This window comes from Schistocerca piceifrons, chromosome 6 (genome assembly GCF_021461385.2).
Source record: "Schistocerca piceifrons isolate TAMUIC-IGC-003096 chromosome 6, iqSchPice1.1, whole genome shotgun sequence".
Taxonomy (NCBI): domain Eukaryota; kingdom Metazoa; phylum Arthropoda; class Insecta; order Orthoptera; family Acrididae; genus Schistocerca; species Schistocerca piceifrons.
In genome coordinates, this window is record NC_060143.1 from 94,149,257 (window position 1) to 94,293,435 (window position 144,179).

The window sequence follows — 144,179 nt, forward strand, 5'->3', positions numbered from 1 at the left end:
TAATGAGAAATAGTGTCTTTATGGTAACATCTGTGCACATCCACAAAAGACAATGTTTTGTGTCTCGTGGTGTACTACGAATTGCTTCCCCGAGGTGTAACCATCACTGCTGACATTTATTGTCAACAACTGAGACATCTTTGCAGACTCAATCCAAGAACAATGACCAGGAAGACTGTGTGAAGTGATGCTACTCTACGATAGAGCCCACCCGCATTCTGCTAGACTGACAAAAACCACTATACAGGAGTCACGTTGAGAAGTGATTCCACACCCACCTTATTCACCTAATCTTGTGCCCTCAAATTTTCAGCTTTTCCAGTCTCTACCAAACAACCTTTGAGGAACTCCCTTTCTGGATGCAAATGTGCTACAAACATGACTTGAGACTTCTTTACCTCAAGAACAAATTCTACAGTCATGGAATCAAAAAGTTACCCCGCATTGGCAGACAATTGAAATAGTGAAGGAGAACATATTATTGATGATTTAAGTCTCTGTTATGTACATCAGTTGCATTTCTTAAACTTATACAAGAACACTACAAATTTATGCACCAGCATCATAAAAGCAGTTAGACTCTGTCAACAGTGGTTCCTGAAATGGTTGACTGAGTAGACTACACCCAAGTTCACAAGTACAAAATAGCTATCGCGGTGGAGGAACCGAGTGATAAGCATTGGATCAACTCGAAATAAATATGAAATTGTCAATCTGTGGATGTTCAATCATTTTACAGAAGCCAGAAACAATGGACATCAAGTTACCACACAGCATTGGAGCAGTTTGCAATGGCTGGAGCAGCCGCACTACAGCCAGAAACTTTTGAATTCAAAGCTCTTAAAACCTGATACAATTCTATCAAGAAGAAACACAGAATTCGGCATCTTCATATCACCAAACAAGTCAGCACCAAAGACAAGCATTGTTGTAGTTGTGGTCTTCAGTTGAACACTGGTTTGATGCAGCTCTACATGCATCTCTATCCTGCAAAAGCCTCATCATCTCCCAAATAACTACTGAACCTACATCCATTTGAATCTGCTTACTGCTTTCATTCTTCTACATCTATACTCGACATGCCACCTTACAGTGTGTGACAGAGGATACTTTGTGTACCAGTGTTACTTCTCCCTTTTCCTGTTCCAGTTGCATATGGTTCATTGAAAGAACAGTTGCTGGTAAGCCTCCTTGTGGGCTGAAATCTCTCTAACTTCATATTCATGGTCTTTCTGCAAGATTGTGTAGGAGGAAGCAATATATTAGTTGACTCTTCTAGGAATGTACACTCTCAGAACCTTGACAACGGTCCGTAATGTGACGCACAATGCCTCTCTTGCAGTGTCTGCAAATGGATTTAGCTGAGCATCTCCATGACACTTTCACATTTACTAAATGAACCTATAATGAAATGTGCTGCTCTTCTTTGGATATTCTCTATTTTGTTTATCAGTCCTATCTGGTATGGATCCCATAAAGGTGAGCAATATTCATGTATTGATCGCACTAGGGTTTTCTAAGTTATCTCCTTTGTGAGTGAAGTACACATCCTGAGGAGTCTTCAAATGAATCTCAGCCTGATATATGCCTTACACACTATTAATTTTATGTTGTCGTTACACTTCAAATCACTCCATGCGCATACCCCTAGATATTTATGGAATAACTGCTTCCAATGATTGTTCTGCAATTTTGTACTCTGCCTACTTTTCACAATACATTACATTTGATTATGTTGACGATCAATTACCAATCCCTGCACCAGGTGTTGATCCCTTCTCTCCAATTCTATTCAGTACCTCCTCATTAGTTATGTGATCTGCCGGTCTAATATTCAGCATTCTTTCTTAGCACTACAATTCAAAATCTTCTATTCTCTTTTTGTCTGAAATGTTTATAGTCAGCAATTCAGTTTGCACAAGGCCACACTCCAAACAAATACCATTTGACAGGACTTCCCAACACTTCAATTTATATTCGATGTTAAAAAAATTCTCTATTCAGTAAAGCTTTTCTCGCCATTCCCAGTCTACAATTTATGTCCTCCCTACTTCGGCTATCACCAGTTACCTTCCTGCCTAAATAGCAAAATTCCTTTATTACTTTTAGTTTCTCATTTCCTAATCTATTTCCCTCAGCATCACCTGATTTAATTCGACTGCCTTCCATTACCCTTGTTTTATTTTTGTTGATGTTTCATATTATTTACTCCTTTGAAGATACTGACCATCCCATTCAACTGCTCTTCCAAATCCTTTGCTGCATCTTATCAAATTATGTAATTGGGAAACCTCTTCCACTTGAACTTTATTTCCTTCTCCAAATTTTTCTTTGGTTTCCTTTACTGATTCCTCATTGTATGGATTGAACAACATCGGGGATGGGTTACAATCCTGTTTCACTCCTTTCTCAAACAATACTTCCCTTTCATGCCTTTGACTCTTGTAACTGCCATCTGGTTTCTGTACAAGTTTTAAATAACTTTTCACTCCCTGTATTTTACCTCTGTTACCTTAAGAATTTTAAAGAGTGTATGTTTGATGAATAATTGGGAGCAGCAAGACTGTTTCAACTTCAAACCTCAACTATAATTCTGGACTTCAACCCTGATTTTTTAAGAAATACAAATCAAACCTCAAATAAGTATGACATCTCTAGTAAGAGAACATTACACAGGTTGACAAGTGTTCTGCTGTATGGAAAGTAAGTGGTATTCTTCACTAACTTGTCAACCCTGAACAAAAAATTGATATCAGTTTTTTCCCATTACCCTAAATTTTCTTTACACAGCTACCCCTCCTTCCAACCTACTATTGGCTGCAAAATCTGTGTTATGCAGTGTAACTTAAATTCTTATCATATAATTAAAAGATAGATATATCTGCCTCAGAGCCTTGAAAAATGAGCTGCTACTGCTTCTCTATTATTTACTGTAAGCTACATTGCATTGTTTGTAGGTCGGTGGAGTAGAGAGAATAATGAGCTTCACAGGTGAGATTCGATTATCACCAGAGAGATTGGTGAGTGAGTGCTACGAGTAGAACAATGTGCTTACGTGTGTTGTTGTGAGTTGTGTTATTTCACTGAAACTGTGTTAAAAATGTAAGGATGGCAGTGTGTGAATAGCCCAGATACATTTTGCTATATCTGTGGAACTTGTGTGATAAGTACAAGGTGTCGAAAATAACACAATTTGTGCAGAAATCATATTCTGCTTATTTCAGCACGAAACTCAGAGACCGGAACAACACACATTGTGTGTTGTACATGCATGGAGCAATTAAGGAAGAGGAGTGAAGGTAAAATCAACTGCTTTAACTTCACTATTCACACGGTATGGTGTGAACAGAAGAATCGTGTTGATGAGTGTTACTTCTGTATGACAAAATTAATGGGATACAACAGAAGAAACATGAACAAAATCTTGTGTCCAAACTTGGACTCGGTGATTAGACCAGTCCCTCATGGACCAGGGCTACTGATCCCTTCTCCACCAACATTAATGGATACATTTGAATTCTCCGAACCAGATATAAGTCAAGAAAGTAGTAAATCTGACTATTCCAAGTGTGATATCGACAGCAACCCAAAACCTCCTACTCAAACAGAAGTTCACAATTTGCTGAAAGACTTGGGACTCTCAAAACGACACAGTTCAACTCCTGGGATCATGTCTCAGTAAAACTAATTTTACTTGTTCATGGTACAGTATATTCAATGTACAGAAACTGTGATAAATATGTAGGGAATTTTTTGTTGAAGATGGTTTAATGTTGTTCTGCAAAGACATTGCCAGATTAATGACGAAACTGGGAGCTCATAAGTATGAGAGTAAGCAATGGAGATTATTTATATAGTCTTCAAAGCAAAGTTTGAAAGCACTGTTGCTACATATTGGAAATGAGCTAGGATCGGTTCCAACTGTGTATTCAATACACTTCAAAGAGACATGCAGTACCATGAAAGTACTCCTATGAACACCGTGGCTTGTGAATGGTGATTTTAAAGTGACTGGCATTCTTCTTGGCCAGCAATCAGGGTACCACTGGAATAGGTGAGAGTAGTCTAAGAGGCAAAACCTGATAGTAGGACCGAAGAACATTGTGACTGAATATTCGGTTAATCCAGATCACATTTTATTGCTTCCACCACACATCAAATTTGGACCGATGAAGCAATATGTGAAAGCTCTGGACAAAACAGGAAACTGTTACCAATACTTGTGTAGCCAATTCCCAAACCTATCAGCTGCAAAGTTGAAAGAAGAGATTTGTTGGACCAGATATACCTAAGTTGATATCTGATGAGTACTTTGAAAATACAATAACAGAAACGTAACAGCAAGCTTGGAGAAGTTTTACAAATTTTGTGCATGTTACCTTGGGCAGAATAAGCAGCCTGATTACAAGGAAATATTGGAAGATATTCTACAATCATTTAAACAGTTACGATGCAAGGTCCCTCTAAAACTACATTTTCTTATTTCACACTTACACAATTTTCAAGAAAAATGGTTCAAATGGCTCTGAGCACTATGGGACTTAACATCTGTGGTCATCAGTCCCCTAGAACTTAGAACTACTTAAACCTAACTAACCTAAGGACATCACACAACACCCAGTCATCACGAGGCAGAGAAAATCCCTGACCCCTCCGGGAATCGAAATCGGGCACAATTTTCAAGAAAATTTGGCTGACACATAAGAGGAACATGGTGAACATTTCCATCAGGGACTACAGGAGAGCTTCTGTGAAGTTTGGAAGGTAGGAGATGAGGTACTGGTGGAAATAGAGCTGTGAGGACAGATCGTAAGTCATGCCTGGGTAGCTCAGTCGGTAGAACACCAGACTGTGAAAGGCAAAGGTTCCGAGTTCAAGTCTCGGTCCAGCACACAGTTTTAATCTCCAAGGAAAGTTTCATATCAGAGCTCACTCTGCTGCAGAGTGAATATTTCATTCTGAAAGCTGTAACTAACAGTTTTTGTTTGACTTCAAGAAGTCAATGGCAAATTTAGTCCCTCAGACCAACAAACACTTATTTCTTCTTCTTCTTCTTCTTCCTCCAATAATTGATAATGTCACCAAAAATATTGATGTCATATACTTCCATGACTAATAAAGATAAGAGAAAAAAAGAAAAGAACAACTTAAGATAGGATCTGAACACATAGTGAAATAATTTGTATCTGAGCTCTTGGCTACTGCACTACCGATTCACTTCATTTCATGCTGCTCAAGCAGACTGATAAAGTTGTCCAAACTTCGTCATTTTCTGAGAAACTACTGAATGTCGGCACCTAAGCCAAAACAGGTGTCCCTTTATTTTTCACTCTTCTTACTCCCTGCGAAGTTTTGACAGTGTCTGGGTGTTTTCCTTCTGTGAACACTTCACTACAGAAGGGAAAGTTTGGCTGCTGAATGATCAATTTTCTCAACATATTGCGTGGACCATGAAAGACACCTCAAGTGGTGCAGCTACAAAGCACAGAGTATACTTGGGAGTGGCACCATTTGCAGTTGGTTTGCCAATTTTTCCGTCTAACACTATCAGAATTTTAAGCAGGGAGATGAGATCCTTCCTTACTATGACTGGCTTTTAGGGACTATACTAGCTAATCTTATAGTGTATGAAGTAAAGAGCAAGATTACTATTGGAATTTTGCCAGTGGCTCCAAAATGATGGTAGTTGTGTCCTCTGCTATGAGCCGAGGTAGCTTTGCGCTATCTATAGGTAATGTGGGAACCTCCATGAGACTGGACAGTGTTCTGCTTCCTTGGGTTCCCAACTTTTGCGTCACAGGTCCTCTTGAAGTGGCGAAGGCTGTGGTTTCAGACTGTAGGTTTTGGGAATTATCTAAGACCATTCCTAGCTTCAGAGCATAAGTTTCTTTACTTGCCACTGTCACTGTTGAATTGAGGTGGCATGTGAGGTAGCCATCCTCAACCTCGATGGTGAGCAGCTTCTTGCCTTGCTGCCCTGAATAAGCACTGGCTTGATGCACACGAGCATATTACTAGAGTGAGCTTGCAGTGTAATCTCCTCATGTGTTTTAGCAGTGACATGAAATGGTGGAGCACATTACAGCAGTGATGCTCCGAACTTGCCGTCGCAATGAGACAATTGTGTTCACTGATTGTGGCTGCATAGCAGCAATCTCACCAGTCGTCACAAAGCAGCAGTCACTGTAGGTGAATGGTGCAGTGTACACATGTTTGCAAACATAAAAACAGCTGCCATCAGCCTACCTAGGATGCAGCCAGTTTGGATGTGGAACTGTTAATTGAAGAGATGAAGAAATACCCTGATTTGGGACATGTCTCACAAGGAATATCACGATAGGATTAAGAAGGGAACTGCAAGGTTTCAAGTGAGTGAAAAGCTTTGTCAGGATTTTGCTGTGCAACTGGATCAGAAGAATAAAATAAAGGTAAGTACCACTGTTGAATTATTGTGTGTTTGTGCTCTAATAGTGATGTTTTTGCTTGAATATGGTCATTCAAAAATTGAAATAGCACAAAGCAGCAAATGCTTTGCTCCCTGGCCTGGAGCATTTCATCTGAATGAACAAATCTTCAGTTAACAATAATAGTTTAAAAATGTTGTTAACCCAGCCAGTTCAATGCTTTATTGTATCAATGTTTTATTGCTTTATTGTAATCAAGGTTTTATTGTAGTGCAGCCACAAAATAAATAATTACACATTTAAATACTGACATAAATTAGTCTTTCACATTTGGGTATAAATTGATTCAGCATTCTAACATTTTACACAGCTTAGAGTTTTTGAAGATAGCCTTTTCAAATTTTCTGCCATGATATCTAACATCCATATAGCTGAACAAACAGTTTACATCAGCGACAATGAACAAGACTACAGAATGGAACTTCTTGCAGTTGAAGAACCCAGTGTGCTCCCTGCCGCCGTTGGATAAGCAGCTGCAGCAGCAAGTCGTATACTCCTAGCTCACTCATTTGTTACATAGTTTAATTCTTAATTTCTTTGCGTGTTTTTGGTACTTGCATTGTTTAATTCACAAATTTCGGGCGTATTATAGTATTTGAGAGTTGTAGCATCGCGTTTTAGTACCTGAATAGTGTAAAATCGCGTAGTCTCCTTCCGCTGCCGAGCAGTGTGTCAGCAGTGCGCAAGTAGCAGCATTACTGCATTTACTAGGCAATCTTGTATTTTAATAACCATTTAAATTTTGTGTCGATTTGTTTGCGCTCTCTGTAGATTAGTTCAGACGTTCTTTGCACAACAGTTTTTAGCATGGATAGGGACTGCAACTGCTGTGTTCGGATGCAGGCTGAGTTGGCATCCCTTCGCTTCCAGCTTCAGGCAGTGTTGGCTTCGGTCACACAGCTTGAGACTGTTGCCAATGGGAATCACTGTGGGGGTCCGGATGGGGGTTTGTCAGGGATGGCCAGCTCGTCCGATGCATCCCCCAATCGGACTACGACTGTCGTTGCCCGGGATACTGCCCGCATTGAGGCTGATCCCTCACCTGTGGTAGAGTGGGAGATTGTCTCAAGGTGTGGCAGGGGGCGAAAGACATTCCGGAGGGCTGAACGGAAGGCCTCTCCAGTTTGTCTGATGAACCGGTTTCAGGCTCTGTCTCAGGCTGATACTGATCTTCAGCCTGACATAGCTGCTTGTCCTGTTCCAGAGGTTGCCCCTCAGTCTGCAAGATCCGGGTGGTCGCAGAGGGTGGGCTTACTGGTAGTTGGGAGCTCCAACGTCAGGCGCGTAATGGGGCCCCTTAGGGATATGGCAGCAAGAGAGGGGAAGAAAACCAATGTGCATACCGGGGGGAGTCATTCCCGATGTGGAAAGGGTCCTTCCGGATGCCATGTAGGGTACAGGGTGCACCCATCTGCAGGTGGTCGCTCATGTCGGCACCAATGATGTGTGTCGCTATGGATCAGAGGAAATCCTCTCTGGCTTCCGGCGGCTATCTGATTTGGTGAAGACTGCCAGTCTCGCTAGCGGGATGAAAGCAGAGCTCACCATCTGCAGCATCGTCGACAGGACTGACTGCGGACCTTTGGTACAGAACCGAGTGGAGGGTCTGAATCAGAGGCTGAGACGGTTCTGCGACCATGTGGGCCGCAGATTCCTCGACTTGCGCCATAGGGTGGTGGGGTTTCGGGTTCCGCTGGATAGGTCAGGAGTCCACTACACGCAACAAGCGGCTACACGGGTAGCAGGGGTTGTGTGGCATGGGCTGGGCAGTTTTTTAGGTTAGATGGCCTTGCGCAAGTACAGAAAGGGCAACAGCCTCAACGGGTGCGGGGCAAAGTCAGGACATGCGGGGACCAAGCAGCAATCGGTATTGTAATTGTAAACTGTCGAAGCTGCGTTGGTAAAGTACCGGAACTTCAAGCGCTGATAGAAAGCACCGAAGCTGAAATCGTTATAGGTACAGAAAGCTGGCTGAAGCCAGAGATAAATTCTGCCGAAATTTTTACAAAGGTACAGACGGTGTTTAGAAAGGATAGATTGCATGCAACCGGTGGTGGAGTGTTCGTCGCTGTTAGTAGTAGTTTATCCAGTAGTGAAGTAGAAGTGGATAGTTCCTGTGAATTATTATGGGTGGAGGTTACACTCAACAACCGAGCTAGGTTAATAATTGGCTCCTTTTACCGACCTCCCGACTCAGCATCATTAGTAGCAGAACAACTGAGAGAAAATTTGGAATACATTTCACATAAATTTTCTCAGCATCTTATAGTCTTAGGTGGAGATTTCGATTTACCAGATATAGACTGGGACACTCAGATGTTTAGGACGGGTGGTAGGAACAGAGCATCGAGTGACATTATACTGATTGCACTATCCGAAAATTACCTCTAGCAATTAAACAGAGAACCAACTCGTGGAGATAACATCTTGGACCTACTGATAACAAACAGACCCGAACTTTTCGACTCTGTATGTGCAGAACAGGGAATCAGTTATCATAAGGCTGTTGCAGCATCCCTGAATATGGAAGTTAATAGGAATATAAAAAAAGGGAGGAAGGTTTATCTGTTTAGCAAGAGTAAAGAAGGCAGATTTCAGACTACCTAACAGATCAAAACGAAAATTTCTGTTCCGACACTGACAATGTTGAGTGTTTATGGAAAAAGTTCAAGGCAATCGTAAAATGCGTTTTAGACAGGTACGTGCCAAGTAAAACTGTGAGGGACAGGAAAAACCCACCGTGGTACAACAACAAAGTTAGGAAACTACTGCGAAAGCAAAGAGAGCTTCACTCCAAGTTTAAACGCAGCCACAACCTCTCAGACAAACAGAAGCTAAACAATGTCAAAGTTAGCGTAAGGAGGGCTATGCGTGAAGCGTTCAGTGAATTCGAAATTAAAATTCTATGTACCGACTTGACAGAAAATCCTCGGAAGTTCTGGTCTTACGTTAAATCAATAAGTGGCTCGAAACAGCATATCCAGACACTCCGGGATGATGATGGCATTGAAACAGAGGATGACACGCGTAAAGCTGAAATATTAAACACCTTTTTCCAAAGCTGTTTCACAGAGGAAGACCGCACTGCAGTTCCTTCTCTAAATCCTCGCACAAACGAAAAAATGGCTGATATCGAAATAAGTGTCCAAGGAATAGAAAAGCAACTGGAATCACTCAACAGAGGAAAGTCCACTGGACCTGACAGGATACCAATTCGGTTCTACACAGAGTACGCGAAAGAACTTGCCCCCATTCTAACAGCCGTGTACCGCAAGTCTCTAGAGGAACGGAAGGTTCCAAATGATTGAAAAAGAGCACAGGTAGTCCCAGTGTTCAAGAAGGGTTGTCGAGCAGATGCGCAAAACTATAGACCTATATCTCTGACGTCGATCTGTTGTAGAATTTTAGAACATGTTTTTGCTCGCGTATCATGTAGTATCTGGAAACCCAGAATCTACTCTGTAGGAATCAACATGGATTCCGGAAACAGCGACCGTGTGAAACTGAACTCCCTTTATTTGGCGTTCGATACAGTTCCGCACTGTAGCCTGATAAACAAAGTAAGAGCCTACGTAATATCAGACCAGCTGTGTGGCTGGATTGAAGAGTTTTTAGCAAACAGAACACAGTATGTTGTTATCAATGCAGAGACGTCAACAGACATTAAAGTAACCTCTGGCGTGCCACAGGGGAGTGTTATTGGACCATTGCTTTTCACAATATATATAAATGACCTACTAGATAGTGTCGGAAGTTCCATGCGGCTTTTCGCGGATGATGCTGTAGTATACAGAGAAGTTGCAACATTAGAAAATTGTAGCAAAATGCAGGAAGATCTGCAGCGGATAGGCACTCGGTGCAGGGAGTTGCAACTGACCCTTAACATAGACAAATGTAATGTATTGCGAATACATAGAAAGAAGGATCCTTTATTGTATGATTATATGATAGCGGAACAAACACTGGTAGCAGTTACTTCTGTAAAATATCTGGGAGTATGCGTGCGGAATGATTTGAAGTGGAATGATCACAAAAAATTAATTGTTGGTAAGGCGGGTACCAGGTTGAGACTCATTGGGAGAGTCCTTAGAAAATGTAGTCCATCAACAAAGGAGGTGGCTTACAAAACACTCGTTCGACCTATACTTGAGTATTGCTCATCAGTGTGGGATCCGTACCAGATCGGGTTGACAGAGGAGATAGAGAAGATCCAAAGAAGAGCGGCGCGTTTCGTCACAGGGTTATTTGGTAACCGTGATAGCGTTACGGAGATGTTTAACAAACTCAAGTGGCAGACTCTGCAAGAGAGGCGCTCTGCATCGCGGTGTAGCTTGCTCGCCAGGTTTCGAGAGGGTGCGTTTCTGGATGAGGTATCGAATATATTGCTTCCCCCTACTTATACCTCCCGAGGAGATCACGAATGTAAAATTAGAGAGATTAGAGCGCGCACGGAGGCTTTCAGACAGTTGTTCTTCCCGCGAACCATACGCGACTGGAACAGGAAAAGGAGGTAATGAAAGTGGCACGTAAAGTGCCCTCCGCCACACACCGTTGCGTGGCTTGCGGAGTATAAATGTAGATGTAGATGAAGCACTGAAATCTGGTTTATCTATTCTAACGTACTTGCCATCCCACACACCCAAGCACTTGGGGAAGTTCACGGTGTTGTGTGGCCAATTCTGTAGTGATAATACAAATAAATTTGAGTGCAGCCACTACCCAGGTATATGAAAAGGATGAATATTAACTTAATGATGATGATAATAATAATAATAATAATAATAATAATAATAATGTTAAGTCTTTAGTAGTGTCCCAGTACCCTACACTGTGTTCCATTACAAGTTCAAAAGTCATGGAAATGTGGAAGGGCATTGAAGATACCAACACAAAATGTGAGAAGAAATACAAAATCAGGACAAGAAGCAATTTCAGCAGGTAAGTACATTGTGCTCGACAACTGTCAGGCCGGTAGTGAATCTCTGGATAGCCTGGATACTACAACAAGTACATTAACACCAATTGCACAGAGTAAGCCTTGGAAGAATTTGGACAATGTTTCCTAACAGCGCAGGAAAATTTGAAGTTTCCTTATTAAAAATCATGAGTTCTCCCATATCGCCAGCTACATACAAAGCACCAGATGATGATAAATCATTTTTTGAACCACTGCTTCGTCCACATAAAACATTGCCACTGAATTGCAAATTGGAACTTAGATGCGAGGTGGTGAAGTTATCGCAGAGGTTCATTTCCATGAATGAGCATTTCAAGCTCAATGCTCCATGTCCTCAGCAGAGTCTACCTACTGATCATTTTCCAGATTGCAACAATCAAGCCAGTATACTGTTTCATGATTTGCCTGCCTGCCTAGACTCATACATAAGCCATTTCCCAGCAACATCACGACTAGGCCTTCTTCCTACAGCAGAAAACAGTGGAGATTCTGTGGGCACTTTTAATAATACTACTCGTCAAGTACAGTTACAAGTGGATTCCAATTGACATTATAGAAAAAAAAATATTTTTGTACTTACATTTCAAATAAATGTTTTGTTACGAGGTGTGTCTATTGTTTGGCAGCCCTATACACATTCTTGTATGGCATTAACTTTCTCCACAACATCAATAATGTTCTTCATTTAATAATTTAGACTACTTATGAAAACTATTTTGCCTAGTCCTAATGCAAAGAAGCTGGCTATGTTGCCATATAGCAAAATATATTACCACATACTTGTTAGCAAAATTCCAAAGCTCATTAATAGGTTGAAAAAATACCATTGAGGCAAGATTATCATTTACAACTTCGTTCCAATTTGTTAACTGTATTTTAGCTTTTGTTTAAAATAACTAACAGGATGTGAATACTTAAATACTCTCTACTTATCTCATAGTCACTGTCAACATTTTGAGTTTTCATTGACAGCCTCATTGCAGAGTCTGCGCTCTTGATAAATGATTGCAGCTTTACTGGTAATTCATCAAACGGCTGTATACTCATTCAAAAGTAATTGTAGAATTTACTTTCATTGTCTCAAATCTATGAATACCGTATTTACTCGAATCTAAGCCGCACCTGAGAAATGAGACTCGAAATCAAGGGAAAAAAAATTCCCAAATCTATGCCACACCTGAAATTTGAGACTCGAAATTCAAGGGGAGAGAAAAGTTTTAGACCGCACCTCCAAATCAAAACAAAGTTGGTCCACTGTAACATGAGACACAATTTAGGTGGAATGGATGAAGATACAGCTACAGTAGTTTGGTTTGAGTCGTAAGCTTAACATTTAAGCTTTACCAAGTAGCCATTGCTATGTGTCAGGTGCTCCGTCCGTATTTGTACGGGTACCCTTCCTTTTTCACGTGCTTCGTCTGGTTTGAGTCGATTGCTTATTTTGCTTTGATCTGATAAGTGCCGTTCTCTTTGCTATAGGTGCTTAAGTCACTCTAAGCTGAAACTGCATTATTGTACTGTGTCATGCATTGTTTGTCGCATTCTGATAATGAGTGTTTACGACCTGTTGCCGCTCGCGGCATGGCTTGCTTTTGTGCGCACTACCGCAGCTTACAATAAAAAGAAAAGACAGAGGAATTGTCTCATAAGCGAAAAAATGACAAGAGACTGCTATTTGTTGTTACTTACACTGCTGCTTTCTTTGATAATGATCAACAAAAACCAAATAATAGGCAGCGTATGATAGAAGATGTTCTGAATGAGAGTTTAACGAAAATTTTTCTCAATTTGAAAATATTTGCAGACGCCTCTCTAGTACATTACATTCCGCACAGAAATTAGTCATCTTAGATTTAAAAATCTAGTCAGTTGCCGTGCTTAGTATCACTATTCAGCATAAGAATAATACGAATATAAACGTGACTTGATATGTATATTCTTCTGTGTTTGCTGTCATCTCACTCTAGTTTCGTAGTTTATTCGGCAGACAGGGTTTAAATGAGGTAGCAGCAAACACGAAAGAATACATGGCATAATGTTTACATTCTTCTACCTTTCCTTTTAATTTTATTTCCTGACGCAGAGGTTTTGGCGCCAGTATTTATCTTTGTGCCTGCAAAGCATGCCTGTGTAGCGCTACATATATTCGACGGCAAAAATTAGTTGTGGCGGCACCTACCAACATTTTTCAGAACTTCCACTAACTTTGCATTCGATTCTAAGCCGCAGGCAGTTTTTTGGATTACAAAAACCGAAAAAAAAAGTGCAGCTTAGATTCGAGTAAATACGGTAGTATCACAAATACTCCTTTCAGCAGCCATGAACTAACCAGTGGGAGTCCAAAACCACCTCTTGCATTTCTTAAATGTATTCAAAATTGAAATAAGCAAACACTGTCTGTCTTCTGCCTACATCTTTACTGGGTGTCTTTCCAATCTAGTACTGGTGTGCAATTATCACTGTGATGCCACTGTGTGTGCAATGAAATTCTTTCTGACACCATGATCTCACTGCGAGCTGTTTCTCACTCGTCTGCATCAAGCCTAACCCACCTTGAAGCAAGGATGCTGCCGTAATATCTGGGCTACTTGTGTGAGCTAGAGAAGGTCCAACAGGTTCCTGTGCCTTCACCCATATAACAACTTGATTGGTAATAGGATAGGAACTGTGGAAAGGAAAAAAAGAGTGCGTATAGTTGCTCAGACGTTGGCCAACACAGGCAGAGGACTCCTCTGTGGAAACTGCATAATCCAGCATTGTAAAAACTGAGTGTATGGGGGATGATCAGTAGAAGCAATAAGATTGATTTATGTGACAGGTTTTGGGATGGACTTAATGTGTTGGACCTAAGGGTTGCTCTCTCTCTCTCTCTCTCTCTCTCTCTCTCTCGTTTTGTGGTTGCAGTGGTAGGATGATACAAATAAAGTGAGTAAATGGAGGTGTTGGAGACCCTCAACTGGTGTTCATGACTGTGGAGGTATCTACACACATATACTCCACAAGACGCTGTACAGTTCATGGTAGGGGTTGATTCATACCAATTTAGCAACTCTCCTATTCGCTTTGGTTACAGAGCAGGGGAAATACGACTGTCTATATGCATCAGCTTGTGCTCTAATATATCTCACTCTCAAGATTTTTAAGAGAGAGAGGGAAAATGGTCACAGTAGAAATTTTGTACAGCCTACCTTCAACATCAGTTTCCTACTTTTACCACAAGAACAATGCCACATTTCTACCAAAGATTCCCAATTGAATTCCCTGGGAAACTATTACACTTTTGTATGGACTTTAGAGAGACCTGTTACAGTCCTAGTGGTTCATCTCTGATTTAGTTTCATTTAATTTCATGTCTGTTGTAATGCCTACTTGATATGGATTCCAATTACTGGAGCTGTATTCTAAAACTGGTGCACTAGTGTCTATTCAGATGGACTGCACTTTTCCAGTAATCTTTTCAGAACCAGTGGCTCCTTCTTCTGGCAGAAGAGTTAAAGGGGAAGGAAGAGGGATGAAGGAAAAGGACTACAAAGGTTTAGGGAAAGGGGTGCAGTTCAGAAACGTCACCCACAACCCTGGGTTAGGGGAGACTTACCAGATGGCAGTACATCTCCCCTGACCCAGGGTTCTGGGTAGTTTTTATGGACTGTATCCCTTTCCCCAAAGCTCTCCAGTCCTTTCCCTTCACCCCTCTTCCTTCCCCTTCAATTCTTCTTCTTCTTCTTCTTCTGCCATGAGAAGGAGACACTGGCTCCAGAAGCTTGTAAAAGTTAAACCTGTTTGTTTGTGTGTGTGTTCCCCTGCTGCCACTTGGTGAGTAGATGTTTTATCTATCCATTTACATTATATTGTCAATAAGTGGTTATTTTTGTTGTTATACTACACGTTTATCCCATTTCATATCACTGTTTAGTATTATATGTACATACTGAAGAAACGTGGCAGGCTCTAGAAGTTCACATGCAGTGTTATCATTGGATACTATCAGCTTCTTTCTCTTTTTTGCACAGCTGATGGCATTTTCATTTCTGCTGAGCTTTTGCCATCCCTTGTAACATCCTGGATTCTACTGTAAAACGGAACCTTTGAGTGAATTATATATTTGCAAAGATACTCTGGAAGAGTGAAAGCTCTCTTTGTTATGAGGCAACAAATGTATAATTACTTCAAGTGTCCATTGGAAAATGTAGGTATATTGAATCTACTATTTGTAAGCTATTGTGTGTGAATGGGATATAAGCCGCTTCACGCAAGTGTTTTTTTTCTAATTTTTTTTTTCCCTGAACCTGCAACAATTCTTCGAGACAAGCAACTTTTTGTCTAGGAACTATCCATAATGGTCATTCACTGGGGTACTGACATGCAATTCTGAAAATCAATTCTTTTGCCCTTCCAATGAACTTCAGTAGTTACGTGTGCTACTTTATAAGTCATGAGAAATTATTCACTAATTCTTTTCAGACCTATTGGCTTGTTTGCTTTGAGTAGTCTCGATGTTTCCCAATACTTTCAATATCATCCATTTGCAAGTTTGTGCAGCAAACAAATATTGGTATGGTAATAGGATCCTCTCACAAGAATAAATGTGTAATATAATATTTTGACTTGTCATCCCAATTTCAAAGACAGACAGAGCGAGAGCCAGAGCGACAGCACCAGCAGCAGCGAGTACTGTTTGTATAAAGCGTTTATTTTGCATTTTGTTTACGACCTTCCACTAAGGAAGGGATTCTATTTGTGTTTATCTGCTCTGCATAGTAACTAACAGTTCTTGATAAAACTTTACGTAGTTTTCGTGTTAGATTTCTTAGTGTTTTCTTGATCGTTTAGAACAGAAAGCGCCCTAAAACCGTCTTTTGTTTGTTTCGCGGCCGTTAGCCACTAGTCACTTGAATCAGCAGTTGTCTTGTGACAGCCAGAGCGAGAGCACCAGCAGCAGCGAGTACTGTTTGTATAAAGCGTTTTTGTACTTATTTGCTGCGCTTAGCTTTTAAATAGTTTTTCTGGGAAAACCTAGCGTAGTTTTCGCGTCTCGTATTTCAGTGAGTGTTTCTTGATTATCAGAGTAGCTCATCAGAAGATTATCTTGGGAATTTGTCACCGTATAGAGTAGGGTAAACATAGTCATGTGTAGGGACTGTGGTTGTTGTGAGCGGACGCAAGGAGAATTGGCCACTCTTCGGGGGCAGGTGGAGGCTTTGTCTGTTAGGCTCATCGAGCTCGAGGCGCAGGCGTCGGCTCGTAGTGGCGTTGGGGCAACTGTGGTGAGACCTATGCCTACTTCGGTGGCCTTGGAATCACATGGAACCCCTGATGTCGCTGCGTCTTCCGGCAGTGAGCATCTTACCGGTCAGCCATCACTCCAGGATGAATGGCGGACAGTGGTGGGCTCGCGCGTGCCTGGTCGAAAGGCGAAGGTGGGATCTGGCCGCGTGGCAGCTGCCTTACCCCTTTCCAACAGGTACGGGGTGCTTCCTAGTGGTGATGACATCGTTTCCGAGCCACCACAGGATGCCTCGCCTGTTGGGCCAGTGGCCGATTCTCCGGCAAGGTCCCGACAGTCACAGAGGGCGGGCCTATTAGTTATAGGGAGCTCCAACGTTAGGCGGGTTATGGAGCCCCTCAGGAAAATAGCGGGTAGGTCGGGGAAGAATGCCAGTGTGCACTCGGTGTGCTTGCCGGGGGGTCTCGTCCGTAATGTGGAGGAGGCCCTTCCGGCAGCTATTGAACGCACTGGGTGTGACCGGCTGCAGATAGTAGCACATGTCGGAACGAATGATGCCTGCCGCTTGGGTTCTGAGGCCATCCTTGGTTCCTTCCGGCGGCTGGCTGATTTGGTGAAGACAACCAGCATCGCACGCGGAGTGCAAGCTGAGCTTAATATCTGCAGCATAGTGCCCAGAGTCGATCGCGGTCCTCTGGTTTGGAGGGTCTAAACCAGAGGCTCAGACGACTCTGCGACTATAATGGTTGCAAATTCATCGACCTCCGTTATTGGGTGGAGAACTGTAGGGCCCCCCTAGACAGGTCAGGCGTGCACTACACACCGGAAGCAGCTACTAGGGTAGCAGAGTACGTGTGGCGTGCACACGGGGGTTTTTTAGGTTAGAGGGACCCCCCCTTGGGCGAAACGATAAAATACCTGACGGCTTACCAGAGAGGACATTATCATCGTTGATAAAGAACGTCCGTCCTCAGAGACCAAAAACAGGAAAAGTTAACGTAATATTGGTAAACTGCAGGAGTATCCAGGGCAAGGATCCTGAATTAGTATCTCTTATTGAAGGAAATAGTGCGCATATAGTATTAGGAACGGAAAGTTGGTTAAAACCGGAAGTGAACAGTAACGAAATCCTAGACACAGAATGGAATATATACCGCAAGGATAGGATAAACGCCAATGGTGGAGGAGTATTTATAGCAGTAAAGAATTCAATGATATCCAGTGAAGTTATTAGCGAATGCGAATGTGAAATAATCTGGGTTAAGTTAAGTATCAAAGGTGGGTCAGATATGATAGTCGGATGCTTCTATAGACCACCTGCATCAGCAACCGTAGTAGTTGAGCGCCTCAGAGAGAACCTGCAGAACGTCGTGAAGAAGTTTCGTGATCATACTATTGTAATAGGGGGAGACTTCAATCTACCAGGTATAGAATGGGATAGTCACACAATCAGAACTGGAGCCAGGGACAGAGACTCTTGTGACATTATCCTGACTGCCTTGTCCGAGAATTACTTCGAGCAGATAGTTAGAGAACCAACTCGTGAAGCTAACGTTTTAGACCTCATAGCAACAAATAGACCGGAACTTTTCGACTCCGTGAATGTAGAAGAGGGTATCAGTGATCGTAAGTCAGTGGTTGCATCAATGACTACAAGTGTAATAAGAAATGCCAAGAAAGGAAGGAAAATATATTTGCTTAACAAGAGTGATAGGGCACAAATCGCAGAATATCTGAGTGACCACCATCAAACGTTCATTTCTGAGGAAGAGGATGTGGAACAAAAATGGAAAAAATTCAGAAACATCGTCCAGTACGCCTTAGATAAGTTCGTACCGACTAAAGTCCAAAGCGAGGGGAAAGATCCACCGTGGTATAACAATCATGTACGAAAGGTACTACGGAAACAAAGAAAGCTTCATCATAGGTTTAAGAGTAGTCGAATCATAGCTGATAAGGAAAAGCTGAACGAAGCGAAAAAGAGCGTAAAGAGAGCAATGAGAGAAGCATTCAACGAATTCGAACATAAAACATTGGCAAACAATCTAAACAAGAACCCTAAAAAGTTTTGGTCATATGTAAAATCGGTAAGCGGATCTAAATCCCCTATTCAGTCACTCGTTGACCACGATGGCACCGAAACAGAGGACGACCGAAGAAAGGCAGAAATACTGAATTCAGTGTTCCGAAACTGTTTCACTGCGGAAAATCGTAACACGGTCCCTGACTTCAGCCGTCGCACGGACGCCAAAATGGAAAATATTGAAATAAACGATATCGGAATTGAAAAACAACTGCTATCACTTAGTAGCGGAAAAGCATCCGGACCAGACGAGATACCCTTAAGATTCTACAGTGATTATGCTAAAGAACTTGCCCCCTTTCTATCAGCAATTTATCGTAGATCGCTGGAAGAACGTAAAGTACCTAGCGACTGGAAGAAAGCGCAGGTCGTTCCCATTTTCAAGAAGGGTCATAAATCAGATGCGAATAATTATAGGCCTATTTCGCTTACGTCAATCTGTTGTAGAATAATGGAACATGTTTTGTGTTCTCGTATTATGACGTTCTTAGATAATACAAATCTCCTTCATCATAACCAACATGGATTCCGCAAACAGAGATCATGTGAAACTCAGCTCGCCCTATTTGCCCAAGAAATTCACAGTGCCGTAGACACTGGCGAGCAGATTGATGCCGTATTCCTGGACTTAGGAAGGCATTTGATACGGTTCCGCACTTACGTTTAGTGAAAAAAATACGAGCTTACGGAATATCGGACCAGGTTTGTGATTGGATTCAGGATTTCCTAGAAGAAAGAACACAACATGTCATTCTTAACGGTTCAAAATCTGCAGATGTAGAGGTAATTTCGGGAGTACCGCAGGGAAGCGTGATAGGACCTTTATTGTTTACAATATACATAAATGACTTAGTTGACAACATCGGTAGCTCCGTGAGGCTATTTGCAGATGACACGGTTGTCTACAAGAAAGTAGCAACATCAGAAGACTCGTACGTACTCCAGGAGGACCTGCAGAGGATTAATGCATGGTGCGACAGCTGGCAGCTTTCCCTAAACGTAGATAAATGTAATATAATGCGCATACATAGGGGCAGAAATCCACTCCAGTACGATTATGCCATAGGTGGTAAATCATTGGAAGCGGTAACGACCGTAAAATACTTAGGAGTTACTATCCGGAGCGATCTGAAGTGGAATGATCACATAAAACAAATAGTGGGAAAAGCAGGCGCCAGGTTGAGATTCATAGGAAGAATTCTAAGAAAATGTGACTCATCGACGAAAGAAGTAGCTTACAAAACGCTTGTTCGTCCGATTCTTGAGTATTGCTCATCAGTATGGGACCCTTACCAGGTTGGATTAATAGAAGAGATAGACATGATCCAGCGAAAAGCAGCGCGATTCGTCATGGGGACATTTAGTCAGCGCGAGAGCGTTACGGAGATGCTGAACAAGCTCCAGTGGCGGACGCTTCAAGAAAGGCGTTACGCAATACGGAGAGGTTTATTATCGAAATTACGAGAGAGCACATTCCGGGAAGAGATGGGCAACATATTACTACCGCCCACATATATCTCGCGTAATGATCACAACGAAAAGATCCGAGAAATTAGAGCAAATACGGAGACTTACAAGCAGTCGTTCTTCCCACGCACAATTCGTGAATGGAACAGGGAAGGGGGGATCAGATAGTGGTACAATAAGTACCCTCCGCCACACACCGTAAGGTGGCTCGTGGAGTATAGATGTAGATGTAGATTCATAAAGACTGGATGGAAGCTCTGGATTTGCTCAATGGGACAGAAAAGGGGGGCAAAAAGGGCAGATCCGTTACATTTACTTGGTCAGGCATTGCATACTCTACCACCAGAATAATTTTTGTCAAACCATTTGTTACAGAAGAAATGTCATGAGATCACTAAAAAACAGCAAGTTTTCTGACTATAATGGTTTTTCAATCGGAGTACTAAAACGGTGTGCAGATTTGCTAACACGCTGTTTGAATTACCTTTGTAAGCAGGCAGAGGGTCAAGATGTATTTTTTGAAAGATTACCGGTAGTAACACCTATTTACGAAAGTGGAGGAAAGCAGGTAAGTAAGTAATTTCTAATTAGAGACCCATCTCACTCACTCCCATGTTTCCAAACTGAGTTCTGGTCAATATGACCAATTATTTGAATTATTTTAGCCTGCTATCATGCAACATTGTTCCAGATACATTACCCGTCATAAAATCTGGAAGTGTAATAACTTACAGACATCATGTATTGATGTTAAATGCCTGCATGTAAAGAGTACTGTCGAGCAAATAAGATGTAGAGTTCTGCTCACCACACTGCCATTATCTAACATGCCTATTAGATTGATAGAAGAATAAAATAAGTTCTACAGATAAAACTATGATTATTAATGTGAAATGTGATCTTTTCCTTCAAGAAATAGTCCTATTGCATTAAAAATATATCTTACGCTGTTTCCTGTCTTCGCCAGAGCCATCGCTGTCATTCACCTCCTTCAAAATTGCTCTCATTCTCAAACAATCTGATATAGTTATGCTACCTCAAGACTGTAGTACCTATCTTACTATGTTAAACCTTTAAAATAAAATTATACCTCTTAATGAGCAGGTTATGACAGTACATTTAATTTGCTCAGTACTTATATGAAATAATGAAAATTAAATTTTATTTCCCCTGGGCTATTAGATAGGCAACTTGCAACTGGAACTGAATGCCACAAACTCAGTCAGTCATTTAGTAATATTGATGGTTTGTTCATATTCTCATGTGTTTCTTTGATACGTCAATTACATACAGTCTATGAAACCTCGATAAGGACATATTTTGTGTAGCTGCTCATTTCACAGTTAGAACTACAATGTGGCTGTTTGTCAACTGCAGGGAATACATTAATACTAAAACAAAGAAAAAATCATTGTTATATTTTGTATATATTTTATATCCATATCAATATCAGTATAAAAGTATAGCTAAACAATATGCAAAAAATTTGTCAATGAGGCACAAAATCACTGCACATCTGTGAGCAGTGCATCAGAGTATACACCAACACAAGAGTAAAAAGGAGAAGTCTTATGACTAGAATTTCACAACTTAAACACTCTCTTTCTTTCTCTCTCTCTCTGTGCTGACCTACTTGGAAAAAATCACAGATTGTACATCACTTAGACACTTCTTAGGAAAAGAAGAGGAAAAACTAGTTCCTTCTCCACACTGTTATTGTACTACTTACAATACCATAACTCTGCATCAATGAAATTATAAAGCAAAACATGTAAATTATGCAAAACTGATCTGCTTCCGAATGGGCTCGCTACGAATAAAGCCCAAAACCGGAAAGTTCTCTCTTTTTCAAGCAACTGTGATATGTTTTCAAAATAATTTGAAGTAGCACTAAAAGGAATTTTAAAACGCCTGTCTTTTAAAATTGAGTTAATTACACAGTTCAGTACATTTTCTGGTACATGTATATTAGATGGAACACTTGAAGCCAGTGATCATCTCTGTGCTTGTGATGGAGTGTGTTTTGTCCCAATAGTTCGGTTGAATAGTGCATTCGATATTGCTATAACAGGCGAGAAAAGCTGCAGAGGATAATCACTGAAACGAAAGCATACAATGGATTTTATTTTTTGTAAAAAAAGTCATGTTATACAATAATCATATAAAAAAGACAATTTTCTCAATGTGTTTATCATTCTGAAAACTTCATTAGCTAGAAATATAGTCAAATGCTTATTAGATCTTTTCTAAAGGATTGTGGCAAAACTATCATGTAAAGTATCAACTTTTTTCGCTAGTATGCACCATCTGACAAGTACAGTGAGACAGTTCAGTTGCAACTACTGACATTTATGTCCAATGAAACAGTGAATGTGTTAAATGGAATTAGTGTGAACAATTTATTCATTCAGAAAACTCTTCAAAACATCAACTGGTATCAGCCTTCTCTAGCCAGCATCAAATGAGGGCCAGAGCAAGCCAATACCGGTTTATGTTTAGTGATTGTGTCAAATGAAAAAGTGTTCAGAAGATGTTTGTGCCACCATTTTTATCCTCAGTATTAATGCTTAATTAGCTTTCACATTTATTCTGAAAGACTGAGAGACCACAAATGTGAATGTGTAGTCCATTAATTGTTGCTGGTGTTTTCATGTCTTTAACCACTAATTCTAGTTCTTAGCTCATATCTCAGTCAGTGCATGGGGATCTTTTGGAAGTGGAGTGTGGTGGTTAGCAACGATAAATAGCAAGATGATGCAGAATGCACTGCATTTAAGACACAGAGGTGTATTCAAAGAACAACCAATCTTTTAATGAGTTCTTCCTTTGCACAAAAGTCCATAGATAAGTATAATTCGGTTAGGATTACCTGACAGTTGATATCTGTCACTTGCCATTATAATGTTGCCTCATCAGCTGCCGGCTATTGCTAGGTTATAGGCAACACACAAACACAGTGAATCACTTCACAAATCAGGGTTGCCACAAGTTTCCCCAAGTGAATTTCCCTCACATTTCCCTGATTAGAATTTTCTCCTGACAAATTTTGAGATATCAAGGGTAAGCAAAGGTACAAGTAGACAAAAAAATTTAAGGACTTCCATATTTCTAAACATGTGGGCAAAAATCTTAAGTACTAATATCCACATCTTTTGTAATTAGCTGTTTCTAGATGGAGAAAGCAAGCGAAATGGTATATGTGTTTCATTAAGACAACTGATGTTATTTTATTTCAATAAAACGAAACACATTTGGTAACAAAAATATGCATTTCGTTGGAGCCACAAGACAGATTTAAAATACTTTCACTGATTTCAGACATAACCTGAGAAAAATGTAGGCCACTTGAAAGAAGTGTATACGGCACGGTAGAGTTGTGTAAGCCAAAACTATATGTGTCCACCAATAAAATGTTGGTTCTACTATATTCGTTATTGTCAGATATTACTCACTGTGTTATATCTATTATTTTAGAGGTATCGTCTGGTTTTTCATTCAAGAAATATGTGAGTGCATAGAGTACAAATTGCCAACAACTGCCACAATTTTCTTCTTCTTATCATCCATACTTTCTAATATACAAACTACTTTCGAAGTGCCAAAATGTACTAGAATAAATGTCTGTAAAATGCCGCAATGTACAATATACTTGTGGTGAGACATTTGCAATTCCTGAAATCCACAGCCCACGGCCTCAGGCCTGCCGAGGAGCACCACAGTCCTGGGTCCACGGATAAAGCATGAAAATCAGCTGCATTATGCCATACACAAACAGAACGCCATTCGGGTAGATTGGTGAGACTAGATCTGACAGGTAGGGCTTGCACATTATAGGGAAACAATCGGGTTCAAATCGGAAGGCCTGATCTGTTAGAGATACCTGCAGAAATGGCCTGAGGGTTTGGCCCGTCATGGAAATCCACTTGTGTGGCTAGCTATTCACAAGCTACAGACACCATGTTGATGAAATGAGACCACGTTGGTCTATCTATGCAACAGATAACTAGTTAAAATACTCTGAGAATCAATAATAATGAGGATAGGTAGCAACTCACAGTAAAGATGATCGCTGAGCCACACATAGGCACGTAGAAAAGATAATCACACTTTCAGAGCTAAATTTTTGGTTACAACCTTTGTTAGAAAGTGAGAGCACACACACATTCACTCAGACACAACTCATGCACACATGACCGCCATCTCCAGCCACCGCAACTGCAGTCTCTGAGAATCGGATCCAAACAAACTACTCCTCAAGCCTCCCTGCCTCTTGTCGGCAGCTGCTAGATTAGCGACAAGAATTGGTGGCAGTGCTGACTGCAAGCAGAAGGGAATGGTAGGAGTGCAGCCTGAGAGAGATGGCAGGAATTAGAAATGCAGTAGTAATGAGGGAGTAGGGAAGCGGCGCATGTACTCAACTGTGCAGTCAGCGACAATGCATGACACCTCAGTAAACAAACCATTTCATCTCCTGAGACAAAAACAAGATTTTCCAGTTTTTTTTTTCCTCTGATATTTGCCTGACATGTTTGAAATTCCCCGATATTCCCTGATTTCCAGAACTTACGGCAACCATGCAAATGCTCTTAATGTGAAACACAGAGCAATGCTGGAAGCAGCCACCACAAGGAACGTAGAAACAGCGGCCAACAATCTGTGCCACAACTAAAATCACAATCACTTTCTTCATGGCGATTGAAACTAACCTCTACAAACAAACTAAAGACAAAAAAATTTCAGTTTCAGCATTAAAAGCAAACTGTAATTTCTCACTATCCTTGGTTACCTTTAACTATCCTCATACTGGCTACATGAGCATTACCAACGTAGCTGAACAAAAATAATCACAGTCTTTGCTTATAGAAATAAAAAAATTCCATGTTTTTGATGAGAGAGAAACCTACGACTTTTATAATGTTGGGTTTACACATTAATCACTGTGCCATGCCACTAAATTGTGAGATGATGTTATATATTACATTGGTGCACAAGTTCATAGCATTTGTGTTTTGCATATTGGTATTCAGGTTGTAAGGGTTTATTTATAAACTGCCATTTTTTATCTATAGTTCGCTGTTGCCATTTGAGTTTGCATATTATCATTTGGAGATAGTGAGTGGAGCTGTGGATGGTAGAAAATGAAGTGGGAAGTGAAGAAATCTGAACATTTCTGACATATTCTTCTTGTTTTAAGTTCAGCAGAGGGGTGAGAGCAGCAGAGGCACCAGAAATATTTGCACTGTGTATGGGGGCAAAGTAACTGGCCTGAGCACAGCAAGAAAATGGTTCTCTCATTTTAAGGAGGATAATTTTGACATTAGTGATCCTTCATATTCAGCAAGATCTTTGGGGTTTGATGAAGGCTACTTAAGTGCATTAATCCACAATGATCCACAACCAGGGTTGCCACAAGTTTCCCCAAGTGAAATTCCCTGATTTCCAGACATATTTTAGCATTTTTCCCTGACAAATTTTGAGACTTATTGATTGATTAATTGAGAGGGTTTATGGGGCCAAATGGCGAGATCATCAGACCTGCAATTCCTAAGTTACTCACAGAAGAAAGAGGGTCAGCTAAAAGTGATAGATCCAGTCAGGGATGTCAAACACACACAGCAAAAGGCATAAAAGGTTATACCAAGTCTAAAAGCTGGAAAAAACAGTGATCTTTCCATGGGGGAGTGGTCATGGTGTCCCAGACTGAGAAAACGTGAAGAGAGGCCCCAACCACAATCACCCTGCATCTGCTCAAGGAATAAAGCAAAATATTATATCTGGAAATAACCACTTTCACAGAGGAAACTGAGGACCAGTTCAATCACCCATGAATTGTCTACTAATATTAAAATTAAGGAAGACTATACTTAGCACGAAGGGGATAATCTACCAATATGTGGGATATCGTCAGTCTGGCTCCACACAATGGGTGAGCCTGGTATGACCAATGTGTAGACGGCATAAAGCAGTGGACTCTGCTATGGGGAGCGGAAGGCGGAGCACCAAGCACAGAAGTCGACTCCTTTCGAGAGGAGTGAAGTAAGAGCACCAAAGCACAGCACTCTCCTTGATTGTGCGGAGTTTACTAGTGAGAGCAATGGTGCACCAGACGTCATTCCACTTTCAGGCAAAGAGAGATTTGACATACACTAATGCTCATAAATTAAGGATACATGGTGAAACAATGCACTGGTGGGCACTTTGTGGGTTTAAATCACCTCAGGGTATGACCACGCGGTGTGTTTGACCTGCGGTCGTCGCATGGTGGCGCTGGCAGCAGTCCACATATGCAGAGGTCTGTTGATGCATGTCAGAGTACAGTGCAACGAGTAAGTGTGTAGACATTTACATATGTGCTAATGGTGACTGTGTATTGAAAATGGCTCAAAGAACACATATTGATGATGTTATGAGGGGTAGAATACTAGGGCGACAGGAGGCTGGTCAAACACAGCAGGTCGTAGCACGGGCCCTCCATGTGCCACAAAGTGATTCCAGCAGACAGGAAACATGTCCAGGTGCTACAGTACAGGACATCCACAGTGTACAACACCACATGAAGACCGATATCTCACCATCAGTGCCCGCAGACGGCCACAGAGTACTGCAGGTATCCTTGCTCGGGACCTTTCCGCAGCCACTGGAACAGTTGTCTCCAGACGCACAGTCTATATATGACTAAACAGACATGGTTCATTCGCCCGGACACATGCAAGGTGCATTCCACTGACCACTGGTCACAGGAGAGCCCGGAAAACCTGGTGTCAAGAACACAGTACATGGTCATTGGAACAGTGGTCCCAGGTTATGTTCACGCGGACGAGTTCAGGTATAGTCTGAACAGCGATTCTCGCTGGGTTTTCATCTGGTGTGAACCAGGAACCAGATACCAACCCATTAAGTACTTGAAAGGGACCCATATGGAGGTCGTGGTTTGATGGTGTGGGGTGGGATTATGATTGGTGCACATACACCATGTCTTTGACAGAGGAACTGTCACAGGTCAGTTGTATCAGAGAGTCATTTTGCACCAATATGTCTGCCTTTTCAGGGGTGCAGTGGGTCCCACCTTCCTCCTGATGGATAACAACACACGGCCCCACCGAGCTGCCATCAAGGAGGAGTACCTTGAAACAGAAGATCTCAGGTGAAAGGAGTGGCCTTCCTGTTCTCCAGACATACCAATCGAGCACGTCTGGGATGCTCTCAGTCGATGTATCGCTCCATGTCTTCAAACCCCTACGACACTTAAGGAGCTCCGACAGACACTGGTGAAAGAATGGGAGGCTATATCCCAGCAGCTGCTCGACCACCTGATCCAGAGTATGCCAACGTGTTGTGTGGCCTGCGTACATGTGCACGGAGATCATATCCCATACTGATGTCGCGGTACGTGCATGCGCAGGAAAAGTGGTGTTGTGTAATACATGTGTTTCGGGACGGTTTTCTCAACTTATCACCGATACCGCGGACTTATAGATTCTGTCGTGTCTGTTCCCTATGTGCCTATGCTATTAGCGCCAGTTTTGTGTAGTGCCACATTGTGTAGCACCACATTCTGCAACTATCCTTAATTTATGAGCATGAGTGTAGATCTGCTTATCTTCAGCTGGAGTCACGAAAGGGAATGGAGCGTGAGTATCAGCTTATCTAGCCAAACAGTCAGCCCGTTCATTCCCTGGGATATGCACATGACTTGGGACTCAGAGAAAGACAACTAAGCAGGCGGCACGGCCAAAGAAGGGAGAAGGTCATGAACAGCAGAGATCAAAGGATGACAAGAGTAGCAAGATGCTCAATGAGTTGTTACATATTAAAACACTGGAGGGAGGCCTGAGTAACAAAATGGGTGCCCTGGTAACGGCTAGCATCTCTGCTGTGAACACACTACATGATTCCGGCAATAAATGGTGTTCTAAGCCAGTAGTAGGCGTGCAAGTGTATCCAGATATATCTATCGTCTTAGAACCATCAGTGTAGAAGATGGTAGCAACCTGGAACTCTGCAAGGATGGAATGCACAAGATGCCGGAAGACCAAAGGGGTGACAGATACCTTAGGACTCTGGAATAGATCGGTCCAAATCTGTGGTCTAGGCACCACCCAAGGTGGGTTGTGAGAGGAAATACACGGGGCACATTTCAGTGAATGGAGATGGATATCCTGACATAGGGAAGTGAGACGCATTCCAACCGGCAATCCCACCCATAGGCAGCGATCAGGAGAGAGACATCCCTCGCTTGCAAAGAGGACAGGGTATACGGAATGGTCAGGGAATCTGCGAATGGCGATTATGTAAGAAACCACGAGTTGGTTTCATCCTGTTTGTGGCGGGGGAATCCTCGCTTCTGTCAGAAGACTGTAAGCGGGACTAGTGCAAAAGGCACCAACAGCCAGACGCACCCCAGAATGGTGAACAGGATCAAGTATTTTCAGAGTGGAAGGAGCAGCTGAGCCGTAAACCTGACTTCCATAACCTAGTCCGGACAAGACCAGATCACTGTAAAGATGGAGAAGGGTAGCATGGTCTGCACCCCAAGATGTGTGGGCCAGGAGGTGGAGAGCATTAAGCTTCCACATGCATGTAGTCTTCAGGCAGCGAATATGGGGCAGCCACGTCAACTTCCTTATATATAAAATTCTCAGGTCACAGTGTTAGTTGCCATACTCCTCCAAAACGACTTGATCGATTCTGATGAAATTTTACATGTATATTCGGTAGGTCTGAGAATTGGTCGTAATCTACTTTTCATACCCCTAAGTGATAAGGCACGGCCCACCCCAAAATTTTTTTCTAATTTTTTGGACAGAACTTTTTATTTTTATTTTTTTATGATGTGACATTACAAAATACATGCAACGCTAAATTTTCACCCTTCTACCACCAACCCCAATTTTTTAATAGCAATTTTAGAAATTTAATAATTTTCAACCCCAGTCAATAACTGATCAAATATCACTTGATCAGTTATCCGCGCCAGGTCTTTCACTAGTCGATAGATAGGTAATTGAAGAAAACGAACCAAAAGCAACGACTCGAATATCCCCTCTCTGAATCAATGGAACTAGACCGAGAAGTTAAATTAGGTAGCACGCGTCATTCGCCAAACTAACATTTCGGCCTAGTGCACACACATCGATTTTTATCGTATGGAAATATATTCAATATATTTAAGCCCTGACATAATCAGTATTATTACATCACGTAGGCTGCGATGGGTGGGTCACGTAGCTCAAATGGATGAGGGCAGGGCAGCGCACAGAGTACTGCTAGGGCACTTAGAGGAAAAACGTCCTGTGGGGAGACCGAGGCGTAGATGGGAGGACAATGTGAAGGCTGATGTGAGGAGCCTAGGTATTGAAGGTGAATGGAAGGAAATAGCCCAAGACAGGGACAGATCGCGAAAAATACGTTGCTGCGGTAATAGACACTCGAGTCCGGTATGACCAGTGAGTGAGTGAGTGGAAATATATCATATGATCAGATTCTTTTAGTGGAAAAAAGAAGTTCCTATGCTCTCCTTTCTTCCTCTGAAAGAATTTAATTGTACAATATTTTTACATACAATAAAAATCGATGCGTGTGCGCTTGGCATTATTCATAATGCTGGCGAACACGTTTCGACACGAAATTGCCGCTGTGTTTGTATGCTCATGGACGAGCCATGTATCGCCTGCAATTGTTAAATCTGTGCGATCTACTATAGAAACGCTAGAACTAATAGTGGCCAATACTGCCGGACTTACCCCTAAGCCTTTTATCATTCCCTACACAGTTTTCGGCCATTACCATTGTTTGTGTCACAAGCTCCCGCCAACAATGGCTGTTGTGTTACACATATACATTATTCTTATAGACTAGAGATAATTTATATGGCAAAACAACATTTGCCTGGTCAGCTATAACATATAAAGATTTTCAGAGGAGGAACGACGTTCAACGGGTATTGCTAGTTTCATAAAGAAAAAGGCCCAAGAAACGGGATTGTGCATTAACACCTAGGAGGTGGTCGCCTAAATAAAGTTCTGGATCAGGGTGTACTATGAACTGATGACAAAAATGCATAACCCACATTTTGGAGGGAGAAAACTGGAAGCCATGGGAGACAGTCCACTCAGAGGTCCGTCGGGTGGCCCCTTAGAGCTGGCACTCAGCAGATGCTATCGAGTGGGAGCTGCACCAGATGCAAAAATCATCAACATACAATGCTGGGGAACCTGAGGACCAACAGAGATTACAAGCCCACTGATGGCTATGAGGAAGAGTGTGACACTTAATACAGAACCCTTGAGATACCATTCCCCTGAATCCAAGGACTGCTGAGTGAAGTGCCACTGGGACCAGGAAGAGCCAGTGGAAAAAAAAAAAAAAAAAAAAAAAAAAAAAAAAAATTGGAAGGGGGCCGCGAAGGCCCCAATCATAGAGGACAACTAAAATGCGATGGTGCCAAGCCATGTGGTACTCCTTCCGTAGGTCAAAGAAGACCTGACAAGGTGCCAACAGTTAGTAACAGCCAGTCGGATTGCAGTCTTGAATCTGAGTAAATGGTCAGTTCGATATCGTCCTTCCCGGAAGCCACACCGATACGGGAACAAAAGGCCCTGAGAGTCAAGTACACAACATAATTGGAAGCTAGCCATCCACTCAAGCAATTTACAAAGTACGTTTGTCAGGCTAATTGGGCAGTAGCTGTTGAGAGATGTGGGTTCTTCCCAGGCTTAAGGATGGGGATAACTACACTGTCTTGCCACTGTGAGGGGTGGACACCCATGAGCCAAATGTAGTTGAAGACTGAGTAATACTGCCTCAGTGTAAGGTCCAAGTGCTGCATCATCTGGTTGTGGATGGAATCTGGGCCTGGGGCCGTGTCACGTGAAGAGGTAAGAGCCTGCAAAAATTCCCATTCAGTGAAGGGTCCATTATAGGGTTCAGCCTGGTGAGGGTTGAAACAGGAGGTGGGTCTGTTCAACTCTGTTTCTGCCGGAGAAAGGTGGCAGGACAGGAAAAGGACGTCAATGTTGTTGGAAAGTGTGTCGCGAGATGTTCTGCAAGGACCAATGGATCAGTAGACAGAGCACCTTGGAGGATAAGCCCCTGGACAGTTGACTGTCACTGGTGGCCCAGAAGACTACAGAGCTTGAACCAAATCTGCAATGAAGAGCCATATGTCCCCAGGGAGGAAACATACCACCCCAGCATTCCTTTATACTCTGCTTAATAAGGTAATGTGACTCAGCACGAAGATGCTTAAAAGCGAGGAGGTCAGTCTGTGAATGGTGTCGTTTAAATTGTTGCAGTGCCCGTCAGCGCTCCTGGACAGTGACTGCTATGTCCTTGGTCCACCACGGTACTGGTTGACGAGAAGGGGGACCTGTGGATAGGGGGACAGCAGTGCCAGCAGCATGAAGAATGGTGGCAGAAATACCCTGCATGACAGCGTCAATGCAGTTCTAGAGACGGGTATCAAAGTGCACAGAGCAGATGTATATAAAGGCCAGTTGGCCCTGCAGAATGCTCAAGGAGGCGGCCTGTCTGCCTGGCAGCGGCAGGGGAATAACAGAATCTCTGGAACGTGGTCACTCTCACAAAGATCATCACAGCGTGACCAATGCAGGCAAGTCACGAAGCAAGTCACGAGCAAAAAAGAAAAGCCAAAAAGGAGGAGGAAACCCAACCAACCAGAACCGCAACATGAAGCAAAGTCATGAGGATAGCCAGGCCGACACAACGACACAAAAAAGAACGCCAAGAGAAGGAATGGAAGGGGCAAAGGGAAAGGAAGAAGGCCAGGGAAGGAGAAGGGAAAGCAGCGCAGAAAAGGATAAGGCTGCAATAGCTCAGGGACCCATGCGCACCACACATGTACTCACCAAAGAGCTGTTGGCCCCCTGGTGGGACATATTTTGAGATCTCAAGGGTAAGTAAAGACATAAGTTGGCAAAAAAATGTAAGGACTTCTGTATTTCTAAACATGTGAGCAAAAATCTAAAGTACTAACATCAACATCTTTTGCAATGAACTGTGTTTAGATGGAGAAAGCAAGTAAAATGTTATATATGTTTCATTAAGACCATAGATGTTATTTTATTTCGATAAAACTAAACACATGTGATGACAAAAATATGTATTTCATTGGAATCACAAGACAGATTTGAAATATCTTCACTGATTTCAGAAAGAAGTAGACCTCTTGAAAGAAGTGTATTAGGCAGTGATGAGTTGTGTAAACCAACACTATAGGCGACTGCCAATAAAACGTTGGTTCTACTATGTTTGTTATGGTCGGTTATTGCCCACTGTGTTATGACTAATTTCACTGGTATTTTGTGGTTTTTCTTTCACAATATATGTGAGTACACAGTGTACAAACTGCCAGTGACTGCCACTTTTTCCTCCTCTTATCCACCATACTTTCTAATATATTAACTACTTTCAAAGTGCCAAAATGTATTAGAATAAATAAAATGGCTATAAAATGCTGCACTGTACATTGTCCTTGCAATGAGACAGTCGCAATTCCTGCTGATATCTGTTGCCCATGGCCTCTGGCCTGCTGAGGAGCACTGCAGTCCTAAGTCCATGGATAAACCACGAAAATCTGCTGCATTATACCACACACAAACGGACTCGACCTGCAGGCAGATCGGTGAAACTAGATCCGATGGGCAGGGCCTGCACATTAGTGGGAAATGATGGGCTTCGGATTGGCAGGTTCAATCCGTTGGAGATATGTACATAAATGGCCTGCGGTTTTGGCCCGTCATGGAAGTCTATCAGTGTGGCCAGCTAACTACACATGTCTCAGACACCAAGTTGGCGAAATGAGACCACAGTGATCAATCCATAACTTGCGTGAATACTCTCACCATAAAGATTATCACTGAGCTGCAGACGGGCACATAGAAAAGACAATCACACTCTCACAACTAAATTTTTGGCCTTAGCCTTTGTCAGCTGATTTCCCTGACAAGTTTGAAATTCCCTGATTTCCAGAACTATGGCAACACTGACAACAGTATACTTCAGAACTGGCAAATGTGATGAACTGTAATCACTCCAATATTGTGCGACATTTGCACATGATGGAAGGTTCACAAATTGGGTTTGTGGGTACTGCAAGCCCTAAGACAAAATAGTAAAAAAGTTCAGTGGGTGGCCATATGTGCATTTCTGCTTGCTCATCATCAACTGGCTCGTGAATGATACCAACCATTCGTACCTTTATCATCACGGGTGATGGGAAATTGTATCTTTATGCTGATGTAAGGAAAAGAAAGGAACGGGTGAGCCCCCCCCCCCCCCCCTCCCCCCCAAAAAAAAGCAACAACTTCCCACATGAATATCTACACACATCCACAAAAGAAAAGGTTATACATCTGGTGGGACAGCAACGGTGTGGAATACTACAAATTGCTCCCCCACAACATAACCATCACTGCTGACGTTGAGGAGATGTCTTGCACACGCAATCCAAGAACAATAACCTGGAAGATTAAATTAAGTGATGCTACTCCACAATGATGCCTGCCCACATTCTGCTAGTCCGACAAGAAACACTAAACAGGAATTGGGTTGTAAAGACATTCCACATTCACCTTATATGCCTGATCTTGTGCCCTCCAATTTTCACCTTTACTGTTCACTAATGAACAACATTCAAGGAACTTTCTTTCTACGTCAAAATGTGCTCCGCACATGGCTTGATGAGTCCTTCACCTCAAAATCGTGTGATTTCTACAGTCATGGAATCGAAAAGTTACTGCAGCTCGCAGCATTGCCAGGCTGTTGTTAACGGTGAAGGCCAATATTTACTAGTAATTAAAGTCTATTATGTGCAACTGTTACATTTATTAAGCTTGTGGAAAAAGCTATGAACTTATGCACCAACCTAATATATACTGATGGTAAAAAAAAAAGAAAAAAAAAAAAAAAACAGCAAAACACAATTAATGTAGACATAAGAATTTCAGATATATATTTGTCTACATAAAATATTTATGTGATTAACATTGCAAGATCACAGGTTAATGTAAGAGTGAGATAACCCATTGCAAATGTGAAATGCTGGTACATTAATAACTGGTGTGATCACCAGACTGCTGAATGCAAGAATCTAAACATACATGCATTGTTGTACAGGTCCAGATGTCAGTTTGTGAGATGGAGGTCCATGCCTGTTGCACTTGGTCAGTCAATACAGGGATGGTTAATGCTGTTTGTGGATGATGCTGGAGTTCCCTTCCAATGATTTGCTTGACTGGAGACAGATCTGGTGATCAAGAAGACCAAGGTAACGTGTCTGAAGTCGGCAGAGTATGTTGAGTTACAACAGCGGTACGCGGGCGAGCATTATCCGGTTGGAAAACACCTCCTGGAATGCTGTTCATGAATGGCAGCTCAGCAGGTTGAATAACCAAACTGACATACACATCTGCAGTCAGGGTCCACGGGATAACCACAAGAGTGCTCCTGTTGTCTTACAAAATCGCACCCAGACCATAACTCCAGGTGTAGGTCCAGTGTGTTTAGCACACAGACAGGTTGGTTACAGGCCCTCAACTGGCATTGTGCTAACCGACAAAGGGCCATCAGTGGCACTGATGCAGAACCAGCTTTCATCAGAAAACACAACAGACCTCTACCCTGCCCTCCAATGAGCTCTCTTTTGACACCCCGGAAGTCACAAATGGGGGTGGTTTGGAGTCAGTGGAACGCACACTACAGGGCTTCTGACCCGGAGATGTGCTTGAAGTAACTGATTTGTAAAAGTTCACTGAGGTGCTCAAATTGCTGCTGCTGATGTAGTATGATATGCTAGAGCCATAAGCCAAACATGGTCTTCCCTCTCAGCAGTGCCACTTGGCTGTCCAGAACCTGGTCTTCCTGCCAATGTGCTTTCTCATTACCAACACTGCCAACAAACGTTTACAGTGGCTACATTCCTGCCAAGTCCCTGCAATACTGCAGAAGGAACATCCAGCCTTTCATAGCACTATTACACAATCTCTTTCAAACTAGGTGAGATGTTGATAAAGATGTCTTTGTTGCCTTAAAAGCATCCCTGACTAACATCAACTCATGATGTCCGATCAACAAGGTAACTAATGCTCGCAAGCATTACAGCACATACTTAAAGCAAATGTGATTTGCCTCCTCATAGTGGCACTACTAGTGTCGCTGTTACGCTGGCGTGAAATTTGAACAGACATCATCTTCCAGACACAGAAACATTTCTAGCAACTTTCATTTATGCCACACAAATCCTCCCCAGTGTTACGATTTTTTCCCCTCAGTGTACGACTCTGGTAGCCCAGTCGCAATGCTGAATTGCTGCATGCTATAATTTAGCTTCACACGATGTCATGTGAAGCTCTCTAATGCAGGCCTATCTCTATGATTATAATAACTGTATATGTTAAGCTGCTGACAGGCACAATTAAAAAACACTTTCATAATGCTTTCAGTCACGGGCTTTGTCAGCAGAAGAGATAACACACCATTCACACACACAAGCAAGCACACATCATGCATACATTAACGCCGAAAATAGCATCTCAAGTCAGAATGCATTCTGGCCCGAGATGCGGAGATGGCAGTCAAGTGTGCATCAGGTGCACTTGCTTGTGTGTACGAATGGTGTGTGGTGCTCTTTTGCTGATGAAGGCTGTGGCCAAAAGCTTCAGGTAAGTGTCTTAATTGTGTGCTTCTGCAAATTGAAGAGTTACGGTAAGTAGCAACTTGTCTTTTCCTATGTTGTTGATATTCCTACCTGGCATTTCCATTGTTTAATAATGGAATATGTGATGCTGAATCATGTGGAAGGATCCAGTAGTATTCGGTTAGTGTGTGTGTGTGTGTGTGTGTGTGGTGATGAAATACAGAACAAAACGGCCAGACACATGATTGGGACTCAAACACATCAAGAAAGAAAGCCAGGCAAGGAACTGGAAGTGAACTGCCCAACCGATGTGGCAGTTTGGCAACTGCAAACGGTTCAAGTGTGATGTTGAGCACTCCACCTGGAGGAAACCAGCTCCAACACGTGAAGCATCTACTATCAATTAATTTTAACCGGACTGAAGTCACTTATATACAAATCAAATCATAGAACTTTAGAAGTTTGAGTTTTGGAACGTAATTAAAGTATCTGTGAAAGGAAAAAATCGGGGAGGGAGCGGGGGTTGGTGGTTCTGCCACACTGAAAGTATGAAAGAAGACTTAAGGGCTATTCAACTCAAAAGGTGACTTTAGATCAGGAAACTACTGGGTAATAATAGCATCAGCAACTGCCAGTTAACTCAGTGAGCAATAAAACTGGAACATCAATACCAACCACTGTTGTATTGGTTTATAAATCCATATCATGAGCTCACGGATGATGAAGTTGAGAGAATTCATGGAAAAAGTGTCAAGTTTGATGATAGGATAGATGTAACTGCTTGTGGCAAAGACACTCTCCAAAAATTTGAAAGACAAGCTTTCAACTGGATTGCTTCAATGTTATTACTGAGACACACAAATCTCCAACAAACTGATCTACTGTGTATAAACTGAATCTGAACCTCCTACACATAGATTTCCAACAAAATGCTATTTCAGGCAACAGCAGGAAGCGAGGCTACTGGAAACAAACAGAAAGGAAACAGAAACTATAATTAAATGATAAATGTAACGCGTCATACAGTTATGATCAGAGACCAAGTAGTATAGTGCTGATTTGTAGTTACAAATTTTTTCAGCCATGTATTTTCCAGATTGACTTAAACATGCATGGCTTGGACTTCACAAACAAGAATAGAGAATAATTAAGTAAGAATGTTGATAATTATAGGCCTCAGTCATTGCTACTGGGTGTTTTCAAAAAGGTCATGTCTAACAGAGGGTTGGCCTATTTCTTCAAGCAAAACTTATTGCTCAATTTTCCATTTCAGTTTTAAAAACAAGTCAAGTTGATAAGACAATAAATTTCTTTTTGCATGAAATAATGGAATATTGTTTAATAACAAATGCAACAGTTGCTTTTATTCTGTGATCTAATGAAGAGGGTTATAGTATATCACTAAATAACCTTTTTATGTCATTGTATGGACAAAAAAATCTTATCACCAAGCAGAGGCAGGAGAAAACACACAAAACTCATGAAAATGTCCAAGCTTTCAGAGCCAGTGACTGCTCCTCTTGGCAGGAGGGTTGAAAGGAAGAGGGCTGAAGAAAGAGGACTGGCAACTTTTCCATAACTCACACCATTTCCTAAACCTCACCACTCCTATTCCTTCATCCTCACTCCTTTCCTTTTGGCCAGGAGGAGGAGCCACTGGCTCCGAGAGCTTGCACATTTCTATAACAATGGATCAATATGTTTTCTCCTAGTGTCATCTGGTGAGTAAGTTTTTTAGCTGTTCAATTACATTATCAAAAATTGATCATTTTCTTTGATAAATAACATTATTGTATCAGAGAAAGTATTCATTTTCTTTCAGACTTCTGTGAGCCGCAAGAAACAGGTTTACAGTTTCTTACAACAGAATATGAGGTAGTATCTGACTTGTGCAGTGTACTATGAAGTGTTCTCCAAGGTTCCACTTCCAACTTATTTCAAAAACATTAATCAATTCTAAGGAAACTTTGTGCTGCAAATCACAGTTTATATTTACTCTTTAATTCATAATAGCCAGAATGATGTTCAGTTTTTTTACTAGTAGTGCTGCTGAATTTAAGACTATGATCATATGAAAGAGCCATTTTTCATAGTCCGAAATATTAAAAACTGTGATTTTGTTTGGCCTCAGATGAAGGGGGGAGAGGTCTGCCATACCTGTATAACAAAAATATTGCAATCATTTTTGTCCAACTGAGCTTTGAGATTCCAGGGTCAATTTCAATACAAATGTTATGAAACTAATAGCAAAAGCAGTCAGAACATCCAAGTACCTTCATTTACAGCCGTGTCACTCAAAACTTCCTTTAGTAAACAGTGTACTAAATAATTTAAAACATATATGAACAACATTTATAAAGCTTTAGATCAAAAGATATTATGAAATTAATAATTGTTTTATATTTATGTTCTCACATAAGTATGGAAAATACAGAAAGGTGTAGGTAGCTGCTTTCAACAACCTATTATCTTGAGTGGTACCGTACAATGACATCAAGCTCCCATGTGAAACTCTTGCCACATTCTGAAACTCATGACTGCACAGATTTGGTAGTACTAGAAGCATACATGCTGTAGGTATGTTATGCTGGGCTGACAGACTTCCAGACCAGTTCTCATTTTACAGGGGCTTCCCTGCTATAAATGTGAATGCAATGCAACACTGAATAACAGGCAATCCTTCCACATGGTTAAAAGCAGTGCTAGTAAATATCAGTACTTATGTATTCGAAGCTACTGATATGAAATAAACTAAAAAGAAAAACTGTTTCCAAAACCAGTTTTATTTATGGACTTAGACTTTGACGTCAAATTTTTGGCTACCTGACAGAATGATCCATGTGACGTTTGAGAATGAGGTGGAGGTGGAGGTGGTGGTGGTGGTGGTGGTGGTGGTGGTGATGATGATGAAAATAATAATAATCCCAACAGCGGTTGTCGAAAGATTATTCACTGTCTCCTTGAAAATATATTTCTCTAAGTTAAACAAGATGTTGGCAGGTTCTACTCAGGGCCAGTAATATTTTTTGAAGAAAATCAGATGCTGCAGTTACTTATACTTGGAATATAATGTGAATCACTTTCTCTTACACGGTAATATTAAACAATGGAAAATTCACTAGAAAATAGGAAAACTGCACTGGGCTATGAGGGAAGAAAAGCCATCAGGCAAAATCAAACAATGGAAAATATTACATATTATCTTGAAAATTTCTCGGGTATTCGGCCGGATAGAGTCGTCCAAAAGCCGCGATATTTCGGCAGGCCGACTTCTTGCCATCTTCAGGCGTTCTTGGTGTCTGATTGATCTCTGATGGATGTTGACTTTATATAATCTCCACCCCTTTCCCGCAGCCTCCATCTGGGCGCTTCCGAGCGGTCTGCGGCCGGTGGAGGGGGAAGGGCAGTGCTGGGTGGTAGGGGAAGCATGGCGCCCTGCGACAGATCATTGGCCGCAGTCCTTCTGTGGCTATGGCCGCTTGTGGAACTCTTGTGGAACTCTGCCGTCGTGGTGACAATGCTTCTTCTTCTTCTTCTTCGTCTTCTTCTTCTTCTTCTTCTTCTTCTTCTTCTTCTTCTTCTTCTTCTTCAGGTGTCCTGACAGGAGTGGATTTCCGTGTAGACTGCCGTTGTGTTTTAATCACACTCAAAGCTGGATGCCAGGCTTTGCTTAACTGGAAACTGCTGTCTTTATTTATTAGTTCATCATGCAGCCAGATCTTCACTGCCTCTTTGAGGAGACAATCCCAGAAGGTGTTTGATTGCTGTAACACCTTTGTGCCATCGTAGTTCATGTCATGTCCATGTGAGATGTAGTGCTCTGCCACGATGGACTTGGTGGGCTGTGAGTTGTCTGTGTGGCGTTTATGTTCACTACATCTCTCCTGTACCATCCGGATGGTCTGGCCTATAAACATTTTCCCCACACTGGCAAGGGATGCTGTTAACTCCCGGTTTCCGGAGTCCTAAGTCATCCTTGGCTGATCCTAATAATGTTTTCGTTTTGGATGGAGGGCGAAACACGCACTTGACATTATATTTCCTGAGTATTCTGCCGATGTGTTCCCGACATGTGGCATGAGCGCTGTCGCAACCGGTTTGTCTTCGTCCTCGGAAGGCTGTGGTCTTGGCCTATGCATTTTATCTACCCCGACATGTGGCATGAGCGCTGTCGCAACCGGTTTGTCTTTGTCCTCGGAAGGGTGTGGTCTTCGCCTCTGCGTTTTATCTGCCGGTTACAACAACCGTTCATGCGGAACACGGCCTGCAAGTGCTGCAATTCAGCTGCTAGGCTGTCACAGTCCGAGATTTCGCATGCTCTGTGCACCAGTGTGCTTAGAACACCCTCTTGCTGTGAAGGAGGATGACAGCTGGAGGCATGCAGGTACAAATCTGTATGTGTCGACTTACGGTAGACGCTGTGTCCTAGTGTGCCATCTGGTCTTCTCTTGACGAGCACATCCAGAAATGGAAGCTGGTTGTTTTCTTCTACCTCCATCACAAACTTTATATTTTGGTGCAGCGAATTCAGATGCAGCAGAAAGTCTTGGAGGCGTTGTCGTCCGTGCGGCCAGATTACGAATGTATCGTCTACATATCGAATAAAGCAAGAGAGCTTGTAGGCTGCAAACCCGAGTGCTTCTTCAAATGCCTCCATAAACATATTGGCCACTACTGGTGATACCGGACAGCCCATCGCTACTCCATCTGTTTGTTCGTAGTAGTTCCCATTGAACAGAAAGTATGTTGACATAAGTACGAATTCGAAAACTTGTTGGTCCAAATTTTTCTCCTATGAGTCTTAGGGAGTCTCTTAGAGGTACCCTAGTAAAGAGGGATACCACGTCAACGCTCACCATGAGGTCTTCTTGGCCCAATCAGAAGTTCTGGAGCTGCTGGACGAAATGTGCGGAGTTTCTGATGTGGTGCTGACATATGTCCACAAACGGACTGAGCATCGACGTCAGATGTTTTGCTAATTCATACGTTGGTGCTCCAATGTTGCTTACAATCGGGCAGAGAGGCAATCCATCCTTATGGACTTTAGGTAGTCCGTAAAGTCTAGGAGGTGCAGCTGCTCGTGGACCAAGTTTCTTCACCATCGTATTATCTTCGAAGGTGTGCTGGAGAAGCTCAATAGTCTTCCTTTTCACTCTATTGGTAGGATCGTCTTCGATTCTCCGGTAGGTGTTATCTTCTAATAGGTTGTACAATTTTTGCCTGTATACATTACAAAGTAGTAGGACCATGAAATTCCCTTTATCTGCTGGGAGGACGACAGTCTCGGCATCTTCTCGGAGTCGCTTCAGTGCTTTCCTCTCTTCCTTGAAGATGTTTGGCTTCGGGGGAGCCGCCCTGGTGAGTAGACAAAATGTTTCCCCATCGTATTTCCTCTGCAGCGTCATGTGGAAGTGCGAGAGCAGCCTGTTCCACCGCGCTGCTGAATTGTTCTGTTGGTAATGTTGTTGGTGTTGGTGCGAAATGCAGCACCTTTTTAAGTACGGATAAGGTAGCATCATCAATTACTTTCCCTGTACAGTTAATGACAGTTCTCTGTGGTTCTTCTTGCGGTGGTTTGGCTGCAAGGCATTCGTATTTGGCAGTTTGTCTGCAGGTGGCCGATTGCCAAGCACTGTTGGCTTGAGACCAACTAACTGCATCTACCCACTCCCATGAGTCAGGGGAGAGTGTCGAGGCAAGCTGCAAGTGGAGTGAGAAGAGTTCTCTAGAGGTCTCGTCGAGTCTGCGTCGAGTGTACCCGATCCTCTCCCTGACCAGGGCCAGCCTAGCTCTTCTAGTGATCCAGTTGGCGGCTGCGATTCTGATATGATGAGTGACCTTCGCAAAAGATGGTACGATTCAGTCCTCTTGGCATCTTAGTAGAAAGACAAGGGAGGCCAAAATGCCTCAAGTTCACGATGGAGGTAGAAGAAAACAACCAGCTTCCATTTCTGGATGTGCTCGTCAAGTGAAGACGAGATGGCACACTAGGACACAGCGTCTACCATAAGTCGACACATACGGATTTGTACCTGCATGCCTCCAGCTGTCATGCTCCTTCACAGCAAGAGGGTGTTCTAAGCACACTGATGAACAGAGCACGCGAAATCTCTGACTGTGACAACCAAGCAGCTGAACTGCAGCACTTGCAGGCCATGTTCTGCATGAACGGTTACAACCGACAGATAAAACGCGCCTTAAGACCGAAGAGGCCCAGGCCACAGCCTTCCGAGGACAAAGACAAACCGGTTGCAACAGCGATCATACCATATGTCGGGAACACATCGGCAAAGAACGGCAGAATACTCAGGAAATATAATGTCAAGTGCGTGTTTTGCCCCCCATCCAAAACTAAAACATTATTAGGATCAATCGCGGATGACTTAGGACTCAAGAAACCAGGAGTTTACAGCATCCTTTGCCAGTGTGGGAAAATGTTTATAGGCCAGACCATCCGGACGGTACAAGAGTGATGTAGTGAACATAAATGCCACAAAGACAACGCACAGCCCACCAAGTCCGCCATAGCAGAGCACTGCATCTCACATGGACATGACATGAACTACGGTGGCATAAAGGTGTTACAGCAATCTAACACCTTCTGGGATTGTCTCCTCAAAGAGGCAGTGGAGATCCAGCTGCATGACGAACTAATAAATAAAGGCAGCAGTTTCCAGCTAAGCAAAGTCTGGCATCCAGATTTGAGTATAATTAAAACACAACTACAGTCTACATGGAAATCCACTCCTGTCAGGACACCTGGAGAAGAAGAAGAAGAAGAAGAAGAAGAAGAAGCATTGTCACCACGACGGCAGAGTTCCGCAAGCGGCCGTAGCCGCAGAAGGACTGCGGCACATGAGCTGTCGCGGGGTGCTGTGCTTCCCCCACCACCGACTGCGGACCGCTCAGAAGCGCCCAGACGGAGGCTGCGGGAAAGGGGTGGAGATTATATAAAGTTGGCATCCATCAGAGATCAATCAGACACCAAGAATGCCTGAAGATGGCAAGAAGACGGCTTGCCGAAATATCGCGCCTTTTGGACGCCTCTACCCGGCTGAATACCAGAGAAATTTTCAAGATTTCTGTACGCCGGGAAAACCTCAGATTACACATTACATATTATAATATTAGAAGTATCTAATAAGAGGCAACAACTCAATATGTACTTTAGTAAGAAGACCCCTCTCACAAGGAAAGTTCTTACTAAACATTACATTAACTGAAAGAGGACACTAGGAAAATGATTGTACGTGGTCACGCTAACACACTTGTGTACAGAGGGTGGCTGTAGTAGTAGATGTTCACCACAGAACATGGAAACAGTCTGTGACTGTAACTGATTTTGTTGGAGAAATGACAGTAGACAATGCTGATTTTTCTTAGTGACTGGTCATTCAGAACAGTAAAATCTCAGAATATGATGCACAACTATTAGGAGATTATTGTGAAAAAATGAGATTGACTTAGTCAACAATTTAGGTATGGCTTATTACAGAGCCCTTTTTACTACCTTATTACAATAAAAAATGAGAACATTAACTATAACTTACCAGACTCCAGTTACTGGCACTGCTTCATTGCCACTTATTATGAACATAGGAAATACCATAGAAAATATACAGCCGCTGAAACAGAAGCACTCAAATTACAAAACCGCCACTTATTATGTACTTTGGAAACACTGTAGAATATATACAGCTGCTGAAACTGAAGTACTCTAATCACAAAACAAAACTGTGGAATAACTAAATTAGGGACACTTACCTGGAATCTGAAGTACCAAAGTGAAGATAAACAGGCAATGCTTATCAACAAATGATCAGACCACCATAAAGTAAGTTTTAAGCAAACAGTATTCAGCTGCGAGATATTTTACAATAAGAAGGCATAATTATTTTCTATTGGTCATACAAATGATGGAAATACAGGGTGATTCAAAAAGAATACCACAACTTTAAAAATGTGTATTTAATGAAAGAAACATAATATAACCTTCTGTTATACATCATTACAAAGAGTATTTAAAAAGGTTTTTTTTTCACTCAAAAACAAGTTCAGAGATGTTCAATATGGCCCCCTCCAGACACACGAGCAATATCAACCCGGTACTCCAACTCGTTCCACACTCTCTGTAGCATATCAGGTGTAACAGTTTGGATAGCTGCTGTTATTTCTCGTTTCAAATCATCAATGGTGACTGGGAGAGGTGGCCGAAACACCATATCCTTAACATACCCCCATAAGAAAAAATCGCAGGAGGTAAGATCAGGGCTTCTTGGAGGCCAGTGATGAAGTGCTCTGTCACGGGCTGCCTGGCGGCCGATCCATCGCCTCGGGTAGTTGACGTTCAGGTTTCATAACTAACCTTTTTCGTAGGACTCTCCATACAATTGATTGTGGAATTTGCAGCTCTCTGCTAGCTCTGTGAGTCAATTTTCCTGGGCTGCGAACAAATGCTTGCTGGATGCGTGCTACATTTTCATCACTCGTTCTCGGCCGTCCAGAACTTTTCCCTTTGCACAAACACCCATTCTCTGTAAACTGTTTATACCAACGTTTAATACACCACCTATCAGGAGGTTTAACACCATACTTCGTTCAAAATGCACGCTGAACAACTGTCGTCGATTCACTTCTGCCGTACTCAATAACACAAAAAGCTTTCTGTTGAGCGGTCGCCATCTTAGCATCAACTGACGCTGACGCCTAGTCAACAGCGCCTCAAGCGAACAAATGTACAACTAAATGAAACTTTATAGCTCCCTTAATTCGCCGACAGATAGTGCTTAGCTCTGCCTTTTGTCGTTGCAGAGTTTTAAATTCTTAAAGTTGTGGTATTCTTTTTGAATCACCCTGTACATCAACAGTGGACAAGAGCTGAAAGTCACTTCTTGTTGTAACTCATTCCCAGGCTATGGTTTATGAAGGGAGACACAGGGTACCATTTATTGGAACAACTGTGTGCTTCATGCAAAAAAAAGGTGATTTCCTCTCCCCCCCCCCCTTTTCAACTTCATTGTGGTTGCTAATGTGCAATAACCATCCTCCACTGAAGATTTCTTCTCCATTGCAACAATCAGAGCAAACAAAGCTATATAAATGCACATCCAGTTACTTTAAGTAACAAAATGCTGTATGGCCAGAGACTCTGCAATCCACTGAAAATTATAACTACTCAAGATAACCAGCTAAAATAATTTAAACTTAATTTTAATTTAACTATTCTGATGGACAAGCTGAATAAAAGGAGGATAAGGGAGGTGGGGTTGTCTTTCTGTGCATATCTCAGAAAAGCCTTTAGCATGCTAGAGAATCCCTGAGCCCAATACAATATACAAATGAATATCTCTCTCTCTCTCTCTCTCTCTCTCTCTCTCTCTCTCTCTCTCTGTGTGTGTGTGTGTGTGTGTGTGTGTGTGTGTGTGTGTGTGTGTGTGTGTGGGTGGGTGGGTGGGGGGGGGGGGGCTAATCTGTATGGATGTTGTGGAAACTCCTCTGTAGCACAAAGTATGAAAGAATATGTTCCAACAGCCAAATTTCATGATGCTAAATATGAAAATGTTAGGTCACCGGAACAAATGTACCACATCAGAACACTCAGAGACCATTTGAAATATTTGGCTGGCACAAGTAACAGGATATTACAATGCAAATACAGATACAGCAACACTCATTTTATATTTAAAAAAAGTATTATGGAAAGTTGTTCCACTATACTGCTTTAGCACGCTTCCAACTTTTCTGTAAAAATCTATCAACCGGTTACTATGTTGCACAGACATCGCAACTGTATTGTTCTATCACTGATCTGCTTCATTGTGCTGCACTTATCTATACCCAGAATACCTGTGGTATTCACTTCCAGTTTTTTCACAGACGTAGCTTTGTAAGTTAATTTTTTAGCCGAATATTACCTATATCTAACAGTACAAGGAAAAGATGGATTACTTCTCACTGTAAAGATGACATGTTGCAGACAGGCACAACGAAAAGACACTTATACATTAGCTTTTGGCCAAAGCCTTCTTCAGGAAAGGAACCACAGCCCTCTCCACACATACACATACCCACGCATGCACACAAGCACACCTCACCTCACACATGAATGCCATGTCATGTGTGCATGAGGTGTGCTTGCTTAAGTGAATGACTATGTGTTTCCTTTTCTGCTGAAAGCTAATGTGTAAGTGTCTTTCCATTGTGCCTGTCTGCAACTCAATCGGTCATCTTCACAGTGAGTAGCAATCACTTTCTCTTATACTGTTGATATTCCAAGTTGGAGTTTCCACTGTTTGATTTTACCTATATTCCAACAACAAAATGACACAAAGAGCTTTAGTATATCTTTTTACAAGTAACTACACCTGAGCTTTGTTTCTAAAAATACCCTTCACTGATCACCAGACGCTCCAAGTATTTACATCTCTAAGGCCAACACTCCAAAATAAAACTTAGCACACTGCATCTCATTATTTTACCATTTCCATTCAGACTTTGATTTGAACAACATACCATTGCCCATGTAGTTGAACAAAGCCCACCAGGGAGCTGCATATTTCATTTATGACCCATTAATATCTCATCTGGTTTACTAGTTTACTTAAGATCAAAGCTGCATTTGATTTCTGAACTGGAATATGTACTTTATATTTTAAGCAATGGAAAATCCATGATGAATAATAACAATATTATGAAAAGGATAGTTGCTTCTTGCCATATAGCAGAGATACTGAGTACCCGTACCCACAGATAGGCAAACAAAAAGATTGTCCGCAAGTAAGTTTTTGGTCAAAGAGGCCTTCATCAGAAATGCACACGCACACACACACACACACACACACACACACACACACACACACAAAAAAAACCACAACCACTTACTTGCTGACAATCTTTTTGTTGTGCCTATCTGCGGGTATTCAGCATCTCTGCTATATGGTGAGTAGCAACTATCCTTTTCATAATATTATTATACTCATATTTTGTCACTACTTCAGTGGCAACATTCCACCCAAGAAACATGCCTTCCACTGAAATTCACTTCACAATATTAGCAAAAACAGGGACACAGATATGATAAATGAATAACACACACAGTTTCGAAGTTTAAAGCAGTATTAACAATGCGTAAAAAGTAATTAAAAGAAAATATGGGTTTGATCTCAATGATCCTGTTGTAGTATCACCTCTCCTCTGATCTGACAGTTCAGTATGTCTATGTCAAATTATTAACTGTGGTAATTATGTAGCCCCACTGGCAGTGTATCATATCATAACTGTAATATACAGTTATTCTTTGGTATTTTCACATACGCATGCATGGAACAGAGTTGTGGCTTTATATCTTCTCAGTATGCACATGCTGTGATGAGACTTGTTATCAAATGATCACAAGTCTTGCCATTATGTTAATTGCATGAAAATGAATTGCCAAGAGAAAGAAGTCAAATAAATGATAGTTTGTGAGACTCAAATCAAATTATATCAGCTACTTATTAATCAGTCATCAAGATTTCGTTACAATAGTACAGCTTAATGAGAATGCTGGATGCTGTTGACAGGCAATGAGAATGCTGGATGTTGCGGACAGGCCTGCTAGACAGTCAACCTATTTCAAGCCTCATGCTTCCAGCTTCACTATTTGGGCCCACACTGCGCAATGTGGAGTCCCTCTGGCAGTTGACTAATCTTTGCTCACAGGAGTTGCTACCTCACCTGGATCTTCTGTATAGACTTGTGAACAAAATCAGACTAATTCTGAGAATTTAACATCAAAATGAATTTAATAATCAGAATAACAAAAAATTATCATATGAAATAATTAGATTTTTTTAACTAGGATTTTCTTGGTCGTCCCCTCATTTTCTCCCCTACGATCTTGCCTCTGAAAATGTTTTGTATCAGAGTATCATGTCTAATTAAGTGTCTAATGAGTTTTGCTTTAAGCAAGTCTCTAACTTTCAGTAGTTCTCTCTTTTCTTCTATTTCCTTTAGAGCCATCTCTTTTCTTTTTTTTTTCCTGCCAGTCCAGCTATTTTGTCATAAATCTCCTCCAGAGCCACATTTCTGCAGCTTTGAGGTCAGATCTCTCCGTCGCTAGTGTCCAGATTTCCTATCCGTATGTCAGGACACTACACACAAATCTTTTCTTAGTGTGGAAACTGATGTGCTTTTCAATACAAGGTTCTTCTTATTGTGAAAGCACTCTTGGAAGGCATTGTTCTTCTTCCTCACACATCTACTGTCTTCCTCCATACTGCTATTGAGATGGTAAAATTCAGTTACTTCTTTGGGTTGTTTACTACCTATTTTTACGTCAGTCTTACCTCCACCACCTTTCTTGTCTATAACCATCAATCTACATTATACTACGCAAGCCACCTAATGGTGTGTGGTGGAGGGTACTTTCAGTACCACTATCTGATCCCTCCAACCCTGTTCCATTCATGAATAGTGCATAGGAAGAATGTGTGTCGGTAAACCTCTGTATTGGCTCTAATTTCTTGAAGTTTCTAGTCTTGGTCAGTACACGAGATGTATGTGGAGGGAAGTAATATGTTGTCCAACTCCTCCTGAAAAGTACTGTCCCGAAATTTCAATAGTAAATGTCTCCATGATGCACAATGCCTCTCTTGTAACATCTGCCAGTGGAGTTTGTTTAGCATCTCCGTAACTCTCTCTCGCCAGCTAAATGACCCCATGACGAAACGCGCCGGTCTTCGTTGGGTCTTCTCAATCTCCTCTATCAGTCCTACCTGATGGGGATCCCAGATAGATGAACAATAATCAAGAATTGGGCGAACAAGCGCCTTATAAGCCACTTCTTTTGTGGATGAGTTACATTTCCTTAAGATGCTTCCGATGAATCACAGCCTGGTGTCTGCTTTTCCCACTATCTGTTTTATATGGTCATTCCACTTCAGGTCGCTGTGGATAGATATGCCCAGACATTTTACGGTAAACGCTGTCTCCAGCTGTTTGTCATCAATAGTGCAGCTATACAGTAGTGGATTTCTTTTCCTACATATGTACAATATGTTACATTTATTTACGTACAGGGTCAACTGCCAGAGCCTGCACCATTCATCAATTCTCTGCAGGTCGTTCTGCAAATTCTTACTATCTTCTGGCATTGCTACTTTGGTATAGACAACTGCATCATCTGCCAATAGCTTAAAGAGCATCTGACGCTTTCTACTAGATCATTTATATATATTGTAATCAGCAATGGTCCTATCACACTTCCCTGTGGTACTCTGGATATTACCTTTACATCTGCTGATTTGGTTCTGTTAAGAGCGATGTGTTGAGTTCTATCTGCAATAAAGCCTTGAATCTAATCACAGGTCTGCTCCGATACTCCGTAAGCTCATGTTTTTCTTCTTTAAACGCCAATGCGGAACAGTGTCAAATGCCTTACTGAAATCAAGGAACACAGCATCAACCTTAGCGACATTGTCCACTGCGCTGTGGATCTCATGGAGGAACAGAGAGAGCCGAGTTTCGCAGGATCTCTGTTTGCAGAATCCATATTGATTTTTATAGAGGACATGTTCATTCTCCAAAAACGTCGTAATTCTTGAGCGTAAAACATGTTCCATAATTCTACAACAGACTGACGTCAATGTCATAGATCTATAATCCTGTGGATCTCTCTTACGGCCTTTCTGAAAAATGGGAATGACATGCGCTTCTTTCCAGTCATTAGATACCTTTCGTTGCTCAAGCGATCTACGATAAATTACTGCTAGAAGGGGAGCAAGTTCTTTCGCATAATCTTTAAAGAATCTTATAGGCATCTCATTTGATCCTGAAGCCTTTCCGTTACTAAGCAATTGTAGCTGCTTTACAATTTCACAATCGGTTATCACAATATCTGTCATTTTGATGTTCGTACGATCAGTGAAATGAGGGACAGTGTTATAATCTTCTGCGGTTAAACAACTTCAGAAGACCGAATTCAGTATTTCAGCCTTCTCTCTATTATCTTCCGTTTCGGAGCCAGTGTGGTCACTGAGAGAATGAATTTTGTCTTCGGGGTATTTATTTTTAGTTTTTTTATCTCCTGATTTAAGAACTTAAGCATTCTGCTGCCTGGCACCCGAAACAACTGCAATATGAACAAACCATAGTGGTTCTTTGGAGAGTAACAATTCATTGGTGTCATGCAAGAAGAATGTAGGGTAATGGACTGAGATTGTGACAGAGCAGTCACAATAAACTAAGCATTAAATGTACAAGATGCAACTTCTATTTCCATATGGTATTAATATGAGGCATCAGGTTGCTACAGCACTGACCATGACAAACATTTGAGTGGGGGGAAAGAGAAATATCATAGAAATGGGAAGTCATTAACTATCAGATACCAATACTATGATTTTTAGTGACAGATGTCAACTTCATCATGTAAAAATACTGGAGTTGCCAACATAGCAGCAAACTGTTTGATCATCACAGTTTCCTGCTGCTCAGGTAAAGCCTTAACATTAGCCAGGACCATAAAGGAAGACTTGACTAAAAGAATTGAAAAAATACAGTGTGTTTCATTTAACAGCTCAGAAGTCCCTCACTGAAAATTACTGAATGTAAACTTTCATACAAGTTTTCATCTTTTGCAATGTGTTCCAATGATTTCCATTCAAAGATGGAAAACTGAGTACTTTTAGAAAATATTACAATTTTGCTGAACTTCTGCTCTGGCTTTTTTCTTCCTTTTGTCATGCATTAGGATTAAAAAATAATTTGCAAATATTTTTGTTGTCATCAATCTTTAGTATTTTTGTCTGTTTTGATGCTGTATATTACTACAGCATTATTACAAACGTATAGATATTCCTTTCTGTTGCATTAACAAAAGATGCTTACAAACTAAAAGTCATAAAAAATACTTTTTGTTTCAGCAGTGACACTGAAATTAATCACATACACTTTTTCTACTGAGGAAAAGAATAACAGAAGAAATTTGGAAATTTGTGGTAAGGTCTTATGGGACCAAACTGCTGAGGTCATAGGTCCATAAGCTTACATACTACTCAATCTAACTTAAACTAATTTATGCTAAGGACAACACATGCACCCATGCCCGATGGAGGACTTGCAACCTCCGAGGGGAAGGGAGCTGCGTGGACCATGACAAGACGCCTCAGACCGCACGGCGTAACAGAAGAAACTCACCTTACAATGAATGATGAGGGCAATGCAGTGAGTACTGCGAGAGGCAGACCAAAACCTACAAAGTATGGCCAGTTGTTTTCCATGAAATTCAAACGCTGGTGTAGCTCCCAGCCCATGTTTAACCACTTATATTCAAATGAATATAGAGAATATAGCATACACATGTGAATTAGGCTCAGTAGTTCATTGAGAAACATTATTGGTAATAAGCTCACGAGCATGCTCTGAAATTAAAGAAAAAATTAAAAAATCAGTTAGCTGAGAAAAATTTATACGAACAAATAAGTAAAGAAATAAGAAAATACAGATAAAGTCTGAACCATGGCAGCCTCCTGCACTTGAGGCAGCAAGATATGAAGTTTGTTGTGGAAGTTAAGCAAATATTCCTTTTGATTCTTTGAGGCAATGTGGCATATTTTAAAGTTAGCAGTATACAAGTTTGTCTTGCACTGGAATTGTTTGAAAAACAGCATCAGAGGCCAAATAATTCAGTATATAAGTAACAAGTTTTGCATGTAATGTCAGGAGATTGCTCAATTCCTATAAGTTACAAAAACAAGAAAAAACTGTACGATTTAACGCTTAACTATAAATGACGCTGTATTTAATGCCCTATCTTCCACACCACATTGAAAGATTCAACCAAGAACTGACAGAATTTTATCCATTCAGATAAATGCACTTCATAGTGCCTTGAGTGTATAAAGCAGCAGTATGGGATACAGATTATGTACCTAAGTAAGCAAGTTCATTTTTTTATAATTTGCATTTTTGGGTCAACCGAACTTACTGATACTGGACGTCAGCTTCATCCTATAACTTAATTACATAGTGGCATATTATGTCATATGCGTGAACAGGAAGAGAACAATACATTGGCAATATTTTTTTCTTATTTTTTGGAATGTAGGTTGTGGTGATGGACTCAACTGTACTGTAGCCCAAAGTATAGATTAAGTTGAAAGGTTACACGTCAGGTGTGAGCTGGTAAAGCCAACGAATGCGAATACAAAATCTTAGTTGTGGTAAAATACTGATCTGTAGTGTACCCCAAAGCCTAGGTAAGTTTGAAAAGTAACAATCTGACTGCGAGTTGGTGAAGAAATATCTAAGGCTACAGTCAGTCCACATACTCAACGAATCGTTAAGATGAATCTGTTTAAAACATGCAACTAACTAAGTTTTGGGAGATTTCAGTATTAAGAAAAATTAATTTGGATTTCTCTTTACAATATGCTAAACTGTAGTACACCAGCTACATTCTAAGGGCACTGCAATATATATAACAAAAGGAAATAACAGAAAATCATAGTAACATCAAATTATTTCTTATGATAACCATAACACATTAACTTTAAGGCAAATCAAATCTTACCTGAACGAGGAACAATGCCTGTACTAATATGCTGAATAATAGGTCTGCAATCAATTTGCTGACACTACTCAACATTTGTGGACGCCCTCTGGTATGTCTGTACGCAGAATCTGCAATATCCTTAAGAAAAAAAATATTACGAGAGTAACAAAAATTTTCAACTTAAGTGTTATTAGTTCTAATAATATGTGACTGTCTAAATGATTCAGAAACACACATTTCTGCACAGTATTTAAGATATAGAGCACGGAAATATCAAAATTATTGTCCATTATTTAATTTAGCTTCCATTAGAGTCACCAGGACAGTGAAAAATTCAGAACTGAAACAGATGTCAGGCAAGGACATTCTGTATCACCAAAATTACTCTCAGAAATCCTACAGAAGGTTTTCAGGTGTTTAAACTGAGAAAATTACAGGAAATTTGGACCATAACTGAACTAACTACATTTTGTGTATGACATTCTACTGTTTGTCTACAGTGTAGATAGTTCCACAACTGGGTGAAAGTAAACAAAAGAGTAAAAATTGCCTGGAGTGATTTTGGTAAACTAAATAATGTTTTCAAAACCAAGCTTCTGATATGACTTCTTCAAAGGAAGGCTTACATTAGGGTGCATTGCCAGTTTTGTAATATAGAAGTGAGACCTGGACTTGTAATGTAAACATTATTCAAAAACTGACTACTGATATTTTAGGTATTACTGGGAGGGACAGGAAAACAAATAAATGCTATGATGGAACAGATTGAAGCAGAAGACAGTTATGATTGAAACGAGGGTGAGAAATGTACCTTGGCAAATTAATGTTAGATGGACCATGGAAGATCCTTACTGGGTGCAAGGAAAGATAGGGGTAATGACCTCATGATAAGAAGGTAGAAGACAGCAGAGAAAACTTGTAGAAGCAACATGGATGAGTATATCTGAAGATCTTAACATTAAGAAAAGTCTACAGCAGTGGATATCAAATAGTGGCCACTGCTGTTGAAGATGTTAAATCTTCAACAGCAGCAGCCACTATCTGATATCCATTGCTGTAGACTTTTCTTCGTATTAAGATTTTCAGACATGTAAGACTAGTCTGTACTGATTATTAACTCTGCTTGAGACGGAAGTCCCGAGTCCACAAACTGAGAATTATTTTCTTATTCTCAGCTAAGTTATTTGCTGTAATCACTGCGAGTAGCATTAAAATAGTTTGCAAGACTGAGATTCGATCACGGCATTTTATTAGCAGCATGCTACCAATTAGATGTGCACCATTTGAGCAAATCTCACAGACTGTCTCAAAGTGACGATTTGTCCAGGTCCAACACATCGTTCTAACTTTTTTAACTTGTTACAAACTATCATCACAGCTACACTTTACTTAGAGTAAAACCATTAGTTCTCATTAACTTTCATGAGCCAACTCACTCACTCCCCCCCCCCCCCAGGTGTTATAGTCAGGTCACTACAAAATGTCCCTCATGACACTTTACGCCACATGGACTGCATTGTGTGTGGAGTGGACACATTAGCAATTCGTAAATGTAACCATAGTGATGGTGCCAGGTTTTCCACCCCTATCACTCAAGATGTGGTGTCATGCTCTCTTAGTGGCTGCAAAGCATCTGTCATGTGTTCATCAACTGTTGTGGAGCGTGTGTTACTGATTCAGTTCGTGTTAACAGTGCAATGTAAAGTGTCATTTTTTCAAACGTATGTCATGTAAACTCTTCCTCTAACTGTAGGAAAGTAGGCGAGGGCACTACCTTAAAGAGTGAATCTAATAATCCTTGTACCTAATGCATGACATTATTTTGAGTAAGACAGGGGTAATGCAGGACTCTTATACCATTGTCGTAAGTCACTGAACTATGCTCCACCAAAAACTGGTATGACTTCTGTGAAGAAAATAATTAAGGAGAAGTGTGCTGGACATCAACAAGAGTCAACTGCTGCTCTTTCAACTACAGGGAAGAGCAGAGTGCATGCCGCTAAAATAACAGAGCTGTATACGTTCAGTGACATTTTTATTAATATTACATGTGGAAAAAGTATCCAACGCGGAAGGCGCTGCTTCTCTCGCTATGAGACAGTGAGTTGTTTTTCAGAGGAAAAAAAAAAAAAAATCAGTCTTTCTGTTGTACTGAAGAAGATAGTGTTTTGATGGAAAAATTTTACTGGAGCAAGAGTTTCTGCTTGAACAAGAGGATAATGTTGCCTGAACACGACTTTTCTTTTAGGGTAGTATCAAAGTATACCTAATGAAACCATTAGGTTGGAAGAAATGTGGGTGAATGTTGGTCATTCCAGACTGAGTGTGCGGACTGGTCACACAGCGCAAGGGACAATGAAAGCTCCAGTCAGTTCATTATTTTACATGCCGGAAAAAATGGTGGGTTTGTACCAAACAGTTACGTCAGTAAAACTTGGCACTACCACAAGGAGATTACGGCAATGAATGTTAAAAAATGGTTTGTACACACTTTGCTTCTGAACACATGTAAGAACTCCACACAACATTGGACAATGTACCATATCACTTTAATCTGTTAAACTAGTCCCCTATACGCAACAGCAGGAAGAGCGACATAGTGGACTGGCTATAGAAGAACAGCATAGATTCATTTAGGGGGGGGGACATAACTGTTGGAAATTGGGAAAGAGTACACATGACGTAATACCATTTATGCATTTATGATATTGACAACATTGCAGAAGAAAATCATCAAGAGTCTTACACCTGCCCCCATATCACGGCCACTTCAAGGTAACAGAACTCATGTGAAGTTATATTTTGTGTTGTTGTTGTTGTGGTCTTCAGTTCTGAGACTGGTTTGATGCAGCTCTCCATGCTACTCTATCCTGTGCAAGCTTTTTCATCTCCCAGTACCTACTGCAACCTACATCCTTCTGAATCTGCTTAGTGTATTCATCTCTTGGTCTCCCTCTACGATTTTTACCCTCCACGCTGCCCTCCAATACTAAATTGGTGATCCCTTGATGCCTCAGAACATGTCCTACCAATCGATCCCTTCTTCTGGTCAAGTTGTGCCACAAACTTCTCTTCTCCCCAAGCCTATTCAATACTTCCTCATTAGTTATGTGATCTACCCATCTAATCTTCAGCATTCTTCTGTAGCACCACATTTCGAAAGCTTCTATTCTCTTCTTGTCCAAACTATTTATCGTCCATGTTTCACTTCCATACATGGCTACACTCCATACGAATACTTTCAGAAATGACTTCCTGACACTTAAATCTATACTGGATGTTAACAAATTTCTCTTCTTCAGAAACGCTTTCCTTGCCATTGCCAGCCTACATTTTATATCCTCTCTACTTCGACCATCATCAGTTATTTTGCTCCCCAAATAGCAAAACTCCTTTACTACTTTAAGTGCCTCATTTCCTAATCTAATTCCCTCAGCATCACCCGACTTAATTAGACTACATTCCATTATCCTTGTTTTGCTTTTGTTGATGTTCATCTTATATCCTCCTTTCAAGACACTGTCCATTCCATTCAACTGCTCTTCCAAGTCCTTTGCTGTCTCTGACAGAATTACAATGTCATCGGCGAACCTCAAAGTTTTTATTTCTTAAAGCTGCATGCCCTCGGGAAAAATTACGGCTGTAGTTTCCCCTTGCTTTCAGCCGTTCGCAGTACCAGCACAGCAAGGCCGTTTTGGTTATTGTTACAAGGCCAGATCAGTCAATCATCCAGACTGTTGCCCTTGCAACTACTGAAAAGGCTGCTGCCCCTCTTCAGTACAGAAGTAAAAGTCTTAATTTAAAAGACGTCGATTTCTTAGTGCGTGAGGCATTGGACAGTCTTACTTCCACAAAATGGACCAATATTTCAAAACATATGTGGCACATCTTTGAAGAGGCACGGTAACAAGGAGCTGAACTCTAAGAAGGCATGAAAGATGATTAGGGGAGATAGCAGCAGCAATGGTGAAGATAGTGACAGTGATGTAGGAGATGTGAATAATGACAACACTCTCTTTGAAGCCTGTGGAGTCTACCCTCTTCCCAAAAATGTTGTTAACACATTGCATTCGGTTCATGTAGATTTACGTGTTTCCGCATCCAACTATTGTAGATGGATCACGTAAATTTACATTTTTTATCCTGTGCGCATTTTCTGAGACCTGCTGCTCATGCCAGCAACTATTTCAATTTAACAAAAGGCTACATATAAATTGGAAGGTTCAGTGCAGTGAACAACACTGTGGACTTATTTTAATCTTTCGTTTCACAGCCAACAATCAGTACCACGAAATTGTAAGTACTGTAGTTGTTTCCTTGTGTGGTATGGCACGAAAAAAGTTGACAGAAAGCAAGATTCTTGCTGAACTATTTGCGAACAATTGCTCTGATGTTCCAAGTGATTCAGATGATGTTACTGAGAGTAGTAGTGGAAGTAAAGAAGAAAACAATGTGGCTATCATCAACTAGAGTGAGATAATTATGAACTATTTAGATGATGAAGCTTCTGAAAGTGAAAGTTGGCTGAAGAAGGGCAAGATGTTATTTTAGAAACATTTTGGCAAATTCCAGGAGCAAAAACCCTTCCCACTGAGATCACCAGCATTCTAAGCACTGTGGAATTATTTTTAGGGGATTAATTGTTTGATCAGATGTGTACACAATCAAATTCATAGTACAAACAAAACAAAAACTATTACAAAGAATCTCTGAAGTCTCCTAAATTTACAAATATCATTGCTGTTGAACTGAAAAAAATTCTGGGCCTGATTATCTTGATAGTGCAAATAAAAAAAGATTTTTAAAGGACTGTTGGTCAACAGATCCTCTAAAAGAGAGACCGATGATTGGCAAGCTAATGAGCAGAAATCGATTTGAGCAGATATCAAAATTGTGGCATTTCAAGGACAATTCCTTCTAAAGCAGTCAGAAAAACAGACTTTACAAAATCAAACCTGTGCTAAAGTACCTCCTAGATAACTTTCAGACCATATACAAAGCAGAACAGGAACTTTCTCTTGATGAAGCAATGATACCATGGAGAGGGTGGCTTCGTTTCAGACAGATAATCCTGGAAAACTTATCTGATATGATTTGCTTATTCCTATGGTTTGCAAAAGTATAAGTGTGTGTGTGTGCGTGTGTGTGTATATTTGGTTCTTCTGGGAATTTTTCTATTTCCAATTCAAGACAAGAGGATGATCAAGCAACTCTGCTATCTGACCCCTGAGGCACTTTGCCACTAGTTGGAGTAAGGCCACGTGTGTTGTTCGTTTTGAGAGTGCAACTTGGTTGGTTCCCCCTGTCCAGTGAAGCCAGGGAAAGCTGAGGTGTGTCCAGTTGCACCAATGTGGAGCCCTCTGCTGGTGTTTTACGTTTAGCAGCCAAGGTAGTTGATGGTCTCTGCCTCGAACAAGTGGGCAGACTAATTGTATGGTTTGGAAAAAAGAGGATGGAAGGCATATTGCACTGTTGTTTCTGTTTGCACTGTTGTTTCTGTTAGAGATATATGAACAAAGTATTTGTCCAATGTGTATAGTTGTGCACAGACTACATTGTGCTGGGACCATTAGACCTCTGTGAAATGGTATTCTATGGTTATTGATTGGCAACGAGATCTTGTGCATAGCCCACATGTAAAATGTGTTCATGTGTTAATAAAAGTGACTGTTAATATAAATACAGCACAGATACCGCAAATAGAGTGACTTGTAGGTTGCGAGAATCATGTAACTTGGAAACCTGCCGTTGAGGTGTATTTGCCTTTGGATCATCTGTGGGATGTCGTAAATGGTACACTGAAATCTACAGAATCAAGATTTTTTGCTAAGGATCAGAAGGCGAAATCAAAACTAATCCTATTGATAGATCCAGTAAATTACATTCACACAGAAATGGCTACGTCTGCATAGGAGGTACGGGACAAACTTAAAAACGCATTTGAAGATGGAGGTTCAACCAGAAAAGTAGGATAACTTTGTGAGCTGATAACTACAAGATTGAACAAATGCAAAAACATGGATGAATAAGCAAATAAAATAATGTCATTCTCAAATTGTCTGAAGAATACTGGTTGGTTGGTTTGGGGGAGGGAACCAAACAGCATGGTCATCGGCCCCATCGGATTGGGGACGGATGGGGAAGGAAATCACCCATGCCCTTTCAAAGGAACCATACCAGAATTTGCCTGAAGCCATTTTGGGAAATCACAGAAAACCTAAATCAGGATGAACGGACATGGTTTTGAACCGCGGTCCTCCCAAATGCGAGTCCAGTGTGCTATCCACTATGCCACCTCACTCGGTGGGAAAATTGATTTAGAAATTGCTGAAGAATGGATTGGCATTTTATTGTTATCTGGACTACCAGAGACATGTTCACCTATGATTATGGGTTTGGAAAGTTTGGGAATACCCATTACAGTGAAGAATGTGAAGGTAACGATTCTACAGGACATGAAAAATGAACCAGATTCTTATGATCCAAAGAAAAAACAGCATCAGGTTTATACTGTAAGATAAAAGCCAATAAAATGTTTCAGAGGCCAGAAGACTGGATATTTTTCATCACAGTGTAACGGAACATTGAGTTATCAATGAAAAGAAGCATGTTAATTCTAGTATTCCTGAGAGAAAACTACCCATAAATGTAAGGCACTTTCTGCTTTTTATTCTTTTAGTGCAGCAAGTGAGGATCATGCAAAATGGTTTCTAGATTATGTGCATATCATTAAAGCTCCATCAGTTTTGTATGATGTTCACTCAATGCCCGACATTGGAATTTCCACAGTCAATGGGTCTAAAGTGTGACCTCGCAGGAAAAGTTGATCTTAATTTACTAGTGAATGGGGAAAAACAAACTGTACTGCCCATGATGTACATTATGTGAAGAAAATTGTAACTAATATCCTGTCAGTAAGTGTAATAGTAAAGAAGGGTAACAAAGTTATCTTCGATACAGAGGGAGCCAAGATAATCGATTCTTGGGTGGCATTGTAGCTACTACAAATATTTAAGAGGTGTATTTACAAATTAAATACAGTTCAGGATATTGCTGAAACTGGAAATCAACCTGTTTATGCTGCAAAGATTTCTTGTGGTTTGTGAGACTTGGACATTTGAAAAGAAAAAAGTATGGCCTTATTGAAGATTATGGCAACAGGGATGGAAAATTATGGAAAGAAGAACGTGAAATGTGTCAGCAAGGGAAGCAGGCCAGCCTGCCATTTAAATCAAGTCTACAGATGTCCTACAACTCATTCACGCATATGTCTGTGGACCTATGGAGAATAAATCCATAGGAGGTAGCTACTATTTTGTGGCATACATAGATGATTTTTCTTCATACAGTCATGTTTACTTTATAAGTACCATGGATCAACTGAGTGATTATTTGCTGATTATTGCAAAACTGTTGAAAGACAGATGGGGAAGAGAATTAAAATTATTAAATCAGACAATGGATCAGAATATGTAAACAGTTAGTTTAAGGAACAGTTGATTGAAATGGGTACCAGGCTTCAGACTACCATTCGCTATAGGCCCTCTCAGAATGGTGTTGAAGAACATGCCGAAAGAACTAGCGTAGAGAAGGCAAGAAGTATGCTGAGTGATGCTGACTGAGCTACATAACAGTTTCTGAGCAGAGGCAGTGTCAACTGTGATGTATTTAATTACCATATTACCTATCAAAGCTGTGAGAAACACAAATCTTAAGAAGTATGGACTGGGAAAATACTGGACCTAAGGCACTTGAAAGTCTTTGTATGTGATGGCATGGTGCAGATTCCAAAACAATTAAGTAGTAAATGCAAAATCTCAAAAATATGTTTCTACTGGCCACTGTGAGGATTCAGATTTTGAGTGGTGGGGACAAGGAGGAGGCTGGGGCGGGGAGGGAGAAGGATAGCAGATTAGAGATGGCAGACGGCAAAGTGCTGGGAGCATATAGGGACGAGGGGTCTAGTGTAGCAGGGGATACAACCCGTCGGATTTGGACAATTACGTCACAAGTCGCCAGAGAGCAGTTTACCATTTTCGCTTTTGCTGTTATGTTTCAGTTTCGTTTTTTTACTGATTGCTTAATAAAGTGGATCTGTTTATTCTATCTCGTGAGATTTTTTTTTAAAAAAAGCCAAAAAACACTTATCAGCCACTGAAGGGAGCTACAACACTAAGAAGAATCGCTTCTCGATTGGCCACTTGTGACGTCATTGTCCAAAGCCGACGGGTTGTATCCCCTGCTGCACTAGTCCCGGGACGAGTATGTAATAAACAGTAGAGATGCACTATTTTTGGAGAATTCTAAACAAAATGTTGTAATTGAATTTTATATGGTTTGTTTTAGGATGATGCAGTGTTTCTTTATTGTTGCATATTTAGATTGTCCCCAACCTAAGCCCCCAATTTTCCGTGGTTGTCCCGTTTGTTACATTTCATTTTTGAAGTGAGACATTACTGTCATTTTTATTTTTGTTCACATTTGTTGCCACATGTATGTAGGGATGTCATGATTGCCATATTGTATGCGCTGGAACTAGCCATTTCCACCATACTGATGTTGTCACGGGTCAAAGCAAACGGGCGGAATGTGACGCTTCTGTAATGCCAGTATTTTTGATATGATAGCTCTTGGCTTCTACCCTTGCAAAAAAGGCTGTAGAATTTGTATAGGAATTATGCCCGATGCCAAACAGTACATGATTCATTTTTCTTGCACTCAACCATGTTGCAGCAAATAGTGTGCTATTTTCAGAGGGTTTGTAACTCATTTGCCTGTCTTACAGAAATCCAGACATTATTTTGTGTCATATAGAACAACTCTTCATAATTTTTGCAATTTCTTTTTATCTGTAGCCTATATGTAACTGCTGTATTTTGAAACAAAATAAATAATTACAAGAGTGTCAAAGTGGGGTATCGGATACCCCCTTCCCAAAACCGAAAATCTTGTTGTGGTAGCAAACTGGCTGCTTGCAAAGCCTAATGTTCACATCCATGCCATATTGAAAACTGCAAGGGTGGGTCACAATATGTAACTTTTACCAATAACTGGTTTTGATTATAATAACCATCATACCAAGATTACACACCACATGAGGGCTAGTGTTCAGAGAAGCTTAGGAACCCATCACCAAAACTTGTTTCTCCCAGTAGAATGAAGCTTACGTATGATTTGGTCTGTTTTTGTTTTTTTAATTTATTTTTATATGAAGTGCAATCACTGACATTCCAATAGGCTGCCAAAATTTCTTTCCTGGACTAGTAGTAAATATGTATATATATTTGAGAGTATGATTCTAAGCTGTTAAACTTACCGTTACATACTGGAGGGCATTCTGATGAGAATTCATTTCATTTCTCATACATGAATTACTAATGGCACATAAAATTGTACAAATATTTTATGATGCTCACCTGAAACCACAAGCTATTTACAATCTTGCTTAGCAAGAAAAGAGGCAACACCCACATGGTGCTGAACGTCCAAGTGAGTATTGGATGTATCCATGACCAGACAGTATTTTCTGTGTCTGGTGAATGGCCGAAGAGTATGGACAAGAAGAATCTCAAAAAAGGCAGCACCCCACATTCAAAAAGAAATATACTGAATAAAAACACAACACCATTTAGTGCACAACACTGTAGTGCCCGAGATAACACGGAAACTGTCCTGGAAATTAGAATGTTTTAGAAAGCAAACATAATAGTATTTGACTGCCAACAGTGTTGCATGTGGATAAATTAAATACAGTGCTTACTCTGGCTCTTTGGAAGACACTTTCGATGTTTCATCTTTTCTAGAGGAATCCCTTCTCCTGGGCGTAGCGTCCTTCTTGGGTGTACTCTGAGATGCCTTTTCTTTTATCTGCTTATCCAGAATAAATATTCCTACAGTGCCTTTTATGCTATCTATACACCCGCGGAAAACAGCGTACATTATGCCCTAAAAGAAGATGCGTCGTTAGAACAGTGTCACTCAACACTGCAAAGTAAGTTCTTGCAATCCAAGGCAACAAAGTATATCGGGCAGCAAGATTTTGCACCTTTGTAACACTTTTTAACAGTTTCTGGGAGATGTGCAAGAAAACGGGGCCATTCATAAAGTATTCTGTTACTCGAACTCCTGTAATAACTAAAATGACTTACATAAAAATGTTCCATTTTGTATATTCCGCGAGTCACATTCAAACAAACTCAACTACAACATTCAGAAAATATCATTGCAATAACAAATCACGATCGATTCTCGATACGAAGCGCATGGCTACATGTCGGGGAAGGGCTTGCTTTGTCATTATTCTTTAGTGGAGTAAACGAGAAAATAAAGATCAGTTATGTTAATATTTCGTCGTCTCCATTAAATGATAATGAAACGATAGATCGACACAGAATCTGATGTCAGGGGAGGAGCAGCTGCCACAATAACCTTGTCCAGTTGTCTGGTTTGTGATGCATTATGGTTGTGTACGGTGTTTATATCGTATCGAAGTCTGGTGGTCTGATATTTAATCATGATCACAATGTACCAAAAATTGAGACAGAAAAAACGTTCAGTTATCCCTTGGATATTAAGCTTATATATGAAAATAAAAAGATAGTCGTTGTTTTTGGTCAGAGGGATGGTATAATGGGTAAGTTTTTAAGTGTCAACACAATGCAAGATTCTGGGTTGAACCACAGAGGAACTACCTGAGAGTTACCTTACGTTGAAATAACATTTTTGAAGGGGTATTTTTGTACTTGTCTTCAGTTCGAAGACTGGTTTGATTAGATCTGCATGCTAGTCTATCGTGTGCCAATCTCTTCACATTTACCGCTACCAGCATTCGTTTGAATTTGCACGTTTAGTCTGGAACATTACTATAAGAATTCTTTTTCATTGCATTATTTATTATAAATACATCTGATTTCACTAAAAATTACTCGCCCACGTTTATCACAAAGTCAAAAGTACCTCCTCAGACCAATTATTCTACTGCTTGTGGCGTCTGAGTAAACCACACATTAGTTTTAATTCCTTCTAGTTTGAACTGCTACATTAAACTATTATTATTGTTACTAAGTAAGCATCGTTCGTTGGCCATGCCCTGCCAGATTACGTCCTATCTTACCGACTATATATTAAAACAACTACTAAAACTAACATAACAGGCAAAAAACTTTACGCAATACTGATTTTATAAACTGTGTTTGTAAAGAAAACAAACAACTCTGTACAGGTCTTTAATGTTTCTAGTTTGTGGTTACAAATGTGGTGATATGGTGTTGACCAGTCAACAGTTCAACTTATAGGGAAGAATCCATTTACAGAATGTAGTGGCTGTTGCTTGAAGATATTATTCTTACAGCATAGGCATGATTCTAGCTCTGAACGTCCTCAGTGGCAACGTTTTAACATCCAGTGGTAGGTGGTCGAACATCTTCAGGACTGCTGTGGGGAAAACTGTCCAGTGTCTCACTTCATGTGACAACTTGGAATATCAATGGCAGCCATATCAGATGTGTCATAGTTGTGAATGTCTTGGCTTGCAGGAGCCTTGATTTTCTTTTACATAGGCAAGAGTCGAATACATTCAGGCTAAATATTGTAATTGTTCTTAGCTGCTTGAAAGTGGATCTACAGTGGTCAAATGACATGCTTGAAGATATTATTCTTACAGCCTTCTTTTGTAGGAGCAATATGTTTTTACTTCCGGTAGTGTCTCCCCAGAGCAGTAATATGGCTGTGGAATAGTGCACCTTCCTGTTATCACATATTTGAGCTACCTGAGGAGATAAATTACTCAAGAGCTTAGAACACACATGTTGATTGTGTTCGGTCCACATCAGCTTTTTGTCAGTTGTGATTGCCAGGAGTTTGACACCACTAACATTTGCTATGCGCCCACAGTCGACAACGCTGCATAATATTTTCTGGGTTGTATCTTCATTTAAGTTCATTTTGTTTGATTTGATCAACTTTTTGGCTACTTAAAAAGTGACTAAATAAATAAAAACAAATAGGCCTAAATAAATTCAAAATCCTTTAGTGTGTCTGCTGAATTTGTGTGTCCTTAGTTATTAATGGTGTATCATCTGCAAAGAGCAGGGTGTGACCACCACAGCATTAGTCATTGACAAATATTAAAAAGAGCACAGGGCCAAGTATGGAGTCTGCAGTACACCGTCAAGTGCCATTTCATAAGACATCACTCCCTGGATGTGAGCACTTTGCTGCCTGTATTTTAGGTAAGATGACTTAGCCTCAAAAACCACACCCTTTATACCATAGGATTGTAATTTTTCCAACAGTGTCTTATGAGAAATGCAATAGAATGACTCATAGAAACCTAGTCCCAACAGGGAATCATATAGCGCTCTTAGAAAAAAGTGTTCCGAGACTGCTACCTGAAATGCTCCTCCAGGATACTGGCAAGAGGGAGATTGAGTTAATAATTAAATCTCTAAAGACCAAGAACTCTCATGGATATGACGGGGTATCTAGCAGAATACTGAAGTATTGTTCCACGTATGTTAGCCCAGTACTTAGCCATATCTGTAACTTTTCCTTTAGGAGTGGTCGGTTTCCTGACCGATTAAAGTACTCGGTAGTGAAGCCACTTTATAAAAAGGGAGACAGGGATAATGTTGACAATTATAGACCTATTTCTATGCCATCGGTGTTTGCTAAAGTTATCGAGAGGGTTGTATATACAAGGTTACTGCAGCATTTAAATTCACATAATTTGCTGTCAAATGTACAGTTTGGTTTTAGAAATGGCTTAACAACTGAAAATGCTATAGTCTCTTTTCTCTGTGAGGTTTTGGACGGATTAAATAAAAGGTTGCGAACGTTAGGTGTTTTCTTTGATTTAACGAAGGCTTTTGACTGTGTTGACCACAAAATATTACTGCAGAAGTTGGAACAATATGGAGTAAGGGGAGTAGCTTACAATTGGTTCGCCTCCTACCTTAAGAACAGAAAGCAGAAGGTAATCCTCCGCAATATTGAGAGTGGTAATGATTTTCAGTCCCAATGGGGCACTGCTAAATGGGGCGTTCCCCAAGGGTCGGTGCTGGGGCCACTGCTGTTTCTTATTTATGTAAATGATATGCCTTCTAGTATTACAGGTGATTCAAAAATATTTCTGTTTGCTGATGACACCACCTTGGTAGTGAAGGATCTTGTGTGTAATATTGAAACATTATCAAATAATGTAGTTCATGATATAAGTTCGTGGCTTGTGGAAAATAATTTGATGCTAAATCACAGTAAGACTCAGTTTTTACAGTTTCTAACCCACAATTCAACAAGAACTGACATTTTAATCAGACAGAATGGGCATGTTATAAGCGAGACGGAACAGTTCAAGTTCCTAGGCGTACGGATATATAGTAAGCTGTTGTGGAAAGCCCATGTTCAGGATCTTGTTCAGAAACTAAATGCCGCTTTATTTACCATTAGAACAGTATCTGAAATAAGTGACATTTCAACACGAAAAGTAGTATACTTCGCATGTTTTCATACGCTTATGTCATATGGTATTATTTTTTGGGGTAATTCTTCTGATTCAAAAAGGGTATTTTTGGCTCAAAAACGGGCTGTTCGAGGTATGTATGGTGTAAGTTCGAAAACCTCTTGTCGACCCCTATTCAATAGTCTGGGAATTTTGACATTGCCCTCACAGTATGTATTTTCTTTAATGTCGTTTGTTGTTAGCAATATTAGCTTATTCCCAAGAGTTAGCAGCTTTCACTCAGTTAATACTAGGCAGAAATCAAATCTGCATGTGGAATGCACTTCCTTGACTCTTGTGCAGAAAGGAGTGCAGTATTCTGCTGCATCCATTTTCAATAAGCTACCACAAGAACTCAAAAATCTTAGCAGTAGCCCAAACACTTTTAAGTCTAAACTGAAGAATTTCCTCATGGCTCACTCCTTCTATTCTATCGAGGAGCTCCTGGAAGAGCTAAAAAATTAAGCAAATTCCAGTGTTACATTCTTGATTTTCTTTATTTAAACTAACGACTTGTTGCCTGAATATGTTTCTTATATTTCATTTTATCTGTTTCTACAATCGTGTTATAATTTCATGTATTGACTCGTTCCATGACCATGGAGACTTCTCCTAAATGTGGTCCCACGGAACAATAAATAAATAAATAAATAAATAAAAATTTAGATCAAAAGAATTAGTGCTGTGCAGTTCTTTTCTTCAACTGCTTCCATTATTTTTGTTGTTACATCAAGTATTGTAGTAAACGTAGATGTCCCTCTTCTAAAATCCCTGTTGGTTATTCAGTGAGAGGTTGTAGTCTTTGAAATGAAGCAACAGTTGGTTATTCATTACAGTTTCAGCACACGATATGCCACATATATCTATGCTAATACAGTGTTTAAAACCTTTCACAGTTTTCACTATGTCCTCTGGAAGCACTTTCTTCCTCCTGGTCAAGATACAACTATTACTAAAGCTGATACTGCTTGTAATATCAATTTCCAACTCTGGTACTTCAGCTACATTACTCCCAACAACACCAATAAAGCCATCAGGGCTGCAAGCATTTAATAGGGCAGTGGGTCTTTTTCTGTGTTCGCCAACCAGTTCACAGGCCACTTTGCATGGGTTGCAGGCTTCAGAAATTAGCTTAATATTATAACCCTTCTTGGCTGCTTCTACTTCCTTTCTGTAGAATCCTTTACCTTTCAGATAAGAGCAATGAATCATATCTTTGGCTCTGGCATCTGCTGCTGTTTTGTTGTTGTTGTTGTGGTTGTTGTGGTCTTCAGTCCTGAGACTGGTTTGATGTAGCCCTCCATGCTACTCTATCCTGTGCAAGCTTCTTCATCTCCCAGTACCTACTGCAGCCTACATCCTTCTGAATCTGCTTAGTGTATTCATCTCTTGGTCTCCCTCTATGATTTTTACCATCCACGCTGCCCTCCAATACTAAACTGGTGATTCCTTGATGCCTCAAAACATGTCCTACCAACCGATCCCTTCTTCTAGTCAAGTTGTGCCACAAACTCCTCTTCTCCCCAATTCTATTCAATACCTCCTCATTAGTTATGTGATCTACCCATCTAATCTTCAGCATTCTTCTGTAGCACCACATTTCAAAAGCTTCTGTTCTCTTCTTGTCCAAACTATTTATCGTCCATGTTTCACTTCCATACATGGCTACACTCCATACAAATACTTTCAGAAACGACTTCCTGACACTTAAATCTATACTCGATGTTAACAAATTTCTCTTCTTCAGAAATGCTTTCCTTACTATTGCCAGTCTACATTTTATATCCTCTCTACTTCGACCATCATCAGTTATTTTGCTCCCCAAATAGCAAAACTCCTTTACTACTTTAAGTCTCTCATTTCCTAATCTGATTCCCTCAGCATCACTGCTGTTTTAACTTGGTCATTTAGCAGCAAAATAACACACATTGTGTTCGAACTTGTAAGTACACCATCCTTGCCTTTGCCCTTTTTTTTCTTCCATTTTGTAGTTTACTTAAGGGATTCTTTTGTTGCTGGTGGGAAACAGTTGTCAAAATTTGTTTTCAGGAGCTGGAAAATATATTTGAAACAATCATTTGGTCCCAGTCCTACATCTTCAGACTGCAGTCAAATCCAACAAGGGCATACTCCACTGCCAATCAATTTCTGCTCATTTAGTGTGTGTACATTTGTCACCTGTGTATGACCAAACATTATTTAAAATGCCAAGACTCATGTTAGGATGATGGTTAAAATTTGCATCGAGCCATTGAGATTTGAATACTCCATGGTTTCCCCAAATCAGTTAAGGCAATTGGTTCCTTTGAAAATGACATGGCTTATTTCTCTCCTCATCCTCACCAAAACAATACCTGTTATATTTCTAGTGACCTATTAGTCAAAGGTACATTTAACCATAACCCTTGTGTTTCCACTTTAATGTGTTATTGATTTGGATATACTGGATGTTAGAAGGATGTGCCAGGGAAGGAATAAGTAATTGGAGTGACTTTAAAAAATTAGCTTAGGAAATTAGTGTTCACTCTCAACTCAAAATATCATTTACATGTTCCCTCACCCAGTATAGAGAAATTAAAGTACAATATGGTCCCTATTTCTGAGCAGTTAGCAGATCTGACTGCTATTTGAAGGAGCTGGTTAAATTTCCAATATTGCCCAGGATTTTTATTTGCTGGTAGGGCCTGAACTAGATGAACTCAGCCTTGTGAAGATTAGTTGAGGAGGAACTTAAAATGAATAGTGATTTTGAGATTGCAAATCTGATAACAGTTGGGAGAGTGATGTGATCAATATACTGATCCACCAGAATATTATGACCACTGACTTGCTATTGATATAAACCCATCCAGTTGATAGCAGAAATGATTGCTAGTCTCAGTCTCTCTCTCTCTCTCTCTCTCTCTCTCTCTCTCTCTCTCACACACACACACACACACACACACACACACACACACACACACACACACGGTACACAGTGTATTTAGTATCAGTGAGCATGCTGTCTGTGTGTAGAATGGGGAAGGTGCGCCATTCTATCTGAGCTTTGACCAAGGGCAGATTGTGATGGCCTGGAGCAAGAGCGTTTTGGAAACTGCATGACCCGTTGGGTGTTCAAGGAGTGCCGTGGTGAGCATCTTCAACACATGGTGAAACCACATCCATATGGCATGGGGTTATGTGGCCACCCATCATTACAGATGTTGGACATCATAGGCAGGGCAGACTGGTAAAGCAGGACAGGTGACGAGTTGTGGCAGAACTAACATCAGACTTTAATGCTGGGCAAAGTACAAGTGTGTATGAACACACAGTGCACCGAAGACTCCTAATGATGTGCCAATGTTAACAACACGACATTGGCTACTATGACTGAAATAGGCACATGACCATTGGCGCTCGATGCAGGTACAATGTTGCATGATCTGATGAATCCCGATACCTTGTTCATCATACCGATGGGAGGGCACAAATCCATTGTCTTCCAGGGGAAGAGCTCCTTAACACCTGTACTGTGGGCCAGAGACGAGCTGGCAGTGTCTCCATTATGCTAGGGAAACATTCCTGTGTGCATCCATGGGTCCAGTGGAGTTCATGAAGACACCATGATGGCCAAGGAGTATCATACCCTGGTTGCAGATTGCATACACCCCTTCATGACGATCATGTTTCCCAACAGCAGTGGCATTTTTCAACAACATAATACACTACATCACAAGGCTAGGAGTGTGATGGGAGTCGTTCGAGGAACACAGTGGTGAGTTCCAGTTGATGTGATGGCCCTCCAACTCTCCAGATTTGAACCTGATTCAACACATCTGAGATGTGATTGAACATGGCTTCAGAGCTCATTACCCCCCTCCCCAGAATTTATGGCCATTAGGTGAGCTGCGTGTGCAGATGTGGTGCCAACTCCCTCCAGCGACCTACCAAGGCCCATTGCTTCCATGCCATGACATGTTGCTACTGTTATCCTTGCCAAAGATGGGCATACCAGCTATTAGGTAGGTGGTCATAATGCTCTGGCTGATCAGTGTATATGCTCCTCCATACCAGCTTCAGTGATGCTGTTTTCCGAAGATGGCCATGGCTTCTGGTTAGTAAAATTTGATCCTTATGGCCTAATCACAGAACTTTAATACTATTTGGTATTTTGTGTAGCCTGTTCAAGATATTTGTCCAAGTAAATCGTACGAGGCCTCAGAAGCTATCAGGCATTGTAAGTGTCAATACATCACTAGTGTTAACATATACAATAGTCAATACAATAGTGATAATAAATATAGAACTAACTTACAATGTCATACTTGGTCAGGTTATTGTTCTTGACACATATGACTTGGTACCCGTGATCGTTCCCATTTAAATACACCCAATCTGTGTAGTAGTAGTAGTAGTAGTAGTAGTAGTAGTAGTAGTAGTAGTAGTGTCAAGGCTCCTGTTTTGGCCACTACCTCACTTTGGCCACTTTGATGCAGTTAGTGAATTTTGAAGCTTCTTGTGAATATTAGCCAATCTTGCAATAGCTTATTATGAACAATATGAAATGTGCTATTCAATTAGATGTAGAAGCATTCCTTTATTATTGTTCAGAATCATGATTTTATGAAAATATCTGTGTTGAAGTTGTTTCACAGAGTTTTTCTTTAAGCAACACGTAATTTGTTTTTAATATTCTACACATTTAAATAAAGCATCAGAACAAACTGTTGGAAGGTAAGGTTAAGTATTATAGTTTCATTTCTTACAAGTTCAGTATGGTACAACCCAACAACATATTATTAAACTTCTGTGGCCATTAACAAACCCATCTTTAGTCATGGTTCCCTGTTACGCCCATGCTTTTGGCCATAAGTAGATATGTGTGTGTCCTGTAGTGGCCACTTTTAAAAATATGACACAACATCTATAATACAGATTTGGTCTTCATTTCTAACTAGGCTGATTTTATTTAAGTAGGCATATTTAAACAGTTTCCAGTATTTTTTTTATACAGAGATAGACCTAATTATTAGTCTTGTCTGAGCACCTCATATTAATTGATGTATCCTTGTAACTTAGTGAAATTTGTTACATGAATTTTGAAAATATAACACTTTTTAACCCAAAGTTTTGGAGTCAACCAAAAAATAAGAGATTCCAGTATCCTCTCAGTGGAGTTAAAAATGCGCTGGAGGCTATTGCTGGGGGAAAGAAAGTTGTTACTGCAAGCAAATTGTATAATGCTCCAAGAACAATAAGGAATAAAGTTTCTGGTCTGTCTCCACTACTGGGCACTGTGGCACATATTCTGTCTTGAGAGGGAGGGGGAGAAAAAATATTGATGGGCTTGGTTGTGGACTGTCCAACATGATGTTGCCAATTTGTGAGGACAATCTCTATTGATCTTTGCAAAAACTTATTGAAAAGGCAGATTTATGAAATTCTAAGGCTGCATTGCAAACAATCAAACTGGAAAAAAGTGGTATCGTGGCTTTCTTAAGAGCGAGAAAGTTTTTTTCACTAAAATATGCTGGATGTTAATGGGGCTAGAGGTTCCATTACAGGGAAGAAAAATAAGAAATTGGTTCCAGGAAGTATCTGAAGCTCTTAATGATTAAGGATATGTTAAACAACCCTAACAGAGATATAGCTTTGCCACAGCCTCTGGGACATCTCCAGAATGAAATTTTCGCTCTGCAGCAGAATATTTACTGATATGAAACTTCCTGGCACATTAAAACTGTGTGCTAGACTTAGACTTGAAGTTGAGACCTTTGCCTGTCACTGGCAAGTTCTCTACCGATTGAGCTACCCGAGCATGACTCGTGACTCATCCTCACAGCTTTACTTCTGCTAATGCCTTGTATCCTACTATTCATACCAGCGCACATTCTGCTGCAAAGAGAATACTTCATTCTGGGAACACTGGCAGAGTTTCTAATATCGGTAAAACATCTTTTTCCTTTCCCCTAAAGGGGAATTAGTCTTAGGTTGTTTCTAGGCCAGTCATTACAATACTTTTTGTTTATCTTTTTTCTATTCCACTAAATTGCTGCAACTTTTACCTGCTGTATGCCTGTTTGTTTTGTTATGTTCTTGTATAAAGAACAAATTACTTTCTAAAAAATTGATTCTATAATTATTTGAAGCCTGTTTTTACATGCTCATAACATACAGCCTTTGAAACAATAGTTGATTTCTTTTTAAGATATTCTTATACTTTTTTCCTATAGCAAACATATAACCTGTTTTGAATTGTCCTTAAGAAGGCCATAAGTCGTGCCTAGATGCTAGTAGTAGTAGTAGTAGTGGTGGTGGTGGTGGTGGTGGTGGTGGTGGAGTAGTGGATAACTTTTATGTAGCTATCAAATGTCATTTAAGGGAGAAAAAGCAATTCATATTGACAAAATCAAGCAATGTAAACAAAGGAAACTCCAGGTAGGAATATCGACAGTGTAGGAAAAGATAGATTGCTACTTACCGTAAAGGAGACATGTTACATGGGAGATAGGCACAATTAAAAGACACTTATTCATTGCATGAGGCGTGCTTGCTTGTGTGTGTGAATGGTGTTTGTTTCTCTTTTGCTGATGAAGGCTGCGACCAAAACTTTTGTGTAAGTGTCTTTTAATTGTGCCTGTCTGCAACTTAACGTGTTTTCTTTACAGTAAGTAGCACTCTATCTTTTCCTATAATTCGTTTAGTCAGATATTTGCATATATACAGGTCTAGTTTGACAAGGATGGAACAGATAGTCAGCTGTAGCCTTATATCGTGGACAGGGCCGGCACAAGTGACATGAGTCACAGCTTGGGATGCAAAACTGAGAGGATTATCAGAGGCGCCACAGGTGTAAGAATTCTATATGTGACATTCCAAATTAGTAGTGGCTGCTTCGGGTGCCAAAGTGAGTGGAGCACCAGGGTCACCCACGTGGGATGTTTATAAAAAGTGCATATCACTGCAAATGGTGAAATCTGACACAGGTGAAAGAGTGTGAAACAAAAGAGGGTTGGGGTGGGCTCGAAAGTCACTTCTGTGGAAAAATGTTCTAGTACTCTTCCTGATAGTAGGAAACCATGGAAAACCTAAATCAGGACAACTAGTTGTCTCGGAGACTCCTCTCTCCTGAAAATATGACCAGTCTGCTTAAAATGGCTCAACCTCATTCATTTTACTCCTAGTGTACAATACAGGTCAGCTGATCCTATTGAGAATAGATGTTGGCTTTGTTCCTTAATGTGATGATGATGTGACATATTATGTCATATGTGTGCAAACAGAACATTGACATTATTTCTTTTGTGTCTATATTACTTTTTGTAATGTAGGTTGTGATGACACACTGCCCTGTTGTGTAGCCTGGGGTATAGATTAGATTGAAAGATGAGAGTTTCATAAATTCTTGCAAAGAAATTATCTAATAACATAAAAAGCTGGTGCTACATTGATAATTCATTTCTCAATACCAGTTGCTGAGTGCATTATTGTACACACACTGTCAGTTGACATCAAGATCCCATGATGATGTTTGCTTTCCATTTTATGTATCCTAACTTCTTATTTGCTTACATGAAAACTGTGTGTATATCCCTTCATAATTACTGGAGATGAGCTCAGAACAAGGATAAGATATCTAGTTGTATAAGTTCCAGAGCTTTGATGTAGGGCTCTGAAAGTGTAAGAAAAAAAGAAGTTTGTATACTGATGTGTGTTTTATGACTTACAGCATTATAAATTACTTTGAGCACAGTAATAGTAAAAAAGTGGCACAGGTTCCTCAGAGCAAATATACACTTCCTTATTTATTATACTAGATTTTCTATGATGTTTATCGTGAAGACAGTTTGAAATCCTTTATTATCACAAGGAAAAATTGACAGCATTTTAGTCTGGTTCTATTAACATGCGTTGATGTCATGTAATATGTACATCATCATCTTTTCTTGACTGATGAGGAGGGAATTTGCATTACAGATTTCATCAGCTATTAGTTCTACTTCATATTTTAATATCTCTGCTGTTCTTGTTATTACATAGGCCATGAGATCATTAGAAAAAACTACTGCACTTACATTGTTGCTTCATGTTAAACAAAGTCTACATTGGAATATCGACAATAAAAAGAATAGATTGCTACTCACTAGAAAGATGACATGTTGACTTGCAGACAGGCATAATGAAGAGACTATTACACACTGAGCTTTCAGCCAAAGCCTTCTTCAGAAAAGAAAGAAACACAAACACACATTTACACATGCAGGCACATTTGGCCACTACCTTCGGCCCCTCTGGCCAGACTACAGCTGTTGTGTCCAGAGTGGGGCAGGGAAAGGGGAGGAATAGCAGGGTATGGGTAGCAGGAGAGAAGAGTGCCATCTGGTGGAGCATGCAGGGGCAAAGGTGGTAGGACAGTGTTGCCAGGTGCAGCATCAGGAGGCTATGTGTGATGGAGGAGGTGGGGGTGGGGGACAGGGCGCAGAAAAGGAGAGGAGCAGAGAGGGGAAAAGACTGGTGGTGCATTGTCAGTGAGAATTTCACAATGAGGGCAAGACGATATGAACTGGGAGGAGATGATAGGATAGAGGGGAGTTGAAACTGTTGAGTGAAAGGTATTCGGACAGTAGGTTATCATAGGTTAAGGCTGGGATAATTTCGGGAGCAGGAAATTTACAAGACCATGAAGATATTGTCAGTGAACCTGAACCAGTCAAGAGTTCGAGGTTTTCGGAGGCTAGGAATGGGCCATAAACAGGTTGCCGTAGGATGGTGCCATGCAGATGCCTGTGGCTATGCTGTGGATTCATTTGTACACCTTCCCTTCAAAGGAGAAGTAGTTGTGTGTTAGGGTAAAATTAGTAAGATGTATGAGGAATGAGGTTTGTAGTCTGAAGGACACTGGGAGAGGTAGTGTTCAGTTGCAGCAAGACTGTGGCCATGAGGGATGTTAGCATATAGGGATGCTGCATCAACAGTGGGGAGTAGGGATTCAGGAAGTAAAGAAGCAGGCATGTGGGCTGGAAGAAAAGCCATTACGCAAACAAACAGTGATATAATTAAGAAAAGGAAAGATGGCTACATTGAGCTGCAGACCAGCATAACAAAAATACTGCTACACATGTTCCATCAGTTGTACAGGAACTCCCTAATATAAATAGTAAATACAATTTGAACTTGTACTTAGATTCATGTAGAATACTAGCATGCATGGACAGTCACCCAGACTATATACCACTAAGTTCAACACGAAAAATTCTAGTAAACAGTGGAAAAGCCCTCTGGAATAATAACAATATGAATTAGGATAGGTTGCTACTCAACACACAGATGAGACATTGAGGGGCGGACAGGCTCATTTAAAAGCAGACTAAGCTATCATACAAAGTCCTACATCAGATTTAGGAAAAAATCTGGGAAGAGACTTCATCTGATAGCTTAGTCTACTTTCAATGGGAGTATGTGCTTTTTCTAAATCTGGCAAAGGAAGTTGTCCAATAGCTTAGTTTACTTTTAAATATGCTTGTTTGTTGCTCAGTGCTTCATTTATGTGGTGAGGCATGAAGTATTCTAATACATGTTGTCAAAACATTCTGTAAATTATGTAAGATTTCACTTATTCAACCTGATTTTCGGTACCTTTGTAGAACTGCAGTTTGTTTTATAATGTTTCACATGATACTGTATCGAAAGCTTTTGATAAATCAAAATGTCTTCTCCGAACCACTGATCTGGTTTCCGTATGCATAACACATTGTGCAAACAAAGGCAAAGCAACTTAAATTGTATCTTAACCCAGCATTAGTTGTGATTAATTATCACTTAAGTCTGAGTGTATTTAAAGGTATTTTTCGATTGAACTGTCCAGTGTAGATTGTGTCACTTCTGACACAGGCCTGCAACTGTCACAACTTGAGAAGCCAGCTTCCTAATTGACTAGAATAACTATTATATAATTTCTGTTAAAAAGAATATCACAGCCCAATCAATCCAAAGAGCAAGAAATACACTTAGCAGGCTTAAACAGTTTCACTAGCCTATCAATAGCATGACCTGAGTATCCCTGGGAGAGGAACTAGGTATGATATTAATGCTCTCAGGAAGTTTCCCATACCATGTTAGAACATTTTGCCCAAATCATCACCATCGTCAACAACTGCTATGACCCAGCCATCTACAGTAGTGAACATTCTCTGAGAGGAGCAATTGTGGCTTGAGTTCTTCCAGTGATAAAATCTAAAGCAGTCCTTAAAGGCAATGTCTGGTATCATTCTTACCCTATACCTCTACTATATTATAAAAATCTGTTACACTACTTCTAATACAGTAATTTTACAATGCTTCCCAAGCAGAGTTCGGAGTTCAATTGCTCTTCATAACCCTTTGCAATTTGTAGTCATTCACTTGTCTCCTGACACAGCTGAAACAACAGAATCATTTTGAATGTGAAAACGTTTACTTGCATTTTATTGTCAGGTGGAGGTAAGAGTCATGCTACTGTTCCTTCTTTCAATTTTGACATGAATACAGATATTGAGATAAGTAAATACAAAATACTCAACTACAAGTGCTCAACAATGGAAAGGCTACTGAACTCAATGTGATCTCTGTATAATTCTACATATAGGATAAGAAGCAATGTATTCCATTGTAGCAGCACTTTATTGTAGGTTGCTGGAACAGAAAAGCATCAAAAAAGTTTAGAAAATGGTGCAAGTCATTCTTGTTTCCAGGAAGAGTTCTGAGACAAATGCACATGTCTGGAGACCTAATTCACTGGCAATGTATTTTAGAACACATTTTATGCTCATGTATTATGACACAGACCAAAATCTCCTGTGCAGAAACCAATTCCACAAACATCAATTTTGTGAAACTGTGATCTCTCGATTTGTTCGTGAGATCTAGAAGAGAGTAGATTTGGGCACCTGAGTTGATGCTATGTTCCTTGACTTTCAAACTATGTTTAATAAATTTATACTTTGCCATTTTATGAATCAAACACGAACTCGACTAGCTTTTTGTGATTGGGTTGAGGGCTACTTGGCTGATAGAACTCTGTGTCATTCTTAACAAATTGAAATAGTCAGGTATGAAAGTGAGGGAGTGTTATAGGGTTGCTACTCTTCAAGATATTTATAAATGATCTGGTGGATATCTGTCAGTATATGAGCTTGTTTTATATGCCAGATTGTAATAAAATGCAGGAAACTTTCAAAGGATCAAAGTTTGGTACACAAATTGTCAGCTATAAGTATAAATAAATGGTCATTATTGCACACAAATAATCAGAGACCCCCTCCCCCCAATTGTTTGATTAAATGGTCTGTGATCAGTGACTGGATATATAAAGAACCATAAAATGTGCAGCAGTATTGATCTGGTCCAAAATATTGTGGAACAATACATTAAAGTAGTCATAGGAAAAGCAGACACCAAACAAATTCATTGGAAGCATCTTAAGGAAATTTTATTCACTCAATGAAGTGGTAAGTTGCATAATCCTCATTCAACTGATTCTTGAGCATTGCCTGTCAGTGTGGACACTTACCAGTAAATGTTGCAGCACATCACTGTGAATTTTCAACATTTTGGCTTCGTATGGGGAGGAGAAACACTGACAAAGACTCACCAGTTTGTGGTGAATCTGATTTATACATTTCATTATGCTACATTTTGATGATTTCCCATTTATATTACCATGAAAGGACAGAAGAAAACACAGTTGAAATCTGTCCTTTCTTTTAGCTGATGACAGCCTGTTTTAAAATTTTGCAGGATACAAAGTAAATGTTTAGAGTTCATTGTATTGCAATGTGGCTGGCTCATCTTTTTTTAGGACTAAATGTAGTACTTAGCCACCTCTTTCCACTTCTCTTCCGATTTTTATCTAGTGTTTGAAAATCTTAAATAACCCATGTTTCAACAGTTTATTATGGACACTACTGACCCAACCATGTAACCCCCACAAAACCTTTCCTCCTCCTCCTCATACACCACCACCACCACCACCACCACCACCACCACCACCGTTATTCGGAATGTTTGCTCTGTTGTTGTGGGACTTAAGAGTGGTATTTGTCAGTGTTACAAGTTTTTACTTCATTTTTTTTTATTCCATTACACATTTCTTTTGCTGCCGTCCTTGTTTGAAAACAGACATTTTTTACTGGCACTAGTAGTCCAGGTTTTGCAAGTTTTATTTAACAAATAAATAATTATATCTTTCCTTATTTCAAACTGTTTGATGATTATGGGAAAAGTTGGTAAATATTTGTAACTTTTAAAACCACCATTAATCACGTGGGAAAAATTGTAGGTTTCTGTGTGGAAAGAAAATGTCAGCTGTGATCCATATAGTTCCAAGGGATAAAAGGAAATTCTTGTTGAAATTTCTCATTTGCTGTATTTCAGACGCAACATTTATTACATTTTTGTTATTTTTTTCCAGTTGGACATGTCTTAATCTCAGTGAATGGGATACCAGTCACAGGGAGACAACTGGATGATGGTAGAGATGTATTTGAGGTTTTAGAAAATGAAGAGAATTTTCCTCTTAACTTGAGATTTGGAAGATCTAAAATGACAACCAATGAAAAAATTTTCTTGGCCAGCATGTTCTATCCACTCTTTGCAATTGCAAGTCAGTTAAGTCCGGAGCCAAGAAGTTCTGGAATTGAAGTACTGGAAGCAGATACCTTTAAACTCCACTGTTTTCAGACACTTACAGGTGCAGTAACTTTGCACCTCACATAGTATCTGAGCATATAGTTTATGAAGCTGACAATTTTTTTTTCTTTTATAGGAGTAAAATTCATGGTGGTAGCAGAACCTCAACAACAAGGGATGGAGGTCCTGCTAAAGAAAATTTATGAACTGTATTCAGACTATGCACTGAAAAACCCATTTTACTCATTAGAGATGCCAATAAGATGTGAACTATTTGATACTCATCTCCAAAGTTTACTTGATACTATAGAAAAACAAGGAGTAAGTAATGTGTAGTTGGTAATACAGGAAGGAACATTTGAAAAATTGTTTCAGTTTGTTTGTATTATAAATATAAAGCTTACAAGAAATCTGTGATATATGACTAAAATGATTGTTCAATTCACTATTGAAATGTAGTTGATAAGGAAAAAAAAATAGTTTTCATATTGGTTCAGAAAAAAGAACAGCTTGTTATATTTCTGATTTCTGTACCTCTGATCCCCAAGATTTTATCTGATTCTGGTTTATCATTGATTTTTATGGTGCCTTTCTTGTCATCATTGTAAGACACATTTCTGTTGTTCTGTCTTTGTTTCTTCAACATTTGAAAAATCGAAAAAAAGTGATAGTGTTGCTGAAATCTTGGACTGAAGTAAGAGTCACATAATAGCACAGTTTGGGAGTAGTTCACATTTCTTTGATGTATTTGCAAAGCTTAATTGTGGATGCTGCAGGAACTATGAAGAGGGAAGCAAACAATGTCTTATGCTTTACTTAAATGACAACACAATTACTCTTCTGTACTTTTAAACTTTTAATTGCTCAGTTCCTCAACTAACACAGTGAATAGCTACATAATTGGATAGATAAAAAATCTTCCCACGAAGTGGCAGCAGAACACATACATAAAAGACTGATGTGATTGGCAAGCTTTTGAGCCAGAGGCTCCTTCTTGAGGCAGAAGGGTTGAAGAGGAAGGAAGAAGAATGAAGGAAAAGGACTGGAGTGGTCTAAGAAAGGGGGTAGATTTTGGGAAAGTCACCCAGAACCACGCGTTAGGGCAGACTTACCATACAGGATGAGAAGGAAAGAATGATTACGAAGCAAGCTGGGAGATTTTTACTTCCCCTCATGTTTTGCCATCTGCCTCCTTAAAATTCAGTTTTTCAATTTCAAGTAATTACCATTAACATACGTAAATATTATCTGCATTGCCATAGAAGAGAAAGGTTGGTCCTCAGTTTTAAAGAATATAACATCAGATCTAATTTCGTGCTTAGTTTTATGCATGTAATTGATTTTCTATTTTATTTTGACTATTCCTAGTTAGTATCTTTTGTTATAGGTTGAAATCAGTAATTTTTTGTAACTTAAATTCTGTTGTTGACGTATAAACAAATATAAATTCTGTACTCATTATAAACATTTGGAAGACGAAATACTAGTAACCTAAAGTATCTGTTTGGCTGTAGTTGGAAACATGTTAGCAAAGCCAGCCCTTAATTAATCCCAAACTAATTAACAGTTTGTCCAAAGTATTATTTAAACAAATAATATGGCTTAACCCTTGCAGTAGAAGAAACTGTTAAAAAGAACCAGTTTTTCAATGTTTTCAGTTAATTTAATGAGTTAAGTTTTTAATTATAATTTCTGTAAATTAAACTTCGAACAATGTGTAATTTCAGTACCTATTATTGTGATGATATATAAGGGCCCAAATTTTAGTCATGAGACAGTTAGTCCGTGGCTGAGTTTCAGTCGAGAAACCTGTGTTGGTTAGAACATCAACAACAATGCTTCAACTTTTCTGTAAGTGCTACGCAATTAGACCGTGTGTAAAAACAATGACATAGGTACCTTTCTAATCTTCAAGAACTGTGAACTTTGTTGCTAGGTTTTTACTGCTTGTAGACATTCAATAGTAAACTGTTGTAGCAGTATGTAGAGGTTTGTCTGCACACTATTAATGAGGCTTCGAAAGTTAAACAATAGTGCACTGGCCAGATAACTGTATATTATCAGGAGGTTGTGAACAGTGAAATTAAAGTACTGTGAAACGCAACCGTGCACCTGTCGGCTACATGATTTACAGTAGTCAGTGTTGGAATCCACAACCCATTTTTCAGCCAGTGTAGCAACGCAGTACGTCGACACTGAGGACATCGAACAAATGAAAGAAACAAAGAAGGTGAGCCACTACAAGTAGTTAACTTTACTACTGCGTTATCAAATAATTTGTATCATATTGACAGTAAATATTGGTACATGGGACACATCAACTGAACAAAAGTGTCACATGCATCTTAAAAAAGTACTTGCATGGTTGTATATTGTCTATTTTCAGATTTTTAAATGCCAAGTCACACCATAGTTAGAGGTCCACTTTAAACTGTCTTCTTCTGATTGGGAATTAACTACATGTGGTGTTCCTCTAGGTTCCATCTTGGGTCCATTGCTTTTTCTTGTGTACATTAATGACCTCTCATCTGGTACATTGCCAGATGCTAAGTTTGCTTTGTTTGCAGAACATTGCAATAAATAGCCAGTCAAGTACAGGTTTAGAAATGGCTGCTAATAAGATTTTCACTGACATTAATAAATGATTTAAATTTGATTCTGTGTCGTTAAACTTTGAAAAGACCCACCACATGCAGATCACAACCTATAATAATTTCCTCCCAGCATGTGTATAACATATGAAGGCATGCAGATAAAAGAGGTTGACAGAGTTAAACTTCTGTGATTATATCTCTATAATAAATTCAGTGGGGAAGGGCATACCACAGAAGTACTGAAGCGCTTAAACAAGTCTGTACACTCAATGCGAATGTTGTCAAATGTAGGAGATATAAATACAACAAAACTTTGCATATTTTCATTCTATTATGTCATATGGAATCATATTTTGGGGTAACTTGTCAAACCAAGCAAAAGTATGTAATAAAATGTAAATGGATAGATAAAAAATCTACTCAACCAGTGGCAGCAGGAGAACACACACACATGCAAAGGTTTAATTTTTACAGGCTTTCAGAGCCAGTGGCTCCTCCTCCTGGCAGAAGAGTTGAAGGTAAGGAAGAGGGGTGAAGGAAACGGACTGGAAAGCCTTAAGAAAATGGGTACAGTTCAGAGAAGTCACCCAGAACCCCAGGTTAGGGGAGACTTAACAGATGGGATGAGAAGGAAAGACTTCTCATCCCATCTGGTAAGTCTCTCCTGATCCAGGGTTCTGGGTGACTTTCCTGACCCGGATCTAGATTTTTTATCTATACATTTACATTATATTGTCAATAATTGATTATTTTCATAGCTTAAGTATGTTATAAGGCTCATTTTTGGTGTAAATTCAAGAACATCATGTAGAAACCTGTTCAAGGAACTGGTTATTGTAACTGCTTCTTCTCGGTATATTTGTTCCTTAATGAAATTTGTTGCAAATAATATATCTCTGTTTCCAACCAATAGCTCAATACACAGTATCTATCGATACTGGGAATAAGAACAATCTGCATAAAGACCTGCAATCACCTGCCCTGATCCAAAAACTGGTCCAATATTCAGGAACATACATTTTCAATAAATCGCTAGCAACCATTAAAAACTTGGTTTCAGGCAAAGCACAGTTTAAACTGAGTTTGAAAGACTTTTTGATAGGCAACTCCTACACTATGAGTGAATATCTTAACAGGGACTGTTAGATCAGCTTAAGTAAAAATGTCTGCTACATTTCAGTTTTGACACCATTGATCACAACAGTCAAGATTTGGTATTTTGTGTTACACATTTATTAAAAGTGTGTAACTGCATTTCATTCTGACAGCGTATTAATTCTGTAAATATAGTTCCAGTTTACTGTAATTTACTCACAAAATTTTGACAATCTCCTGACAATCAATCAGGGAAGTGAGTATTATATTCAAATGTTCTATGTTTTTCATGTTATATGTTCTGACATGGTCCACACCCATGAGAATCATCTCATTTTTGGGTCTGTGGAATGAGAACTGGATCTAATCTAATGTAATGTAATTACTGTGTAATACTATACTATAGTACATAATTGTATGAAAATATTTAAGCTTACCAATTTCCATATCCTCAAAATGTGGCAGTTGGTCTTATGGCAAAAATAGCTGAACTCATGAATGTTGCTCTACAATATAAGATTACTGTACGTAGTTTTCACTAGTATGGATACCCAAGAATTTAATATTTTTATCGTTTGTCCACATCAAGAATCAAAGATCAGTGGAATGCTAATGAGAAAACTTGGGGAAAATATTACATAAAAATTCCTCTGTCATGCCCTAATGATATGGAGGAGATTTCAATCTGCCATCTACAGACTGGAAGATGGAAAGCAATGATGGAGAATCTTGTGCTGCTGTTTAACAAATGTAAGATGCACTTCTGCTGAAAGATGATTATAAAACTACTTCTATACATGATTGGTAGCAATGGAAGTTAGTAAGGAATGGGAAAGACCTGTCTGTCATTCAGTAACTTGTAGAAGGTTACAAAGAAAACAGAGTGAAGTGCATGGTAGTTTTAACGGAAACCAAATCATTGCTCACACACACACACACACACACACACACACACACACACACACACACACACACACTGAATGAAGTTAAAACAGACATAAAAACAACAGTGTCAGAACAATTCAGGGAATTTGAAAATGTGGTCTTCTGAGTTGTCAAGAAACTCTAGAAGTTTTGGTTTCTCATAAAATTAGTCACTGGAGCAAAATCATCTCTTCAGATGCTGATTAATCACAATTGCACTGAAATGGAATAGGATGTAGTGAAATCTGAAACACTAAGTTCTGTCATCAAAGATCACAGCAAAGTTTCTGCTTTCTGCCACTGCATAGATATGGAAATGCTGGATGCGTAAATTACGAAACACTGAATTGAAGACCAGCTCAAATTGCTGGATAGGGGACAGGCCACTTGATTTGAAGAGGGCACCATTATTTTCAGCTGCATATCAAATGTGCACAAGACCTGACACTCTTCTAGGAACTGTTGATCATAAGTCACTGACATAAGAAAGTATACCACAGGACCTAAAAAAAAGAAAAGTGCAAGTCATCCTAATAAACAAAAACGGTCCTGAGGCTAATGCAGAGAAAAATATTCCTATCTCTCTGATGGTAGTATGATGTAAACTGAACTGAACATATTTTGTGCTCATGTAAGATTCATTCTCCGGAGACCAAACATCTCATTTTGCAGGAAGCAATACAATTGCTGCAAGTCTCTGATTTAACTTTGCAACATTGCTTGGTAGAAAACTGGACTGAAGACTTCACATCAGATAGAAGTGTGTGTATAATTCTTAATTGAAAGGCCGTATTAGAAGCAAAAGTAACACTTGGCACCTCTTAGAGTAAGGTGATGGTGCCACTTTTGTTCACAATGTGCATTGGGGGCTTGGTGGATAATGTCTGTCACTCTAAAAAACTATTTGCTGATGATGTAATCATGTAGAGGGAGGTGAAATGATCACGAAATGCGGATGACTAATGCACTGCAAATATTGACAACTGATCCTTCACAATAATAAATATACTGTAATGCATGTAAATAAATGTCCTTCCAAGACCTAAAAACTTGTGCTATAGTTTATATAGTCACCTAAGATAACCGGATTCTTGGTAGTTATTCATCTGAGGAGAAGAAAAATAAAACCAACAAAATAACAATAGACTGCAGCTAATACAAAGCAATTTGTATTTAAAAATTTGATAGAGACTGTTTATTGCATAACTGTCATTAGGCACACAGCATAATAGATTTAAAACAGGTGAGGGGTTTCTCAAAGGTGTAGAACATGTCATAAAAGAATAATACATAATAATAAAAGGATGAAAAATCCGGTATGGAATAATGATACACATTAAATCAGACTACTGCTCATCACAAAGAGGAGGCATTGAGCTGCGGACAGGCACATTCAAAACTAAACAGAAATATACCCTTATTAGCACTGAAAAAACCCCAAAGCGATGAAGGTGACACTTAGGAAAGTAATTTAACAAGCCACATGGGGCTGCAAATTTCAGAAAATAGCTGAAAAGTGGATGACAAATGTGATGTCACCATTTAATGTACCTCACCACATGTGTAGTTGGTGAGCCTGTTTATCCTACCCTTGTTGGCATGGGGCAGTGCTGCATAGTGTTGTAAATGTAGAAATTAGAAAATTATTGTTCTCGCTGTAACCAAATGAAAGCTGTTCTTATTTTGTGTTTCATTTTGTCCATTCTTTTTTTGTTTGTGGATTTTATTTCATAAAGAAAAGTAAGTCATTTACTGGTAGTGACACAATATGGAAGCTTATACTCATTGCTTTGTGATGCAGGATGCTAGTTTTTTGTTGTACTCTACTTCACAATAAACTGACTATGACCACTATACCAGTAAGTGTAAATACAGTTGTTTAAGCAATGAAAAAAAGAAATTCCTGCCACACACAAGATTCGAGCCATGAGTGTTGCGCACTAACGGCGAGGTATGTCGTGCAGTGATGTCACAGGGTCAGCACTTGTCATCAACTTTTTGGATACTTCCTGACATTTACAGCCCCATGTGTCTTATATTAAATTACTTGCATCAGTGTCATCTACACTGCGGGTTTTTAAACAATAAGAATCACTCTCTCTCTCTCTCTCTCTCTCTCTCTCTCTCTCTCTCTCTCTCTCTCTCTCTGTGTGTGTGTGTGTGTGTGTGTGTGTGTGTGTGTGTGTGTGATGGAAAATCCAGCATGGAACATTGTGAGCAACTGCGAATGACAGAAGAAGCAAGAAGCAACGTGAGTAAGGAGGAGGCTGGGGTAGGAAGGGGGAGGGATAGCGGGTTAGGGGTGGGAGAAGGTAAAGTGATGCTTGTGGGGGCATACACAGATGTAATGGAGTCAGTGTACGACAACTAGGTGCAGTCGGGAGTAGGAAAGGGGATTGGTGGGTGAAGGACAGTGACTAATGAAGAGACTATGTTGTTATGGGAACATAGGATACATTACAGAGAGAGTTCCCACCTGCGCATTTCAGAAAAGTTGGTGTTGGTGTTGGTAGGAAGAATCCAGATAGTGGACTGTGAAGCAGTCATTAAATTGAAGAGCGTTGTGTTGGACAGTGTTCTCAACAGCTGGGTGGTCCAGATGTTTCTTGGGCACAGTTTGTACGGTCCAACAGCATGTTGGTTTTAGTGCCTATGTAGAACACAGCATAATGGTTGCAGCATATCTTGTTGACTAGTTTCACAAGTAGCTCTGTCTTTGATGGGATACATGATGGTTGTGAACGGAGTAGAGTAGGTGATTGTGGGAGGATGTATGGAACAGGTCTTGCATCTAGGTCTATTACAGTGATATGATACATGAGGCAAGGGTTTGGGAGGGGGATGGAGTAGGGATTGACAAGGATATTTTGTAAGTTCGGTGGGTGGCGGAATACCACTGTGGGAGGATTGGGTAGGATGGTGGATACTACATTCCTCATTTCAGGTCACGATGAGAGCTAGTTGAAACCCTGGTGGAAAATGTGATTCAATTGTTCTAGTCCTAGATAATACTAATTCACAAGGGGAATCCTCCTTTGTGGCCGGATGGAGGGTCTTTGGGAGGTGGTTGAGACGCCCTGCTAAACCCGCAGGGCAGGACAGGTAGTTTAAATTGTGGAAAGGGGCCAAAATAAGCGTCTGTCAGTTACACTTGAACATACAACTTTATTTATTGGAACAAACATTACAAGAGCCAAGAAAATATAAATAAAAATAAAAAAACATTAAGTTTTGGAACATAATTACTGGCTGAATGCGCCATACAATCTCATGCCTTAAGGGCAAGACCACTTTAATTTAAAATCAGCTGAAAGCCAATAACTTAAGAGCCAAACCAAAATCAGAAATCTAAAAGGCAGAAGGCCTTATCTAAAATCAGTTCTTTCAATTAGGCTGAAGGCCCAAACAATCTCACACCTTAAGAGCAAAACAACTTTAATTTAAAAATTGACTGAAGGCCCATCACTTAAGACTCAAACCAAAATAAATTTTTAAAAGGCCAAAGGCCTTACCTTAAAACAGTTCTTTAAATTAGGCTGAAGGCTCAAACAATCTTACGCCTTAAGAGCAAAACAACCTTAATTTAAAAATCGACTAGAAGCCATACAAATACAAACAATAAGAAAAGGCAGAACACCCAACGGCGCTCAGAAGTTTCCGAGGGTCGGCCTGGAATTCAAACACTAACATTCACTAAGGTAAGACAGACAGTTGGCCCAACCATTCTCGATCCGATGGCAACCCAACTGACAGACAGTCAGTGGACCCATCGACAAGATAACTTCTGCTCCACCCGACCAGCACACAACAGGGAGTTCAATGGATCAACGTAGAAGGTATTGGCACCTGAGCTGTCGAACTACACACCGTGCTGGACAGAGACAACATGAGGAAAATACACTGCCTGAATTTACGCCAACGGCCAGGGTGGGTAACCGGAACGTTAATGGCCACAAGGCAGAAGATTCCGCTGATGCACTTCAATTCAAAATAACCAAGCACAGTTAAACTACACCAGAGGGTGGCTAAAATTTGCCAACTTGAAAACACACATTGTTGCTCGCAGGAATGTCCCAACAGCCGACAACGAAATCCGAACGACACAATGTGAATGGTCGTGACTTGTTGGTAGATTAAGTCAAAACTAAACTTTTGTGTCCGGGGTCTGTGAGCCATGGACCTCGTAGCAATGGGAACAGCACCACACACTCCAACTGCGGGTGGACCCTGCCATCAGCCTTGGCCAAACTACATGCCGCGCAGACTTGCTGCTCCGTGCCAACCAACCAACTGCCCGCACACAGCACAGCCGGAAACTATAAGCACCAGGCCAAAGATAGTACATGGTGCGAATATCGATACACACTGCTGCTGCCACTTGCGGAGGGAGAGGATAACAGCATAATCACGATAACCGTGGGAGACTAAACACAGTATAGCAATCAAGGTTTAATCTAATGCATAAAATGAGCCAGCCACGGCTCAACCTCCACCCCTCAAACTTAACACAGGAAGAGGGTGATTCAACCCCTGAGCTACCTGAACTTAACTTGGGTAAGGTGAACCCGATACTGCTTACTTGAACTGTTCTTCTTGACCAACATGTTTACTGGGCCTAAAATATGCACGATAGTGCAAGGCCCCAGAAAATGAGGAGTAAACTTACTAAGATTCCCGCCACACACCTGCCTCCCCGGGAAATTGCGGACATAAACTTGAACCCCTGGCCTGCCCTTAAAGGTTTCTCGATTACGATTATAATGCTCAGCTCGTTTGTTATGGGCTCTGAGTATATTACGCCTGGCCCAGTTCCAGTTTTCCGTGATAACACGAGGACTAATGTCGGCTGGAATAAGATCTGGAATTCCCCACAAGTTCGAAAGAGGGGAATTAGCCGGATAGGAAAAGATCAAGGAGGCGGGCGTAGCTCGCAAGGCATCATGACTGGCGGTATTAAAGGCAAAAATAAGCCAGGAAAACTGGAGTCCCATTTACTAGGGGTTTTCTGTTGATAAATAATCAATGTGGACTTAAGATTTCGGTTAACTCTCTCCGCAAAGGACCCCTGGGGATAATACGGGGTGGTCATGATATGCTTGACACCGTTCTGAAAACAGAAGGCCTTGAAAGGAGCCGAAAGAAAAGCAGGAGCATTACCGCTGACAAGCTGCTTGGCTGGGCCAAAAACACTGAAGACATTAGTTAAATGATAAACAGTGGTGGCAGTGGTAATGTTACGGCTTGGAAGGAGCCAAGTAAATCTGGAGAATGCATCGTTAATAACTAGTACTTATTGATGACCCTTCTTAGTACGAGGTAAAGGTCCTAAATAACCAATATAGAGCTTGTGCATAGGACAGGACTCTCGTTCATAACTCAACAAACCCTGTTGAAGAGCATTCTTGGGTTTGGCTACATTACACAAGTGGCATTGGGATATCATCTCTCTCACATCCTGGTCCATGGAGGGCCAAGTTGAATGCTCCTTGATTTTTTTGGAGAGTCTTGTAAGTACCTAAATGGCCACCCACCAATGAGTCACAAAAATAACGAAAAACTGGGCGCACCAAGGTTACAGGTAAACAGATCTTGCACTGCTTAGCATCACCCACCCTGTTACAGAGAATACCACTCTTAACAACATACTCATCCAATAGCTCTCCTGCCAACACACATTGCTTAATGGGGGCCCAAACAGAGTCCTGATCCTGATCCTGATGCTGAGTAACATCTTCAAACAAGAGGGGAATTTCATCCAACACCATACAATTAAGACTGTCTCCTCTACCTGCTGGTTTCTCTCATTAGGTGTAGTTTCAGCGAGCATCCAGCTAAGGACATCCGCAAAGATATTTTCAGAGCCCTTCACATGTTTAACTTCAAACTGAAATGCCAAAATGTGTTCTGCCCACCTGGCAATACGGCCGGTTTTACACGGCCTAGCCAACACCCAGCTCAAAGCCTGAAAAGCCTGATTGTCAGTTTCTAATTGGAAAACCCGATGTTCAAGGTAGAAACGGTACTTCTCTAATGCAAATAAAATGGCCAAAGCCTCGCACTGGTAGACAGAGTACTTGCATTTGGCATCATTTAACTGACGAGTCGTGTAGGCTTATGGCTACCTCTGCCCCTCAAACTCCTGGAGGAGAACAGCTGAAATACCAGCATTAGAAGCGTCAGTTTGAACAACAAACCTTTTATTAAAATCGGGTACCCAAAGAACCGGAAGATTGACTATTGCTGCCTTAATGTGCTCAAAGACAGCCTCCTGGGTGGGTCCCCATTCAAAATGCACGCCCTTTGGCATAACTGATTTTAAGGGTGCCGCTAACTGAGCAAAACTGGAAACGAAACGCCGAAGGCAATTTGCCATGCCTATGAATTTAGCAATTCCCCACTTATCAGTAGGCGGAGGCAAAGCCCATAAGGCTTTAGTTCGCTTTTGCTCAATGCAAATACTCTGACCCGACACTATATGACCTAAGAAAGATACCTGCTGCTTGGCTTGCGTCATCATACCAGGCTTAACGGTCAGCCCGGCTCCCTGTAATCTCAAAATAACTTGCTGTATATGCTCCAAATGATCCTCAAACGAACGACTATAGATAACCAAGACGTCCAAATAATTGTACACACATACTAACTTCAAGTCGCCAAGGATATTATACAACAAACGAGTAAGCACAGCCGCTCCCGCTGCTAGCCCAAAAGAACCTCTGTTAAACTCAAACAATTTCCAATCAGTACAAAATGCAGTAACATGTTTACATTCTTCAGCCAATGGAATTTGATAATAGGCCTGATTCAAATCAAGGACCGTAAACCAATTAGCACCGGGAAACCAAGTAAAAGAATTATGTAGATAAGGTAGGGTTACTGATTCAAGGACAACCTTAGCATTCAAACAGCGGTAGTCAACCACAGGTCTGAAATCGCCCCCCTGATCTTTAGGTACAATAAATATTGAGGAAGCATAAGCAGATGTAGAAGGCCTAATCACTCCTTGTTGGAGCATCTGAGGTATTTTAGCCTCGAGTACCATCACCTTAGGGGGTGAGAGGTGGTATGGAGACTGCCTAACCAGAATATTGTCAGACAGACGGATTTGATAATCAAGAACGTTAGTAACACCCAGGTTATCACTAGGGAGTTGGAGAAATCTGTGCAACAAATCACGTAACAGAGAAGCCTGATGGGCCAGATCAAACTTGTTAACTATGGCATCAACAGCCAACGCCCCAACAGTTTGATGCTCAATAGGTTTAGTGCATTCGCAAAGGCCAAACTTCTCTTCAGGAGTGAACTTAAAGGAAAAGGGGGGGTGATGAGGGAGCAACCACCCGAGTACGCAGAGGTCTGAAAGCTCGAACTCGAGTTCGTGGGCCAACCCAGTGTCATCTATTGGTTCTGGGTGCATGAGGCTGAACACAAGAGCGCACCAAATGAGTCTTACTGCTGCACCTGAAACAATGCCAGGGTTCCCTTTTGATAACTTCAGCGGATGTAGATACTCCGGGATCAGCGCCTACGTCCCGCCCCTTAACCTCGTGACATACATGGATCTCAAGTAGAAATGTGTATGCTGCTACGACCATGTCACGGAGTTCTTCCCAGGTTGAAGGCTGCTTACGGAAGACAAAATGCGACTTATCCTCCGCACGCATTCCCCTAAGAACGATAGAGACCAATTCTTGTTCAGGTAAATCAATTAGCAAGGGCAAAGAGGCTGTCTGAACTCTATTGACATACTGATGTAACTGCTCACCCCGCTGCACTTCCCAAATGTAGCGACACTCAAGCTGTTTATGAACCCCGGTGGTCAACCTTTGCCTAATTACGAGCTCCCTTAATTGCTGCAAAGAAAAACCTTCCACCATGGCTTGCGAGAGGAGGTTCTGCAACTTGCCTCTAGCCAAAGGGTTCAACAACAACAAAATTACTGGGTGCAGAACGCAAAAGGCAGCCGCATGTTGTTCTAGGTGAACCAATAACCACAATAATTTTTCCACCTGATCAATTCGCTCCTCCACCAATTCAGTAATATCTTGGAAGAAATAGGCCAGAGGATTAGGCAACTTGTCAAACACAGCATCTAACTTGACAGAGGATGTAACAGTACCAACCCTGGGCTGGCTCTCACCCTCTCCCCGACAGCATAAGTCCCTATCTTCAACCCTCCTGCCATCCAACTCCAAACACATAAGCTTAAACTGTAATGCGCTCACCAAAGTTCCCAAATCAAAGGCAAATTTTTTGTGATGATCTTCCAAATCTAACATGCGTAACTACACTATCCGATTAGTTAAATGCATTAACTGTGCCCGCACCCTATGCAGCTGACTGTCACTAGGTTGGGTTCCCTCCAAAAGACAAATAGTGTCCTCAAGGCCTTTAATAGCCTCAAACAAAAATTCAGTTGCTGCTCCTGTCTCACCCACCACCACCGCCGACGTGACGTCAACTGGCTGAAGAACGACAGTGTGCAAATGGGCTACCAATTCCGAAAAACTGCCCTCAATCGGTTGGTGCCTTATTGCCAATTTGTAAACGAGGTGGTCGTTTCTGACTAGGCCGATCCCTGGACACTGTCTGACTGCCATTCGGACACTGTCTGACTGTCATTCCGATAAGCACCTGAAACAAGTAACAGCCCAAACAATATGGTGCCACAGAACACAAACGAAACAAGAGTGAAACTGACAGCAACTAGAAAGACAAGCACAAATGCAACCACACTCTGCTACCAGTGAGACTCCCTGCTAAACTCGCAGGACAGCACAGGTAGTTTAAATTGTGGAAAGGCGCCAAAATAAGCGGCTGTCAGATATACTCGAACATACAACTTCATTAATTTGACCAAACATTACAAGAGAGAGAGGGGGAGGGGGGGGGGAGCATTAATTTCTGGAACTTAATTACGGGCTGAATGCGCCATACAATCTCATGCGTTATGGACAAGACCACTTTAATTTAAAATCGGTTAAAAGCCAGTAACTTAAGACTCAAACCAAAATCAGAAATCTAAAAGGCAGAAGGCCTTATCTTAAATCAGTTCTTTCAATTAGGCTGAAGGCCGAAACGATCTCACACCTTAAGAGCAAAACAACTTTAATTTAAATAAAAATCGGCTGTAGGCCCGTCTCTTAAGACTCAAACCAAAATCAAATTTTTAAAAGGTAAAAGGCCTTACCTTAAAACAGTTCTTTAAATTAGGCTGAAGGCCCAAACAGTCTTACACCTTAAGGCCAAAACAACCTTAATTTAAAAATCGGCTAGAAGCCACACAAATACAAACAATAAGAAAAGGCAGAACACCCAACGGTGCTCAGAAGTTTCCGTGGGTCGGCCTGGAATTCAAACACTAACACTCACTAAGGTAAGAGAGACAGTTGGCCCAACCATTCTCGATCCGATGACAACCCAACCGACAGACAGTCAGTGGACCCATCGACAAGATAACTTCCGCTCCACCTGACCAGCACACAACAGGGAGTTCAATGGAACAACGTAGGAGGTATTGGCACCCACAACCAATTATACACTGAGCTGTCAAACTACATACTGTGCTGGAGCACAACAACACGATGAGGAAAATACACTGCCTGAATTTATGGCAATGGCCAGGGTGGGTAACCAGAACGTTAATGGCTACAAGGCAGAAGATTCCGCTGATGCACTTCAATTCAAAATAACCAAGTACAGTTAAACTCCACCAGAGGGTGGCTAAAATTTACCAATTTGAAAACACACGTTGTTGCTCGCAGGAATGTCCCAACAGCCGACAACGAAATCCAAACTACACAATGTGAACGGTCGTGACTTGCTGGTAGATTAATTCAAAACTCAATTTCGTGTCCAGGATTGGTGAGCCACGGACCTCATAGCAATGGGAACAGCACCACACACTCTGACCGCATGTGGTCCTCGCCAGTGGCCTCGGCCAAATTATGTGGCGCAGAGATTTCCTTGCTGCTCCACACCAACCGACCAACCGCCCGCACACAGCACAGCCAGAAACTATAAGCGCCAGACCAAAGATAATACAAGGTGCGAATATCGATACACACCACTGCTGCCACTCACAGAGAGAGAGAGAGGATAACAGCATAATCGCAATAACTGCGGGCGACTAAACACACAATAGCAATCAAGGTTCAATCCAACGCATAACATGAGCCTGCCACGGGTCAGTGGTGAGTGACTGTAGAGATAAGGGATGCAAGGTCTGTTTCTGTATAATGTTGGTAGCTTAATTTAGGTCTGTGGAGGCCTCAGTGAGACCCTTGGAGTATTCTGAGTGGGATGTGATGGCCGTGGGTGGCTAGACTGTACAGAAGGGACTTCTTGGTATGTCACGGATGGCAGCTGTCAAAGTGGAGGTATCGCTCGTGGTTGGTAGGTTTGATACAGATGGAGGTACTGATGTAGCCATCTTTGAGGCGGAGGTCAACATCAAGAAAGAAGGATAGATGAGGACCAGCTAAAGTGAATGGGGGAAAAGGTGTTGAGGTTCTGGAAGAATGTGGGTAGAGTGTCCTCACCCTCGATCCAGATCTCAAAGATGTAGTCACTGAATCTGAACTATGTGAGGGGTTTGGGATTATGGGTGATCAGGAAGGATTATTATAGATGGCCCATGAGTAGGTCACTATAAGATGTATTTGTTTACAGGTGATGCCTTCAAAGGTGAAGTATTTGTGGGTGAGGATGTAGTTGATCATGGTGACCAGAAAGGAGGTTGTAGGATTCCAAATGGACTCCAAACCTATAAGCTCCTTCCTGGTCACCATGACCAACTACATCCTCACCCACAATTCTTTCTCGTTTGAAGGCATCAGCTAAGAACAAATCCGGAGTATGGCAGTGAGCACTTGCATGGCGCCATCTTGTACCAAACTATTCATGGGCCATCTAGAGGATTCCTCCTTGTTGTAGTTGTAATTGTTGCCGTCTTCAGTCCTGAGACTGGTTTGATGCATCTCTCCATGCTAATCTATCCTGTGCAAGCTTCTTCATCTCCCAGTACCTACTGCAACCTACATCCTTCTGTATCTGTTTAGTGTATTTATCCCTTGGTCTCCCTCTATGATTTTTACCCTCGACGCTGCCCTCCAATACTAAATTGTTGGTCCCTTGATGCCCCAGAACATGTCCTACCAACCGATCCCTTCTTCTAGTCAAGTTGTGCCACAAACTCCTCTTCTCCCCATTTCTATTCAATACTTCATCATTAGTTATGTGATCTACCCATCTAATCTTCAGCATTCTTCTGTAGCACCACATTTCGAAAGCTTCTATTCTCTTCTTGTCCAAACTATTTATCGTCCATGTTTCACTTCCATACATGGCTACACTCCATACAGATACTTTCAGAAACGACTTCCTGACACTTAAATCTATACTTGATGTTAACAAATTTCTCTTCTTCAGAAACGCTTTCCTTGCCAGTCTACATTTTATGTCTTCTCTACTTCGACCATCATCAGTTATTTTGCTCCCCAAATAGCAAAACTCCTTTACTACTTTAAGTGTCTCATTTCCTAATCTAGTTCCCTCAGCATCACCCGACTTAATTCGACTACATTCCATTATCCTCGTTTTGCTTTTGTTGATGTTCATCTTATATCCTCCTTTCAAGACACTGTCCATTCCATTCAATTGCTCTTCCAAGTCCTTTGCCATCTCTGACAGAATTAGAATGTCATCGGCGAACCTCAAAGTTTTTATTTCTTCTCCATGGATTTTAATACCTACTCCGAATTTTTCTTTTGTTTCCTTCACTGCTTGCTGCACTTCCCAACCAAACAGAATCCCAAACACCTCACCTTGTTCGGATTCACTGTTGATATCTTTCTGATTTGGATTTGGGGTGGGGACACCCAATTCACATTCCTCCAGGACCTCAACACTTTCACCCCATTCACTTTACCTTCAACAAGCCACCTTCCTCGATGACAATGAAGATGGCTCATCAGTACCTCCATCCATATCAAACCTACCAACCACCAGCAATATCTCCACATTGACAGCTGCAACCTGTGAAGTACTACGAAGTACCTTCCATGTAGCCTTGTCACCTGTGGCTATTGCATCAGTAGTGATGAGCAGTCCCTCTTGGAATATACCAAGGGTCTCACTGAGGCCTTCACAGACCCAAATTACACTCCCAACCTAATACAGAAACAGATCCTGTGCCTTATCTTTTCAGTCACCCATCATCTCCCAAAGTCCCACTGTTCTACCACAAAGGAGCATTCCCCTCATGACTCAGTACCACCCAGATCTGGTGCAGTTGAATCACATTCTCTGCCATGGTTTCAATTACTTCTTGTCATATCCTGAAATGAGGACTGTACTACCCACTATCTTTCCCATCCCTCCCACAGTAGTATTCTGCCACCCACTGAACCTACAGAATATCCTCATCCATCCTTACTCCACCTTTGCTCCCACCCCAACCCATGCCTCATGGTTCATATCCGTGTAATACACCAGCTACTTCAGTCCAATCAAGAACATCACCTATCCCATTGAAGGCAGGGCTATGTGCAAAAGCAGTCAGGATAACCACTGTGCTACATTCTGCATTTGCATGACAACCAACATCCACATGAATGGCCACCGACAAACTGTCCCCAAGAACCAGTTGGACTATCCAGTTGCTGAGCATGCTACCCAAACACCATTCTTCACTTTAATGATCACTTCACAGCATGTACAATCTGGACCCTTCCTACCAACATCAGCTTTTCTGAACTGTACAGCTGAGAACTCTACCTATAATATATCCTACATTCCTGTAACCCCCCTCTCCCCAACCTTTATCAGTCACCGTCCTTCACCCACCTATCTAATTTTCAGCATTCTTCTGTAGCACCACATTTTGAAAGCTTCTATTCTCTTCTTGTCCAAACTATTTATCATCCATGTTTCACTTCCATACATGGCTACACTCCATACAAATACTTTCAGAAACGACTTCCTGACACTTAAATCTATACCTGATGTTAACAAATTTCTCTTCTTCAGAAACGCTTTCCTTGCCATTGCCAGTCTACATTTTATATCCTCTCTACTTCGACCATCATCAGTTATTTTGCTCCCCAAATAGCAAAACTCCTTTACTACTTTAAGTGTCTCATTTCCTAATCTAATTCCCTCAGCATCACCCGACTTAATTCGACTACATTCCATTATCCTCGTTTTGCTTTAGTTCATGTTCATCTTATATCCTCCTTTCAAGACACTATCCATTCCGTTCAACAGCTCTTCCAAGTCCTTTGCTGTCTCTGACAGAATTACAATGTCATCGGCGAACCTCAACGTTTTTATTTCTTCTCCATGGACTTTAGTACCTACTCCGAATTTTTCTTTTGTTTCCTTTACTGCTTGCTCAATATACAGATTGAATAACATCGGGGACAGGCTACAATCCTGTCTCACTCCCTTCCCAACTGCTGCTTCCCTTTCATGCCCCTCGACTCTTATAACTGCCATCTGGTTTCTGTACAAATTGTAAACAGCCTTTCACTCCCTGTATTTTAGTCGTGCCACCTTTAGAATTTGAAAGAGAGTATTCCAGTCAACATTGTCAAAAGTTTTCTCTAAGTCTACAAATGCCAGAAATGTAGGTTTGCCTTTCCTTAATCTATTTTTTAAGATAAGTCGTAGGGTCAGTATTGCCTCACGTGTTCCAACATTTCTGCGGAATCCAAACTGATCTTCGCTGAGGTCGGTTTCTACCAGTTTTTCCATTCGTCTGTAAAGAATTCGTGTTAGTATTTTGCAGCTGTGACTTATTAAACTGATAGTTCGGTAATTTACACATCTGTTAACACTTGCTTTCTTTGGGATTGGAATTATTACATTCTTCTTGAAGACTGAGGGTATTTCACCTGTCTCATACATCTTTCTCACCAGATGGTAGAGTTTTGTCAGGACTGGCTCTCCCAAGGCCATCAGTAGTTCTAATGGAATGTTGTCTACTCCTGGGGCCTTGTTTCGACTCAGGTCTTTCAGTGCTCTGTCAAACTCTTCACGCAGTATCGTATCTCCCATTTCATCTTCATCTACATCCTCTTCCATTTCCATAATATTGTCCTCAAGAACATCGCCCCTGTATAGACCCTCTATATACTCCTTCCACCTTTCTGCTTTCCCTTCTTTGCTTAGAACTGGGTTTCCATCAAAGCTCTTGATATTCGTGCAAGTAGTTCTCCTTTCTCCAAAGGTCTCTTTGATTTTCCTGTAGGCAGTATCTATCTTACCCCTAGTGAGATAAGCCTCTACATCCTTACATTTGTCCTCTAGCCATCCCTGCTTAGCGATTTTACACTTCCTGTCGATCTCATTTTTGAGACATTTGTATTCCTTTTTGCCTGCTTCATTTACTGTGTTTTTATATTTTCTCCTTTCATCAATTAAATTCAATATTTCTTCTGTTACCCAAGGATTTCTACTAGCCCTCGTCTTTTTACCTACTTGATCGTCTGCTGCCTTCACTACTTCATCCCTCAGAGCTACCCATTTTTCTTCTACTGTATTTCCTTCCCCCATTTCTGTCAATTGTTCCCTTATGCTCTCCCTGAAACTCTGCACAACCTCTGGCTTAGTCATTTTATCCAGGTCCCATCTCCTTTAATTCCCACCTTTTTGCAGTTTCTTCAGAAGTTCATAACCAATAGATTGTGGTCAGAGTCCACATCTGCCCCTGGAAATGTCTTACAATTTAAAACCTGCTTCCTAAATCTCTGTCTTACCATTATATAATCTATCTGACACCTTCTAGTATTTCCAGGATTCTTCCATGTATACAACCTTCTTTTATGATTCTTGAACCAAGTGTTAGCTATGATAAGTTATGTTCTGCGCAAAATTCTAGCAGGCGGCTTCCTCTTTCATTTCTGTCCCCCAATCCATATTCACCCACTATGTTTCCTTCTCTCCCTTTTCCTACTCTCAAATTCCAGTCACCCATGACTATTAAATTTTCGTCTCCCTTCACTACCTGAATAATTTCTTTCATCTCATCATACATTTCATCAATTTCTTCATCATCTGCGGAGCTAGTTGGCATATAAACTTGTACTACTGTAGTAGGCATAGGCTTTGTGTCTATCTTGGCCACAATAATGCGTTTACTATGCTGTTGGTAGTAGCTTATTCATTATTAAACCTACTCCTGCATTACCCCTATTCGATTTTGTATTTATAATCCTGTATTCACCTGACCAGAAGTCTCGTTCCTCCTGCCACCGAACTTCACTAATTCCCACTATATCTAACTTCAACCTATCCATTTCCCTTTTTAAATTTTCTAACCTACCTGCCCGATTAAGGGATCTGACATTCCACACTCTGATCCGTAGAATGCCAGTTTTCTTTCTCCTGATAACGACGTCCTCTTGAGTAGTCCCCGCCCGGAGATCCGAATGGGGGACTATTTTACCTCCGGAATATTTTACCTAAGAGGACCCCATCATCATTTAACCATACAGTAAAGCTACCTGCATGCCCTTGGGAAAAATTACGGCTGTAGTTTTCCCTTGCTTTCAGCTGTTCGCAGTACCAGCACAGCAAGGCCGTTTTGGTTAGTGTTGCAAGGCCAGATCAGTCAATCCTCCAGACTGTTGCCCCTGCAACTACTGAAAAGGCTGCTGCCCCTCTTCAGGAACCACACGTTTGTGTGGCCTCTCAACAGATACCCCTCCGTTGTGGTTGCACCTACGGTACGGCCATCTGTATCGCTGAGGCACACAAGCCTCCTCACCAACGGCAAGGTCCATGGTTCATGGGGGTAGGACGATGTCCTAGAGCGTCTTTATTTTATTACCTGATTTGACTATCTTCCTATTGTAATTCATTTGCTTTGATATCTGTATTACCATCTTCAAAATTCTGCACTATGCCTAATAGTGATCTGTGGCATCAACAGAGAGCTGTTTCTGACAAGTGGATAATGTTTTCTTTTTGATTTCCCCAAAGAAGATAAGAATTTTATTAATAAATGTGTTGTATTTTTCATTCATGTTGTGAGTATAAATTACACCAAGTTTCTTGAAATTAGGTAGGGTTACTGACTACCGTCTTGAACTCATAATATTTATTGGATTTTGTATCCTGGGCAGTATTGACATTTACAAAAAGGAACTGCATGTCACGGTCTGAGAGGCCATTGCTTAATGGTTTTGTGTAATATTTTTTTTTTAGTCCTCTTTATAAAGATATTATCAATGGCTGTTTTTGAGCAATTAATTGCCCTAGTTGAGAACAACACACATGAAGTTGAATGATAATGTTAATCTCTCTCTCTCTCTCTCTCTCTCTCTCTCTCTCTCTGTTTTTGTGTGTGTGTGTGTGTGTGTGTGTGTGTGTGTGTGTGTGTGTGAGATTCAGTAGACCAATAGACTTTCAAGGTGATTCATGAGCAAATTAAAATTACCTGCAGGTGCCATATAGAGACTTACAAACACATATTTTTGAGAATTTTTGGAAGTAACGAGTGTTGTTCATGCCCTAGTTTATAGTAAATCCCATAGCACACATTATAACTAACACATGTAGTTTTCCCTTTCAGCAGGAATGTATACTATCTGACTTTATCACAAATTAATGCTATTTTCGAGTTTGTTAGTGACTATAACCTCAAAAAATGTTCAGGGAATTTGTTAGTTTTATCCCAGTTTTTTCTGTTGCCTTAATAGAAATCTTGTTTTGCATACTAAGTGCTTCAGTTCTCAAAAGGAATTTGTAATACTTTTAGCTTACAGATCCAGAAATTAAAAGAGAATCAGTTAGCTTATTGTAAAGTTATTTCTTTACTGTTCTGTAAAACACCGCACTAGCCACAATGCAGTATCACTCTGACTGCTGTTCTCAAACACAGAACGAAGTAATTGACTTTAATGAGCAGCTGGAAATCGTGCTTGCTACTGCCAAATGACTGGAGGCTGCTGTGAATGGGTGTATTGAGAGAGCTGCTGAGAGTGATGTATCAGAGTTGCAAAAGATACCTCAAGTACTACTGGGGATCCTGTCTCCTCTGCGGGAAGTACTGGCTATGGGAATTACAGAATTTGTCAGTACTCGTTCTCCTGACTGTGAGTGGTGTATCAGTGGTACAACTAGGCCCCCTCTCAGTGGAAGACAGGAACCAGGGAGGACTCGTGATGTTACACCGGTCTTCCTAACTAACATGTTTAAAGGTGCTGTCTTTCACTGAAACAAAACTGAGCCAGTGACATCCACTTCACTTGTTGGGAAACCTGCCATATCCTGTGTCAAGAGGAGGCAACTGCAAAAAGGTCGGGGTCTACTAATTGTAGGTAGCTCAAACGTACAGCCAATAATGGAATCTCTTATGGAAGAGGCAATAATGGATGGGAAGGAATGCCAGATGCACTCAGTGTGGACAACATTTGTGAGAAAAGTAATGAGACTAACAAAACTGTGTGAGCAATTTGGCAACACTGTGTCGTCGTACTTGGCTAGATCGGTGTGTTCATCCCTTCCAGATGCTCAGTCAGAGTTTCAGCTCTGTACGGCCATCCCTGACTTTTGAGAGTGCCATCAGTGAAGTTGTGTTTTTGTTGTTGAAACAGGTCCATTTGGAACATTTATTATCAATTACTGTACATCAATTTTTGACTAAAGTTTTGCCCATGCAACAGGTTTGTGCCAAGATGGTGCCCAAAAACCTCTCAGCTAAGCAGAACTACAATCAAAGAAATGTGCATATTGATCTTCTTGAAAGGATTGCCAGTGACCATGAATGGTTCATTTGTGTGGCCACTGGATTTTTGTGTACAATCCTGAGACAAAACGGAAAAGTGAGGAGTGGAACACTGAGACATCTCCTTGACTGGAAAGGGCTCAGTTGAGCAAATCAAGATAAAAACAATGCTGATTTGTGTTTTTGACAGCAGGGGTATCGTGCATTAAGAATTTGTTCTTCCAGGACAACTGACAACCAAGTGTTTTACAAAATTGGTCTTGAAAGGCTCAGGAAAGGGGTGAATTGAGTAACACTGGAAATTGCAGACAAATGGATACTGCATCATGGAAACACCCCATGTCACAGGACCACTACCGTCACGGAATTTTTGACCTCAAAAGGCATTCCTGTTGTTCCACAGCCCACCTGTTTGCCTGGTATGAATTCTCTTGACTTTTTTCTTTTCCTGAAATTGAGGAAGACTCTAAAGGATATAATTTTGGGACTCTGGAGAACATTAAAAAGAATGTGACCAACATGTTAAAGGCCCTACCAGGTGAAGTCTTTCAGCACTGCTGCCAAGATGGGGAATGATGACTCTGCCAGTGTATAGCTGCTGAAGGGAACTGCTTTGAAGGGGCTACTTTGCAGGACACAATATTGTTGTTTGAAAAAGAAAAAACTTTGGTAGAAAAAAATAAATCCCATTATTTTTGTCACATATCTTGTATGCTTGTAGGCCCCATTCATCTTGTCCAAGTGGCTAATCTGACGACCATTGAGGGAACAGGGTGCAACCAACTGCAGATCGTGGTGCATGTTGGAACAAACTATCTTCGTCTGGGCTCCAAAAGCATACTGGAACCATTCCAGCAACTGGCAGAGAAGGCTGAGAAGACCAGCTTTGCACACTGACTTTCAACAGAGCTCACAATTTGCAGTGTTTCCAGCCAGAACTGATGCTGGATCTCCGTTTCTGAGTCCAGAGACTTCAAAGGTTCCATGACAAGCTAAGCTTAGACTTCCTGGCCTTCAACGAGAAGGTTGAGAACAGGGCTCCGCTAAATGTATCAGATGTGCACTACACATCAGAGGCTTCTACCCAGGCAGCTGACTTGATGTGTCTGTATGCGAGCATTCAAATCCTAATATTTAACTGCTGAAACATTTGCAACAAAGTGCCATGGTTTGAAGTACATCTAAAAATCTTTAGAGCATGCAGTATGCTAGGTACAGAAAGATGATTTAAACTCAAAATTGATAGCAGTGAGATACGTGGGGAAAATTTAAGTATATATTGAAGGGATGGATTAATAGTAAATGAAGGTGAAATACTTGTTGCAGTAGACCAGTATCTCAAATCCAGTGAAAAAGAAACTGGAACTCAAGGTGAGACTAGGAAAGACTCAGTATCATAAGTGGGGAAATCATACTGTCATCATCAGAGGAGACTTCAATCATCCAACAATCAACTGAGAAAAATTTCTGTTGTGTAAGGGATGGGGATGATAAGATGTCCTACAAAATGTTACTAAATGCAGTCTCTGTCAAGTACCTCGAATGGACTGTTTGAAAGCCTGCTCGTGTTGGGGATATATTGGATGTAATAGTGACGAACAGACCTGACCTCTTTGAGGATATCAATATAGAGACTGGCATCAGTAACTGTGAGGCAATTGTAGCAAGAGATATTACAAAAATACAAATGGCAACTAAAAGAGGAAGATTTATACTTTCAGCAACCTAGGTAAAGAGGCAGTAGTGTCATATCTCAAGGATGATCTCAAAACATTTAGCATTTGGCAGGGGCATGTATAAGAACTGTGGTTCAGGTGCTTGAGAGATATGTAGTAGAAAAGTTTATGATGAGAGAGAAATCACTGTAAAGAAACTTTTAAAGAAACAGAGACTACTGCATAGTAGGTGTGAAACCAAGCATGAGGCTAGAAATAGGAAAATGCTGAATGAAACAGTTTTGGCTGCCAAGTCAGTAATGCATGAAGACTTCGATGACTGCCACAGCAGAACATTATCGAAGGATCTCTCACAAAACCCAAATAAATCCTGATTGTGCATAAAGGCTGTTAGTGGAACCAAAGTTAATGTCCAGACACCCATGGACAAGATAGGGTCTGAAACTGAGGGTAGGAAAGCAAAAACAGAAATGCTGAAATCGGTTTTAAAATATTCCCTTACAAATGAAAATACAGGGGAATTGCCCTAATTTAAAAACACTGTAAGAAAAGACAGATTACTATTTACTGTAAAGAAGACTGTCAAGTTGCAGACAGGCACAATTAAGAGAGAGAGAGAGAGAGAGAGAGAGAGAGAGAGAGAGAGAGAGAGAGAGAGGCAAGTACACCTCACACACATGACCGCTAACTCCGGCAGCTATATTTGATTGCTATAGCAATTTTTTGCCAGTATTGATAGTTGCACTGCAGCGAGAGCCATCACAGATACCACGGTGGAGGACAGAACGCTCTGTTGCACTGAGTACATACAAATGGCCACAGGGGGCAGTCTGCACAGAGTAGTGATTACAGCATGCCTCTCATTTTGTTTCATTCACTTAAATTAATTATGATAGGATTAGACATGTAAATTTTTATGTATCTAATTTTTGTATTTATTTCTGTATCTATGTTTCTTATAAATTCGATTAAACCAATCAAGGTAGCATATCTCACACGATTGGTTGTCAGTGTAGGTGATGGCTGGAACTTACAGTTAATAATCTTGACTAAAGCTGCCTTATTCAGCAGTGATATCCTTACTTCTACAGATCTCACTCCATCTGCCACCACCAGCAGCCATATTGGGTATAACATTCAATTTTTTAATTATTGTTGTTCATTTTTAGACATTGTTTAGCCATATTTGCATCCCTCTATACTGGATATGTATTTTTACTGCCCTGCAGTGTGGAAAAGCCTGAAGATGGTCTGAGGAAAGGGCCAAATCTGGCTGCTAACAGATAAAAATCTGGAAACATAATCGAGACTGTTTTTATTTGATTTTTTAGGATTTTATACCGATCACTGCTTTGCTCCATTTACAGAGTGCTTTCTGAAATTTGAGACAGAAGTGGTACATTTTTAGTAAGGGTGACAAACACAGTCTCTGAAGTAAAATTCATGAGCAAAATCTGTGAATCTTTTGATCCAAAATTCTTGAAAAAGTAATGTATTCAAGAGTAGCATCACATATTTGTAAAAATGAAGTACTAACAAAATGTCAGTTTGGTTTTCAGAAAGGCTTTTCAATAGAAAATGCTATACATACTACTTTTACTGATCAAGTATTATATGCATTGAATAATCGAACATCACCCATTGGGATATTTTGTGGTCTTTCAAAGGCTTTTGATTGTGTGAATCATGAAATTCTTCTCGATAAGCTTAAGTATTGTGGTATGAGTGTGACAGTGCACAAATGGTTTAATTCATATTTAACTGGAAGAATGCAGAAGGTTGAAATTAACAGTACAGATAGTCTGCAAAAATCAGCAGAGTCCTCTAACTGGGGAGATATCAAGAATGGTGTCCCGCAAAGTTCAGTCTTGGGTCTCTTATTGTTCTTAATATATATTAATGACTTGTCTCTCTATATTCGTGTACATGCAAAGCTAGTTCTCTTTTGCTGATATTACAAGTATAGTAATAACACCCAGCAAACAAGAATCAGCTGAGGAAATTGTAAATAATGTTTTTCAGAAAATTATTAAGTGGTTCTCTGCAAATGGACTCTCACAAAATTTTGAGAAAACACAGTATATACCATTCTGTACAGTAAATGGCATAACACCATTGATAAATATAGACTATGAACAGAAGTCTGTTGCTTAGGCAGAATATTCAAAATTTCTGGATGTGTACCTTGATGAGAAAGTGAATTGGAAGAAACGCATCGATGACCTGCTGAAATGGCTACGTTCAGCTACTTACACTACTAGGGTTATTGCAAATTTTGGTGATAAACATATCAGTAAATTAGCCCATTATGCCTATTTTCATTCACTGCTTTCATATGGCATTCATCATTAAAAGGAAAAGGTACTCATTGCACTAAAGCATATAATCAGAATAATAGCTGGAGCCCACCCAAGATCACCTTGCAGACTTTTATTTAAGGAACTAAGGATATTCACAGTACCTTCACAAGATGTATATTCACTTATGAAATTTGTTGTTAATAACCCATCCCAATTCAAAAATAACAGTGAAGTGCATAGCTCCAACACTAGAAGATATGATGATCTTCACTATTCTTTGACACAGAAAGGGGTGAATTATGCTGCCACAAAAATCTTTGGTCATTTGCCAGGTAGCATTAAAAGTCTGACAGATAGCCAACCAACATTCAAAAACAAATTAAATGAATTTCTGAATGATAACTCCTCCTACTCAATAGATCAATTTTTAGATATGAAATAGTAATGGAAAAAAGTTATTTATTTTGTGTAAAGAAAACTAATGTTAAAGTGACACGTTCCACATCATTACGAAATGTCATATTCATGATCTATGGAACAAGCTTTAACGTATGTATGTATGTATAAAAACAGGCATAAGGCAAGTGATGGACTGTCTCCACTTCACTTATTTTTGGTATAGTACTATGCAAACTCTTCAGGATACCTCAAATAAATGGAAACAAAAAGTAAAAGAAACAGTACCAAATGTCTCGGATTTGCTTGACTTGATATAACTCACCATGAAATACAGTGTCATCATCAGGTTCAACACATCAAATTATTGGGACCACAGGCATTAGCAAAAGTGGAATAAGACTTATTCAGAAAAATTACATAAAGCCTTACACAATCCACTTGAATATTTCCACCAAACTCAGCTATGCTACTTCCAAACAGTTGTCAGTGCTCATGCAGTTGAAACTTCATCAACCGTGAACGTCATTATAATCGAGAAAGCGGAACTACGTATATTGTGGAAAATATTCAGACCCAAGATCCTGGCTGGTCTCTAGCTATGCAGAAGTTCAGAAGTATTGTATTTCCTAACAGAAAAATTTAGTTTTATTGCATTGAAAAGATGTATGTAATTCGGAGGACATATGGCAAGAATGGTGACACACAATTGACCAAGAAAACCTTCAACATCAGACACAGGGTCCTAAAACGAAAAGTACAATGGCTATCTAGCACCCAGATGTATCTCCAGAAAGTCGCTGTTGACCCACTGTTACTGTTGTAGACAATATGAAGACAAAATTAACTCTCATAAGAGGATTAAAAAGTTTTGGGAAAATAAGAACAAGAAGACTAAAGGTAACTAGTGGTTCAGTTTGCTCTTAAAAAGGGCGAAACAGAGTAACACTAATAGTCATATATAAAATGTGGTAAATCAAATTAGACAGTGTAAGTTATCTTGTAGTGGTCAAAAATATAAAAATATATAATAATAATTGACTGCTAAAGCATAAGACACAAATTGTAAATTGAAGATCATTAAGGCTGCTGAAACAACAGCAATGTAACTGTTCTACTGTGTGTTGTCTACATACATTATTGCAAGGACTCTTAGCTGATCTTTTCAGATTAAGAATTGCATTCAGTCTTACCTTTGATGTAGATTCTTCTAGTAACAGGCCACCAAAGTGGTCAGTAATAGATTATGTTTATCAGTGAGTCAAATTACTGCCATAAATTTCGAAATTCTTTATATGGAAAATGCGAGGCCACAAACATTTTAAAGGTTAAATCAGTGATGTGCTCTTAAAATCTATTTCATTGCCTTAATATCATATTTCATAAACAGAGTTATGTGGAAATGAAGTTTAAGAGTGCAGTGTGTTAAGAAACTGTGTAGAATTTGTTCTGTGATATTCATTCACAATATGATTAATTTTTTGTGATCCTGTCAGTGGTAGCTATCTATCTCCCAGCATATTAAGCAAACATTTACAGGTAAGTGTGGGTAGCAGTACCAAGTGAGATAAATATGCTGCACAAATCTAATCACGGGAAAAGTTATTGACCGATTTCAGTTCTGATAAAAATCTCCTTGAGTGAAGCCAGTACATGAAGAGGAGTTTGAGCAGAGATGTCTGGCATTTCTGCCTTCGGTCATGTTGCAGCATGTGGAATTCTGTCAGTTTTGACTGACAAGGAGATATCTAATGTATTCAAAGATTTGTCATTGAAATAATGACTGTGTAGTTTATCAATACAGAAAGTAATTCAAATGTTTAATAATGTAAAATGCTGGGGGGTGAAGTCTTTAATCCTAAATAGCCTTTTGAAAATTTGTTTTCTAAGTAAAATTAAGTTGTATGGCATGATTGGGTGGGTGATCCTGAAGGGCAGGTACACATGGCAGAATTGGAAAGGTGTCTTCTGTCTCTTGTATCCGTAGGCACCTTTCTTTAATGGAGTGTGAGCTTAGTGTTTGTACAGGGTCCCTGCAGGGCTCAATTTTAGGGCCTTATCTTTTTCTGTATTTCATACATGATTTACCTATAAGCATTGATGTTCACTCCATTTTATGCACAAATGACACCTTGGTTTTAATTGAAAATGACAAGTTAGAACAAATTCATGATACTCTGGAAAATATAAAGGGAAACCTAGAATTATGGTTTCAGTAAAATGGATTAAAACTCGATGTCACAAAAACACAATTTGTGCAGTTCAGTGATAAAACATCATCAGCATCTCCCATAAAAATTGTGCACAGTGATCAGGAAATGACCAAAGCGAGTTATGTAAAATTTCTAGGTCTAAATCTTGACAAAAAATTAAATTGGAAGACACATGTCGACTTCTTAGCAAACAAACTAAATTGGCTAGCTTATGCGATGGATGTCTTATCTGGTTCCATCCTTATGGAGTAGAATAGAATAGAAGTTTACTGTCTCATAACATACAGTTTCAAAAACACAAAAATCAGTTTACAATTTTCCTTACAATACCAGTAATATAATATATCTTACTGAATAAATACTTAATTAAGCAATTAATAATTTTCCTTCAAAAGTAACAAACTTTTAAAAATTAACAGTCCCAAGTATTTACTCTCTCTTGCTCAAATTTTCAGGTTGTCATTTACGAATTCTTCTACTGAATAGTAACATTTCTGCATTAGTTTCTCATATAAGGATTTCTTCAGTGTTTCCAAATTTATTCAGTGCAATTCTCTTCCTTTCACTTTGTTATAAATTTTCATACCCATACAGTGTGTAGTTTGAGCATAAAGTTTTAAACAGTGGGTGGGCAGCATAAAATTATGTTGATTTCTGGCGTTGTAATCATGTTGAAAATGATTTGCTACAAGTAAATCAGAGTTAGTGTGTACAAAGGTAATCGGCTCTTATGTGTATAGTGAGGAAACACTTAATATAATTAGATTTTTTAGGAGTGGGTGACATGATTTTTTTCTCCCTACATTGTGCATATTTCTAATGATGGTTTTCTGAAGTTTTAGTATAGGACACACATGGTTTGAGTTACCCCAAAATACATTTCCATATCTTATTACTGACTCAAAGTAGCTATGATACACTACTTTTCGTATGCTCATACTGGTAGCATTGCACAATATCTTCATTACAAATGCTAGGATATTTAATTTATTTGCAAGGTACTGTATATGTGATCCCCATGATAGATTTTTATGTAGTTGCATTCCTAGGAATTTCACACGGCTAGCTTCCTGCAAATTCCGGTTTCTGTGACTGACCTGAATATAATTTAATTTTTCTTGTTTTGTATTAAAGTCATTAACTGAGTCTTTCCATGTTTAATTTTAACCTGTTTAAATCAAACCAGGTATCTAATTTTTCTAAAGTATTTAATACAGTTTGTGGAATTTGATCAGTGCTGTTTCTTTCAATGATTAAAGATGTGTCATCTGCAAATAAAACTGAGTAATACCCAATATTAAGTGGCAGGTGATTTATATAAAACAGAAACAGAATGGGACCTAAGACAGAATCTTGGGATACTCCAGGTGAAATGTTTTTCCATTTTGAAGTATAAATTCCTGTCTCTGATGATATAACCACTCTTTGTCTTCGGTTGGTTAGGCCTTAAACCGCTCCAATAGCATGCCCCTAATTCCATTCTTTTCCAGTTTACACAGTAGCAAAGAGTGATTCACACTATCAAAGGCCTTTGATAGGTCACAAAAAATTCCTGTGGCATGCAGTGAGTCGTCTAGAGAAGAGCTAATTTTATCAGCAAAATTATTTATAGCAGATACTGTGGTTTTACATTTTTGAAACCCATATTGATTTTTTGAGATTATTTTAAATTTTTCTATGAAATTTTGATTTTGTATGGTGACTACCTTTTCAAATATTTTTGATAGTGATCAAAGATGAGAGACTGGGTGATAATTTCCCATGTGTTCTTTTGGGTCTTTTTTGAATAGTGGCTTAACTACTGCATACTTCAGTGTGCCTGGAAAATAACCTTCCTGAAGGGACTGGTTAACTACTGTAGTTAGTGGTTGCATAATTATTTTAGAGACTAACAAACTTGTGTTGGTATCCCATCCCATCCTGCTGATGTTTTACTTTTTAGTGATAGTATCACATTTTTTATATCTTGTACAGTAGTTTTGGTAAATGTACTGGAAAATTCACCTTCATATTGCTCACTGTTGAAGAAATTTACCTTGTCTGGGTAATCTTCTACATTGATGTTAAATTTGTTTACATTTTTCAAGAATTCAAAACAGTGGACCTAGGGATGTTTAGGAGTGTGGAAAACTCGCATACAGACGTATGACACAAGTGACACCCAATCACCTGACTACATTTGAAGTCCATGAGTTCTGCGGAGTGCCCCATTCTGCTCTCTCACAATGTCTGATGACTACTGAGGTAGCTGATATGGAGTACCTGGCAGTAGGTGGCAGCACAATGCACCTAATATGAAAAATGTATGTTTTTGGAGGTGTCCAGATACTTTTGATCACATAGTGTATATTTACATGTGTTGGCACCTGTAGCTTTCAACACTGTAGCGTCATTGGATGATGTTTCCAGACGTGGGTTCATATTTGAAACTTCATCACTAAGTCCCTCTACAGCCTCAAGTAGTGCGTAACATGAATTGTGAAACAACCTCTATATGTGGCTTTTTCCATAGTGGTAAGTAGACGGAATAAGTTTAACATACCAGTTCCATGAACATAGCCACTTTACTGAACATGAATGATTACACAGCATGAGACATGTGTATTGACACAGATAATCCAGCCAAAGACCAAGAATAAAACAAAAGATATTACGCACTTATAACATTCTTAAGCCTTGATTTTGCTTGCTCTTATCAGCACCTATGCAGGCTGCAGGTCAATGTTGCCACAGAGTGCCCCTCCCCATTTGCTCCCCGTTCAATGCAGAGCACTGGGGGAGAAAGTCGATGGAGGTGTCACTAATCCTGAACATACTCTTGCAGGGGATCTGTAGAGGAAAATGGGAGGTGCACTGTTGTTTTTGTTGGTTGCGACAGACTCTCTTGTTGGTTGAAGCACAGGTAGATGTAGAATCTACCAGTTGCTGTAATAGGTTGTCCTCACCTTCCTGTTCGTACAGCATCCGATCTGGCTGAAGGCACTAAACGAGGACAGTTGTTTGCCATTAAGCTGTCCACAGAATGTTTGGCCCCATGCTGCAGCACCTTCTGAAGGCTTGGATATGAATGTTGAAGAGCTGCTCATATGACAAAGACTGAGTGAGATGGCACGGTGGTTAGCACACTGGAATCACATTCAGGAGGATGATGGTTCAAACCAGCGTTCGGCCATCCTGAGTTAGGTTTTCTGTTATTTCCCTAAATCGCTTCAGGCAAGTGCCGGGATAGTTCCTCTGAAAGGGCATAGCCAGCTTCCTTGCCCATCCTTCCCAATCCGATGGGACCAATGACCTTGTTGTTTGATCTCCTCCCCCAAACCAAGCAACCAACCGAGCAACTGTATGGTATCATCGCTGAACATTACATGGCCACAGTCCTTCTAGGTCTTGTACACATAAACCTGTTGTATGCTGTGAGCTTGGGGAGGCAAAACCTCAGACACAAGAGACGTTAACCCAGAGACCACCAGAGCCAGTGACAGTAGGGGAAGAATACGGGAAGAGTTAAGCATTCACCACACAGTATCTCGGCTAGAGATGATATCAGATCTGTCTTGTATGCAGTGCTAACTCACAATGAAGTTCATAGTAGGTCTTCATTCCACAGTGAATTGTGGCCCATCAGTGTCACTTTAAGTATATAATGTCAGCACTCAACTAAGCTGTTGGTTTGCAGGTTGTATGCTGTACTGTGAAAATGTTACATACTGCACAGTTTACACAATTCCTCAAAAAGCTGTGACTCAAACTGACACCCTGGTCAGTAGTAATTGATGACACACAACTGAAGCAAGCAATCCCTATGTGAATGAAGATCAAAGCAGTAAATTCAGCTGTCATATCCTGTAAAGGTATAATTTCTGCATCATCCTGTCAGTAGTTGGTAAAATATATTGGAAATCATTCACATCAGGTAACAGACCAGCCAGGTCCAAATGGATGTCTTGTTGTCTGCCTTTAGGCACATCAAATTTTCCCACTTGTGGAAAAGCGTGGCACCCTATTTTACTGCGTTGGTGGGCAAGACAGGCGCATGTCCACTGTCTGCAGTCAGGTCTAACACCTGACCACACAAAGTGCTCAGTCACTAACATAGTGGTGGGACAAATGGCAGTATGTAACAAATTAGACAGATTGTCAAAGATGGTTCTGTGGAATTTGACAAGAACCAGAGGATGTAATCTGCCCTGTGAAGCATCCCACCAAAGGAGTAAGTTAGTGTCAGGGACCTGGATATATCCCAACTTCAGTCCAAGTTGGTGTCTTTTAAGAACACAGCTAGCTGTTGATTTTGTTCCTGTTCCTTAGGCAATTTCCTGAAATCGAACAACTTGTAATTCACAATCAGACTGTCTGCTCTGTTCACATGAGGAATTACAGTAGTAAACTGTCCAATTAGTCCAAGTGTCTGAAACAACAGATTGTAGTATTCCTACTTATATTATGTATTGCATGAACTAAAGGATGATGGTTGCTAAAAATTGTGAGGGGTCATCCCTCAACGTAATCTCAGAAGTACTTTGCTGCTTCACTTAGGGCCAAAAGTTTGCAGTGAAAAGGAAAAATTAACATGAAAAGAAATGCAACAGATGTTGATATCCGTTAACAGTCTGTTGTAAAACTGCACCAATAGCTGTGTCACTTGCATCTGCTGTAATGGATAAATGGGTCAGTGGGGAAGGGCGAGCCAAGCTGATAATTTTTTGTAAGCACCCTTTGATAGCTTTGAATATATGCAGGATTTCTGCTGTCCATTGCAAAGGCCGTTTTCCCTTTGTGTTTTAGCCTACCAAAGCAATGGTCTTGCAGCCAGCAGGATATGTTACTTGTAAAAATTAGTCATCCCCAGAAACCTTCTGAGTTTTTGGAATATGACAGGTTGTGGCATCTGTTTAATAAGTTTAGCTCCCTCTCTACCATAGGTTTGATACCGGCCTGTGTCACTGAATGTCCGAGAATGCCACTGACCTCTAGTGTAACTGACATTTGTCCTTGTCCACAACAATATCTAACTTTCCCTTTGCCCAAAAGACGAGATGCAGATGCTCCTCATGTTGGTGAGCTGAAGAGGAAAAAATCAGTAAGTAATCCAGGTAAGGGGAACAGAAAATAAGTTTGCCAAGAGCTGAATCAATAAAGCACTGCAAGATCTGTGCAGCAGTTTTTAAACCGAAGAACACGTACAAGAAATCAACAAACCGAAAGGAGCAATCATGGCTGCCTTTGAAATGCCCTCCTTAGCCATAGGTATCTGCAAAATAAGTTTTTTCACAGCCTATCATACTCAAGACCGAAGTATTACCCAAAGAATAACCGAAGTCCCTGGGTACTGAGTATGAGATATCTGTATGGTACAGTTTGTGCGTTCAACCCCATGCAGTCGCCACACATTCTATATGTATTGTCTTTTCTTGTACTAAATGGATCAGGGAAGCCTGGCATTGTCTGCCCTTCTTTAAAACCGTAATTAATCTTTGGCTGTTTTTGCGATGTGTAATTTGGCAGGGGTTAGTCACTGCACTTTAGGGAAGACGGGGGGTCCCTCAGTAGTGATTGTCCTCTGCAGTATATTTCCCTTAATGCCATGGTGGATATGATCTGGAGAAGCACTGATCACTCTTGAGTTGGGGGGGGGGGGGGGTCTCCAGTTCTGGTTGAATGCTGTTGTACAGAAGAGATGCTGTAGCCATCGATAATTCTAGTTCTTTGAGGCACTTGTGGGTGGTGTGTACTGGCTTTCTGCGCATCATCCTCATTGCCTCTAGTATTCACGACATCCGAGTCCAGTAGAGACTGGGCAAACATCCCATCTGTGTATTTGAGTGCTGTATTGTCCTTGGAACTGTGTTCAGAGTTGTTTATCCTACTCCATGAACTCTACACTGTTTGCGGTATGCTGTTGAAATTGGAGAATGAATGAAAATTAATGATGATAACTGAGGAGATTCTTAATTATAGCAGACTTTTTGGCTCAGTAAGTTTGTTGCATCAGTCATGCAAAATCTTGTGCAACTTCAAATTCTCTTTCTGTAATGCCAGATGATATTTTCCAATTTCTATGTACAGTTGATGCTTCGTAGTCAGCTGCTCAACTAGTGACGACCTTAGTTTTTGAAGTTTGTTTACCAAAGGTGTTACAGACTCTGTTTGCCATGGAGAAACAAAAGCCAGAGGTCTGCCAAGAATACCTGAAATGGAATCACTAGTCTCTTTTGAAAAGAAGTTCTTTTGATTTGCGGCACAAGTGATAACGATACAAAAAAACTACTCCCTAATAGCCACCATAAAAGTCCACATAAATGTTTTGCTGAGACCTAAGTCGACAATGCAGGTAGTGGAACCATACAGAGCTGTAGCACAGATCCTGAGATGTAAAAGCTGTCAGATCTCCTTAGGATCAAAGCTCAAGTCCACTAGAGAATGCTGGTCAGTACTGTTGTCAAGAACACAGAAGTGGCTATTGTTTTTCGAAGCGTGAGGCAGACTAGTTCAATTTGTATTTTTAGGACTTAAGCATACTTTCTCAGTTCTGTGATCTGTGATGTCTACTGGAGACTGTGACTGGTGTTTGGGTGCTCGCACAGTGTGGTGCACTCGAGTGAGGTGGCAACGAAATGCGAAGCAAACTAACAGCAATGCTTGTTCTGTTGGTTGTTGTTGGAACTCCGACTGGTGGTAGCCAGTCCATTATACTTAAATATGTAGAAATGTGCTTTATAAAATTGATAGATTAAGTGAACTGATGAAGCCTATTGCACATAATAAGCTGAATGATGAATAAATAATCTGAATACGCAGCTGTTCGCATTGAATCTTGGGAGCTAGGAGTTGTTGACCTGTGGGGTGTGTGTCATGTTTCACTGGATGCATTCAGTGCTGCTCAGCTACCGAATGCCATACCATAAGTGTGGCTCAATTATGCCCTCTGGGTAGTAACTGCGTTCACCTTGCAGTGCGAAAGCATGGTTTGTGATCTGTAGTTTGACATCTTGTGTGAGTCTTTCATTCATAATTAAGGACTCTCAAATAATATGAAGCAATTTGCATGTCTATATTCCCCATAATGTATTGTCCACATTAACTTTAAATCCACTAAGTTTCATAAATGACACCAGAACTGTGAAGGTACCTGTCCACTTAGTGGTTCTGAGTAAATCGCCCGACAAACTTGTTGTTCAGGTGATAAGTGTAACCTTTGCAATAGAGCCACCTTAGCTGTTTACAACTAGCAAAAGGTGGGTGGTGGTAGAATTACATCATGATCTTCAATATTACACAATAATGCAGAATATTTTGCATACCATCAATGACATTGTGAGTTGAACGCACAGATTCTACACTGGTGACCGATGTTTGTGGCTGTTCCGGCAGAAATTGTGGTAATTTAGGTAACTGTATGAACATTGATGGAAATGTGTTTGTATGGCACCAAGTAATTCAGTCCAGAGTTGTTGTCAAACATAGCCCCATTGATGAGCCACAATGTGGAAAATAACCTGAAAATCTCTGTGTGTCCCCCAATTGGCCAGGTTCCACAAGGGGGAAGAAACAGGTGTGTTACCCCAATTACTGGTGTGGGAGCACAGCTGGAGGTGTGAGGGGCTTGGTCACAATGATGTACTCACACGTGAAAGTCTGATGCAGGTCCATGAACACTTGTTGTACTGGTCTCTTTTGCTCATTTTCCATAAAGAAGCCCACAAGATCTAAGGAAGGTAACACAGAACAGCAATATGCATAATCCACATGTTGTTGTGCATGAGTGGGAGGAGAAAGGTAGTCATTTTCAAACATAGCTTCGTATTTGTACTGTCCCATATTATTCACTGCAGTGCCCAATCTACCAATCAGTATAGGCAAAGGTCCGAATAACCTTTGTCAGATATCACTGTTCATTGTTCGGTGAGAATGTATATTTATTTATTGGTCCTGTGAATCATACACTGTACGGGGGTACATAATGATATAGGACAAGTCAAATAATTTGCAATAAAGTTTAACAGAAAACTGTTGTATGGTTTTCAGTATATAGCAATATAACTCTAATATATGGAAATAACATTTCACAAATACACAAATAAATTTTACAGGCACATGTTTCATACTTTCAGCCTTTTGATTATACAGACACACTCATATCTGTAATAGACCACATATAATACACAGATAAATCTATATGTACACATTTCTTATTTTGGCCTTAATTGTATAAACTATTTAAATTTTTCTCATATTTACATTGTAGATAAAAATTCATCAACATTATAGTAGCAATTCTGTAGCAAGTAGTCACTCACTGCAGTTTTGAATTTCTGCATGCCAGTTATTGCCTCAAATTTTTTTAGGTAGTTTTTTATACAGTTTTTTTCCTGCTGGCAATGATCCTTTTTGTTTTAGTGTTGTATGTGAAAACTGCATATGTGAGTCTTGATTATTCCTTGTGTTGTATGAATGGATATTTTGGTTTTCTGGAGAAATCTTGCTATTTTCATCTACGATTTTCCTTATAAACATTATTGTTTCTAGAATGTATAGGCATGGTAATGGAAGAATATGAAGCTTTTTAAATGAGGGTTTGCACGAAGATCGAGGTGCTGAGACTTCCATGGCTCTGATAATTCTTTTTTGTGCAATAAAACAGCTTTTGTTGGGTGGTGAATTTTCCCAGCAAATTAAACCATATCTTAGTAGGGATTCTGCTTGAGCATAGTACACATTTTTATGGCTTGCATTGATGTGCATCCAGCAAGAATTTTTATACTATAACAAATGGTATTTAATTCACTACATAGGTGTTGTGTGTGTTTCTGCCATCTTAGGTCATCTTGGATCCAAACTCCTAAAAATTTGGTGCAATTTACAATTTCAAGTCTTTTATGGTTGCAGTTAAAGGCTGTTTATTCTGCACTGTGTGTAAATGCATAGTGTTTGTTTTATGTGTGTTTATTATTAAGTTGTTCATTGCGAACCATTCTGATGCGTGTGAAGTGCTCTTTCTTATTTCATTTTGGAGCTCTTCTGGGGTCTTTCCTTTGATAAGTATATTTGTATCATTGGCATATTTAATGTACTTATAGTTAGGGCTGGATGGTTCCAGGTCATTAACAAACAGCAAGAACAAGATTGGTCCCAGTATGGAACCCTGCGGCACCCCGTATTTAACACACTGTTTTTCTGATTGATAGGAAGTTAAATTTTTTCCTTCTTTGTACAAGATTTAAACTATTTGGTGTCTGTTTTGTAGATATGATGTTACCCACTCATAGGCTGGGCCTCTGACACCAACATTTTCTAGCTTTCTAAGCAATAGACCATGGTTAATGATGTCAAATGCTGTTGAAAGGTCTAGGAATATTACTGCTATGTGTTCTTTTTTATCTAATGCATTTAAAGCTTCATTTAAGAAAGCAGTAATAGCTGTCTCAGTGGATTTACATTTTCGGAAACCATGCTATATAGCTGAGAAAAGTTTATTTTTTTAAATGAAATCTATGAGTCTTTTATAAAATATTTTTTCAATTATTTTAGAAAAACAGATAGTAGAGAGACTGGCCTATAATTTCTTATATCTGTTTTTTCACCCTTTTTGTACAGTGACTTCACTTTAGCCATTTTTAACCTTTCTGGGAAGATTCCCTGAGAAAGTAAACTATTGCATATGTCTACCATGGGCCTAACTACTAAGGGTGCACATTTTTTAATGATATGGTCTAGTATATTGTCAGTACCAGAGGAAAATTTTGATTTTAGCTCCCCTATTGTTTTTAGCATTTCCTGTTCATCTGTTGGGTATAGTAAGAGAGACTTGTTACTAGGGATAGTTTTAATCTGATTTGCAGTGACAGTGAAAGTTTTGCTTCACCAGAATCTCAGTTGCCTCAGAGAAATATGAGTTAAAATTATTTGCTATCTGCTGGGGATCAGATATTACAGAAGTGTTTTCATTCAGTTTGATATTATGGTATTCTCTCCGTTTTACTCCTGTTTAATGCCTTACAATGTCCCATATGGCTTTCATTTTATTTTGTGCATTTGCTATGAAGGAACTATTTGCCATTCTTTACCTTATTTTATGACTTTAGTTAAAATCTTTTTGTAATTCTTAAAATAGGAATAAAATTCTGAGGATGTGGTGTGCTGTCTAGATATTTCATGAACTAATCTCTTTTTCTTCACAGATATTTGTATCCCTGTTGTGACCCATTTTATTTACAGATCCTTTTTTGTGACTGTCTTTTTATGGAGTGGAAAGCAAAGTTCAAAATAATAGCTAAAACTATTTAGGAATTTGTTCATAGATGTCTTCCCAAGTTTCTTTACACAGATAGTTAAGGAAATGTTGTATATTCTGGTCATTATACTTCCTAGATGTAGTAATTAGACATTCAGTTGAACTAAATGGTTTTCCTAATCTTATACTAATTTCTTGGGCTGTGTGGTCCCCAAAGCCTGTATTGTGGGTTTGTGTTGTATGTTTCAAGGGCACATTTGTAAATTTTTGATCAAGGATTGTGGCTGAGGTTTTTGTGATGTGTGTTGGCACTTCTATAGTAGCCTTTAAATGGAAAGTTGCTAAGAGGTTAAGTAAAGCAGTTTTTTGATTGGACTCACTTGCCAAGTCAATGTTGAAATCCCCACATATAATTAGTTTTCTGTTTTTTTGTGTAGTCTTGTGTAAGATATTTTCAAGGTTCTTTAACATGATGTTAATATTGCCAGTTGGCGCCCTGTATAGACAAATTATAGCAATTTTTTTGTCCGTGATTTCAATTCCATTTACCTCAATATCTTTCTCTATGGATAAAATCTGGGAAGTACCATGGTGTGCACTTGTTTTAAGAATTATAATAGCAATAAGCTTTCACAACATTGACAACTTCATAGTTTATATGATGTAAAATTGAAGTTAGTGCTCACCATTATTTGTATTTCACTTAGTTTTTAGATTTTGAATACAGGTCTGCAGACCTCAGCTATGTAAGCATACCATTCCATACCATACCATACCTGCACGATTAGCATGGGCAATGCTGGTTTGTTAGTGTTGTCCAAGGTAATGCCTTAGGTTGCAAAAAATGCCCATGGTTTGAGAATTTTGTAACTGGCAGAGTTTTTTTAAACTTTTTATTTTAGACCTGTACCAGCTTTACTGTATGGTTTAATGATGATGGCCTCCTCTGGGGCAAAATATTCCGGAGGTAAAATAGTCCCCCATTTGGATCTCCGGGTGGGGACTACTCAGGAGGATGTTGTTATCAGGAGAAAGAAAACTGGCGTTCTATGGATAAGAGTGTGGAATGTCAGATCCCTTAATCGGGCAGGTAGGTTAGAAAATTTAAAAAGAGAAATCAATAGGTTAAAGTTAGATATAGTGGGAATTAGTGAAGTTCGGTGGCAGGAGGAACAAAATCAAATAGGGGTAATGCAGGAGTAGGTTTAATAATGAAAAGGAAAATAGGAATGCAGGTAAGTTACTGCAAACAGCATAATGAACGCATTTGGCTAAGATAGATATGAAGTCCATGCCTACCATAGTAGTACAAGTTTATATGCCAACTAGCTCCGCAGATGATGAAGAGATTGATGAAATGTATGATGAGATAAAAGAAATTATTCAGATAGTGAAGGGAGGCGAAAATTTAATTGTCATGGGTGACTGGAACTCAATAGTAGGAAAAGGAAGAGAAGGGAACGTATTAGCTGAATATGGAATTGGGTTAAGGAATGAAAGAGGAAGCCGCCTGGTAGAATTTTGCACAGAGCATAACTTAATCATAGCTAACACTTGGTTCAAGAATCATAAACGAAGGTTGTATACATGGAAGAAGCCTAGAGATACTGGAAGGACTCAGATAGATTGTATAATGGTAAGACAGAGATTCAGGAACCACGTTTTAAATTGTAAGACATTTCCAGGGGCAGATGTGGACTCTGAGCACTATGTATTGGTTATGAACTGTAGATTAAAACTGAAGAAACTGCAAAAAGATAGGAATTTGAGGAGGTGGAACCTGGATAAACTGAAAGAACCAGAGGTTGTAGAGAGCTTCAGGGAGAGCATTAAGGAATGATTGAAAAGAATGGGGGAAAGAAATACAGTAGAAGAAGAATGGGTAGCTTTGAGAGATGAAATAGTGAAGGTAGCTGAGGATGAAGTAGGTGAAAAGACAAGGGCTAGTAGAAATCCTTGGGTAACAGAAGAGATATTGAATTTAATTGATGAAAGGAAAAAATATAAAAATGCCTTATATGAAGCAGGCAAAAAGGAATACAAATGTCTCAAAAATGAGATCGACAGGAAGTGCAGGGCTAGGGATGGCTAGGAGACAAATGTAAGGATGTAGAGGTGCATATCACTGGGGGTAAGATAGATACTGCCTACAGGAAAATTAAAGAGACCTTTGCAGAAAAGAGAAGCACTTGCATGAATATCAAGAGCTCAGATGGAAACCTAGTTCTAAGCAAAGAAGGGAAAGCAGAAAGGTGGAAGGAGTTTATAGAGGGTCTATACAAGGGTGATGTTCTGGAGGACAATATTATAGAAATGGAAGAGAATGTAGATGAAGATTAAATAGGAGATATGATACTGCGTGAAGAGTTTGACAGAGCACTGAAAGACTTAAGTCGAAACCAGGCCCTGGGAGTAAACAACATTCCATTAGAACTACTGACAGCCTTGGGAGAGCCAGGCCTAACAAAACTGTACCATCTAGTGAGCAAGATGTATCAGAGAGGCGAAATACCGTCAGACTTCAAGAAGAATATAATAATTCCAATCCCAAAGAAAGCAGGTGTTGACAGATGTGAAAATTACCGAACTATCAGTTTAATAAGTCACAGCTGCAAAATACTAACACGAATTCTTTACAGACAAATGGAAAAACTGGTAGAAGCCGACCTCGGGTAAGATCAGTTTGGACTCCGCAGAAATGTTGGAACATGTGAGGCAATACTGACCCTATGACTTATCTTAAAAAATAGATTAAGGAAAGGCAAACCTACATTTCTGGTATTTGTAGACTTAGAGAAAACTTTTGACAATGTTGACTGGAATACTCTCTTCCAAATTCTAAAGGTGGCACGACTAAAATACAGGGAGTGAAAGGCTGTTTACAATTTGTACAGAAACCAGATGGCAGTTATAAGAGTCGAGGGGCATGAAAGGGAAGCAGCAGTTGGGAAGGGAGTGAGACAGGGTTGTAGCCTGTCCCCGATGTTATTCAATCTGTATATTGATCAAGCAGTAAAGGAAACAAAAGAAAAATTCGGAGTAGGTGCTAAAGTCCATGGAGAAGAAATAAAAACGTTGAGGTTCGCCGATGACATTGTAATTCTGTCAGAGACAGCGAAGGACTTGGAAGAGCTGTTGAACGGAATGGATAGTGTCTTGAAAGGAGGATATAAGATGAACATCAACAAAAGCAAAATAAGGATAATGGAATGTAGTCGAATTAAATCGGGTGATTCTGGGGGAATTAGATTAGGAAATGAGAGGCTTAAAGTCGTCAATGAGTTTTGCTATTTGGGGAGCAAAATAACTGATGATGGTCGAAGTAGAGAGGATATAAAATGTAGACTAGCAATGCCAAGGAAAACATATCTGAAGAAGAGAAATTTGTTAACATCGAGTATAGATTTAAGTGTCAGGAAGTGTTTTCTGAAAGTATTTGTATGGAGTGCAGCCATGTATGGAAGTGAAACGTGCATGATAAATAGTTTAGACAAGAAGAGAATAGAAGCTTTTGAAATGTGGTGCTACAGAAGAATGCTGGAGATAGATGGGTAGATCACATAACTAATGAGGAGGTATTGAATAGAATTGGAGAGAAGAGGAGTTTGTGGCACAGCTTGACTAGAAGAAGGGATTGGTTGGTAGGGCATATTCTGAGGCATCAAGGGATCACCAATTTAGTATTGGAGGGCAGCGTGGAGGGTAATAATCATAGAGGGAGACCAAGAGATGAATACACTAAACAGATTCAGAAGGATGTAGGTTGCAGTAGGTACTGGGAGATGAAGAGGCTTGCATAGGATAGAGTAGCATGGAGAGCTGTATCAAACCTGTCTCTGCTCTGGACTGAAGACCACACACACACACACACACACACACACACACACACACATATTTTAGACCTATATGTTCAGCACCACATTTTTAATGTGTTGACTGCCATGAGACCTCTGGTGGCCACAGCACAGAATTATACCTGACACTGTGCTCTGGCAGTGAAACATCCATCACTGTCCAAGTGGCAGTTGATGTGTTAAACAATTCAATTGCTGCCATGGCTCTCTCAGCTGACTCTGGAGCAAATGCTGACATTGAGGGGCAGGCATGATGGCCAGTTCCACCGCAAATATTGTCAATTTGCAACACAACAGGAGCGATATGTGTATGTTGCTTTTGTGTGTGAGATAACTTGTGTATATGTTTTTGATATTTTTATCTCTTTTCTTGTTTTGTCTCATTTTGTAGCACTGGGCAAAAGAAGGTATGTGTTTAATGTTTTATACCATCTTCTTTCAAAGAATTGGTATTCATGATAAAATAATCTAATGAGGTACAGGACAAAGATTCAAGCATAGAAAATTTTTATAAACCTAGTATACAGTACTTACAGTTGCAGAGAACCAGTTCTGAGAAAGTTAGTAAGTTTCTGTAGACAAATTTAAACTGCCTGGTCTGATATAGAAGCAAGTACACAAGTTGTTGATAAAACTGTAAAAAATTCCACACATGTTGATGATCTATTTAATGGACATAAACTGCTGAATGAGGCAATTGAAAACCAAAGGGTGGGATGTGGTTCAAGCTCTGAAAAAGTAGCAGGTACTATTCAAGAGTAGTGGAAAGTGATTTTTAAAGTGTTTCGAAATACTTGTACTTCATGTTGCAATCTACATCTACATCCATACTCCGCAAGCCACCTGACAGTGTGTGGCAGAGGGTACCCTGAGTACCTCTATCGGTTCTCCCTTCTATTTCAGTCTCGTATTGTTCGTGGAAAGAAGGATTGTCGGTATGCTTCTCTGTGGGCTCTAATCTCTCTGATTTTATCCTCATGGTCTCTTCGCGAGATATATGTAGGAGGGAGCAATATACTACTTGACTCTTCGGTGAAGGTATGTTCTCGAAACTTTAACAAAAGCCCGTACTGAGCTGCTGAGCGTCTCTCCATTGGAGTTTATCTATCATCTCCGTAACACTTTTGCGATTACTAAATGATCCTGTAACGAAGCGCGCTGCTCTCCGTTGGATCTTCTCTATCTCTTCTATCAACCCTATCTGGTACGGATCCAACACTGCTGAGCAGTATTCAAGCAGTGGGCGAACAAGCGCGCTGTAACTACTTCCTTTGTTTTCGGATTGCATTTCCTTAGGATTCATCCAATGAATCTCAGTCTGGCATCTGCTTTACCGACGATCAACTTTATATGATAATTCCATTTTAAATCACTCCTAATGCATACTCCCAGATAATTTATGGAATTAACTGCTTCCAGCTGCAATATTTCTAAAATGGTCGAGTTTGCAATGTCTCTGTTCTCAGCTCCAGTTGAGAGAGCATTTTCAGTTATGGGGAACATTTGGCCTGCAGAAAGTGTGTGACCTTTCACTATCTACTGTTAAACATCTACTCAATGTTAAAATTAATTCGGAACTTTCTTGTTGTGAACTGTCAGAAGTTTGTACTGGGTTGGATCCAAAGAAATACAGCCTATGGGTATGCGAACAGATAAATGGGATAAATGGGGGGGGAGGGGGGGGGGGGTGCTATATATGTTTCTGTCATCTCCACTTACATTCGGGTAAGTCAATGTTTATGTTATTTTGTTCCTAGTGGAGCATATTTTCCCTTGTGTCCTACCTTTCATCAACTTCCTGTGGTTCCTAAACTCCACCAGTGAACTCCTGGTCCGTGTCAGGTTTGTTGCTGGCAGCAGGTATCTTTCAGAGATCAGAAATGAACTCCGTATAGGGATACTAACTTCAAACTCACCAGAGAGTCCTGTGATGTCATCTCCAAACTCACCATCTCCATGTGCCCATGGACTTAACTCATGAGTCTTTGTCACAGTCCACTCAGCACCTGAGTCTGTTTTCAGGTACAAGTGGACACAACTCACTCAGAAAGGAGAGCACAGGTATAACTGGAGTCTCATGGCATTCCCACTACATATGCAACTGCTCAAAGAGATTTCCAACGTTAAAATGTAAATTACTATTCATTCAGTTCACACAATCATTATTTCAGCTTTATAGCCATTCTCAAGTGCAAGCTGAAATGTCACAAAATGACTGACCTGCATAAATGACAGAAATAAATTATATACCAATAAAGTGACTGATTGCTAACCAGTGAATATTATTATGTTTATACATACACTTATCTATACAAAACTTTTTTTAATATTTAATATCCATTCAGAGAATGTCTAACTGTTATGTTAACATATATACACTGTCCAGGCATTACTGAATGTGTAAAGACAGTACCAGAAAATGTGACATTAGGATGAAGTGCAATCTCTAAATGGTGATTAATTATTAAAATAAATTACAGATAGGAATGATAAGCTACACAACTCACTTTTAGCCGAAAAAACACAAGTTGCCATGACCAAATGAATACAGAAATAGTGCACTTTTTTGTCACAGAAGATATAACAGTGACGTTGCTCTGTGCCCAGTTTTCATTTGACGCAGGACGTTTTGTCATGGTGGAGATGGAATATGCAAGAATACAACAAATCTGTTTGCACTGGATGAAATTTGTGTGTTTTATGTCTGCAGCATGGATTATGACTTGAGACTTATTCCAGGTACCACTGTTCCTTAATGGAACACATTTGCATTTGTCTGCTTTGCATCAGTTAAATTTATTTTTCTCTTACACCCTCCACAGTCTCACAAACACATAAAGGCCATCTGACCCAGACAGTCAGTCATTTCACCTTGTCAGGGTTACTTTTCAGGAGCAAGGTGGTGTACTCACCTTCCATACTAACAATAATTCAAGACTAGCTTTACTCTCTTGCATGCTTCAGTAAGAGGGAACAAGTTAATGAGTATGAAGTGACTACAGTGCCACAGTTCCTAGTCTCATCATACTCAAGGAACTACGCTGATGTAACAGTGGCCTTTGATTTGTGAAGTATGCGCCCTGAACATTAGACTCATTCTAACTCCGTTTCTGCTCTCTAGTATGTTTAGCCTGTGAGTGCATGCTTTCTCCTGGCCGGAATGCTTTCTACAGCATGTCAAGCCACAAAACGGTCCACTTGGGGTACTAATGCTCGGATATGTAGGGTTACTATATATCAGCTATTATGTATGAAGATCCACATTTTCAACGTTTAATGCAGCGTCTGCATAAATTTTTATGATTTCTGCTAATGTCTGTGTAGATGTTTTTCTCTGTGTAGTGGAAGGGCATACAACAATAAAATCTGTACACGAGTGTTATGTATTAAACATTTATTAATGACCACACATTACAATAAGCCACCTCCCTCACTGTTCAGTGTGAACTGCCTGTCCAAAGTGTAGATGCTCTGCACCTTCATTCAGCTGTGTTGGTCAATGATGATTCTGTCTGTTTGATACGGAGCAAATCATGGCGGAAGGTGATGTGGATGGTCATAATGGTTGGTGGCAGTTATTGGTGTTGGTTGTTGCACTGCTAACAGTGATGGTGAATTGTTTACAGGTGGTGATTGATGGGGAGATGAAACTGATGTTGGCGAGCTGCTCAGTGTTTTAACTGGCAGGCTCATGATGAGATTACCTGCCAGGGAGATTTGTGAAGACACTGCCCAAACTCCACTGTAGTCACAGAAGCGCCCATCGAAGGACCTAGGTCCGTGCACCCCTATGGTGTGTGAGTGCTGTCTTTATCATACGGTGCCATTGTTCCACCAGGCCATTACTCTGCGTGTCATACACCATGGTGTGATGGTGGGAGATTCTGCAGAAGTTGCAGAGGGCAGTGAAGAGTGCAGATTTGAATTGCCACCACTGTCTGTGGTGATGGTATCTGGGCAGCCAAAGCGTGATATCCAAGCCGTTACGAAAGCCTCGACAGTGGAGTCCGCCACAATATCTATCAGATGAACTGCTCCTATCCAGTGTGAAACTCAGTCAACAGTGGACAGAAGGTATATTTACCCATTAGATGCTGGCAGAAGTGCCACGAGGTGTAGATGCACACGGCGAAAGTACCTACATGGTATTCGAAACTGCTGAGGGGCATCTGCAAGTTAGGCCCACCTTTCTGTGCTGACAATTGAGACACAGGTGTGTCTATGCACGTCATGGCAGTTGCATCTGATACCCAGCTAAATGAAGCACTTAGTGACGAGTCAGATTATCGGTCAGATGCCTGGGTGCACGAGATTGTGCCACTTATTTTGGCCCCTTTCCACAATTTAGACTACCTGTCCTGTCCTGTGGGTTTAGCAGGGCATCCCACTGGTAGCAGAGTGTGGTTATGCTTGTGCTTGCCATTCCAGTTGCTGTCAGTTTCACTCTTGTTCTGTTTTGGTGTTCTGTGGCACCATACGGTTTTGGCTGTTACTTGTTTCAGGTGCTTATCTTAATGGTAGTCAGACAGTGTCCAGGGATCAGCCTGCTCAGAAAGGACCACCTAGTTTATGAGTTGGCAGTAAGGCGCCAGCCGATTGAGGGCAGTGTTCCAGAATTAGTAGCCCATTTGCATGCTGCCGTTCTTCATCCGGTTGATGTCACGTCAGTGGTGGTGGGTGAGACAGGAGCGGTAACTGAATTTTTGTTTGAGGCTGTTAGAGGCCTTGAGGACACTGTTTGTGTTTCGGTAGAAACCCAACCTAGTGACAGTTAGCTAGATAGGGTGCCGGCATAGTTAATGCATTACTTCCAATAGCTCTTTTCGTTCGCAACTGCAAATAGTTCTTTTTTTTTTTTGTCATCTTCTGAGACTTAGCTCGGTACCTTCTTCAATGCAGGGATGTCGGGTTGCCTGTCGGCATGTGTTTCCTCTACCTGGTTGGTTTCGAGCAGGTGTCTCGCTTTAGCTTTTGACCTAGCAATGAGACTAGAATTAGTCATCTTTCAAGACTTAAGTCAGTCCATTCCTGGTGCAGGGATGTTGTTAGCCCATGGGCGTATTCCTTCTGCATGGATGGGTCCGAGTGAACATCTCTCTTGTGGGTTTCTCATGGCCATTATTGCTTTCATTAAGGAGCTATCAGTCAATTTCATTTTGCTATGTCACCCCTGGGTTGATGGGGGGGGGGGGGGGGGAGGTTGAGCTGTGCATGGCTCGCATTTATCCCATTTGTTGTTTGTCATCTTCTATTATGCACCACCAGTGCAGTCAGCACACAGCAGCAGTGAAGTCGGGACGGAGCGCCAGTGAGGTGCAGACAGCCAGAGCTCGCCGACCATTGGCGACACACATGAACTGTCCAACGGAGGGAGATTGGAGCAGGACAACCGTTGGTTGGTCGTTCGGTTGGTCGTCTCATTGGCCACCGTATATTTGGTCCTTTAACCATTTCCAAGCCTGGCAGTTGGTCAGTTGGCGTGGAGCAGCGAGGTAATCTACGCAGCATGTAGTTTGGTTGAGGCCGCTGGTGGCGTCCACACGCTGCCGGAGTGTGTGGTGCTGTTCCCATTGCTACGAGGTCTGTGGCTCACTGATCCTGGACATGAAAGTTGAGTTTTGACTTAATCTACCAGCAAGTGGCGACTGTTCTCATTGTGTTGTTTGCATTTCATTGTTGGCTGTTGGGACATTCCCGTGAGCAACAACATGTGTTTTCAAGTTGGCAAATTTTAGCCACCCTCCAGTGGAGTTTAACAGTACTTCGTTATTTTGAATTGAAGTGCACCAGTGGAATCTTCTGTCTTGTGGCTGTTAACGTTCCAGTTACCTGCCCTGGCCGTTGATGTAAATTCAGGCAGTGTATATTCCTCATCGTGTTGTCGTTGTCCAGAATAGTGTGTAGTTTGACAGCTCAGTATATAATTGGTTGTCGGCACCAATACCTTCTATGTTGTTCCATTGAACTCCCTGTTGTGTACTGGTCGGGTGGAGGGGGAGGTTATCTTGTTGGTGGGTCCGTTGACTGTCTGTCGGTTGGGTTGTCGTCGGATCAAGAATGGTTGGCCCGACTGCCTGTCTCACCTAAGCGAGTGTTAGTGTTTGAATCCCAGGCCGACCCTTGGAAACTTCTGAGTGCTGTTGGATGTACTGCCTTTTCTTATTTGTTCTTGTTGTTTGTATTTGTATGGCTTCTAGCCGATTTTTAAATTATGGTTGTTTTGCCCTTAAGCCGTAAGACTGTTTGGGCCTTCAGCCTAATTTAAAGAACTGTATTAAGGTAAGGCCTATGGCCTTTTAAAAAAGTTATTTTGGTTTGAGTCTTAAGTGATGGGCCTTCAGCCAATTTTTAAATAATGTTGTTTTGCTCTTAAGGTGTCAGATTGTTTGGGCCTTCAGCCAAATTGAAAGAACTGATTTGAGATAAGGCCTTCTGCCTTTTACATTTCTGATTTTGGTTTGAGTTTTAAAGGTATTGGATTTTAGCTGATTTTAAATTAAAGTGGTAAAGTGGTCTTGCCTTTAAGGCATGAGATTGTATGGTGCTTTCAGCTGGTAATTAAGTTCCAAAAATTAATGCTGTTTTTTTTTTAAAAAATTTTCTTGGCTCTTGTAATGTTTGGTCAAATAAATAAAGTTGTATGTTCGAGTGTAACTGACAGCCACTTATTTTGGCCTCTTCCCACAATTTAAACTACCTGTCCTGTCCTGCGGGTTTAGCAGGTCATTCACATATAAAGGAATAGGAGAGGACTCAAAATTGAACCCTGCGGGACTCTGTGATTTCTCCTGAGTCACTAGAATTTTCCGCCAGTAAAATGGTGCCACATCTGTGCTGTGTTTTTCAGTCCATTTGGCGTTATCAAGAACTTGAATAAACCGAAGGGCGTTACAATGGCTGTTTACTTATATCATCAGGATATAAGGGAACTTGATAATAAGCTTTGCAGCAGTCAATCAAAGTAAAAATAGTAGCTCCTGTAAGTGAACGTGTGAAATCTCAAATGTTTGGTGGGGAGGTAGCTGTCATGAATCATGCAAGAATTGAGAGACTTGTAGTCCCTGCAGAGTTTCATGGAAATGTCTTTTGTGGATCCAGATTTTATGGGTAATACCTGAGTGCTGTCTAAGGGTTAGAATATGCCCGCTTGCAACTTTTCGTCTACTGTTAACTGACTCGAGAAGAAATGATGCAATATACTGTACCTTGTGGCAAATGGGAGGACATGGGGTCATGTTGATGTGGTGTATTATACCATTCCTAATAGCACATTGCTAGAGGGACTGATTACCTTTGCAGTCTGGCCCCTTCAACTCCCCCACAAACCTACCAACCACATTGCTAGAGCTAACTCATTGTATGTCATGCAAGGAGTTGGAATGCCATTGTCAAAGAGGAGTTAGCAAGGCAGATAGTGCTTTAAACCAGTTTAGTTTGTTGACAAAAGGCATTGTGTGTTGTGTTGACAGGCTGCGGCTGTAAGGTGTGGCTGTCTGGTGGACCCTTGGCTGTGTGCGCCAGTGCCACTGTGGTGTGTGACATTCATCAGAGCTGGTTGGGCACAAGTGTGAGTACGAGGGACATCTCGTGTATTCGCCGACGCAAGAATTGATGCAGGTCTCATGCAGTCATTCTCAGATTGTGTTGATGGATTGTATGGTTGGAAGACAAACATTTAGGAGTGGACTGCTATTGGCCAAGGTCGTGACGTAGGTCAAAGGCAGGCAGGAGCATTGGTTTATGGCCCATGCCAATGTTGGGGCAGAGAGACCTAGGATGGACTGTCGTGTGTGACAGTGGAATAGAGCACTATGGTATAGGTCAAGTGAGAGGCTGAATTTGTGTCAACTACATAATGTAGTACATCCGTAAGTTGTACCGTCAGATTCACAGTGCCACGTATGCAGATACTGGCATCATTAGCCATGTCTAGTTGCAGACTATGCTGATAAGGATGGTCTGTGGAATGGTCCTGGATATGTAGATGTCCTTCATGAGAAGTTGCTGTGGTAGAAGAGAGGCAACTTGGTATTGCAGTGCGAGTTGGTGCACCTGTCATGGCTTGCGGTAGTCATTTTGGTATGAGGAGGGCTGCTGACAGTTGCAGGAGGCTGCCCTGTGCTGCACGTGATACCAGCAGTTTTGTAGCTGGGGGGAGGCGAGATCAGTTGGCATGGTGTTTGCTGTGGCTGATGTGGTGCAATGTGCAATCTGTGATTCGGCACTTGGAGAGGGATCCTTGACATCAGTTCCATCTGAGGTCAGGCAGCATTGAGATTTTTCGGATCGTGTGCTGGCATACCAGGAGGGTACCAAGTGTGCCGTATCATTGAATACAATCTGACCACTAGGGGAAGTCATGTATCTAATGGTTCCGCCTCATGCACAATCATTTCAAGCTATAACTGAGACAGAAGTTTGACAGCCCATAATGTCCAGGGGGTTGGGTCCTGCATTAATATGAGGCCCACTAGAAATGTAAACAGTGCCATAATTGTGAAGGAGATCCCTCTGTGAGTCACTCATCGTAGATCACCTGTTGCATCTTTTTCTTAGGGGTGTGAGCGATCTGTTGTAGAAACACTGTTTTTGCTGCAGCATACTAATTGTGTGTGGGCGGGGACAAAATAGTGGTGTTCTGTGAGATGGCAGATCAACATTACAAATTTTGAGTTGTCACTTACAGTGCCTAATAAAGTGAATATGAGCCAAACCATAACATCACCCATGCTGGAATTGATAGTGGAAGGAAATATACCAATAACATGCAAACACAAATATTATGGATTTAAACATTTAGTCGTAACTACACGACACCTTTCAGTGCAAACTGCCTGTCCAAAGTGCAGACACTTCACACCTTGTCTTGGCCATGCTGGTCAGTGATGTTCTTTGCCTCGGTGTCCCCACACCCATATTTTTTTTGCTTTGGGAATTAAGATCTTTTGATTTTGTTTTTATCTTGTGTCATCAACAACCATATATTTTTAGTTCAATTACTGAAATACATTATTTGCCATTGGGTTGTCCGATCTCTTATGCTAGTAGAACCAGTGATAATGAATTTTATTGCTTACAATAGGTGTTTTGATCTTCTTAGCTCAGAGATACAAAATCTGATTTGGAGTATAGCCACAACTGAGGATCAGTGTAATTCAATTAAAAATTATTAATTGAAGTCCACAACACCTGTGTTGAGAGGTTGTTCTCCTCAATACAGGCACCATGGACAAAAGAGGGGAGTAGACTGGCTGTTGACTCTGTAAAAAGGATTGCAATGGTAAAATTAATTTTAGATATTTGACTGCAAAATTTTTTTAAAAATATTTGTGTCAACAAAAGGAACTTTTAAACAAGATTCAGTCCAGTAAAAACTCCTCGTGGGACATTGGCTGTGAAGCAATGTAGGTATGTGTGATGTTTGTAATATCTGTTTTATTTTGTTTGTTTCGTATGTACTATAGCCATCTGACAGCATAAAATTGAACTGATAATGTTTCATTCTGCAGTCCTAAAGAGATTAATCAGGTGCTCGAAAGGAATAGGAAGTCACTGTTTGACAGCAATCATACTATCTTATTTAAAACCAAAACACATCCCAACCTAGTACCGATTACCTTGCCTATGCTAGATGTAAGGGGTACGGCAATCATACATTTTTATTAAAAAAAAATTCTACCACCGCTATATATTTACATCAACATCTATACTCTGCGAACCACTGTGAAGTGCATGGCAGGGGATACGTCCTCCTGTACCAGATATTAGGGCTTTTTCTAGTTCTGTTCACATATGTGGTGTGGGAAAATGATTGTTTAAATGCCTCTGTAATATACACTCCTGGAAATTGAAATAAGAACACCGTGAATTCATTGTCCCAGGAAGGGGAAACTTTATTGACACATTCCTGGGGTCAGATACATCACATGATCACACTGACAGAACCACAGGCACATAGACACAGGCAACAGAGCATGCACAATGTCGGCACTAGTACAGTGTATATCCACCTTTCGCAGCAATGCAGGCTGCTATTCTCCCATGGAGACGATTGTAGAGATGCTGGATGTAGTCCTGTGGAACGGCTTGCCATGCCATTTCCACCTGGCGCCTCAGTTGGACCAGCGTTCGTGCTGGACGTGCAGACCGCGTGAGACGACGCTTCATCCAGTCCCAAACATGCTCAATGGGGGACAGATCCGGAGATCTTGCTGGCCAGGGTAGTTGACTTACACCTTCTAGAGCACGTTGGGTGGCACGGGATACATGCGGACATGCATTGTCCTGTTGGAACAGCAAGTTCCCTTGCCCGTCTAGGAATGGTAGAACGATGGGTTCGATGACGGTTTGGATGTACCGTGCACTATTCAGTGTCCCCTCGACGATCACCAGTGGTGTACGGCCAGTGTAGGAGATCGCTCCCCACACCATGATGCCGGGTGTTGGCCCTGTGTGCCTCAGTCGTATGCAGTCCTGATTGTGGCGCTCACCTGCACGGCATCAAACATGCATACGACCATCATTGGCACCAAGGCAGAAGCGACTCTCATCGCTGAAGACGACACGTCTCCATTCGTCCCTCCATTCACACCTGTCGCGACACCACTGGAGGCGGGCTGCACGATGTTGGGGCGTGAGCGGAAGACGGCCTAACGGTGTGCGGGACCGTAGCCCAGCTTCATGGAGACGGTTGCGAATGGTCCTCGCCGATACCCCAGGAGCAACAGTGTCCCTAATTTGCTGGGAAGTGGCGGTGCGGTCCCCTACGGCACTGCGTAGGATCCTACGGTCTTGGCGTGCATCCGTGCGTCGCTGCGGTCCGGTCCCAGGTCGACGGGCACATGCACCTTCCGCCGACCACTGGCGACAACATCGATGTACTGTGGAGACCTCACGCCCCACGTGTTGAGCAATTCGGCGGTACGTCCACCCGGCCTCCCGCATGCCCACTATACGCCCTCGCTCAAAGTCCGTCAACTGCACATACGGTTCACGTCCACGCTGTCGCGGCATGCTACCAGTGTTAAAGACTGCGATGGAGCTCTGTATGCCACGGCAAACTGGCTCACACTGACGGCGGCGGTGCACAAATGCTGCGCAGCTAGCGCCATTCGACGGCCAACACCGCGGTTCCTGGTGTGTCCGCTGTGCTGTGCGTGTGATCATTGCTTGTACAGCCCTCTCGCAGTGTCTGGAGCAAGTATGGTGGGTCTGACACACCGGTGTCAATGTGTTCTTTTTTCCATTTCCAGGAGTGTATATATATAAGTTTACAGGTTCCAACTGTGGCTCACTAACATTTAATTCATAGGATATGATGTTAGTAAAGTTTACCTTATCGTACCCTTTTATTGAACTATCCTAAAAGGATGTTGACCAATCCCATTAATGGTGTCAGAATATCATAACCCCATAGGCATGAAACTGAAGATAGTCTGTCACAGAAAGCTTGTATTTTTTAACACTTCTGAGCTTATTGGTTCTCATGCTACAGTATTCTCTGAAAATTAGCTCAATAAATTGGAGAGTAATCTGTGCAAAAGTGTAAACGGTTTTAGGAAAACATCGCGTGTGAGTGCCTGTGTGTGTGTGTGTGTGTGTGTGTGTGGAGGAGGACTGTGCCTTTGTAACTGTATGAAGAAGGGAAAGTTCAGTATGTCTTTTGCGTAGAATGAACATTTATACAACATTCAGGTTGCTCATTAAGCAAAACAGTTTGGCAGAAGTTGGATTATGAAGGTTAATTCCTGAAGGGAATATCTCATTGAAACGTTATGTGTCTATCACAAAGAGTACAGGATGGGGCAGAGTAAGAAGTGATTTTGGAAAGGTTCTAACCAAGTTAATCATTTTTTTCTGATGTGTCAGTTCCTGACTCCTAATTTCCTGCCCCTCTTCAGTCCATAAATTCATTCGCTTAGCATGCACAGCTGTTGCCCGTGGATATAGCGTGGGCAGTAGCGGATCCAGGATTTTGTTTTGGGAGCAGCTTGACTCAACTGAGCGTAGGCTCTCTCAAGGTAAACATTAATATACTAAAAAGCATACATAATTTTATTTTTCTCGTTTAACACGTAGCAAGTCTCCTCGGATAACACTTAGCAAATTCTTCAGTGACTTTGACAGGTTGTAGGCTGCCAAATATATCTCGGTGAATATACGGTACTTAACTGTTCAAGTAAGTGCACAAGAAAAAGTCTGATGTTGTTTGCTCCAGAGAATGGGGAGGCAATGCTATAACAAAGTTTCGAGACATGACGTGATGTGGAAATAAAGTACAAACAATATTGGTGCCCTTTCTTGTCGTGTGGGAGAGTGCTCCATCTAGCTGAAACAGTGTCTCCTCGTTTGTTTCGTACTGTAGAATTTGTGGAGTATAAAAGATTTCCAACCTGTTGCAAATCTCTATGGAGTCACTGTCACAGCATCATCTTCAAAAAAGTAGAGACCTGTGATTCCTGATGAAGACTTACTGCACCACACAGTAATTTTTGTGGAATGGAGAGGCTGCTGATGTTATTGGCTAAGATTGGCATCTACAAAACCTTAAGTTCTGCTTATTGTCGTAACCTTAAAATGGAGATAGGCTTGTTGATCATGTTGTTTATAGTGTCTTTGTCTTCTTTATTGGAATTTGACATTTCTTCACGGAACCGCCATCGACTCATGTAATGTGTTTCTTTAAGAGTCTGAACAATTTCTACATCTATATGTACATGGATACTCTGCAAATCACATTCAAGTGCCTGGCAGAGGGTTCATCGAACCACCTTCACAATTCTCTATTATTCCAATCTCGTACAGCGTGCGGAAAGAATGAACACCTATATCTTTTCATATGAGCTCTGATTTCCCTTATTTCATCGTGGTGATCGTTCCTCCCTATGTAGGTCGGTGTCAACAAAATATTTTCGCATTCGGAGGAGAAAGTTGGTGTTTGGAATTTCGTGAGAAGATTCCGTCGCAACGAAAAACGCCTTTCTTTTAATAATTTCCAGCCCAAATCCTATATCATTTCTGTGACACTCTCTCCCATATTTCGCGATAATACAAACCGTGCTGCCTTTCTTTGAACTTTTTCGATGTACTCCGTCAGTCCTATCTGGTAAGAATCCCACACCGTGCAGCAGTATTCTAAAAGAGGACGGACAAGCGTAGTGGAGGCAGTCTCCTTAGTAGGTCTGTTACATTTTCTAAGTGTCCTGTCAATAAAACGCAGTCTTTGGTTAGCCTTCCCAACAACATTTTCTGTGTGTTCCTTCCAATTTAAGTTGTTCGTAATTTCAGTATTTTAAACATAGCTGCACAACAGCAACGGTTCCATGTAATAAAATTATAAACAGCCGACCAGTTGCAATGGATAAAGAATTCTTTACCTAGGTTTCAACAAATTTAAATTTGTCTTCTTCAGAAGGTGGCCTAAGGACAATGAACATCATAGCCTACATTAGAAAGGTATGAAACTTAAGTCAAGAATAGATTTTAACATAAATTAGAGACCTCTTGCGTTACAGAAATATGAGAACGATGACTGGTACTTACAATTTTACATTAGTAAGGACTAATGTACCATCGCCGTTTTTACAAATGTCGGCATAGATCCATTTGTCAAAATTAAAATATAGCCTTAGAAATAGGGTTTGTCACGTAAATATAAATTAGTACATGGATCTTGCAGAGCTCACAACCGACTGAGTGTAATCGGCCAGCATAGTTACTCTGCAAACAGGGCAGGTGGCGCTCATGGGGCGAACCATGTGCCAATTGGCGTACAAAAGCAACGTGTAAATTATCAGTATTAATAACGTCCTTAGATAAAGTAACAATAAAAAGAAGGAAAGCGTTTAACACTCCCGTTATAACAGTATGAGAGCCTTGGTACAATTAATGTAGTTATACATCAAAAAGGCAGGTGGCGCTTACGCCGAGAGAGTTACGCACAGTGGCATATACAGCCAAAATATAAAAATTACATTACTATATTAGTGAAGCCCACAAACAGTATATATGTCAGAACTTTAAAATTGACAATAATGGCTCTTAAGACAGAATTACGAACCCTGGTCCACAATCCAGTTAATACACATTCGCAGGGAACCAACATTTTAGAGCCAGACAAAATCACATAAGGGCCGATGTAGTGGCAGCCATACATCACGAGAAAACCACATTACATAAAGGGTAGTGAGCTTAATGCATTAAAAATCTTGACCGGTTCACCAAACTTGGTGCAACCAGTGGTTGCTCAAGGTCAATCCCTCCAAAACCCAGGCGATCATTGTAGGCAAAACCACCCCTTCCTTCTGCCTCCTTCATTTCTATCTCACCATCTATGGCCGTCCTATCGCCCTCACTCCCACCCTTAAGTACCTTGGCGTCACCCTCGACCGTCGACTCTCCTGGACCCCCCATCTCCGGACAATCCAAGCCAAGGCACGCTCCCGACTCCATCTCCTCAAGCTCCTTTCTGGCCGTACGTGGGGTCTGGACCCCTCCACCATACTCCACACCTATAAATCCCTCATGCGCCCTATCCTTTGTTACACCCATCCGGCCTGGATCTCCGCCCCCCCTACCTTTTATAAATCCCTTCAAATCCTGGAACGCCATGCTCTCCGCCTCGCCTATCGCATCCGTCTCCCCTCCCCCACGCGGATCCTGTACGATCTCATTCCATTCCCCCATCTCCTCCTTTTCCTTGATAGGATACGGATCCTGTACACCTCCCGCAAACTCGATCCTCCTCACCCGCTTGTCTCGCCCATCCTCTCCCGCCCCTGCCCGCTGCCGCACCTGTATTCCCACGTCCCACCCGGTCTCCATCTCTCCACCCTCCTTACCCTCTCCCAAGGTGGCTTCCGCCAGCTCCCCCTCCCTGATGATCCTACCAACTTTGATCCTCCCTCCCTCTTCCTGTGTCTGTTCCTTTGGGCACCCTCCCTCCCTCCTCCCTTTCTCCCCACTCCTCCCCTGGGCCTCCCCTCCCCGGTCACTATACTCCTCCTCCCATCTCCTCAGCCATTGGCATCTTTGTTCTCCCCTCTCCACCCCCACCCCCCTCACTCTTCTTCCCCTCTTGGCAGGTGTAACGTTCCCTGGCAAACTCACACTATTAATAAACTAAAATTTAATTGTACCATATATGCCGCTATGAAGCAATTTGTATATACTGTAATTATTTAACAAAAAATTATTATTTAATTTTGTGTGGTCCCCGGACTCGCACACGCTACGTGGACTTTTGCGCGCCGGAGATCATCGCCATCAGTGTCTCATGTGTGTGACATCGTTTTGTGTTTTTAGTGTCCACCGTCACGCTTCTACGTTCACTTGTGCCGTCGGATTCATCAGTGTGATGTGCGCCGTGTCAACGTGTTTTCAGTGTCGTTATCGTCGAGTGTGAACGGCTCCGTGTTTTTTGTGTATCTGTGACAACTATTTTTTGCCCGTCACTATGTTCATTCTGATTCTCCATTCTGTGTTCTGCTATTGTCAACACTATGGCTGAAGAGCGGCGTAGCATGCCGCTGACAGCCTACTTGATTGTTCAGGTATTAAAATAACAATAAAGGGAAAAAAAAGCATTGAAAGTGCATCATAGCTTCCTGAGAAAATAGACCACTAAGGTTACTGGCATTAATGTTATACCATAAACAGTACAGGTTTAAAGCCATCGAAAAATTGTCTACAAGCAAGGTTCAACTGGTCGTTCATTATATTACCGTCTTTGAGCTCTAGATGTTTAAAAATTTGTAACTCTTCCCACAGATCTAGTCTACGCCCTTTGACTTCTCTGTGTAGAATAACAGTGTCTTCTAACTGTTTAGGCGTATGGCCGGCTATCAAGAGATGTTAAGCAAAAGTAGAGCTGTGTATATTCGCTCCTTTTTTACCTAATAGGTGTTCTTTATATCTTGTTTTCACAGCTCTGTCTGTTTGACCAATATAATATGAAGGACAGTTATTACAGGTTAGTTTGTAAACACCTGAATTGGAAAACCAATCGCTGGCAATCTCTACTGAATGTACAAGATTTCTTTTTAAACTGTTATCTGTAGAGAAGGAGACGTTACAGTTATATTCTTTCCTTAGAAGACGTTTAATCCTATACGATATATTACCCAAGAAAGGAATGGAAATAAATTTTTTAGCTTCTTTGCTATCAGTGGGGAGGTATGGCTGCCACTACATCGGCCCTTTTGTGATTTTGTCTGGCTCTAAAATGTTGGTTCCCTGCGAATGTGTATTAACTGGATTGTGGACCAGGGTTCGTAATTCTGTCTTAAGAGCCATTATTGTCAATTTTAAAGTTCTGACATATATACTGTTTGTGGGCTTCACTAATATAGTAATGTAATTTTTATATTTTGGCTGTATATGCCACTGTGCGTAACTCTCTCGGCGTAAGCGCCACCTGCCTTTTTGATGTATAACTACATTAATTGTACCAAGGTTCCCATACTGTTATAACGGGAGTGTTAAACGCTTTCCTTCTTTTTATTGTTACTTTATCTAAGGACGTTATTAATACTGATAATTTACACGTTGCTTTTGTACGCCAATTGGCACATGGTTCGCCCCATGAGCGCCACCTGCCCTGTTCGCAGAGTAACTATGCTGGCCGATTACACTCAGTCGGTTGTGAGCTCTGCAAGATCCATGTACTAATTTATATTTACGTGACAAACCCTATTTCTAAGGCTATATTTTAATTTTGACAAATGGATGTATGCCGACATTTGTAAAAACGGCGATGGTACATTAGTCCTTACTAATGTAAAATTGTAAGTACCAGTCGTCGTTCTTATATTTCTGTAATGCAAGAGCTCTCTAATTTATGTTAAAATCTATTCTTGACTTAAGTTTCATACCTTTCTATTGTAAGCTATGATGTTCATTGTCCTTAGGCCACCTTCTGAAGAAGATAAATTTAAATTTGTTGAAACTTAGGTAAAGAATTCTTTATCCATTGCAATTGGTCGGCTGTTTATAATTTTATTATATTTTTCGTAATTGTAATTTTTAGGTATTTGGTTAAATTTACGGCTTATAGATTAGACTGATTTATCGTGTAAGCGAAGTTAACGAGTTCCTTTTAGCACTCATGTGGATGATCTTACACTTTTCGTTATTTAGGGTCAACTGCCACTTTTCGTACCATTCAGATATCTTTTCTAAATCGTTTTGCAGTTTGTTTTGATCTTCTGATGACTTTATTAGTCGATGAATGACAGCGTCATCTACAAACAACCGAAGACAGATGCTTAGATTGTCCCCAAAATCGTTTATATAGATAAGGAACAGCAAAGGGCCTATAACACTACCTTGGGGAACGCCAGAAATCACTTCTGTTGTACTCGATGACTTTCCGTCAATTACTACGAACTGTGACCTCTCTGACAGGAAATCAAAAATCCAGTCACATAACTGAAACGATATTCCATAAGCACGCAATTTCACTAAGAGCCGCTTGTGTGGTACGGTGTCAAAAGCCTTCCGGAAATCCAGAAATACGGAATCGATCTGAAATCCCTTGTCAATAGCACTCAACACTTCATGTGAATAAAGAGCTAGTTGTGTTTCTCAGGAACTATGTTTTCTAAATCCATGTTGACTGTGTGTCAATAGACCGTTTTCTTCGAGGTAATGCATAATGTTCGAACGCAATATATGTTCTGAAATCCAGCTGCATATCGACGTTAACGATATGGGCCTGTAATTTAGTGGATTACTCGTACTACCTTTCTTGAATATTGGTGTGTCCTGTGCAACTTTCCAGTCTTTGGGTCTTTGGATCTTGTAAGGCTGATAGTGTAAACTGTTATGTAAAACCCGTCTAATGGTTCTGTTGGAAATCCCAAGTGTAGGCGCTACAGTCTGGAACCGAGCGACCGCTACGGTCGCAGGTTCGAATCCTGCCTCGGGCGTGGATGTGTGTGATGTCCTTAGGTTAGTTAGGTTTAATTAGTTCTAAGTTCTAGGCGACTGATGACCTCAGAAGTTAAGTCGCATAGTGCTCAGAGCCATTTGAGCATTTGAACCCAAGTGTAGTGCTGTGCCGGTAAGCTGAGCGACGTGCGTGTCTTTCAGATGCATCTCCCTTATATGGTCAGTGTTTTTTTGAGTACACATAGTCTTTGGTTTCCCAGGCTTCTTTATCGCTGTTGAGGAAAGTTTCTTCTAAGTTATTAACCCACGTTTTAATCACACAGACAGACGGCACCGGCCAGTTCAAAATAATCTAAAAACGTGGGCGAAAAGCACGACTTGTGTGCACTTAAGAACTACCGTTTTCGCAGCAAGCTTTGACAGCTTTGCGCGATGCCGAGGTTTCTACCGATCCATAGCTGCTGAATGTTGACGTGTTACGAGCACGGGCAGTTGCATTCCCACCATCTTCCCGCGCTTTCCAAAAGTACTCTCCACTCTTTGCCTCGCCCTGTCTTTAGGAGTGATATTAAGAAGTGATGTGAAACTGAGGGTTTACGTAAAATCAGTGTATGGTGTGTTTTAGGTTGTTCAGCCGAGATGTTGATTCTATCCTATAAAACTGAATCAACGACTTGGCATATCACCCGAGAGCACCCCATTATCCAATTACGCCTAGAAAACTAGGGTGATCATGTAAAATCAGTAGTATGGAAGGCGAATGGGAAAACTTCATTTTCTTGGAAGGATTCTGGTTCGTATTGTGGAATGCATCTGTCAAGGAAATCGCATACGATAAGCAAATGCGACCAGTTCTGGAGTACTGTTCTAATGTTTGGCTTACGTATCATGTAGGTATGACAACAGACATTACCACTCTACTCCACGACGTATACGTTTTCATGTAGATGCTCAGGGTTGATGTTCTACTGCCTTATTGACGTTTAGATCATTAGACGTAGAGTACTACCTCACTTTAAGGAAGTTGGATGGAGTCCCAAATGACATTTCTGAATGAAAGTATAAAAAATAAACACCTTTGTGAGCTGTTGTCTGTTGGCTCTCGTCTCGGGATCAGCGGCCAACAGTCGTCGAGTGGTTTTCCTGACGTCTCATCAGCACGAGTCGCTAGCCTTTCCAAAGATGCATCTATGAAGGTTATGTTCTGGCGCCAGCGGCCGCCACTCTGAATTTCCGCCGAGTGGCGCCTTCGCAGTGAGCACGACATTACGCAAACTAGCTATCACCACCCTCTCGAAAAGGTTTAGTTTGAGAAATACGGACCCTAAAGATTCGCTTAGGCAGTGGGTTTTTAACGAGGGAGGAGAGAGATGCTCGGTGTCGCTGAAATGCGGAAAGGGGAGCTTGCCTCGCCCGCGAGTTGTCTGTCGGGGGTGGGGGTTGAGGCGACGCTGCCGGGGCCGCGGCGGTGGCTGAAGGAGGCAGTCGATCGGCCCTACACCCCACCCCACTGGACTCGCAGCCGGCCAAGGTAACTGACGCCTTCGCTGGCGTTCAGTGTGCGTTAGCGGAGCTTAGCTCGTTAGTGTCCTCTTTTGAAACTGGTGAGCCTTCACGCTCGCAGATTAGTAGAATTAGAGCTCGTGTGGTGCACTATGCTAACGGAGTTCAGGATTTGCACATCGTCCTGCCCGCGGATCTGCGCTGTCGACAGTTGCAGGACTCAGTCAAGGAAATAGTTGCGAGAGTGCAGGGGCTAAATAGTTGTGATAGTGATGCTGAGACAGCTAGCGTAGCTGTGGCAACATAGCTCGGAAGTGGTGACCTTATTAGCAAGGAACCCTGGGCTCTCTATTGTCAGTTGTTTACTAAACTACCCAACTACCTAGAAGGGATGTTGTGGCAAGGGGAAGTATTGTCAGTAGTGAGTAGCGAGGATGTTGAGCGGTGCCAGTACTTTTTGTTAGAATTGCAGGACTGTGGGGAGATGTTTGGTTTAAGTGAGGCGCAACGACAACAGCTATTGTGTACGAGGTGCATTCAAGTTCTAAGGCCTCCGATTTTTTTTCTTCGGACTGGAAAGAGATAGAAACATGCGCATTGTTTTAAAATGAGGCCGCGTTCATTGTCAATACGTCCCAGAGATGGCAGCACCGTACGGCAGATGGAATTTTACCGCCAGCGGCGAGAATGAGAACTGTTTTAAATACTTAAAATGGCGACGTTTTCCTTACTTGAACAGCGTGCAATCATTCATTTTCTGAATTTGCGTGGTGTGAAACCAATTGAAATTCATCGACAGTTGAAGGAGACATGTGGTGATGGAGGTATGGATGTGTCGAAAGTGCGTTCGTGGGTGTGACAGTTTAATGAAGGCAGAACATCGTGTGACAACAAACCGAAACAACATCGGGCTTGCACAAGCCAGTCTGACGACATGATCGAGAAAGTGGAGAGAATTGTTTTGGGGGATCGCCGAATGACTGTTGAACAGATCGCCTCCAGAGTTGGAATTTCTGTGGGTTCTGTGCACACAATCCTGCATGACGACCTGAAAATGCGAAAAGTGTCATCCAGGTGGGTGCCACGAATGCTGACGGATGACCACATGGCTGCCCGTGTGGCATGTTGCCAAGCAATGTTGACACGCAACGACAGCATGAATGGGACTTTCTTTTCGTCGGTTGTGACAATGGATGAGACGTGGATGCCATTTTTCAATCCAGTAACAAAGCGCCAGTCAGCTCAATGGAAGCATACAGATTCGCAGTCACCAAAAAAATTTCGGGTAACCGCCAGTGCTGAAAAAATGATGGTGACCATGTTCTGGGACAGCGAGGGCGTAATCCTTACCCATTGCGTTCCAAAGGGCACTACGGCAACAGGTGCATCCTACGAAAATGTTTTGAAGAACAAATTCCTTCCTGCACTGCAATAAAAACGTCTGGGAAGGGCTGCGCGTGTGCTGTTTCACCAAGACCAGGCACCCGCACATCGAGCTAACGTTACGCAACAGTTTCTTCGTGATAACAACTTTGAAGTGATTCCTCATGCTCCCTACTCACCTGACCTGGCTCCTAGTGACTTTTGGCTTTTTCCAACAGTGAAAGACACTCTCCGTGACCGCACACTCACCAGCCGTGCTGCTATTGTCTCAGCGATTTTCCTGTGGTCAAAACAGACTCCTAAAGAAGCCTTCGCCGCTGCCATGGAATCATGGCGTCAGCGTTGTGAAAAATGTGTACGTCTGCAGGGCGATTACGTCGAGAAGTAACGCCAGTCTCATCGATTTCGGGTGAGTAGTTAATTAGAAAAAAAAGTAGGAGGCCTTAGAACTTGAATGCACCTCGTACTACGGTTGAGGGCCGTTTGGAGCAAACCTTGGTGGACGCGATGCGCGGCGCCCTGCCGCTGTCAGAGTTTAGACGAAAAATCCGTATAGACTATTTGTCTGAACGTGCCCGTCATCAGTTCACAGAGAAAGATACCTTTGGATGCGGGCCCACGACGATTTATTGCAAAGGTATGTGAAAAGGGCCAGGGGTGCCGTTAGAAGCTTGTCTACAGATTTTCAGGAACACGAAATAGTCGGTAACATCTTGCGAAGGGGGCGGCCTAGTGATGGATTTGGAGTCACTTTTAGCCACAGAACGAGGAAATTCCTGCAGCTGGATACGTTAATCTCGCAGATGGAGGCCGTGGGACATGCTGATAGCGCTCGAGTCATGAGCGAGGAAAAAATTGGGCGGCCGCCCGAGAGAACGGCACCAGTGAGGAAATCACGTTTTTCAGATATGCGATGTTACAGGTGCGAGGTTAAAGGGCATTTGGCGAGGAAATGTTCGCTGCCGAGGATCATCCCTGGTAGATGATATACAGTTAGTGGAAAGTGGGCCTCACCTCGACTTCGGACGTTTTGTGGAAACATCGTGGCCACCCCATCTTCAAGTGTTCCGTTTGTGTGTGCGAGTTTTAATGGTGAATCTGTTTGTGCGCTTTTGGATTCGTGCAGTTCTTTGAGTGTGATTAACGAACATTGGTATTTTGCACACACTGCCTTATGGAAGTTTCCCCAGCTTGCCGGCGCGGGAGAGAGGTGTAGTGTATGTAATTCTGAGGAGATGCTGTTGTTAGGGGAAGCTACGGTTAAGGTCCGGATTGAAAATGTTGCGTGGAGGGTTAAGGTGAAGGAAGCTCGGAATTTTTCAGTTTCTGCTATTTTGAGCGTGCATCATCACAAGTTTTGGTATCACATGGTCGGCAAGGGATACGGAGAATCAGTCTAGAGTGGTTACAATGCAGGAATGGTTAGGATTTTAGTCATCTATTCCCGGAACAGGCAAGGGGGGTTACGCCAGTTGTCCAGTGACTTTGCTGACGTATTGGCCGATCGCTTGGGTGTAGTGAAATTAGAAGAATACAAGACCGAGCTTACTGACAGCGTACTAGGACGGCACCCACCGTATCGTCTCTCTTAACCTCGTATTAAGCAGCTCAAGCTGTGCACGGACGAGATGTTGAGGGGTTGTTAGAACGTTTAGATCAGCCTTTGCCCCCCCCCCCCTCCCCCCCAACCCGATGTTTGTGGTGCCCGAGGGACAGGACGGGGTACGCCCAGCAGCGGATTATAGAGCCTTGAATAAGAAGGTAGTTCTACAGTATATACCTTTACCTGATCTGTGTAAGTGTTTTGGTTGGTTTAAGAATGCCAAGATTTTTACAGTTCTCGACCTTAATCAGGCCTAC

The 144,179-nt window shown here is 40.9% G+C and overlaps 2 protein-coding genes across 3 annotated transcripts; one reads left to right on the forward strand and one right to left on the reverse strand.

Moving 5' to 3' along the window:
- Positions 1-21,614: 21,614 nt before the first annotated feature.
- On the reverse strand, positions 21,615-62,831 carry LOC124803130 (etoposide-induced protein 2.4 homolog). 2 transcript variants are annotated; one of them, XM_047264310.1, is made up of 7 exons: positions 62,533-62,831; positions 62,145-62,329; positions 61,801-62,056; positions 52,403-52,522; positions 51,028-51,251; positions 43,401-43,475; positions 21,615-22,292 (listed from the first exon to the last, which is right to left on the reverse strand). In XM_047264310.1, exons 1-7 carry the CDS (start codon positions 62,545-62,547, stop codon positions 22,190-22,192), a joined length of 978 nt encoding a protein of 325 aa, XP_047120266.1. In that variant the 5' UTR covers positions 62,548-62,831; the 3' UTR covers positions 21,615-22,189. The 2 variants fall into 2 exon arrangements, with proteins under 2 accessions (XP_047120266.1, XP_047120265.1); XM_047264309.1 differs by having other exon boundaries at positions 62,430-62,831.
- LOC124803131 (trafficking protein particle complex subunit 4) lies at positions 62,640-80,634 on the forward strand. Its single transcript, XM_047264311.1, has 3 exons — positions 62,640-63,017; positions 78,313-78,591; positions 78,667-80,634. Exons 1-3 carry the CDS (start codon positions 62,843-62,845, stop codon positions 78,864-78,866), a joined length of 654 nt encoding a protein of 217 aa, XP_047120267.1. The 5' UTR covers positions 62,640-62,842; the 3' UTR covers positions 78,867-80,634.
- Positions 80,635-144,179: the final 63,545 nt, after the last annotated feature.

What these genes read in the sequence shown, in the direction of transcription:
- LOC124803130 (XM_047264309.1), bottom strand. Translation starts at nt 62,486, where the DNA reads ATGAATGGCCCCGTTTTCTTGCACATCTCCCAGAAACTGTTAAAAAGT. An exon ending in CCCTCATCATTCATTGTAAG is followed by an intron (nt 43,476 to 51,027) that starts GTGAGTTTCTTC and finishes CTTCTGTTTCAG; the next exon opens with CGGCTGTATATTTTCTATGG. An exon ending in GTGCCAGTAACTGGAGTCTG is followed by an intron (nt 22,293 to 43,400) that starts GTAAGTTATAGT and finishes CTTTCGTTTCAG; the next exon opens with TGATTATCCTCTGCAGCTTT.
- LOC124803131 (XM_047264311.1), top strand. Translation starts at nt 62,843, where the DNA reads ATGGTTGTGTACGGTGTTTATATCGTATCGAAGTCTGGTGGTCTGATA. An exon ending in TCAGAGGGATGGTATAATGG is followed by an intron (nt 63,018 to 78,312) that starts GTAAGTTTTTAA and finishes ATTTTTTTCCAG; the next exon opens with TTGGACATGTCTTAATCTCA. An exon ending in CTGTTTTCAGACACTTACAG is followed by an intron (nt 78,592 to 78,666) that starts GTGCAGTAACTT and finishes TTTCTTTTATAG; the next exon opens with GAGTAAAATTCATGGTGGTA.